This window comes from Danio rerio, chromosome 20 (assembly GCF_052040795.2).
Source record: "Danio rerio strain M-AB ecotype USA chromosome 20, GRCz13ab, whole genome shotgun sequence".
Classification (NCBI taxonomy): domain Eukaryota; kingdom Metazoa; phylum Chordata; class Actinopteri; order Cypriniformes; family Danionidae; genus Danio; species Danio rerio.
This window is the reverse complement of record NC_141040.1, coordinates 36,525,256-36,669,434: the sequence shown is the minus strand read 5'-3', so window position 1 is coordinate 36,669,434 and position 144,179 is coordinate 36,525,256. Positions and strand designations below refer to the sequence as shown.

The 144,179-nt window shown below is 34.5% G+C and overlaps 4 protein-coding genes and 3 long non-coding RNA genes across 13 annotated transcripts in view; 2 read left to right on the top strand and 5 right to left on the bottom strand.

Annotated features, from left to right (window-relative positions):
* Positions 1-31,966: 31,966 nt before the first annotated feature.
* Positions 31,967-36,664, top strand: LOC141379320 (uncharacterized). Its single transcript, XR_015518608.1, has 2 exons — positions 31,967-34,420; positions 34,576-36,664. It is a non-coding gene; the product is annotated as an uncharacterized LOC141379320 (long non-coding RNA).
* On the bottom strand, positions 35,038-90,892 carry scml4 (Scm polycomb group protein like 4). 4 transcript variants are annotated; one of them, XM_087298366.1, is made up of 10 exons: positions 90,562-90,892; positions 75,159-75,396; positions 60,377-60,427; positions 59,759-59,985; positions 57,019-57,145; positions 46,474-46,674; positions 45,141-45,341; positions 42,552-42,749; positions 40,106-40,251; positions 35,038-37,784 (listed from the first exon to the last, which is right to left on the bottom strand). In XM_087298366.1, the coding sequence occupies exons 3-10, from the start codon at positions 60,396-60,398 to the stop codon at positions 37,659-37,661; spliced, it is 1,248 nt and encodes a 415-aa protein (XP_087154492.1). In that variant the 5' UTR covers positions 60,399-60,427; positions 75,159-75,396; positions 90,562-90,892; the 3' UTR covers positions 35,038-37,658. The 4 variants fall into 4 exon arrangements, with proteins under 4 accessions (XP_087154492.1, XP_087154491.1, XP_087154493.1 ...); XM_087298365.1 differs by lacking the exon at positions 60,377-60,427; XM_087298367.1 differs by lacking the exons at positions 75,159-75,396; positions 90,562-90,892 and adding an exon at positions 64,830-64,972.
* On the top strand, positions 51,656-54,531 carry LOC147832255 (uncharacterized). Its single transcript, XR_015518610.1, has 3 exons — positions 51,656-51,814; positions 52,030-53,121; positions 53,203-54,531. It is a non-coding gene; the product is annotated as an uncharacterized LOC147832255 (long non-coding RNA).
* A 3,118-nt stretch (positions 90,893-94,010) lies between the features above and the next one.
* On the bottom strand, positions 94,011-112,702 carry sec63 (SEC63 homolog, protein translocation regulator). Its single transcript, NM_001002588.1, is given in 20 exon segments — positions 94,011-94,489; positions 95,990-96,094; positions 98,202-98,402; positions 98,479-98,634; positions 100,182-100,346; positions 100,430-100,489; positions 100,715-100,797; positions 100,891-101,038; positions 101,182-101,327; positions 103,088-103,180; positions 103,321-103,453; positions 103,565-103,659; positions 103,747-103,855; positions 104,386-104,436; positions 105,331-105,389; positions 105,484-105,545; positions 105,817-105,929; positions 106,035-106,149; positions 108,523-108,622; positions 112,497-112,702. Coding segments are annotated over 20 exon segments (2,256 nt in total). The 5' UTR covers positions 112,621-112,702; the 3' UTR covers positions 94,011-94,351.
* A 1,934-nt stretch (positions 112,703-114,636) lies between these two features.
* si:ch73-257c13.2 lies at positions 114,637-117,147 on the bottom strand. Of its 2 annotated transcripts, none has more exons than XM_087298362.1 (4): positions 117,033-117,147; positions 116,459-116,506; positions 116,245-116,344; positions 114,637-116,166 (listed from the first exon to the last, which is right to left on the bottom strand). In XM_087298362.1, exons 1-4 carry the CDS (start codon positions 117,134-117,136, stop codon positions 115,225-115,227), a joined length of 1,194 nt encoding a protein of 397 aa, XP_087154488.1. In that variant the 5' UTR covers positions 117,137-117,147; the 3' UTR covers positions 114,637-115,224. The 2 variants fall into 2 exon arrangements, with proteins under 2 accessions (XP_087154488.1, XP_087154489.1); XM_087298363.1 differs by having other exon boundaries at positions 116,459-116,503.
* Positions 117,148-123,384: 6,237 nt separating this feature from the next.
* On the bottom strand, positions 123,385-136,306 carry ostm1 (osteoclastogenesis associated transmembrane protein 1). 2 transcript variants are annotated; one of them, XR_015517404.1, is made up of 7 exons: positions 135,870-136,283; positions 133,013-133,124; positions 132,707-132,801; positions 132,506-132,616; positions 129,757-129,922; positions 126,237-126,971; positions 123,385-125,401 (listed from the first exon to the last, which is right to left on the bottom strand). XR_015517404.1 is itself a non-coding variant. In NM_001386310.1 (6 exons), exons 1-6 carry the CDS (start codon positions 136,233-136,235, stop codon positions 126,916-126,918), a joined length of 906 nt encoding a protein of 301 aa, NP_001373239.1. In that variant the 5' UTR covers positions 136,236-136,306; the 3' UTR covers positions 126,446-126,915. The 2 variants fall into 2 exon arrangements, 1 of the variants encoding a protein (NP_001373239.1); NM_001386310.1 differs by lacking the exon at positions 123,385-125,401 and having other exon boundaries at positions 126,446-126,971; positions 135,870-136,306.
* Positions 136,307-143,953: 7,647 nt separating this feature from the next.
* LOC147832254 (uncharacterized) overlaps positions 143,954-144,179 on the bottom strand; it is a 4,393-nt gene continuing 4,167 nt past the window's right edge. For both annotated transcript variants that reach the window (XR_015518599.1, XR_015518600.1), the window contains exon 6: positions 143,954-144,179. This exon is cut by the window's right edge and continues 13 nt beyond it. This is a non-coding gene — a long non-coding RNA (uncharacterized LOC147832254).

Here is a 144,179-nt window from a genome sequence, read left to right as displayed (position 1 = left end):
ATTAGAGTAACTCAAGTTTGATTTCTGCACTGAAGGTCTATGTGACTGTTCATTTTGTTGCTATTTGCTGTATTTATTTGCAGACTTTTCACTCTTAGGTTCTGGTTAAATTAATATTTTAGGTAATTAACATTTGGCTTCTAACCCATAAAGTTTTGACATAAAAACTTCAACTTACATATATAATAACAGACATATATAAAAAAAAAAAATAGTTTCTATATGCCAGGTGATGCCAGAGTAGAGCCATTTCTGGTTCCCCAAAGAGCCTTTAAATAAACTGTGAACCAATTATTTCATAGTGTAAAGAATTTATCTAAACACTTTAAAAATGGGTGATTAAATGGAGGATTAGATATTTACAAATACCACTGGATTTGTGTCATTTATTAGTCAATCCGACTCTGTAAAACCCAAAAAGCTAAGGTAACTCAAACCATTTGAGGAAACCGATTGCAACAAGCCATTTATGTTCAAAAACTAATCCTAATGAGTACTGTGAACTTAATTCGTTTGAGTAAACAAAACAATTTGAGCAAAGTAAAACCCAATAAATGAAGAGAACTCAAACCAACTGAGTACTGGAAAAGCCAATAAGTTTAGGCAACTCAAACTGTTTGAGGAAACTGATTGCTACAAATCATTTGAGATAAAAAAAAAAAAACTTATCTAAATTAGTACTGTGAACTTACTCCATTTAAGTTGAAGTAATGAGGTATTTAATTAACTCATTAACTTCAACAATGAGTTCAAAACTTTTCAATGAGTAGAATTAACTTTTAGTTAGTTTTGAGCTACCTACTCTCATTTCAATTAATAAAGTTGACTGTTGGGTTAAGTCTTTAAATATGTGGTTTATATTAAATTATAAAGAAAACACTTGGAAATTTGCACTAATCTGTAAATATGAGCTCTAGGCTGAGAGCATCAGTTTAAGGTTCATAAACCCCTGTGTCTTATCTCAGACACCTCTTCTGGAATGTACCGCTGACTTTGATGCATGTCTCTACAGTGGTCAAACATGACATATAATTTGTTTAAAGTATAGCTAGTCTTCAGTCTCGTTAATCTATTATCTATTGCAGAGCTCACAGTTGTGCCTGAAGGCAAAACAAATTTGATGTAGTTTTAATGTGTTGACTAAATATGAACCAATTATTATTGTTGAATAAATAATGTTTTCTATGATAATGGTGTTAACTAAAAGTAATTTGTATTGTAAAACAGTATTGTCACATGTTTTGATGGCTCCAAAGGTCATTATTATCAGTGGTAAATTTTTTATATTGAAAGCAAACAAAATTACTTTAGTTTTACTTTCAACAAAAAGCAATCAAAGTTGTCTGGGAGGAAATATATGAGAAGTATTTACTATAATTGGGATTGCTTAGACATTCAAAGTAATGTTTTACTATGAACAACATGAGACTTGGACCTAAACAAACTTCCATTGCTAAAGAAAGTTGCTGATTTAAAGTGGAGGGTTCTTCATTCAGCTGTGGCTGTCAGTGCTTTTGTTTCTGTGTTAAACTCTGATTTTAGTCATGATTGTCCTTTTTGTACCCTTCGTGAGACTTTCATTGTTTTATGGATTGCTGTAGTCTTTTGTCACTAGAATGTTGAATGTTTTTCAGTTTATTTGGTGTAGTTTTTTCTAAGCACTTGTTCATTTTGAGGTATCGATATTCACAAAAAATAGATAACAATGCTAAGTGTTTAATTTTATTTTTGTAAAAGCAAAGATGGCTGTGTATGTAGGTAGATGAAACAAGATAGGTTCCTCACTTGTTGATGTTTTTATTTTAATAAAAATGTTGAAATATCTTTTAAAGGTAGATTTTAACTATTACAGTTTTGTGAGTAATCTTGAAAAAAATGTCAAATTTATGAAAATATTTTAGAAAAATAATACGTTTATGTGTTTATATAAAGAATACATAAATACATCAAAAATATACGTAATTATCAAAAATAAATAAAATTTTGAAATCTCGTAAAAAATGATATTACCTATATTCTAGTTAGTCATCTAGATATATTTTTCAATGTATGGTGCTATAAAGATGTGCTTTGTTCTGTTGAAGAGAATCATTTAATTTTGTTCAATTGGTTGTCTTAGCATGGGATTATTTCATGGATTTCTTGTAGTTTGATTTTTAATTGCATATTTGTAATAAAGTATTTGTAAAATATCTCTGTCTCTTGCTCTCTCTAACTCTTACTAATATATAATACACTAGTTATATAATAATATATAATATTCTAGTAATTACACTAGGCTAACTTCAATAGTAAAAGTTCAACATCCATCAGTGCAAGTTCTAAAGGGATCTTTTTGAATTAGTAAAAAAGATTTTACTCAGCTATTAAACCGTCCACTTGATATTTAAAAAATAACCTCATGTCCTCTAATATTTTTATTATTTTTGTGGCTTCTGTCTATGGTAGAATGACAGCATGTTATTTTAATATAATGTTAATTAGCATGTTATACATCCAAATTGCACAGCTAATTTTGTGATCTGCTCATTTATATAACTTTTAATGCCAGTAAATTACTTTTATGTTTTTAAAGTCTGTACTTTAATCTTCTCAAATCTAACAAGAAACAAATTCATCCGAGGTCTTACTAATCTTTGAATCCTATCAATGTTGACAAAAGGGAGGAATTCATTGCACGTTTCTGTGTGTTTCACTGCAGTGGAGGATTAGTGCTTACTAAGTGCGGCCTTTATGTAATGATATTCATCTTTTAGGACATGAAGGACACGATAATGGACAGTAAAATATCCTTTTCACTTATTCCTCCATAACAGTTCTTTACCCATCAATGCTTCTCACACTATACCATAAATATCACAAAAAAAAATGATGAGTGAGGAACTTTGTGAGAATGTAGAGCAATAAACAGATACATTAATTAATTTGTGTATCAACATTATGTTCTGACAAAGATTGTTTGTTTGGTTTTTTTTTTTGTTTTATCTTGTAAATGTGCTATTGTTTATTGGCTCACACATTTCACACTGGTGTAGTGGGAAATATGAACAGACAGACTAAAGAAAGGCAATAGTGGAGCTGGTGGTGGATTGAATGAGTTTGCCAATTGAGTTGGATGTGTTTCAATTGGAAATGCCAGCACCAACTGGGACTGAGGCAACGCTGCATAAGCTGAGGGAAGACGGGGAGGAAAGACAAATGAGAATGTGACAGGAGATGTAAAATGGAGCCAAGGATGAGGTGATATAAAGTGACAGGATGCACATTAATGATGTCAAACAACTAAAATGAGGATAATTGAGGAACAACTATAAAACAGCAATTAGAAAGATTTCCAAATGAAGAGACATTAAATCCAAATATGGACATATTTTTTCGCTGATTCTCATATTATTTGAAACATGTAAAAAAGTTACCAATACAAAACAAATGTTAAAAAATGATCCAAGATCAGGTATCTATTCTTAACTCTGGTGCATGGGTTCACTGACATTATCGACTGACTTGAAAACCTCTAAAATTTTGAAACCGTTGATATACTCCCTGAATCACAGATTTAAAGCAAAATATTTGAAAAGGTTTTGCTTCTGGTTAAACTGAATGTAATGTCTAAACTGAAAATGTCTTTTTTTGGTTTATGTCACTCCAAAATTAAGTTTAATTTAAATGCTCTGTTAAAACAGTCCAGTTGTGGTTATGTTTAGGTGCAAACCTTCACGCTTGCATTTAAAAAAAAAAAAAAATTACATTTGGTCTACTTTATATTTTAAGAGCTCATGTGAAATGTCCTCATTTTTAATTTTTATCAAGATTTATTTTTCTGTAACATTTTCTATGTAATAGTATAATCGCAACCGTGCTCATTCTGAAAATGTTCCTCTATATGCACGCCAAATATGTCCCAGGGGCTACTTTTTTTTTTGCAGTTTTTGTTATCGCGAATCCACCAGAGGCCGCTGTGTATGCTTTTTTAGATCTCAAATTTCTCTGGCGAGTGCCATTCGCATCTGTTGTTCTCATGTAAATCCACCAGAGATCGCTGTCAACTGACAGTTGAATAACTGACTGACCAATCGATTTACCCATTTTGGACAAACTGGTAACAACAGGAAAGCCATCCATAGGGAGGTATCGTTTACAAATTCGTCTTAAAAATTAAATGCAGCCATATATACTACTGGCTATGTAATCTGCAATCTCCAGAAACATATATAGGGCTACGTTTTCACAATAAGTCTATGTTGTGTAATAGTAATAGTCTTTTCCATGCTACTATAATAGGTGGTTGGAAAAACTGGCCTTCGGGCAAAGGTGCCATCAAAACATCCTAAAAAGTTCACATCACTGTTGTAAAATTATTTAATAAAATATTTTTATTAAGACTTATTTTTCTGTAAGATTATCAACTTTTGTTGGCGCCGATAGCCTAGTAGGTAATTGTACTGACGTATAGCACCATAGAACTCACGTCAACCTGAGATCAATTCCTGGCTCTAGGTCCTTCGCCGATCCTTTTGCTTTTCCACTATCCTGTCTCAATAAAAGCTGAAAACCCCTAAAAATATTTATGAAAACGAACATCTTATAATAATATCTATGCTTTTAATGATTGGATCTGGACCTTAAATGCCATCAAAACACCCAAAAAAATCAAGACAACGTGCCAAAAGAACAGTTAACTCTTTTGCCCCTGCACAGTTAATCTAAACTATTAGCAATTTTGTGATTGAATTCAAATGTGAAAATAATTTTGTTTAAATTTGTGGTATTACATTTTGATATGAGCACAATCGGATATGAGGTTTTCAATTCAGCATTTTTTAATGCAATGTCCTAAAATGCACATTAAAATATGTGAATGGAAAGATCTATTGTCTTGTGGGCTTTTCAAAAAATTCTTAATCTGGATCGTGTTTAGCATAATCCATTTTTTTTTTAAATCCAGCATAATCCATTTTTAAATATTGCCTTAAAAGGCTGTCCTTTCCTCACCATTGCCACAATGTTTCAAAGAGGCTGAATAATCAAGTAAATTAAAAAATGATGCTTGTCGAAGCGTCTTGCTTTTTGTTCATTAACAAAAAAATATATAAATAAATAAAAAATTGCATGAAAATATCAGTATGGGTGGAGATTTTTTTAGATGAAAACAACTTTCAAATGTTTCCAGACTAGTTTATATATAGCCTAAGTATTTTGCAGTCATTATAAAAAACAGACTTATTAATGCTCCTATCTCAGATGAGTTTGATTCCCAGCTTGAGGTCCTATGATGATCCTTCTGCTCTCTCTACTCCCAATGCTTTCCTGTCTGTTTTCTGCTATCTCAAAAAGGTGAAAAACCCCTGAAAGATAATTATAATAAGATTTTATATATATATTATAAAAAATTTCCATGCTTTTAATGGTTGGAAAAACTAGACTTCAAATGCCATCAAAACACCCGGAAAAATCAAGACAACGCCACTGCACAGTTAAACTAAACTATTAACAATTTCATGATTGAATTCATATGTGATTTTTTTTTTTTTGTGTAAATTTGTGATATTGCATTTTGACGTTCGCATAATCAGATATGAGGTTTCCATTCAGCATTTTCTAATGCAATGTCCTAAAATAGAAAGATTCTAATGTCTTGTGGGCTCTTCAAAACAATTTATCTTCAAAAAAATCTTCATATAGATTGTGTTTAGTATAATCCCTTTAAAAAAAAAAAGGACTAAAAAGGCTGACATTTCCTCATCATCATCTACCAAATGGTTAACCATATTTTTGATAACCATTATTGATATTTTGATAACCATTTTAAATAATGACTGTTAAAGTCATTTAAAGAATGAATGTTTTAGATAATGGTTTACACACACATCATCCTTGGTTTACAAAAAAAAAAAAAAAATCAAACAAACATAATCCTGTTACACTACTAAACAAATATGGATTTATTGTAAAAAAAAAAAAATTTTTTTTTGAGGTAAGCCAATTAAGCAAATAAAATGATTTAGTGTTTAAATATATTTTATTTTGATTATTTTCTAAAAAAATTGGTCTTACACATTATAAATTTTTAAGCCAACATATCAACCATTTGGTAGCTGCTGATATTTTAGAAATGATGGGATGAGTTGGGAAAAAATGCATTGAGTGTGTTAACTAGCAACAGAGTGCATTGAGTGTGTCAACTAGAGTTAAGAAATGCAATCCAAGATTTAGTTTTTTGGTGGGGCGGTGAAAGGGTTAACATGCATGAAAATGTTGGATTTTGTCAGATGAAAATAATTTTCAAATGTGTCCAGACTAACATACTGTAGATGTAGCCTCAGTATTTTGCGGTCATTATAAAAACCTGTACCTCAGACTTTTTAAAGCTCCCATCTCAGATGAGATCGCACTGCCCTTTCTCTGCCTTCAACAAGCAGGTTTTCCAATATTTCTAAGATGTGACTTTTAATTCTTCTTCCTCCCTCTCTCCTTCTTTGAGGAGTACATCCTGTCAGTTTCATGTGTGCTTCTACATCCTCCTCCAGGGCAATCTCTGGAGAGAGAGCGAGCGTGTGCGGAGTCTCTGAGTGGCAGAGATAAGCCGGCATCAATGCTACAGGTTTAACCACAGTCAGACACCAACCAAAGAGAGACATCCGCGGGGCAAACAAACCATTCGCCCAAACGTGTTTGACAAGGAGACACACGCTCTCCGGTTTCGTTCCTCACACTTTGAAGTGCAAATGACATTGACAGACAAACAGGCATGTTCAAGGTTTGCTTTATTTATTTATTTGGACTCACTCGGATATGGGCTGTGAAGAGAGGCCTGATGTTCTGAGGTGATAAGGTTGAGTTTTGAGATTCAGCTTTTTCTAGCTACTGCTTTGGTTAGATAAGGCGATTGGCATGGTTGTAGAGCAATATGAAAAGCATGTTTAAAAGGTGTCCTGAAGGTTGCCTGCCTTGTTGGTCCTCCTGACAGATGCTTTTATCCTGTTGAACATGGACATACTTATGCAATGCTTAGCATAAATATGAAACGATGGCAGGAATGTGAATGTGAGTTCATGATGAAGAAAAAGCGGCGGAAGATTGCCTTAAAAGTAACAATATTCCAACATGTTGCATCAGAATTTTGTCAATGACTTTCTGGAGTATGAATTAAATATTTATACTGTATGTATAATAATGACATCAATTGTATTGAAATATATGTATTCTTTTTCATTACAATTAATATAAGACAGAATTATTAGCCACCCTATGAAATTTGTATTCTTTTACAAATTTTTGCAAAGTGTTGTTTAAAAGACATAGACATTTTCAGAGTATATCCTATGCGTTCTTTCATCTGTAGAAGGTCATATTACTTTTGGTTTGGTTGAAATACAAGAAGTTGGTTACACTAACTGCACACTATCATTCATCTAGTAACCATTAGCAAATAATAAATTCATTAATTGTTAAGCATTAAGATCTATTAATAGATGTTAGTCGGCAGTTTATAACTGCAGATACAGATGCTCTATTCTATGCACTGAATCTGCATATGCAGATTTTTAGTTTGTCATTAAGTCTATTTATTTACTTGTGTAAGTGTGTAAAATTATATTTATTCAGTTTTTAAATTAATTTCTGTAATATTAATGACTAATATGAAAATGTTCATTTGACTTTTTATAAATCACTTTCAATAATTGCAAAAATAGAATGAAAGGGCAGAAGCACAGCTTCGTCTGGCAGAGGAACAACTGATTCTGACCAAACTGCAGCAAACCAAGGCCAGACTTGAGATCCGCCTCCTGAAGGCTGCGCTCAGACAAGCTGCTCTCACCACATTAGATAAGGAAGTCTGAAATTATTGTGGAGGTTTTGACATTGTCTTTTTTTTATTCAATACATCTATATTTGACACCTGTTATAAATATACTCAATGTACAGTGTTTGTGTTGGTCTCAGATGAGTGGACTGCTGGAGGAGGATGGGGTGGGGGTTTTCTTGTTTTTAGTTTTTTTAAATATGTTTTTTTTTATTTCAAACAAAAATAAACTTATATTGACCCCGCAAAGGCTATCCTACTTGTTGCTCTTTACATATCTATAGTTCTACAATGTAAATTCCTATCCTGTTTAAGCACTGGTTATCCAGATTTAGTGATCCTGAAAAGTTTCTATCCAGTTCAGATTGATCCAATCTGATGTTGCTTTGAAAAACTGGCTCAAAAAGTAAGCTGGATTATGTGATCACGGATCACAAAAACAGGATTACTAAATCCAGATAAATTCTATCCAGATAAAACCTTTTGAAAAACCATTAAATTGATCCGGATTTAGTAATCCTGTTTTTGCGATCTGTGATTATGTAATCCAGCTTACTTTTTGAGCCAGTTTTTTAAAGCAACATCGGATTGGATCAATCTGATCCGGATAGGAACTTTTCAGGATCACTAAATAAATAACTAGGCCTGTGTAAAGAGCAACAAATATAATAGCCATATATATATAAATATAATATAATATATATATATATATATATATATATATATATATATATATATATATATATATATATATATATATATATATATCAATTAGTGACAGAATTTTTTTATTGTTTTTGGTAAATTTTACAGCTGTTTGGGGGATTATTTTATGAGGCCAAACTCTTTCTACTTTGCTGTAGGCCTATACTAAAAGGCTGAATACGTTAAAGCCAATAATCACTATAGCCTGACGGATGAACAAATAAAATTAAAACCTTATTAATAAATAGCATATCTCGTAAGATATGCATGATCTAAAAATAGTATTATTTAATACATTTTTTAAGTTTTCATTACATTTTAGGCATGAAATCCACGTTGAATCCACACTTCTGATGGGATCAGTTTAATCCAGGTTTTTTGGATCAAAGTGATCCAGATCCTACAAAAATGGTCTGAAAAACCCAAACTAAAAGTTTGATCCGGATTAAAACCAAGATTGGATTATGTGAGCTAATCCGATTACGTGATCCGTTTTTTCTTTTAAAAAACCCATTTTCAGGATTTGATCCTATCCCTTATCCAAAATCCTAGTGGATTACTTTTGAAAAACCGGGCCCAGGTGCTCTGATTTCCCTCACAAGTCCAAAAACATGTGCCATACTGGGTAAGCTTAATTGTCCGTAGTGTATGTGTGTGAATGAGAGTGTATGAATGTTTCCCAGTGATGGGTTGCAGCTGGAAGGGCATCCGCTGTCTGAAACATGGATTGGTTGGCGGTTCATTCCGCTGTGGCAACCCCAGATTAATAAAGGGACTTAACCGAATAGAAAATGAATGAATCAATAAATGAATGAATAAATGCTTTATTAACTCAACTTCTTCCATGTTTTGTGACCTAATCTAAAGTGAGGACTATTTATGCTTTATAAATCCCTAATAAACAACAATTAAAGGCTCAGTATCAAATGAACAATACAGCTTTGTAATCTTATCTAAAAAGTTTTGACATTGTCGAATAACGGGAGTGTCAAAATAAAAAAAGTTGGATAAAATAGCAACAATTTAATAATTTAACAAAATATTATGGTACAACATTTCAATGTTATTTAGCGTTGTTTAAACTGTACAGTAATTTTAATTTAGATAAGATTGGCAAAATGTATTTTTCAATTGATACTGTTTCATTTGTATATCTTCAAATGAATAAAAATTAATAAAATTGTTTAATTTGTTTCCTGTTTAGAACTGAGCCTTTAATTGTCATTTATCAGAGATTTATAAAGCATAAATAGTCTTAGATTAGGTCACAAAAATGGATGAAGTTGAGTTAATAAAGCATTTATGAGCATACAAATTAGCTATTAATATATGCCTGACTAATATAAATGTTAGTTTGAATAGTTTTGTGAATCATTTACTTACGGATTCTGAGTGATCTTTAAAACCACCAACTACTCTCAAATAACTGGTTTGTAAATGATACAATACCTAATTTAGTAATGAAAATATAATAATTAACAAAGTATAAAAACACAATCATTAAGCGCATTTTATAGGTGCGTATTCGTCAAGAATAGAGCCTTTTATAAACTGCTTACTAACATCTGTTAATGTAGAGCTAATGCTTAACAGATAGTGATTACCTATTTGCTAACTCTTAATAAATAATTCATAGTGTTGCTATTATAAAGTGCTACCCACTGATGTCCAATGACTTGCCTGTAACCAAGATAAGCCTTTAAACTGCACTTTAAGCTGAATACTAGTATCTTTCAAAATAGTTAATAAATATTCTGTTCTGTCATCATGGCAAAGATGATTTAAATGAGTTATTACAGTTTTTTAAAGTGACCTTTTTCTCATAAACTTCCGAAATATAAGTCAGTGAAAGATGCTACATATGCATGTGTATGACTCACTGCTTCAAAAGGTTACCTCGCCTAGCTTCAAATCTACACTTCAGGGTGGGTTTTTCCTTTAAGTAATTAAATAATTAAGCCCAAGCTGCTGTGGTGAGAGATAAGTGCTGGAGGGAAAGTTTTAGCATATTAATTAGCAGTGATTTAGTATCTGCTCCTGCTCCAATAAAGACCTAAAATCAATCGCCCCTCACCGAGGACATACTCTCTCCTCGGATCTTTATTCGGTAGCAAATGCACTTTCGCCAAACCTTAATGTTTTTCTGCTATGCAGAGCAGCTTAATTAATGATTCCTGAAACAATCACCTAAGTATTTAATTACTCATAAAAATATATGTAAATTGTTATTATTCTAATGCCTGCTCCTGTTCCTATGTGCCTGTTTCTAATTAGAATCTAGGAATAAAAGCAAAGGTGGTGATTGTTTTGGACTCACAATGTGAATGGATCATTCATTTCTGACTCAAGCCTGATTTTCAAAGAGCACTCAGGTTGAAGTAGGAAACTCCAACTGTTCCTTGCTTCGAAACATTTTTGGGTCTTTACACATATACTACTTGCAAAGCATTATGAGTCTGATTAGCTCAGCTCACACTGCGAAAGCACTCTGCGGCGAGTCCCTTTTTCCCAGGTAAAATGTTCCAGGGAGGACGCAGCGAGGAGTTTAGCACAATTTATGGCTATATTTTTGTTAACCCTGAATGCCTTCCAATTACGCCCAATCAGCCATTTCACAGTGTGAGAGTGAGCTCTGCACATCCCAGGATAATCAATCAGAAAAACACCGCACTTAGCTCTGGACTCATGCCGTCTCTTTTGTAAATTTGTATTTATCATGTTCTGTATCGTTCCTCTCAACCCCTTTGTTCCTCCCAACCATATCGTTCCTCCCAATCCATCTCTACACCACACCACATCTCTTAATTTGAATTTTCCATGCTGTTTTCTCTCTGTCGTTTATCCTCTCTCTCTTTCTCTATCAGAGCTGTCATCTCCCTTTGTCTCCAACCACACTGATAGTGCGACCAGTATGTTTCTTCAAGCCCATTACACAGACTGTGTATGTGATATGAGAATGCACTCTCTCTGTTTGGATGGTCTAGTAGCTGAGACGATGGTAGATGGGCCATTTGGGGAGGACGATGAGAGCTAACTGGTGTTCATAAGATGTGGCTGTCAGGCGGGATGTTGATGAATGAGAGTCTACAAGAGGTGGCTGAGCAGGCCGGGTTTTAGGAATGTTTGACACTTACTGAGATGAAGTGCAGTTGTTTCATGGCGAATGTTGATTGGTAATGGGTTGGGTGGGCTGATATGACTCAAAACAGAGTTTAAGGAAAGGGAGGCGTTCCAGACTTTAGAACAGGAGCTATAACAAATCAGGCACAACTAACAAATACAGTCTATGGCAATTGTAAACTATACTGAAGAAAAGTTAATCGAATAGCAGTTGTTGATGTGGGATTTATATGCAAACCAAATCAATGTGTTTTGGCACAAACACATTTATCAGAATTTACAAGATTACAAATGTAGAGAAACTTTTTAATTATAAAACAATAGGAAAATTACAACTATTGAACTGAAAAGAAAAACCGAAATGCTTAACTTAGTCAATACTCTTAAGTATTATAAACTTAATTACACAGTAAACTTTTACAGATGAGGATCCAATTCCAGCTTAACTTTATACTTTGGTCAAAATAAAAACTAATAGACCAAAAACCATGCAGCACTATAAGGTAAAGTCGATCTAAACTGCGACTGCGATCTAAACAAGGACCAGGTCGATGCGTTCAATGACACAAGTAACTAAAACAAATGAACCATGTTTAAAAACATCGACAACCAAGGAATCAAAAGTGTAAATTAGTGATGATGTTTAACATTGTAAAGAAAATGGTCCCAAAATATTTTCTTGATTATTATGTTTTAGTTAGTGAGGTACACTGTGAATGTGAGTAGTAGAGATATTTATTCTTGTAGATTTAAGAGTGAATCAGGTCAAAATTCTTTTTTGTTTACTAGCTCTGTTGCTTGAAATGTTTTGCCTATGGTTTTTAAAGAGATTCAATTTGAGAGTGTTTTCAGAAGGGAAATTAAAAAGCGGATGTTTTATAGTTAAAGTTGAGGATTTTGTTGTGGCGAGTTGCTGAGCTGATGATGTTTGCACTGCATTTAGAATTTGCTCGTTCATTTTTAAAAGAATATCAAGGACCACAGTTAAAATAGGCCTGTGGCTTTTTGTGTATTTTATACTTGACAGTTTTTAAAATATGTATGAATTGTTTTAAAATTTTTGTTAAAATTGTCAAATAAAATCAATCAATCAATCAAGGATATACAATAGAAATGTTTCCATTGCAGATTTGCGGAAAGCTTTTGTTATTTTTTTCTTTATTGATCATTTATATATATATATATATATATATATATATATATATATATATATATATATATATATATATATATATATATATATATATATATACCAAAAAAAAAGTGGAATGGAAGCTACAATCTTACAGTAGTTGCCTTGTGCAATACTGTATACCTCCTGTAGCACCTGCATTATGATAAAGGAGCCAGTTTAAACAATTAAATGCAATATTGGGGATTAAAACACTTCATTTCAGCTTAAAAACATTTTTTAAATAGTTTTTGCAAAACCAATGTTTCCACTAGACACATATTTAATTTTTTTTTAACAGTTTTAATTTTAAGGGTAATGGAAACAAAGCTAACTGACACAAACTTTGGACTTTTTGAAGATGTGATTTTTTTTCATCCATTAAGTATTTCTTCTTATCACATAAGATGTATTTCCTCTTAGGCAAATCTGCATATTATAATGATTTTTGAAGGATCACACGCTAAAATGTATTAAAATATGTGTCGATTTAAAATGTAAATTTAAATCATTACAAGACTTCACAATATAGCGTAACAGGTTTTCCATTCATCTCCTATTTATTTATTAGCCACAGCAAAATGAACCACCAACTATTCGGCAAATGTTTTACACAGCAGATGCCTTGGATGCCTTTTCAGCCGCAACACGGTACTGGGAAGCACCCATACACTCACATTCACACACTATCGCCAATTTAGTTTATCCAATTCACCTATAGCTTACATGCTTTTTATTAGGCTACAATTTCAGACCAAACTGTGTATACAGTTCAGTAGTAAACAATTTAACTAGTCTGTTTTAAATGCTTCTTTTTCTGTCACATTCATAAAATCACTTAAAAATGACCTTTCTCCTTCATGGCTGATTATAGCTTTAGTGTTAGGAATACTGCAATGAGATCTGTTCTGTTATGGTGTGTTCTCAAACTAGACAGCACACATTACTAGCCACTCTATGCCAGCCTAGCACATTTTTCACTGCTTGCGTATACAGGGCCTTTTAAGCTGTCAAGGCACTTTTTCTGTCCAGCAGCACAAATCTGCAGAAAGGCTGAATTCTAACCTCAGTTTGACATCGTCCTGTGTGCTAAAAGAGATTTAAACAAGCCCTATTGGCCCTATGGCCTCTGTATGGAACAAAATCAATGCCTAAAGTCTTGAATTAAAAAGCTTGTTGAATATCACAAACTGAAAAAAATAATACAACGTATTAACAAGTTCTTGCATTTTAATGACTTGAATTCCAGGGTTTGTATTTTTAGGTCCTGAAATTTAACATATCTGTATATTTAAGCTTTGAATATTTCAACGAAAAATATTTCAAACACGTTTTCATACTTAAAAATTCAATAATTCATATTCAATTTTCAGATTTCACTTACAAAATATTCAATACCCTTTAAAAATACGATGTATAATATTCAAAAGGTAATTTTCAGTTCATTTTATTTCAGTTCAAATATTCGCTTCCATAAATTCAGTGGATCAAATTCGACTGTTAAAATTCAACATTTCATCCGGGAACTGCAGGAAAAGCAATAGATTGCAGAGTGAACATCGCCAGCTGCTCTAGCTTTCACCAGCAGGTGGAGATGGAATGTAAGATTTTTAACCCAGTAAACAGGCGAGAAAAAGGCTATTAAAGGCACAAAAGTAGCATTTAATATTAATATCAATGCCTTGGACATTATAAATGATAAAAAGTATGAGTAAAATGAGTAAATGGGGTTTTAGTCATCTATATTTGCCCTTATGTAACGGAAGCCAGCTGGTGATCGCGTAAATCTCAGTTCTCGGATCCAGTGACAGACGTTGTTCTGCAATCTTATCGGAGCTTGTCTCCCATGCCGGCTCGCTCCCTGCTCGGACCGGTGCAGTTACTTGCACATAAACCGTCTTTTGATGAATATGATGTTACACATTGTCTATCTTTATTGACTCTTTCTTCCATAGACGCGAAGTATTATATTGACAGCTAAAGAATATAAACGTAAGACAAGCTCCGATAAGATTGCAGAACAACGTCTGTCACTGGATCCGAGAACTGAGATTTACGCGATCACCAGCTGGCTTCCGTTACATAAGGGCAAATATAGATGACTAAAACCCCATTTACTCATTTTACTCATACTTTTTATCATTTATAATGTCCAAGGCATTGATATTAATATTAAATGCTACTTTTGTGCCTTTAATAGCCTTTTTCTCGCCTGTTTACTGGGTTAAAAATCTTACATTCCATCTCCACCTGCTGGTGAAAGCTAGAGCAGCTGGCGATGTTCACTCTGCAATCTATTGCTTTTCCTGCAGTTCCCGGATGAAATGTTGAATTTTAACAGTCGAATTTGATCCACTGAATTTATGGAAGCGAATATTTGAACTGAAATAAAATGAACTGAAAATTACCTTTTGAATATTATACATCGTATTTTTAAAGGGTATTGAATATTTTGTAAGTGAAATCTGAAAATTGAATATGAATTATTGAATTTTTAAGTATGAAAACGTGTTTGAAATATTTTTCGTTGAAATATTCAAAGCTTAAATATACAGATATGTTAAATTTCAGGACCTAAAAATACAAACCCTGGAATTCAAGTCATTAAAATGCAAGAACTTGTTAATACGTTGTATTATTTTTTTCAGTTTGTGATATTCAACAAGCTTTTTAATTCAAGACTTTAGGCATTGATTTTGTTCCATACCTCTCTCTCAAGCACACAAAAGCGCATACTTCCCGAGAAGCCATATACACCTGCATTTTTCCTTCCTCCAGACATTTTCTCATCAAATGCCTATTTGGTGGTGTGGATTACTCTTAGGTGTGTGCACATGCACTGGCAAGCTACTTGTGTGTGTCTTTGAAGTGTCATGTCTTTTATTGACAGATAAGTGAGAGAAGGTGAAGATGTTTAGTTAGGTTATATGTAAAGGGGAATGGTGCTCCAGAGAGACAATCATAGGTCGCTGGATTGAATGTGCCTTGGTATGGCACTGCAGCATGTCATATATATTTGGCTGCACATTTGCACATATACAAATGCATACAATCTACATACCAAAAAATGGGATGTGACCAAATGTATTTGGACACCCCCTTCTTTATTACAGGTTTGCCTATTTCAGCACAAACAGCAAGCAAATAAAAAAAGATGGAGATACCCAGCATGTGTGTGCAAATAGGGAGCAACACCAACGCGGTGAGCATGTGGTGAGACATGCTCGTGTTTTTCAGGCACGCATACACTGCAACGAGTTGAAAACATCTCAACTTTTCAGAATGCCACAAGCGCACCGCATGCCACTTGACAAAAACCACGCAATCAGCTTCACACTTTTTGTGGATTTTACACATTTCAATGATAGTGGTAGACTAATTACCTCGGACAAACACAGAGCGCTCAAACACTTTCTCATTTTCTTCATAAATAAAACTTGTGTTTGATATCGAGCAAGGGTTCCTCTGATAGTGTAGCTGATTGTTGCCAAGCCATGACAACTCAGGAGCACATAGAAGTTGGTTAAGGAAGCAGCACACCTTGTGTTTTCCATGCAGTTTTACGGCCCATTTCCACTAAGTGGTACAGTACGGTATTGTTTGGGTCAATTTGCGTTTCCACTGCCAAAAGGGTACCAACATACTGTATAGCCCAGTCAGTTCAAACCTCTCATCTTTATCTTTAATTTTCACCTGCACATGAAACTGCTCACACTTTAGATTTTTTGTAAACAACTACAGGGCACAGGGAAGATTCTGCTTTTTCCTGGCTTTGTGGATGTTCATCAAGACGACGACAAGACTTGTTTGAGCTTGGGTCAACCGTGGCTTGTTATTATATGTATATATTATTACAGTGTAATGTCTCGGCTGTGTATTTAAAATTGGTGCTTCCTTTGTTTTCATTCTCCTGGCTTGTGTACAAGTGAGTGACGTATCTCTGTAAACCAATAGCGTTCAGTTGTGCATCTTGTTCCGCCTTTTGGTATCCTTTTGTTGTGCTGTGCACCCAAAATAGTGGTACGGTATGGTTCACATATAAGTACTTTTTGACAGAGGAAACTGCCATAAAAGTGTACCAAACTTACCGTACCATACCACTCAGTAGAAACGGGCCTCTAGATGTGTTATGTGAACGGCCCCTAAAGCTGTCTTATGGTCCTGTGAAAAGGAGCAGAACTGAAAAAGTAATGAAAGAAATGAGTGATTGCTCTATATTTGAAATTCCTGTACAGAGAAGTCACGTTGTGATCTTCTATTGGTCTCAAGCATTCATGAGATCGTTGGTCAATGTTTACCAAGCTTGAACTTTGAAGTGCAGCTACATGCAAAACTTGTCACACAAGCTTGTGTTTCCAGTCTACCGCATTTGCCTGTGCATGAATGGAAGTCAATGGGGCAAATGGTGCAGCATTGCCATGGCTCAACATATTATTTTGATAGTCCCCATTAAAAACCATAGCATAGGTCCCAGTTTACACTTGTTTTTGTCAATTGTCGTCAGCAAACTCTCTGCAACGCTCACATGGTCTCCCACTGAAGCTAAGCAGGGCTCTGCCCGTGGATGGGAGACTGCAAGGGAAAGCTAGGTTCCTGCCGGAAGTGGTGTTAGTGAGACCAGCAGTGGGTGCTCAACCTGTGGTCTGTGTGAGTTCTAATGCCCCAGTATAGTGAAGGGGACTCTATACTGCTCAGTGAGTGCCGTCTTTCAGATGAGACGTTAAACCTAGGTCCTGACTCTCTGTGGTCAGTAAAAATCCCAGGATGTTGTTCAAAAAAAGAGTAGGGGTTTAACCCTGTTATCCTAGCCAAATTTGCCCACTGGCCTCTGTCCATCATGGCCTCCTAACTAACCCCTTATTGGCTTTATCACTCTCCCCAAATCACCTGGTGTGTGGTGTGCGGTGTGCGGTCTGGTGCAACATGGCTGCCGTCGTGTCATCCAGGTGGATGCTGTACACCGGTAGTGTATTCCCCCCCAAAAATGTGTAAAGCGCTTTGAGTGTCCAGAAAAGGGATATATAAATGTAAGGAAGTATTATTATTAATACAATTTAAGGGCACAATGCTAAATACAGGAGGATTCAATGTTTTTGATCACTTCAGAATTCAGATTTTAGAGTTTAGAAAAAACAATCTACTCTTTACTGAACAGAGATTCAGATTTTACAATGTTGTGATCAGGATGTTCAGTCATGCACTCTTATTTAACAAGCATTTATAGTGAAATGTGGCCCTTTTCTGTTTTTTCTGTGTGTGAAGCCAGGCCCTTAAAGAAATCATTTACTGTGTCTTTGGTGGAAAACTACCTCTAAACCTCACTAAAGACCTTTGGGATGTATTGGTGCAGTCAACTGCGAGTCTGACCACATCAGCAAACATCAATGCTTGACCTCTGTGGCACTTTTGTGTCTGAAAAGGAGGAAATGCCAAGCCATGTGAAACCGAAAGCTGCAGCAGCAATTGGAGGACCAACTTTTTGCTTCATGTCAATGATTTTGACATAAAATTGTAAACAAGCAAATATGACTATGATGTTCAGGAGCTTGGTTTTAAAAATGTTGTTAAAAAATAGAAAATATAAATGATTTAAGATAAACTCTCAAATTTTGATTCATAGATTTCACATTTGGAAAAGAGGCGTATATACATATATATATTTTTGTGTGTAAAATATGTCAATCTCAAATTATCTTGAAATTGTGTTCAGATATCAGTTAATTTTATAAATCTTTACCAAGTTAAGTGTATTGAACATAAAACAATTAAGTTGTCCCAAAAAACTGTCTTGTTTTAACTCATTTTAAATACATTGTTTGAACAAGCAGCAAAAGTCCTTTTTTGAGTGTATAAAATAGCACCAGCCAATGTCAAAATCTTTTACTCGAGAATGGCAGTAATTGCTTGGATTTCCAACTAATCTGATGTTGCCTGTAGAATCTGATGAGGCACTATAAGCATTTCTCCATATCAAATACTATTTTTATACATTTAAATATTGGCTTGTATTTCATTATCTCTAAGATGAAATCTGTGTATGTGTTACTGGCAATGTGTAAAATCCCGGTATTGTAAAGAGTGAAATTTATAGAATGCCTGATGGTTTTAGGAAAAGTATGAAATAGTTTTTGTTAAGACTTTGCACACTTTACCTATAGGCATCATATAGAATTCCTAGGCGTTATATAGAACATAAAGAGAACAAAAGAACAAAAGCCTTTATTGATCATTACATATTTTAAAGTGGAAGGAATATGAAATAAAGCATTCAACGTTCTTACAGGAAAAAATAAAGACAGCACAACTGAGATTAAAGAATTTGTCACAGTAGGTAAGACTGGAATGGCAATTAGAACTGTACTTAATTTTCTTCTTTCACACTAAAACACTTGATATTTTGGCACTTTGATCTTGCACATTCATATTTCACGAATTAGTGAAGAACCTCAGATGGATAATATACACTGACATTGTAAGAAGAATTATGGCAATATTGTCTGTGATGTGGTGGTGGATTTTATAATAATGTTCAACACCCACATGCTTCGATCCCCATCCTCAAACAATGACCCAAGCGCCACCGCCAACATCAGGGACAGGAAAAATGGTGAGGGTAGGCCAGGTACATACTTTGCCGCACTGCAACTCTGCATTCTATAGAATGACTAGGCAATGCATAAAGTTGTTTCATACTTTGAGGTTTAAATTTGAGGCATTTATTCATTTCCTAGGCATCTATAGATTGCCAGAATTCACACATTGCTGGTATTATGTAATTTAAAGACTATATATACAAATATAATGTGGACTCGCATTTTCACAGCACTCAAAAACATTTGTTTTAAAAATGTTTAGTTGTTAAACTGTTTAAAGGTGTAGATGAGAGAAAAGCTTCAAAATAGTTAAACCAGATGCTGCACAAAATTATTCAGAAGAAAAGCATACGCTTATGACACCTGCTTCTCAAAAACATGTAAATGGCACAAATATTCTGACACAAAAAAAAAGATTTACAAATGGCCTTTTTAAACATGCTGCTAATGTTAAATCTAGGATATAACCTATCAAATGCACTTCACTTATCAAATACTGTTAAATAAATTACTGTTTATATTGTTTGTTAAATTGTGGGCTCTGCTAATACTGGACACCAGGAGACTATTAACTATTATAATTCCTTTTCATTTGTTTCTTTAAAATTAGCTAAAAACGGTGAAACCGCTCTGGTGATTCACCACTGGAGGGGCAATCTAAATGACCCCTCTTGATTTATGTGGAAATGGAGAAACATAAAATTTTCTAAACGTTTCGAAATAGTGATGCAACAAAGCCCTGTTTACTGAAATTGCTTGACTTTGCCACTTGGAATTTTCTCCAAACCACTGATTCAAAACAAAAGATTCATAAAGGTTTCAATAGCTTCATAAAGCAGTCATGCAAGCAGCTTGGTATAAGGCAATTGCTTTCCTCAGATCGTTTGAATTTGCTTAATTTGGGATAAATAAAAGAGGCCCACAACATTTCACTATGTGTTAAACTAAACTCTGCTTATGTTTAAAGGTACAAACATAAATCATTAATGGGTAATAATTTTTTATTATTTTGTTTTCGGCTGCAATGTAAGACTTTTTGATAAAAAAAATTAAAAAATGACTACCAAGCCTCTAGGCAATAAAGTACTTTAAGGAACCATTTGCTCTATGAACTGAAAAATAGGTCAGTTATTGGCTAAACTGTACTTTTTCAAGTTTTATTATGCATAAAATGGAATGGATTTCATTTGGACAATGGGACCATATTTCTTGTAGCTCTAATTAAGATTAAGTGCTGGGATGGAACTTGGAAGAGTAAGGCCATTCACGTCAAGGACTGAAATTTAGCTTTAATAGGGTGTTTTATATATATAAAGCACCACTCTGCAGACTAGTACTGTATGTAATGCTTTAGGTTTTGGCTAATTAGTTATCATTTAATATAACAAGGATGCTGAAATGAACTTGGTAACCCAGTTTTGTTTGAAATCACAACTAAATAAACCCCATATAAAGCATCCTTTTTAACTTATTTGTGCAATTATTTGATCAATTATGTCAAACGTATGATCATCATTATTCATCATAATCATTATTATGAAATACAGAAGCCTGTATATAACCCTTAATAACAATTTCACTAGCATGGACCATGCCACCACTTAAGCAAGACTTTATTTTAGGGATGAAGAGGATGGTAAGAGAACAGTGGGATGAAGGGGGAGGAAACTAAGAGGATAGACGGTAAACAGGCAGGTAGGTTCAGAGTGGGGGTGTCATCGCTGTAATATTGTGGTAGAGTGTTTGGACCCCCCAATTCAACCTAGAACTAAAGAGAGGATTTAGGAAAACTAGGAAAGGAGGAAATAGAGGGAGGGAGGGTGGGTTCAAAAGAATGAGAGGAACAGTGCTAGAGGGCTAGTCTGCCTTAAATAAGTTTTAGGTAGTAGGGTTGCTGAACCCTTATTACCAAGATAACTCCATTGAAATAAAACAACGAATTTCAAGCCTGTCCAAACATCGTAATATTTTATATATTCTACCTTTTAATTGATATAAAGGTTAAAAAGCATAAATACTGATTAATACTGGATTTTGTAATTTGTAACCAATGTACAACCAATCCTTTCATCTAAACTGTGTTCTTAAGACGTGCAAAAAATACTGAGGAGTTTAGTACTGACTTATTCAGTTTAATACTGAATTCTGACTTTAGTTTAACTGTGGTTTAATTACTTTTAATCACTGAGATGTAAAAACAACTGACATCACCAGTTTTCTAAGCATCTGTTTATCAGGACTATCAATTTTATAACCTTTTTCCTTTGTTTTTAAGTTCTAAACATAGACTACAACTACTTTTCAAGCATAAAATGTGGATAAATTTAACCATTGGGTAACATTTTAACCCAACAGCTGTGCTTGTACATATTTAACCCAGATGTTTGCTGAATGACCCTAGCATTTTTTGTAGAGTAGCAACTTGCAGATTAACTTCACAACTTATCTAAAAAGATTTGACAGGCACAACCTTTCTGGAACCACCCTGCTCTGCACAACCAACATAATTTCCCAGCAGAGCACACCATTCTTTATGATTATGTCCTCTTTTTCATATGCAAATTTGAAGCTGAAAAGCTGACAGCCAACTCGGTGTTTTAAGCTCAAATGTAAATTTCCTTTAAGTAACTCCCCAGAGCGCAGAACAAAAAATGCTAATTCTTTGACTTGGAAATTCAGAGGGGTTATTTCATCCATCCCAAACTCCCAACTCGTGGATCAACTTTAGGGAATAAAGCGAGTCCTCTGCCACGGAGCACCACAGGCAAAAAAACTGGGGGCTGAAAAATTGTACCTGTCATTCTCACACATGTAGAACAGCTCTTTTTTTGGCATTTCAATTAAGCTGGAGAGGGAGAATCTCACCTAAGCTGTCGGTGTGATCATTGCTCGGTCTCCAGGTGGATTTCAGCAGTGTTGTAGGACATTCTTTATTGAACTGCTGCTCTGTGGCTTACAGTCGAAGTATAGACATAATGATAACCCACAGTTGAATCTTACCCTCTGCTGAGATGGTATTAAAATGTCATGTCTGTTTGATGAAATGATGGCAACATCATATTTTAATGTCGATTGCAATAATAGACTTGGTTATTCCCTTAGTGAGACTGAAACACTGTATGATGTAGACAATATCTTCATGCATTAAAACTACACTTTTGATGTTGTATATAACTGGTGATATATAAAGTGTTTGTGACAAGGCAAGAAATGCTTGAATGGCGTTACAAACATGGTTAAACTCCAATTGTGCGTTGGTGGTATGGTGCAAAAAAAGTACCTTTGTGGATATCTACTGTACTTAGAGCCATTTTTTTCTGACAGTCTCAGTATACCTTATTAAGCTGTGATGATTCTCTTTAGCCGCATCAAACATCCATGTGACTCCAACTTTGAGTGTCTGGTCTTCATACAGTACCGACAGAGGGAGAATTTGCTACATAAATTCATTAAAGGGGTAGTTAAAAAAAATGCATGGGCTCACTATTCACTCATCCTCGTATGGTTTCAAGTGAAGTATATTTATAAAAATTTTGAGAGGAATAAGTGCTTATGATTGACCACGGCTGGTCCCACATTAGCTAAACACATGATTCACCAATCACGTGATTCCTAACTCACCATTAATAACCAGAGTTTCTTAGCTCAGTTATCTTCGTCTTGAAGAATCCCCTCTTCCACTCGTACTTCTCCTTCTTTTTTCCTTGATATGGTGGCGCAGTGGCCCAGTGGTTATCACTATTGCCTCACAGCAAGAATGTTACTGGTTCAAGTCCTTACCAGAGCAGTCGACGTTTCTGTGCAGAGTTTACACTCACCGGCCACTTTATTAGGTACATATGTCTAACTGCTTGTTAACGCAAATTTCTAATCAGCCATTCACATGACAGCAATTTAATGCATTTTGGCATGTAGACATGGTCAAGACAATCTGCTGCAGTTCAAACCGAGCATCAGAATGGGGAAGAAAGATGATTTAAGTGACTTTTAATGTGGCATGGTTGTTGGTGCCATTCGGGCTGGTCTGAGTATTTCAGAAACTGCTGATCTATTGGGATTTTCATGCACAACCATCTCTAGGGTTTACAGAGAATGGTCCGAAAAAGAGAAAATATCCAGTGAGCTGCAGTTTTGTGGGCACAAATGCCTTGTTAATGCTAGAGGTTAGAGAAGAATGCCCAGACTGGTTTCAGCTTATAGAAAGGCAACAGTAACTTAAGCATAACCACTCATTACATCCGAGGTATGCAGAAGAGCATCTCTGAACGCACAATACGTCCAACTTTGAAGCGGCTGGGCTACAGCAACAGAAGACCACACTGGGTGCCACTTCTCTCAGCTAAAAACAGGAAGCTGAGGCTACAATTCACACAGGCTCAACAAAGCTGGACAATAGAAGATTGGAAAAACGTTGCCTGGTCTGATGGGTCTCGATTTCTCCCCGGCTTCCTCCCACAGTCCTAAGACATATAACATAAGTGAATTGGCCAACCAAATTGGACCATAGATGAGCTCTTGGTCAGCAGTATATCTCTCCATATCCCTAATTTGTCATTAGCCTTAAATAAGCCGGGGAGTTCTCGAGATCTACCTGAGCTCAAACTCCCCTCTTGCCCTGCAAACGAGAGGGAGCCCTGGGCTTGAGGATCTTATGAGCTCAGTTCTCTCTCTCCTGGGACAACATGCGTGAAACCTTTATGAGTTTCTTTATTCTGTTGAATACAAAAGAAGACATTTTGAAGAAAGTGCAAAACTTGTAACCATTGACCATGTTTGTTTATGTTCAGCAGAATAAAGGAACTCAAAACAGTTTGGAACAAATAAAGGGTGAGTAAATGATGTCAGTTTTCGGCAAACCTGCAGCAGCACACACAGCACTTGCAAACAGTGTGGCCAACAATCTGCCAGTCAAAGCCTAGTAATATCATCATTTGGGCCCAACAGAAAACATTTTTATGCCAAAATCTGAAGGAACAGACATACACAGAAGTTCCCCGGTCCCCTTCTCATTTACTCCGCCTGTCGCTCTGTAATGAAGTCTGGATTTAGTAATGTTTCTGTCATTTGCTTCTTGGTGCATGTAATCACCAAAACAAAAAGCCAAGCTCTAAGAAAGCATGTGCGCATACATACATGCACTGATCTCAAAGCAATTAGCTAAAATCACTTCTGCGCCTCCTTTAATCCTGCGCCTTTCTTTATTCGTGTAACATTAAAACGTGTCCTTTTGCAACTGTCGCAAGAGAGAATAAATGAGAAAAAGAAAGGGACGTAATGATGATGAAGCAGCAGCAAATAAAACCAATCTATTCATCTTCATTTCCTGAGGCATAGGGGATGTCTTACAAACTATTTCAGAATAAAATGATTACTCAAACAGGATTTAGTGGAAACCCACAGGGGAGGGCACGACATATCCCACTCTCCGTCTGTCAGATCCAATAAGCTCTTTCTTCTTTTCTCATCGACTGCTGTCCCCCATTTAAAAACACATGAACTGCGAACGGATGGAGGAGATGAGGGCTCGTTATGGTATTCGAGGCAGACGGAGATCTTTCAGTATCTCTATTTGACATATTTGTGCCAAAGTACAGCTTATCTGGCTCTTCCTAAAGAGATAAGCGGTATGTACATGAGAGACACGTCTCCACTCTGCCATCTTTGAGATGAACTCATTTGAGTTGACAGATAAAACTCCAGTAGTTCTCTTTAAGAAGCCTGCGCTGCTGAGGCCATGCTTTCCTTCAGCCTTTTCATTCATGTGGTACAATATATACTGCTGTCCGAAAGTCATTTCTAGATATAATTTCTAGATTTAATTTTTTTTTTTTTTTGTAATTTATGCTCAGTTTTCACAATTCTTATGACAATTTTTTTCTTGTTTACCCCTTGCAAAAAAAAATTAAAAAGTTTAACGGATTAAAATGATGCTCCATTAGTTAAAGGGTTAGTTCACCTAAAATTACCTCATTTACTCTCCTTTGTGTGGTTTTAAACTTTCATGACCTTTAACATCCTAGACCATTAGCCCCTTTCAATATCCAGAAAATTTCCGGTGAATCTATGCTGGTAAATTTTTTTTTAAAAAAAAGCGCTGTTCACACAGGCAAGGATGTTACAGAATTTTTTCCAGAAAAGACCATTCACACATCCCATTCCAAAATACAGGTTAATTCTGACATCATTACCCAAAAATGACGTCTAAATGGCTGTGCTTGTATTTGTAAGCATAGATGGAGTTGGGCTTTTATTGATTGTTTCACTTTTATTAAAAACTTTAGCATTCATGGACCTGCTTTGACCCAGAAACATCCAAAGGCAGAAGCGCAAGCCGCAGCTAAATGTTTACACATTTGACTACATACACATTATGTGGATGGATAACTATTGAGAACAACATGAAAACATATGGAGGAACACTTTCGCATGTTGATATGTACATAATAGTATGTGCAGAGATGGCAAAAGTACACACATCCTTTACTTAAGTAGAAGTACAGATACTCATGTTTAAATTGACTCTGGTAAAAGTTGAAGTACTGACTACACTTTTATACTTAAGTAAAAGTAAAGAAGTACAGCCTCAAAATGTACAAAAGTAAAAAGTGTCTGTTTCCCCCACAGTCCAAAAACTTGTGGTGTAGGTGAATAATAGGTAACTTAATTGGCAGTAGTGTATAAGTGTGTGTTTGTGAATGTGAGTGTGTATAGGTGTTTCCCAGTACTGGGTTGCAGCTGGAAGAGTCTCCGCTGTGTAAAACATATGCTGGAATATATGGCGGTTCATTCGACTGTGGTCCCATGATAAATCAGGGACTAAACTGAAGGATAGTGAGTGAGAATAGGTAGTTAACTAGACCTTACATCCTATTAGTACATTAATATAAAATACCTTAAATTTCTAATTTTTATGTTAAATATTTGTTGCAAAATTTATGAAAGTAGCCAAGCAGCATCATACGCTGCAATATTGCTCAAAAAGTTTGCCCAGGTATCATCATTCTGACACAAACACAGTGTTCAGCATGTAGTATTGTAAACTTCAGCTCCCGTTCATGTTCAAACACCTAAGAAATAATTCTGTAGGCCTGTCTATCTTTATAAATAATGTCTTGCATTTTACACTGAATTCTGTCCAAAATATATTGATTTACTTTTTTCTTTTTCTTAAATAAATACTTATGTTGGACTACAATCAATTTTTTTTTTTATTTTTTTATTTTTTTGCATTAATTGAGTAGCTCTCATACAGTACATAACCCATTATTTTACTGTTTTATTATCAGGCTATTGTGGTTATTTAATTTAATGGATAAACATTCATTCTGTTACAGTTTTTTCTCAGTCTCTTTAGTCCATTTCTCAAATCAGAACACAAATAAAAAAAAATTTTTAAGAAAATAGCATAAATTCTTTATTAGAACATATGAACTTACCAGAAATAAAGGAAATAAATCGCAATGCATAAAGTTTTTATAAAGTTTTTGATTGTTTTAGTACTAAATGTACAAATCCTCACAAAAAGCACTTTTTTCACAATATTAGGCTGAAAGACCAGATAAAGACAGTGCAGTATGATCAGAAGTGGACAAAAGGCTTAAGAATATAAACAGCATGTTTTTGAACTGGAATGTGTCACTCTTGTTTACCTGTGATCCGATCAAGCAAAAGGTGTATCATTACTGTGTAAACAGGACAGCATGTTAAGTTCGCAGTCTCCCTTTGTCTCATCTGCGTTGTCATCCTCGCCTTTCTCATAGTAATCTTCATAAACTAGCCTAGGTACGGTGCGCGATAGTCTTGGTTGAAAAAGCTGCATGCTGAATGCAGGCGCGCAAAGAAGAAACAGATTTGATTGCATGAAAAATGCGTTCATATTACGCAATGACAAGAATTAATATACATCGCGCCACCAAACACATGAAAACGAAAGTAACGACTGTGGTTTATAAAATGTAAGGTGTAGAAAGTACAGATATTTGTGTAAAAATGTAAGGAGTAAAAGTAAAAAGTTGCCAGAAAAATAAATAGTGTAGTAAAGTACTGATACCAGAAAAATCCTCTTAAGTATTCACCTTATTCTTCGCCGACAAGTGGGCGCAGCATTTTTGAATCTTTTTGGCTCGAGACTTCCAGTCCCATTTACTTCCATTCATTTTTAGACATTAAAAACTGCTCGTTTCGCTGTTTGATGTTGCAAACTGATATTCCCTTATTATATTATTCTACTTGGTCTATATAGTCATTCAAACATTTGTTTGTAGAGCAAGTAGTTTGACTGTTTTCTGCTGTTTATTATTCCTAGTCCTTTCTCCCATAGGCGACTGAATCGGAAGTTCTAAAACAATCCCGAAAACAGGCACACCTCCGCATTTTAGAATAAGGTCAATAGTAACAAAGTATTTGTACTTCGTTACTTCCCATCTCTGAAGATGTGTGTGTGCTGGCACTCACCAGAGTACTTCTTCACGTGCACACACATCAAGCAACTGAAGCAGAGCTTGAAGGTAAACAATTGGAGGGTTATCATAAGCATTTTATTTATATATTTTTTTTACACCAATGGCATTAGGAAAGGAACATAAACGTTATCTGACTATAGCAGCTTAATGTGTCTGGAAAAATATTCAAAGACTTTTATTTTCATAAACAGCTCAGATGTGAATGTGTCTGAATGTTCTGATTGGCTGGAGTAGATGTCTCACATAAGCCTGTTCTATTTGGATCTTTGTGGTACCATCACAGAGAAGCTAGTTACTTTCCAAAACCTTTTCAATTAATCTTCCACACTTATGGAAAGATCTTCCCATTCCCACATTCACCTTCAAATGACAACTAAAAACCCAACTTTTCCGAGATCACATTAACCCTGGTGAATAAAAACAAGACCACAAACACTCTAAATCTAGCACTTAATAACTGAGCACAAACTAGTTACTTTGGATAATTAGCACTTCTTGTGTGTGTTGCCTCTTGTTGTTGAATCACTGAATGCCTCCTCAACTGTAAGTCGCTTTATAACAAAAGCATCTGCTAAATGGCTAAATGTAATTGTTTACTGAATATTCTGTTATCATTTAAACACTTTTTTTTTTTAAAGAAATTTACTTTCTTCTGCTGAACACAAAAAAATGCATTTGAATAATGATGATTGCTGGGACCCATCGACTTCCATAGTAGGAGAAAATTACTTTTGAAATCAATTAGTGCAGCATATTTAAAAATATCTTCTCTTGTGTTCATTGAAGGAAAAAAAAGGGTTTTAATGAAGTGAGGGGTGTAAATGACTATCATTTTAATGTTATTGTGAACTATCCATTTAATAGTGTTACTATTAAATTCAGTAGTTTGCACTTTCATAATGAATATGACTCAAAAAGCCTCAAATGAAATAACTTTTAAGAAGGCTATGTATTGCAGTCACAGTGTAAAACACAGCTGAGCACTATTTAGAATTGATCTCAGTTCGTTTTAAATTCCAACTCAATTCCTTCAAAAACAGGCTTAAACTGTTTCTAAGAAATCCAAACAACTTCTAGAAAAATAAAGTTTGCAGATATAGAATGAATGATAGATAAAGCAACAGATCAAATGAATAAATTGACACAGATAAATAGATAGATAGACAGACAGACAGACCGACCGACCGACCGACCGACTGACCAATCAATCGATTGATTGGTTCTTCATTATAGTTCAATTTGATCATTTAACCTGAATTTGTATGTTTTTGAGTTCAATCATTATTAAATAAATAACTTAATATTAAATTGTTTTTACAATTTAGATGTTTCCACAAGAGTTAATGTAAACTGTGCAAACATTAAACGTTGTTTGGTGTTCTGTTAACTCTGCTAAACTACAATTACTAAAATTAAATATAGAAAAAAAACTAAATAGAAATGCATTCACAAAATGAAAACTTAATGAAAAAAAGAAAAAACTAAGCTGAAATTTACAAGAAATGGAAAAATAGTATTGAACATAAAACATGCAAAACGCACACACACACACACACACAGCCCACTTAATTAACATGCAAGATTTCGAACAATTCCCAGTTTCCACATTACTTTATTGTATTTGAGGCAATGCTTACATTTTACACAAGAGGGAACATTATAATTCTCCTTGCCCAATATTCCTCTAGAGAACTGCTTTTTTGCTGTTGTCCAGTAACACTTGTCCAGTGGCACATATGTTTTGCTTTTTATGTAGAAATGCTGTTTTGGTGTTCAGTTGTTGCATATTCTCTTCAGTGGCCTTGAGAAGCTTTTTGTTTTCTCCCCCTTCAGCACATTCATTTGTGTTGAATCTGTATTCTGACGACACTCCAGGTTGAAAAACAATAGAGCGAGTCTGACCTGTCTGATTTTCTGTAATCTTTTCCTGGTGCGTGGTGCATTTTGATGCCATCAGAATAACAGACCCAAAATAAACAGACAGAAATAAAAAAAAAGTGAAGAAAAAAACAACAGAAACCAGTGCTCGTGATGTGCATACTTTATTTGGCACTCCATGCCTTGAAGACAGCAGGTGAATATAAAAAGAAATAAGCAGAAAATATCCATGACTAAAAGCTTTTAGTTATCAACCAGTGTGAATGGATTTAAATTCTATGTTAAATAATTGCATAAAATCTGATTGCAACTATTGAGTTCCCCGTCTTTTAAACGAGTTGGGTGGTCTTGTTTTCAGTAATAAATGTAGTTTTGAGATACACCAGGGGTGTTTTCTGTAACTTTTCAATATTTACCTATAGGGGAGGGAGTGTAGGATGATGAATAACCCATGTTGCGTTTCGGCTCTTTTTACATACAGCACATTTAAGATACAACAGTGCCACCTATATGTAAAAGACCGTAATCACAGCACAACAGGAAAGCATGCAGCATATATGAGCATATTTTATACATACAGTTGAAGTCATTATTATTCGAATTTTTTTATTATATGAATTTTTATAAATATTTCCCAAATTATATTTAACAGAGCAAAAAAAAATTCACACAATGTCTAACAATATTTTTCTTCTTATTTGTTTATTTTTGCTAGAATAAAATCAGGTTTTAATTTTTTAAAAGCCATTTTCAGGTCAATATTATTGGCCCTATAAGCTATATATTTTTTGATTCTCTCCAGAACAAACCATCGTCATACAGTACAATGATTAATCTAACCTAATCTGACTAATATAGAAGTGTCTTGATTAATATCTAGTCAAATATTATTTACTGTAATCATGGCAAAGATAAAATAGATTAGTTATTAGAGATGAGTTATTAAAACTATTATGTTTTGAAATGTGTTGAAAAAACATCTTTCCTCAGTTAAACAGAAATTTAAGAAAAAATAAGGAGAGAGGCTAATAATTCAGGGGGATAATAATTCTGACTTCAACTGTATAATAAGCAGAATTGTGAATTTCATTCAAATTTGAGTCGACACATTTCGACAATTTGAAATGTATTACATAAATGTTAAATCATTCATGGAATTAAACTATTTAATAATTTTATGCCAACTTGATTCATATATTAATTGTATGGTTACAATTAACTACATAGACATACTTGTAAATATAGACATAGACAGTTAATTTAACTGCATAGACATTGACATCTATAGATAGATAGATAATTAGACAGACAGATAGACAGACAGATAAATAGATAGATAGACAGACAGACAGACAGACAGACTGACAGACAGACAGACAGACAGACAGACAGACAGACAGACAGACAGACAGACTGACAGACAGACAGACAGACAGACAGACAGACAGACAGACAGATAGATAGATAGATAGATAGATAGATAGATAGATAGATAGATAGATAGATAGATAGATAGATAGAACTAGTCTTCCATACCTTCTCGTTGATCCCAAATAACGCATTTGATCTCCCCTTTCTCAGTTGATGGCCAGTTTTATTTTACCTTCTTCTTCTTCTTCTTAAATGGACAGTTCACCCAAAAATTAACATTTCCTCACCATTTTCACACTCTCATGTTGTTCTACACTTTTTAAATTAAATTCTTTCTTGTTAAACTCTTTCTTGTTGAACACAAATGTTGGAAACCAGCATCGGCACCCATAGTATAGGAGCAAAATATATTAAGACGTTAATTCAACATTTTTTAAATTTCAGTCGGTTCAAATGTTATCGCTCAATAGAATGGGCATTATCAGTGGTTATCAGCTGATAGATATGATCCAGTAGGGGCCTTCTGCTGTTATCATTCATCCATAGGGTTAATCAGCTATAGTTCACATATGGCTATGGCCGGAAGTTTACAAGAATTATATTATTTATTAAATTTCCCATATTATGTAAATATCTACGACAACCCTACACCCAACCATCACAGTAATGTTAAAACAGGCTTCTGAGTCTACCAGTATGCGCAGAAGGCCCCTACTGGCCTATATCCATCAGCTGATAACCGCTGATACCATTTAATCGAGTGATAACATTACAAGCAGGTGAATATCTTTATATATTTATATTGTGTGAAGAAACTCAAATAGGTTTTAAACAAGTGAGGAATTTTTTTTTTTTTTTTTTTGGTCTCCTGCTGTGACACAAAGTCACACTATGACATCTTTTTCATTGAATACACATAGTAAATTGTGTACAGTTTAAAATAAAGTATTTTGCACTAAAGTATTTTGAAAACTATTGTTGCTTTACAAGGCAAGAATTGATAAATGGGAAGGTATTAGAACTTTCTAAAAGTGCAGAAAAGCTTTTATTTTGAAAGTTTCCAAGTGAACACACTGAACATGATGCAACATTTGTGTGTGTGTGTGTGTGTGTGTGTTGTGTCCTTCACCAGAGGTACAGAAAATATAAACAGCAATATACTTAATGAAAGTCACACACAAGCACAAATACAGTTTAAAGGCGTTCATAATGCTTTATTCTGACTCTTTCATAATGCTTTATATTAGCCTCACAAACAGACACGCGACCTGTCGTCAGTCACAAGAGTGCACAACACTGAAGCCTATCCGAAGAAATAAAGCAAAATCATATCATTCATTAAATACAGTCATATTATAGCACCAACATGAATGGTCCGTGTCGAAGTCCCTCTTTTCCCATTAAAACTCTTGTGAGCTAACAAATTTAAACAACCTTGCATGGGACGTTCATGAAGAGCAGCATTCATAAATGTACACTTACAGTTTCCATTATATTAAAAAAAAAAACATGACGAGTTATGACTTGATGCGGAGGCAAACGCAGACCTGAAATGCACAGAAAAACAGATTATGCCTTAAAACACTCTGATATTCCTGACCAACACGGGCCACATCCAGCCAGGAACATCTGCAGAATATCTGCGTGAGGTCATAAACGGTCCAAATATTGTTAAAGACTTATGAAAGTGTCAAGGCTTCCTACTTGAAGTAGAGTTCAGTTAAGTGCAGCCATAGAAAGAAGTGCTCGCAAACATTTTTAAAAGCACAGTGCTTAGAACCATATATGTGATCCTGGACCACAAAGCCAGTCATAAGGGTCCATTTTTAGAGACTGAGTTTGATACATCATATAAATAGTCTTTTAGTTGATACACTGTATAGTTTGTTCTTATAGGATCATATTTTGCAGAGATGCAACTACTTTAAATTATGGATTCTGAAAAAAATGTAATATTAGAAAAAAAAAATTACTTTAAAGTTGTCCAAATTTAGCTCTTAGCAATGCAGACAGGGGCGGATTTCACCCATAAACAAGGTAAGCGGCTGCTTAGGGCCCCAGGAAATCTCAGAGCCACCAAATAAATACACTTGAAGAAATCTCTCCGTTAAATAAAAAATGGGAGGGGGGGATAATATTTTATTAACTCATTTCTAATAACTGATTTATTTTGTCTTTGCCATGATGACTGTAAATAATATTTGACTAGATATTTTTCAAGACACTTCTATACAGTTTAAAGTGACATTTAAAGGCTTAACTAGGTTATTTAGGTTAACTAGTCAGGTTAGGGTAATTAGGCAAGTTATTGTATAATGATGGTTTGTTCTGTAGACAATAGAAAATAAATAGAGCCTAAAATAATAATTTTGACCTTAAAATGACCTTTTTAGCCAAAATACAACAAATAAGACTTTCTCCAGAAGAAAAAATATTATCAGACATACTGTGAAATCTTCCTTGCTCTGCTGAACATCATTTGAGAAATATTTAAAAAAGAAAAACATTTCAAATGGGGTTTAATAATTAAATTTTTAACTGTACCTAGAAGTACAAATTATATATAATATCAGCTTCTATCATATTTCGTATTATAAGAATCTAAAAAAATAAAAGTTTAATGTTTATTACATTGCAAAACACAAGTGTGTCCACCACTCTCAATGATTAGGTAAAGATTTAGTTTTAAAAACAAAGTTGTCTGTAAATCATTTTTAATTGTGAATTCAGTTTTAGAAAACAAATCATTTATAAAGTTTTCAAAGATGCTTTACATGTTGTTATTATTATTGTGCATTAAGACAATACGTAGAAAAGGAGATTGAGTGATACAAGAAAGAAAAAAAATTCAATTCAATTTAAAAATTAATTACAGTACAAAAAGTGCATTTTAGAACTTTTGGGCCCCATGGCCAGAAATGTTTAAGGCCCCCAACTCACAAAATCCGCCCCTGAATGCATATTACTAATATTTGTTTTTTTTAAATATGCATAAAACCAAAGTAAAAAAAAATAAATAAAAAAATACATCTTTATGGAAGATCATCTATACTTTTGACAAAAAAATAAAATAATTTTGACTCATACAATGTATTTTTTCCCATTGTTGAGTTTTGACTCGAAGGGGATCCACTGCGTAAAACACATGCTAGATAAGTTGGCGATTCATTCTGCTTTGGCATTGCCTGATTGATAAAGGGACTAAGCTGAAAAGAAAATCAATGAATGAATGAACAATGTATTTTCTGTATGATTTTGTAGTACAGGATCACATATAGTAACTTAATATCACATATAGTAACATAAAGTCATAAATGTTCAAAAGTCTTGTAATAACTCCGTAACCCTCTAGGGTGTTTCCAATGAGTTCCCAATAAAGGGTTAAAGCTAATACAAGAGGATGAACATCACACATGGATAATTATTCTATCATTTTAGGACATTTGTGTTTAAATCCTTGCATCAGAAGAGATTTTTTTTTTTTTTTAAGAAATACTGCATTTTTGTTTTGTTTTTTGGATCAGTAGATTCACTTTTAAAGAACCCTGACCTCTAAATGTGGCACCAGATTTAAGAGCGCACTGATTAATTCCCTTTATTACTTTCTGGTGCCAAAATTTTTTATGATTCTCCACTTGCGCATTTTTCATTGAGAAAGCTATTACCCAGGACAATCGGTGCTACATGGAGAGAGAGAGAGAGAGAGGGGGGGGGGGGGGGGGGGGTCGGAGAGGAAGAGAAAAGAGGAAGATAAAAAAAAAATCAGACCACTCAAACAGCCTCCCTGATGCGAAAGTATAGACAATGAATCTGTACAGATGCTCAAGTTAGCATTGCAGTGGCTTGAACAGGCAGATTGTACAACAATGAAGTCTAGCACAGCAAATACAGGTTAAAGCTGAGGTCTAGCTGATTGCATGTTAAAGCTGGATGTGTGGGATTGTGTTACTTTATTCGTCACAACATGAATTGTCGTATTTACACGTGATTGCAGATACAGAGAAGTCATACACTTGGGTGTAATTCACTTTAGGACATCAGGATAGACTTAAAGGGCTAGTTACCCCAAAAAAGTCATTCTGGTCATCAGATTGCATGGTTTACACTCACTTTTGTGTTGTTTTAACTCTGTGTGACTTTTGTGTGTGTGTATATGGAATGAAAGCTCATTTATACAAGCCATACAGGTTTGGAACAACACAGTGAATAAATGATCACAGAATGTTTAAATTTTTTGGATGAAAAAGTCCTTTAAGTTCACCCGATAAATTAATACAGCAATGTAATTTCTAAAATAATATTAAAATAAATTAAAATACAATTTGATGACTCCTGAAATGCTCCAGGAGAAAAATATTACTCTAATTTTTTTATTATTTCATGGCATGTGAGAGTAAGCTGCAGTAAAGAAAACAGCTTGTGTTCATGTTCACACTGTTATTTTCTAAAAAAAAAAAAAAAAAAAAAAAAACATCTAATCCACAAAGGCCAAAATGCAAGTTTGACCAAATCAGAGCAATGTACATAACATAAAGATGATTTTAAACATGTCAATACAATAAAGTTCAATCCTTTTATATGTGTAAATGCATCAAGTATAATGAACTAACAATGAATGAAATCATTCACAGCATTTATACATGTAATGGTAATTTCTAAATATACCATTGTGCACTCATAGATTCTCATTAATTTTAGGGATGCGCTGATCAGGATTTTTGTAGCCAGTACAGAGTCCCGATTTTTTGTCATGGTGATTTGCCGATACTGAGTACCGATTCTGATGCTTTAAGCTTTGTATTGCATAAAGCACATTTCCCCAAGTGTGAAACTTAAGTGGAAATTTCTCCTTACCTAAGAGAATATCATGTCAAAGCGATCACTCAGCTCCCCTCACAGCAGCTCAAAACACTGGATATACAATGGTCTGCAAAAAAGAGACCTCGCACGAGTCTTGCCAATTAACTGTGAAAACAGAGGTCACACCACATCTGTATATAATTTATTTAGCTGTTGTGATGTGAGCGCACCGATCACTCATGGCTTCACACATCTTTTACCTCCTCCTGTTTTTAGCACTGATGGTGTATAAAATACAGCTGTGTTCGTGCCTCTTCCTATGCTTGTTTACTCATAAACAAAACACTTGTGGTCCATGAGATCGGCCAGATCAGCGAGCACCGATCGAGTCCTGAAACATGATTATCGGCCGATACCGATCTCCGGGCCAATCGATCAGAGCATCCCTAATTAATGATGTTATTATTCATCTTTTGAAATATTTGAAGCTGTTTTGAATATTGGGTCCACAATATGTTTCTGAAAGTCTCTTATTCTCACCAAGGCCGTGTTTATTTGATCAAAAATAAATTAAAATAGTAATAATATTATTACAATTTTTATGTATAATTTTTAAGCAGCTATTTATCAAGTCTTTAATGGCCCTGTGTTCCCTTTCCTTGATGAATAAAAACTGAATTTATTTTAAATAATTGTTCATTTTTTCTTCTGTCACTTATAATAATTAAATGCACCCCATCTCAATAAATTATCTTCTGACCCCAAGCTTTTAAACAGTAGTATATAATAAAAATGATCATTAACCTTCATTAATATACAGTACATTGCTGGTTCATGATACACAATGTATTAAACGAATGGAACCCTATTGTAAAGTGCTACATATTGTGTAAGTAATTCACAAGCTGACATTTGTAGTATCAAAGCAGCTTTTCAATCATGAAAAACAAAGGAAAACAAAGTGTTTTGAGAGTAATGAGACCTTTCCATGTATTTGGTCCACAGTATGAAACAAAAAGTACCGGTATAGTTGTTGTTGTTGTTGACTTGCTGGTTAAGGAACAGCACCTGGTGTGCATTACTAATGTTTGTAATGCTGTGCTTGAACAGTAGCAGTAGTGTATTGTGTTTAGTTCTGATTCCGGGAGGCTTTCCAGAGAAATTGTGACTGGTCCATCAGAGGTGAATTTGTGCCTGTTATTTGCTGGTTGCAAAAGTGTAATGGTTCATAGTTGTACCCTGCCAAGATTGTGTGCGTATCCGTTAAAGAAACGAAAACAATGCTGAATGCTGTGTGTAAGTGATCTCCTCGGTTGTCAAATAGCTTTCTGAAAATAAAAAGCTGAAATGATTCCTGCCTGCAGTGACTCCTTTATACCAGCAGGTGGCTGAAGTTCACAGGGTTTTAGACAGAGTCCATTCCTCTGTAAAAAAAATGAGACCTAAAATATGTTACAGCTCCGTCCGTTTGACGCATGATTTACACATCTCTCACTTGAGGAATCCAAAAATCCCAGAAAGCAGCAGAGATGACTTGAGTAAATGTTCAGGAATCGATAAAATGTTTGTACACTTAAAAATTAGAAAAAGGAAACGTTCTGGCCGGTGAAATGTCCCAATGTACTGGCAGAAAAAAAAATTCTGGTGCTTGTCCTCGAATGACCAGAGAATAAGGGATGAAAACATCCTGTACTACAACAAACGTGAGTGAGCCTAAATACTAAGAGTCAGTCCATCTGTAGGGTCAGAGACGGTCAGAACTTGTTTTGTTTGAGCTTGTCGATGTGGTAACAGAGCTTGAGAGCAGGGCCCAGTTTGAGTCCCAGGTACTTCATGATCATGTCACTTTTCAGGAGGAGTAGAGCATCGCCATCAATCTCCTGAAGAGGTAAAGCACAATGTAAAGCAATAGTGTGATGGCGTGTACAGTAAGCTTTCTGTTGTGCACAGAGCAAACATTAGAGACGCTTTGTGCCTCAAATCAACACTTGCAAAAACAGAATAAAAAGTCTCAGCTGGCCAGTAACAATCTATGAAAAAATTGCTTGTCAATTGAGAAACACTGTCCTGGAAATGAATAAATATTTAATCTGACGTGTAGTACTAGATCTTAAGATTTATCAGCTCGATAACATAATAGTGATTTTAGAGAGGCTTGTAAATGCAGCAAATTTCAGACAGTAAATTTGCATTTGAAAATGCAACATGGGCTAAATATCTTACAAAGTTTGTAATAAAGTTGTTATCAACAAAAGACAATAATAAAAAAAATCAATAAATGAATAAATAGGTTTCTCAGCAGTATTCCACCAAAATAAAATTCATCGAGTCGTCTTGGGGGGCTGGCTTCAGGAAATCCAGGTGATTTCTGACTGCAAAGGTAAATTGGCCAATTTTACAGCTGATAAAAACATGTTTACAGCCTGGTACAAAAGATGCCTTTGGTGCATTTAGCTTATGACAACTGTAAGCAGGGGTGAATTTTTCTTTAACTCATCCGTTTCATTTTTAATAAGTTTTAAGTTATATCAAGTCTGCATAATTAAGTGCTTGGCCACTTGAGTGACAGCTAGGTCTCGTCAAATACATCATATTTTTGTTTTGTTTTATGTTTCTTTACACAGTCAGTTGCCTTTTAGAATTATTTCCTACAATATACAGATGATATGGCATGCTGTGTACACTTAACTGTGCTCAGAAATCGTTCAAGTTGCCTCCATTTTCCAGATAAGTGAAACTATATACTTATATACCATCTCTATAAATGTATTTGTTTTACTTAAGATCATTTATCATTGTCTTTAAACCTGTAATGCCCTCCAGAATCTGACAGATTTAGTTGTAGGCTATAAAACAGTCATCTGAAATATACAGTGTTATGCCTGGATTTCATAAATAGAGCCTTGCATTTACTAACACAGACTGTATTTGAAGTGTTTGGAAGTAATTTGCGTTTTCCTCCCATAGAAAAACATCATAAGAACAATGTTTAGTGGCTCAATGTATTACAGCAGTGTTTTTTTTTTAAGTGTAAACACGTTATTGATATGGTGTTCAACCAAGCACAAGTGGTCAGAACACAAACGAGTCGCGGATAATGAAGTATTTAGCATTTCTCCCAAAGAAAAGCCTAAGCAAAATGCTGGCAGGTGTTTGTCACTCCGGTGGGTGCGATGATGCATGAAAAAAAATGGCGACTGTTGGTCATGCCTACTTGTTGCTTCATTTACGTTCTTCAGAAACCTATGGGTGACGTCACAAATACTACGTCCATATCTTTGTCTATGGCCAATAAGCTTAAAAATTAGTTTTAGATTTTGCAGTTAAAAACAAACAAACAATAATGATATATTAATAATAATACCATTATTTTTATTATTATGTTTGCATATTAGTAGCAGTTTAATAAAACAAAGATTATATTTATGCATCAATTTCATTGCATTTGAAACTTTTAATACATTTAAATAAATTTGTTCTGCCCATTTATTTAAAAAAAGCACAAAGTTTTATGGCTGATAAACTATATTTAAGGCAGGTAAATTTTCAGATGTGATAAAATATTAGTTTAACTTTGATTTGAAATAAAGCTACATAAAAATCAGGCACAAAAAATGCAATAATAAATACTGTTGCAATATTTGTGAGCAGTGTTGAAGCAGAGTCCAATCCACACTGGATTAAACAGTAATGGTACCAACAGTAATTACGTTATGCTTTAGCTCTAGTTTACTCACACTCTGAAACTTAGGCTGCATGTGTGAGTAATAATGATCTCCCTCTGTGTTTTCACTTATTCACTTATTGCATAAGTGCAGTGATTTCAAATTCAGAAGAACAAAACATACAACCTCAATAATCAGAGCACTTAGTGAGATGGACATACCTTCATATTTAATTAAATCACAGACTTTTGCACTTGAATAATGCATTAGGCCTCATCACGATTCTGATTTAAATTCTTCTAATTATGCAGACTTCATTAGCAAAGTACATTCTATTCCAGTAGATGATGTACAATTATAATTCGGTGGTTGTTTCAGTAGTTAGGTAATCTTCAAACGCTTGAAACACACAGCTGATAATAGCCAGGGTTTTTGTAACTCAAAACTAAGCTTGCATAGAGATTGGATATCCAGCAACATGTTCAACATATGGTGTTTGTTTTTCAGCTGTAAATAAAGGTGGCGGTGAAACTCACATGTTTTCTGAAGAGCTCAACGTGAGGGCCCAGCGCTTGGGGATCTGCATCCTTGATAAACCACACCACTTCATCCACACTCCACCTGGACGGATCCTTACTGGGTGGAGGCTTCACCTCTCCTGCGTCTGGGGACGGACTGTAGGCTAGACAGAGAGAAACCAGGGTTTACTTTATGTTTAGTGATGCATTCTATAATTCAAGAAATACTTCCCTCTGTCTCATGGACTCGAATGTATATTGTTGATTATGTTACCGAAAAACCCATTTCGGATACTTATAAATCTGACTTAATATTGACTTTTTTTGCCCTTTCAAATTTAGTCACCTCTATTAAGAACATCAACAGGAATACTTGGGTTATTTTTAGAGGGCTATTTTTCTTATATATATATATATATATATATATATATATATATATATATATATATATATATATATATATATATATATATATATATATATATATATATATATATATATATATATATATATATATATATATATATATATATATATACATACACACACACACACACACACACACACACACACACATATATATATATATATATATATATATATATATATATATATATATATATATATATATATATATATATATATATATTTAGTTTTTTTTTTAGGTAAGCATACATTAAAAGTGTTACGTTTCACGTTTGTTTTGTGGTGTTTTGTTGTTTGTTTTCTGTTTTGCATTCTCTTTTTTTCTTCCGTTGTGTATTCTGTCCTGTTCTAGGTGTGCAACCATTGGTCAAAAAAGCTGTCAGTCACCATTATGATCAATATGACCAATCAGGAGCTGGTCCGCCAAGTATAAAATATTGCACTGTTTAACAGGAGCGCTTGGCTCACCACCAAACTCCTCACTTGTGTCGGCCAGCCTGTTCATTTTTGTTTGTATAGTTTTGTTGTTTTCGCTGTGTAGTTTAGTCTCTCTCGTTTGAGTGATCTATTTATTAGATAAGCTTGTGCAGCTCAATTTAGTAGGAAGTTTAGTTAAGCGTCGCATACGCTGAAGATTATGGTTTTGTTTCTGCATTTTTCTTTGGTTAGTTAGTTTAGTGGTTTGGAGTTTAGTTGAATCGTTTTGTTAATGTTGGCGACACTCCTGTTTTTTCCATTTAATTTGGTTATTCAAAAAATTTAATTCTGAATCATTCTAAATTCAAATACTTGTTGTTTTATATGCTCTGTTTGATAAGTTGTTAATTTATGTTTCACTTATCCAGTAGTTGTGGGTTCTCATTTTCACCCAGCACCATTAGAAACTCACTGAATGTTACGTCTCATCCAACTTAATAACATGTAACAAGCGATCTGCAGTGATGTCACAACTGTGTTACATTGTGGTTTAAGTGTGGTCTGAAATAACTTAAGCACAACTAAAGTACACTTATCAAAATCAAGAGATCAATGGTGTATCCATTTAAAGTTTCCATATAAAGAGTGGAACACAATTCAGAATGGTGAAAAAAAATCCCCTTAAGGTGAAGTCCTTGAAGTTGAAATCACCCTGCAGTGTAAAAAAATTCAGGGTTCCACACAGTTTCTTTGTTGCCCCTACACAAATTCATTACGTTACCTTAATTGTTTTATGTTCAACCCACTTAAATTTGTAAAAATGACTAAGTTTTCCCAAAAAAAACATGTAAAAATTGTTTTAGTTCACCCCATATTAAATGAGTAGTTTTAACAAGAGGCAAAGGTAATTTTTTGAATGTAAGTTGTCCAGAGACCTCATTTGAAGTTTAAGTCTAAGGTCCCAAACCCCTGGAGGATATTGTATATCTCTATATAACTGGCTCTGCCATATACTGCCATTTCACCCAGCAGCCCAAGACCAGTTACTTACTGAAGCTAAGCCTGGTCAGTACCTGGATGGGAGACCACATAGGAAAACTAGGTTGCTGTTGAAATTGGTGTTAGTAAGGCCAGCAGGGGGTGCTGCAGACTGCGAGTCCTAATGCTCCAGTAAAACTAAGGGGACACTATACTGTCAGTGAGTGCCATCTTTCAGATGAGACGTTAAAGCGAGGTCCTGACTCTCTGTGGTCATTAAAAATCCCATGGCACTTCTTGTAAAGAGTAGGTGCCAAATTCCCTCCATCGTGGCCTCCCAATAATCCCCATCTCTCCATCAGATCTCTATCAATGTCTCTCCACTACCCCAATAGCTGGTGTGTGATGAGTGCACTGGCATCACTGTCCTGTGGCAGCCGTCGCATCATCCAACTGGATGATGCACAATGATGGTAGTGTGGACAGACCTCCTCCCTCATGATTGTGAAGCACTTTGGGTGTATGGCCATACACAATATACAAGTACACATTATATTTACATTACATTCAGTATCTTCTCACATACAGTAAGTATTTCTAGTCATTGAAAACTTTAAATACGTGTAAGTATCATCTTTCTTACCACTTCTGTTTCCTTCTGGAAATGTGCTGGGACTGGCTGCCTGTCTGCAGATTCCTCCAGAATAGGCAGAGGCAGAGCGAAAGCCATATGCAGGTTTACTGGCTGCGTATGGTGAGGACATCGCACCAAAATCACTGGGATCAACCGAATAGCGTTTGGGCTCCACTGAATCACCATGGTAATCATCCACCATTGAGTCTGATGAACAGAAAGAACCACAATTTAGGGTAAAAAAAGCTACATTTGGCTCACTAGAGCTTTTTTGAAACAAACCTGCATGCATTGGTACAAACCAAATGATGTACATACAAGGGCTGTCGTTTTTATTGAATTGACTATTTATTTAAAAATGAATGGAAGTTTTTTTGTACACATTAAAAGCTGCATTACTAGAGCAGTTGATTTTTTCCTGAATAGCAAGCCTAAATATGTTGGTTAATTGTACAGCAGATCAATAATTTAACATTGTATTTGAACATAATCTTGTTTGTTTTTGTTTATTTTTGCATTTTCCATTTTTTCTATTTCATAAATATATTTTTATATTAAATATATTTCTGATTAAGTGGAGTTTCATTTCTGACTAAGTCCACATTTTAAACAAATCGAGTGATTCAGCAATAATTCAATGCGTCACTTATTAAGGAAGCTGTTTACTCATTCCTGAATGAATCAGACATTTGAATGAATAAATGACTCAACCATAATTAATGTGAGATTAACATTATCATTAATTAATCAGACTGAACATTTAATTTGCTCAGCAACCCTAACGTTTACAGACTAAATGCAAATAAAGCATGTCTTTCTGTTTTATTGTTCACTCAAAAGCAAGCCTAGAGAATGGCTAGTCTGGTTCTGAAGAATGAATATTAAGAGCACAAATGCACAGCTTAAAGAACCTCCCACAAATTCTTCACTGAATAAACTTTTTGGATGAAATGCTTTGTCAGATGCTCAAAATGTCAGTGGACTTCTTGAAACTTAAAGGGGTAATTCACCAAAAGATACTTATTCTAATTTACTCGCCTCCAAAGTCTAACAAAACTGCCTAAGTTTCTTGCCTCTACTGAATAAAAAGAAATATATTTTAATGAATATGACAAAAAAAGTCAGTGAGGACCAGAAACTGTGGTTGCCATGCATTCTTCAGAATATATTCTGACACTTAACACGTTTTGTGGAATTTTAGTTACATTGCATCTACATGCCAACTAATTCTTATTAGATTATAAGTAGACTGTTAGGTTGGGGTTAGGGTAAGTGTAGGTTGACATGTACAGTGCTTGCAAGTTTTTTGTTTTTTTTTTACAATCAAATGCAGTATCAGCAGATATTAAGTAGACAGTCTCAAATGTCTCAATACTCAAATAAAAATTAATTGGCATGTAGCTGCAATCAAGTTTTAGTCAACAACATGTGCAATAGAGACCATCAAAATAAAGTGTTACTTAAAAAAAAAGTGAACAACTAAGGCAAATAAATGAAGACAGAACTGTAAAACTTTGATTCAATTAAGTTTACATATGATAAAATATTTTTAAAAATTGTAATCAATTACTTAATTATATTACCAACAAGTTTTTACATTTTTATAATGAATTTTTATGGGATGAGTTATGTGATGTTGCTTACAGGGTAAATGTCTGATATACATATACAATGTTATCATTTAATGTAGGCTCTATCTAAACTGTTTTCCTCTCCTTACCATGTTACCAACTGGCATAGGTTTTCCTCTCCAAACCATGTTACCCATTGACATAGGTTTAAGTCCTGACAAAACCTTTGCCTATGCAGCTGAGCAGTGTGATATTGTGTCATAGTGAAGTTAACGCTCTAATCTCTAGAGCTCCCAAACCACAATCAGGAGAGAGAGAGAGAGAGAGAGAGAGAAAGAGAGAGAGAAAGAGAGAGAGAAAGAGAGAGAGAGAGCCAACAGAACTGAAACACTCAAAGCACAGGCCACTCACAGAAGCACTCAACCTTTCACTGCCACTTCAACAGCTCAGCTTGCACTAAAGGCCTCCTCTGCATTTTCATAAGGGCAAATTGGATGACAATAGAAAACAGTGGAACTCTAATCAAATAGCCAAATCACTAAATATTTAAACCAAAACCAGACGAAAACAGTAACATGCTAATAAACACAAGCAGTCAAAGGTTTTTTGAACAATATGAAAAAAGAGAAAGGCTGATATTTGAATCGATTAATTAACAAAGAATCCTAAAAAAAAATCAAGTGTTAATAAATACTGGTAACAACAGCAATATTAATAATGGATTAATAAACTAAAATTAGTTCTTAAGGATCATTTAACTGGAGTAATTATGCTAAAATTAGCTGTAAATCACGGAAATAAGATTTTAAAATATATTTAAATAGAAAACTTATTGTAAAATGTTACTGTTTTAGGTGTTCTTAGGAACAAATAAATGTATTTGCGAGCAGAAGAGACTGAAAAAAATATTAACAAACTGCTCTGAAACTCTTGACTGGAAGTGTATACAGTTGAATTTCTACTGTGCAAATAAGCTCTAGTTTTGAAAACTAATACTGTACACTAACTGTGGAAAAGCAGGACTCACTTGACTTGGACTGTCCGTCTGAGTGCTTCTCCATGTGGAATGAGGAAGAGGATGAGGGGGATGATGAAGGAGCTATGGGCTGGTCACTGAACAGGTTCTCACATAACAGGCTTCGGCACAACTTCTTGAGGAAACGCAGAACGTAGCCCACGCTGTTGACCACCGGCAAACTCAACAGATGCTGTTTACCATCAAAAGTGGCTGATGAAGAGCAACAAGGAGCATTTAAATCCAAGTTCAAATCACAGCTTTACAGTAGAACTTTTCTACATGCTTGAATAAATGTTTGTATAATAGCTGATGCAGATGTAAAATGCTAATATATGCATAGGTCCTATTCTGATTTCGGCATAATTTACAAAAGAGAATTGTAGATATACAGAGAAAGCATATTAAATTCAACTAATGTCTGCTTTAAAGTTTCAAAACCTTCACCAAAATATTATTAAACATTATCTTATCATCATTTAGTCTATATTCACATAAATAAAATAACATTCAAATACATCACCATTTTGAATTGTTTAAAATAATTTCTATCCATTTCTCAATGAATATGCAGAAGGTAATTAATTTACATTTTGTAACATTTTGATGCATTTGAATAAAAAACAGATTAATTAAACAGATATATTTATTAAATAATAATATTTCAGTCACTAAACATCTTTGGCAATAGAAATATAATACATATAATTCATGCAAAATATTGCCAAACAAATCTTTTTCGATTTTTGGGTGCCATGCCTTCTTTTTAAAATCTTACAAATTTGTACAAATTAGCCACTAAACTGACAATCCATAAAATAGTTTCCTTGTGAGATCAGGCTGGATATATATCAAATATTTACAAATATAGTCAAATATCCTAGAAAAAAAAAAAAGTAAATGATTTGTGTCATACAAACTAAAATTAACAATTAATTAACATGACTCTTTAGAAATTATTTAAATTTGATTATTTGGTGGTAAAAAAAAACAACTGCATTATTATCAATGTTAAAAACAGCTCTGCAGCTAAACCATTTTGAAGAAACTGATACATTTTGAAGAAACTGTTTATTCAGTAGACAATTCTAAATATTCTAATTCAGTTATATGAAATAAACCTTCTGTTACATTGCAGATGTCACAAGTAAAACAAGTAAAAACATCCTTGCAGTAGAAAATAAATAATAATATAAATGATATAATAATAATAAAAATATAAATAAAAAAATAATAAATGTATTAATACAAATGTAGTGCATATAAAAATTCTAACATCTACATCGGACATCAGAATGAAAATCCTAACCCTAACATACACATTTGTGTTGTCATGCAAATGAACCTGAGATCTTTTCTCCCCCGTAGCCCTCAGTGAGTAGCGTGAAGACGGCCTTCTGCTGAAATGCACTGTCAATGCAGCCCTGAACCGCCTGCTGCAGCACCACTGAGGGCCTGGCAGGACCCAGATGATCCGGCAGCTGCAACACCTTCTGCCTGTCCAGGTTAGGACCCGTGTTCACTTGCTTATTCACATAGATACACACTGAAATAAGATAGGGGACAGAGAAAACGGAGAGATTTTCACACCAAAACACACAATTAGCAGTAACTTATGCAAGCATGTTTTTATAATGGAATATGCATGATAAGAAGCTGCTGCATTTGCATATATTTCTTATCCGTTCATGTTAAGGTCTAATTAGTTTAGAAATGAAAAAAAGCAAAGTTCAAAAGCACAGTTAATTGCATCACTATGAAGGGCAATTCTTTGGCTTTGTTGAACTCTTGCATTTAATGTTTTTTTTTCTTTTAGTATTAATTAAAAATGAGCTCTTTTGGTTAGCGAGTTTGTTCTGCTTAACTGTGCAAGTGTATATGTTTTGCCTAAAGTCTTCATGAAATTAAAATGTAAACTATTTACTTTGTTAGCACGCATTGCCATTATTGAGGAAACAATTCATCTGTGAATGTTGATCCACAGGGGACCAAGGGGGGCGCCATAGTTCACAGAGGGGAGTTCAGAAGATGATCTGCCTAGGGGTCAATATAAAATACTTCACTAATAAGTGTGTGTAAAATATTATAATAAATTAAACTATCGTTAAAGATGTAATTGACAGTATAGTCTACCAGAGTTATTGGAGTTTTTCTGGCTGTCAAACTAAATTTTCTTAGAGATTGCACCGGTTCAACCAATCTGTCTAACAGAAAAGCATTAGCATTCTTATGCATGATAAATTTATATATCAAATAGCAAACATGCAAGAAGTGAAACACACGTTGTTTGATTTCTTTAATCAGCTCAGCTCAAAAAAAAATATAGAAAGCACAATGTGAGCTAAAGTAAATGTACTGTATTTACTACATTGAACAGTTACGATCACAAGACACTTTACGATCACAATAAACGACTTTAAAGTCAAATTAATCAGAGCGGGATCATTCTCCACAGCTGATGCAGAAACACCTGTGTAACAACAATCCAGTTAGAATCAACAAATCATCAGAATTTACCATGGTTTACTGTAGTAACATTGGCAGTAACCATGGTATTGTGTCAGAAAAGAGAAATATTTGTTGAAATGTTTAGTTTATTATAATAATGTTGTACTAAATATATTATAGGAGTAATGGAATATCATTTTCATTTAAAAATATATCAAGTCATATTTATGTTTTGTTTATTTCTACAGCACTTTTACAATGTAGATTGTGTCGAAGCAGCTTAACATAGTTCTAGTAAATTCTGTGTCAGTCCAGTTTTCAGAGATAAAGTTCAGTTTAGTTCAGTTCAGTGTGGTTTAAATTTCACAGCTGAAAGTCCAAACACTAAAAAGCAAATCCATCGATGCACAGCTCCACAAATCATATTAGTTATTTGTTGTGCATGTCATGTCTTTATTAATGTCAATTTACTGTTTTTCATAGTAAACATTATAGGAATCTTATAGATATGCTACTTTTTTGCATGGTATTAAGGTAGTAAAGTATATGGTGACCCTCAAATTTTTATTTATGTACATAGGGGGAAAAGGCTGAGAACTGATCTGGATTATCAAAATGTTTAGCAAACATTTAAAACATCTATTACTTACTCATCTTCATGTCATTTCAAAACTAGAATAAATTCAGAAGACATTCACTTGTGGATCTTTTTATGAATGTTTTAAAAAGTCACAGTTTTGGATAAGCAGACTTTCAATGAAGGGACATAAATCCAATGTGGTTTATTAAAAATATATTATTTATGAAAAGATTGATGACATTTTTAAAGCAATATGAAGGCGAGTAAAAGATGGAGGTGTCACTTTGGGATCAGCTACTTTTATATAAATTTGACACCCAGTGGTTGAACTAGGTGTTGCAATCCTGAATCAAAACAAATGCAAGCGCAGGTTGCCAGATGACCAATCGTGTTCCAAATAAAAGCACAGGATAGAAGAAATATTTTTCATATTAAAAGGAGTTTTTGTCATAACCAACACGTCGAATTGACATATTAGAAATGGCTTCTGTTTCTAACCGGTGAACAACCGGATTAACTGACAATGTTCACCTCAGGTACACCACATATGCTTTATTCAGTGTTAAATGCTAATAATGTATGTTTGAATGCCATACTACTGAAAGCAGCAGCAGACAGTTTACCTCAGAGCTTGAAAATAAATTAACTGTTTAAAATTTAACTTTAGAACTGGGAAATAATGAACCAACACATATGAGTGATTCAGCAGCTACATTTAATAATGTTAAAGAGGTTTAAAATGTATTAATTAGATTATAAACCTTACCATTTCATGAGTGAGTGTATATTCTGTGCTTCTGATTGGCTGAATTTAAATTGTGCATCACTGTGTATCTCCTCACGTAATGTGTTGTTTTGACACGCGGTTACAATGTCACCTGCTCACTGAATGTTTATGTTTATAATATTTATATTATTTGCTCATGTGGAACTGAATCTGCATCTCATTTCGGAGTCTGCTACTGTCCACCAGAGGTTTCATTCACGGGCACATGCTTTGAGAACCTTTCTGAATGAATGAATGAATGAATGAATGAATGAATGAAGTACGCTGTTTTCCAACAAGGCAACCCAGGCTGCTGAAATATAATTGACTAAAGTGCCATTGTGTGGGTTAAAAGAAACAAAACAAAGACATCATTTCGGCACATAACATACCTTTTCAAAGCAGAATATCTGACTTCAGCATTGTTTTTCAAATAAACAAGAATGTTCACTTGGAACGTTTCTTAAATATCTGCAACATATTATGGTATTTTTATGTTTTAGAAGAGTGAAAAATTTACATACAGCACCTTAAAACAAAATCCATGATTTATAGATGATGCAGTTGTGCATTGAGCAAAAAGTTTATACGTTTTTCCTAAAGTCTTCATGATATCAAAATGTAAACTATTTACTTGATCACACATTGCTATTCTCGAGGAGAAAGATTCATCTGTGAAAATCCATGATTTATAGATGATGCAACTGTGCAACATACATATTGGCACACAAAGCACGTCTTCCTTATTGACAGTGAAACTGGCTTGTGAATTCACCTTTAATTCCACAGACTCAAATATTTGTCAAGGAATCTTCAAATATTTGACGCCAGGCTCCATTTATAGATCATTTCCAGAGGTCAGAAAGACAGAATTGAATTTTATATAAAAAAATATTAATTTCCATGTCATGGGACCCAAAAAACAAGCAACTCTTATGACAGGCTACTTGAATCAGAAACAGTGTTATATCTTCAAAATTCTGTCATGATTTAGTCACCCTTCATTTGTTCAAAACCCACACAAGTTTTATCTTCGGTTAAACACAAAATAATATATTCTGAAAAATGCTGGTAGCTGTCACTCAATGATGTTTCTCCTACAACTGTAAGTCGATGAATGACAGCAACCAGCATTCTTCAAAATATCCTATTATTTCATGTTCAACGGAAGAAAGAAACTAATAATGTTTTACAATCACATGAGGGAGAATAAAAGAATGATTAAATAATTCCACAGCAATAATTTATCCAAATTACACTTGTAATTAGAGAAATTATTGCTGGATATTGTTTATATTTTCTTGTTACAAATATCCACCCTACTCTCTTCTTAATGTCTTTAAATGGAATCACATACTATAAATCACACCTTAAAATCTTCTGCAGTTTTATGATCCAGCCAGCGCCAGTAAATGTTTGATTACCCTAAATAAAACCAGCCTCTCTCAATACGAAAAATTACCCTGGATGCATTCATTCATCCCAAGTGAATGAGGAAAAATACAAGCATTAGTGATTCAACCAAACAATAAAAGTAAAAAAGATAATAATTGTGCCATTAGAATAGAACAGAAATATGAAAAATGCCTGAAAGAGAGAGAGAGAGAGAGCAATGAGTGTAGGAATCCACCAATCACTCCCCCCCTCTTCCAATTCCTCCCACACAATCTGTCCCCACTGACTTCCCTCGCCCGTCTGCAGCAGGCGGACGCTTTAATCTGACAGATTGCCATGCTGAGGGATTTCCTCCATCGTCTGTCATCTAGAAGCGCCATGACCACGAGTCAGACGCACACACACATACACACACACACAGTCTTTATGCCGCCCGTGGCTTTGAGTAATTGAGACAGAAGTCGTCTGTGCCCCTGTTTGAGAATGTGTAACAGGATAAAGTCAATGAACATCGAGTGTAGGAGGCCGAATGTTACGCACAAAGCCTTAAAATAGATAACTGATTACAGACATGCCAGACATGTAGGCTCACAGATGGTGAAAATGTTGCATACTCACGAAAACAATTATTTAGGCACAAATAAACAGACTTTACCATGAAATTAAAACTTATCATTCTTATTAATCAGGGGATCTTTGTCCATTTCATATCCGTTTTTAAACAAATGACAATGACAAAAATGACACAAAACAAAATTAAAAAAAGAGATTTTTGCTCGACTTTTGTTTTAGGGTAGGAAAACGGATGAATGACTTTAAAATTCATTATCCGCATAGGCGGTGCTGAAACGCCCTTTTTTTCTCTGATTGGACAACTAAATCTGAGCATGTGACATCACCCTCCAAATAATAGTTTTATATATATATATATATATATATATATATATATATATATATATATATATATATATATATATATATATAATAGGAGGAAATTAAAGAAAAACAAATGGTATCCTTTAATATAACCCAATGTGTTCTTATTCTGGTCCTGCTAACAACTATTAAAAAAAAATTAACAATAAAAAAAACAAAGTACAAAATATTAATTATTAAGCAATCATGCAAACCAGGTTCTGCTCAGAGGAAAAGGGCATTTCAGCACTGCCTACATGTGTATAATGAATTTTAAAGTGGTGTATTTGTTTTCCTACCCTAAACCAAAAAACAAAAATCAAGCGAAAATCTCTTTTTTTTCTTTTCGTTCTTTTGTAAGCAAAAGAAAAACTAAAAAAACATCCATTTTCTTAGTTTTCCTTTTTTTTTTTTTTTTTTTTTAAACAGATACGGAATGGCCAGAAGATTTCCTGCATCTACTATTTGTATTAGCTGCATTATTAATAGATCTTGAATCAAACACCAACTTTCTCCTTCATTCCTAAAGCCTAATGATTCACCACTTTCTATCAAAACTTTGGGTAATACTTTATTTTGATGGTCCATTTGATTATTAGTAGACTGTCTGCTTAATATCTGCTGCTAAACAGACATTTAACTGACTATTAGAAACTTTGCAAGTACATGTCAACTTACACTAACTGAAACTCCAACCTAACAATCTAATGAGAATTAGTTGGCATGTAGTGTAGATGCGGTGTAACTTAATTCAACAAAAAGACCATCAAAATAAAGGGTGATCAAACTTTGATGAGAATAATGACAGGAGACATTTGTCGTGTGTAGTTATGAATAGGGGTGTAACAATAAATTTGTGCATGACTCAAGTCCAATCTTACATGTTTTCTTGTTCAAGAAGCCATTTTACTCTAATATGTCCCAAAAGAGAAGAAAATACATCAATTTCACAGCCTCCATCTCATGTCGACTTTGACAATGACCTGAGGTCATCAAGGTCATGACCTCCACCAGCAGCCACTCCCTCTGCGACTCCCACAAAAGACATTACCCACATAAGGTTTCCTTCTTTTTTTCTTTAAAGAATTAAACACAAAATGCATCTGTCACGTTTGTGTTTGTTTTAAAAAATCAGCATGGTTTTGAAATAAATGAGAGGAACCAAAAGAAAGTGTTACTTTTTCAGCACACAAAGAATTCAATTCTAGAAACCTGGTGGGCAGACAAAAGCCTCTTGTACAGAAACGGCTCCCTACAGCAAAGGGATTAAGCTTTGAGACCTCAGGACTGAGCTCAGGCACACCGTCACAGCATCTCATGTTTAAAGTAGATCAGCATAGTGTTGGAGAACCAGACTGAGATGCTCAGGCTAAATTCAAAAGCCCTCACACTGGCTATGCTTTTATCCAAAGATGACAATTAAACTTCACACAAAAGTGGAATATAGCAATATTCATTCATTCATTTATTAATTCATTCATCAGGGGTCACCACTGTGGAATGAACCGCAAACTTATCCAGCATATGTTTTATGCAGCGAATACCCTTATAGCTGCAACCTAGTACTGTGAAACACCCACACAATCTCACATTTCCACTCATACACTACGGCCAATTTAGTTTATTAGATTCACCTATAGCGCATGTCTTTGGACTGTGGGGGAAATCGGAGCACCCAGAGCAAACCCAAGAGAACATTGAGAACATGTACATACAGATATTCCACACAGATACACAAACTGACCCAGCCGGAGGTTGAATCAGGAACCTTCTTGTTGTGTGGCGACAGTGCTAAATACTGAACCACCATGCCACCCCTATTGCGAGTATATAATGAGTCAAAGAAAAAAAAATGGTGGCAAAAATCAAAAAGAAAAATGGAAATTGATGTAATAGGAGAAGCCACTGTGGGCCTTTGATATATATATATATATATATATATATATATATATATATATATATATAAAAAGAGTTTAGAAACAAAAACCTCTCAGTGCCATCTCAAGTTCTCTTCTAATAATAGCATTTTTCTCAGGCTCATATGTCTTGTTTCAGTAGTTTCATTTTTATGGCAAAGAATAGTTTGTTTTCATGACTTCTACCTAGAGTTGTCCCAATACCATTAGTTAATCTTAAGATACTATACCAGCTGAAGTATCTTGATACCAAATAATATTGTGATAATGTAATTCATATCTCAAATTATAAAGAAAATTGTCAGAAATACTGTATTTTATGTTATAATAGGCCTACTTGAATGCAATTCATAATTCCCTTAAGGCCAAAAAGTATTATTTGCTCCTTATCTTACCTAAAATGTATTCATTCCTTTTGTTTATTTTGTAGATAACTGACCAACAAAAATGCATTAAAAATAAATATTTATTTAAAATTCAAAAATTGTTTCAATGTTTCCGGTTGCTTTTTAGGGTTTTTTATCTTTTTTTTTCTTTTTTTTAGTCTTATATGGTAACAACAGTGCAAAGTAATTCAATATTTCACTTTGTGAGTCATTCTTTTAAAGAGATTGTCGCGGCCGCTAGAAATCATATCAACAGGAACAAAAATGAACTGATTCAGATGTGCGTTCGAACTGAAGCTTTAGAAAACAGGCAATAGGCTACCATAAAAGGCGTGAATTCTACACAGTTTTGCAACCTTAAAGGGCTCCACAGACTATTTAAATACAATGGTGTATTTTTGCACAAATGTGTGGGCATTTTAGTGACTTTTCCACATGCAACATTATCTATTGTAAATAAACCATTAATGACTACCGTTTACAAAATACAGTGGCATCACTAGTATTTTGGAGTCATAGTATAACAATACTACCATAGTACCGGTAAACCATGCAACCCTACTTCTAACATGAAATAACGTAACATAAACAAAGGAGAAAAATGCTCATTGTAGAAGGAAATTGCAAATGGCACTCTTCATATTATATATAATAAAGATAACATGCAATGAACATTTTGGGTGGCTTTTGGACATGCAAGACTGCTCTTTCGGAGCACAGCAGTCCTGGGAGGTAATAATACTGAATCACTTTGATGATGGACATTGGCTAAAGGATTTTAGAATGAACAAAACAACATTTCAGTTGTTTTACAATGTAGTCAGTCCATTAATGTTATCCTGTTATGCCCATTTTTGTTATGAAACAATCTGTTATAACAAAGTCCCATGAATTTTTTGGTGCGCATGCATGAATTTGTTTGGTAAATATGTTTCTGTTGTAGCTTGTGCACATTTTTTTTTTAATTAAAATATTTATCCTACTGCGTTTAAAAAAATTCCTTTCACTTCAGCACTTTAAATTAGATATTCCAAAATGTGCATAAAAATAAGTGAATGGAAACGTAGCTTCAGTAATTGTGGTGCGAATTCATTATAAGCTTTTTTTTTTTTTTAAATACCAACATTTTTTATTCCACTAAAAAAAGGCAATTTAGCAGGACAGATTTGATCTCGCCATTGTAATAAAGAGATAAATTGGATGATAATGCCTCTGAGGCAAGAGCAGTCAGGTCCCTCAATAATGTCCCGTGAGACTTGCACACCTATTAACCTTTAAAATAAGAGATGTAACTACTCTTTTCTCTCTGCTCCTTTTCCTGCTAGTGATGGATGTTATTACCAATTGGATGGGCAGCCTGTGCAGACCACAGGGTCTTGACCTCAAAGATTGAGTGGGTTTGCACTATATGAAGTCTTCACTGGCCACATTCACACAATCTGAGTTTAGGATTGATCACTGTATGGATAGTATATCTCAGGGGTGATCATACTTTTTCTTATGAAGAGCCAAAAACCAAACTTGAATGAGGCTAGTGTGCTGAAGGTAAATATAATTACCATGGGTAATTTGCTAATTGATTTAATAATGTTTAAAAATGACAACAAAAAAAACCCTGCTTTATATTAACTAATAAAGTATTTTTTTTTACATTTTATAATGAACTTATTACAGTAAAAACAAAACAATCTCATTTATAACAGAATGTCTCGTTTTTGCCTTGATTTGCTCGCCGATGTCTTCTGTATAGTCCTCTATTTGTCGAGTGACAGTATTTACATTTTAAAAAATCTGATTCATTTAAAGATTTAGTTGAAACATTTAATTTCAGATTGCTTTTTGTAGCTCATCAATAAAATAAACAAGAAATGTTGTGTCAAATTAGAAATGACGTTCTCTGTATTAAAGGCATTCGCCCTTAACCCTCTCCATCATTCTCACTCTCCTTCGAGATGGGATCAACCCAGGCTCATCCTGATTACACATCGCTATATACATTTCTGGAGAGAGCAAATTACGTCCCAGGAGGTACTTTTGTTGCAGTTTTTGTTTTCGCGAATCTGCCAGAGGCCCCTGCGTATGCTTTTTGACATCTCAAATATCTCTTGAGAGTGCCAATCGCACCTGCTCTTCTCACATAAATCCACCAGAGGCTGCTATTGACTGACTGACTAACCGATTGATCCCCCCCACCCTCCCCATTCCCTAAACCCAACCAATAGTATTTTGAAAAGCACCTATTGATCCACCCACCCATTTCCTAAACCCAACCGTAGTATTTTGAAAAGAATCTAATAAAAGCCCTCGCCTGATTTTTGCCACGTTTTGAGATTTTTTCACATTCTAACCCTGTTATTTATTTGTTTATTTTATTTTTTGGCTTCTATTTTTGTCTTACCCACTGACTGGAATCGTTCTTCACCAGACTCAAGCGCCAACATTGTAATCAACTACTTTCTGCATCTCAAGTCCACTGACGTACACGTCAAGCTAACTGGACAAACTGGTAACAGCGGAAAAGCCATCCACACGGAGGTAAGCGGTTAGCTGGTTTGCTAGAAAAAGAATGGCATCATACCGCCCCATGGCATTTGTTTTAAAGACGAAATGCAGCCATACGTACTTCTGGCTACATAATTTGTGATCTCTAGAAACGTATATAGGGCTACGTTTTCAGAATGAGCCTATGTTGGATGGGATGGTTAAAGGTTACGATGGGCCAACTTTGGTGATGCCCTACTTTGGTCACCTCTGATATATCTGGATATACATGTCAAAAGGATATTATTGTTTTTTATTATTAAGTATGTGTCAAATTGAATGATTTTGTTGTTTTTTTAAATTTTCTATTGATAATTCCTTTAAAAGCAGCTACTTTTCAAATAGCGCAACTAAATAATAAGAGTTAACTTCTTAAGCACCAAATCAGCATACTAAAATTACTCTAAAAAGATCATGTGACCTTGATGATAAAATGAATGATGCATATATATATATATATTTATATATATATATAATTAATATATAATATATTTAAATAAATCTTACACACTACAGACATTTAACCAGTTTAATTAAGCTCCCTTTGAGATTATTTCAGTAGGATTCAAGATTTTTTTTTATTATTATTATCACAATACAGAGTAGAGTGGAATTAGAAAAGTAACAGATAAGCAATAATAACTGTCTTGAGTGTTATAAAAACAGTGACGATGGTCTTCTAGCAGCCTCTGAGACTCACATGTCATCCTATCATCCTGATAAAAATAACAGTTATCATAACCCCAATATACGAGTAGAGTTACAGTCCCTACTGGCCACTAAAAAGAGAATGAGATGACAGGATCATAATGAGACTGCTCTGAGCGCTGTGATTCCTCTAATGCTCACATTTTATTATTCCCTCAGTAGTTGAGCTGCTTTGAATTGTCTGGGATTGGCATAGCAACATTTCAGTGGTAGTGTTCAGAAGTTCATTTGTTACCTGTGAGGACCTGTGGTGTGGCGGAGTGAGGGATAGTAGCAGCGTCCTGCGGGATTGAGCTCATGTCTGGCTCTGGGGTGCTGCTGGGAGGAGAGATGGCTAGAGGGGTCATCAGACGAGACTTCAGCTGTTTAAAAATAAACACAGTTTTATAAACAGTATAATAAACAGTTTTATTATCATTGCTATTATTATGTTTATGTATTTAATAACATATAGATTTATTACAATACACAAACACACACAGCAAACAAAACACAAAGGAATGAACCGCCAACTATTCCGGCACATGTTTTGTGCTGCTGATGCCCTTCAAGACGCAATCTGGTACTGGGAAACACCCATACACACTCATATACCCTACGGTATATACCCTATGTATATCACACACATACATATACCCTACGGCCAATTTAGTTAATTCAATTCACCTACACTACCTAACAAAATATTTACGTCAATCCCACAAAACAATAACTTGACTTCTGTTACATTACAATCCACCGGAGAAGGCAAAGTCTTCAGCATACCTCCTTCTCATACTTCAGCCTCCACATCAAAGTTCCTGAAAGCTAAGAAGGTGTTCACGAATTGGCCAACCCAATCACCAGACATGAACATTATTGACATTATTGATATTGAAGATGAATGCAAATAATCTTGATGAACTCTGAGAGTCTAGCAAGAAGGCTTTCTTTACCATTCCAGATGACTTTATTAATAAGTTATTTGAGTCATTGCATTGATGCATGGATGCAGTCCTCCAAGCTTATGGGAGTCAAACACAATATTAATTCTTTTTCACCATGACTTAATATTCTATACTGTACATTATTTCTGTTAAGTGACAAGACTTTTGTCTAAGCAAAGTGAGACCTTACTGCCCTAATTAATAAATTAAAAATCAAGACATGATCATATTTTATTTTAGTTAAAAAAAAAGCATAATCTAGAGGCCTTTGCCTTTCAAATAAGCCACTTCTGATAACCAAATGATCAACTAGAAGTCAAGTTATTATTTGCTGTTCCTAAAACTTGAATAGGCGACAAGACTTTTGTCAGGTAGTGTAAACTGCATGTCTTTAGACTTTGGGGAAAACCTTAGCACACAGAGGAAACCCATGCCAACGCTTGGAGAACAAACAAACTCCACACCGAAATTCCAACTGGCCAAGCCGGGACTCTTGCTTTGAGGCGACAGTGCTAACCACTGAGCCACTGTGCCGCGATTAATGAGTTCATATAAATATTTAAATAAAACAAATTTTTTATTTAATGATTCATTTTCTTTTCGGCTTAGTCCCTTTATTACTCTGGGGTCGCCACAGCGGAACTTATCCAGCTCGTTTTTACACAGCGGATGCCCTTCCAGCTGCAACCCATCTCTTGGGAAACATCCACACACACTCAAACACTATGCACAATATAGCCAACCCAATTCACCTGTACCACATGTCTTTGGATTGTTGGGGAAATCGGAGCACCCGGAGGAAACCCACGCGAATGCAAGGAGAACATGCAAACTCCACACAGAAATGCCAACTGATCCAGCCGTTTAAAATAAACTTTTGTTTAACTTAAAAAACTTAGATTAAATGGGGTCTGAACCATTAAACTACTCATTCGTTATTTACAAAGTCTACGTCCAACTGTACTTAATTGCACATTTAAAATATCTTCACTAGAATGCCACTGTGACCAGGGTATTTTAGCATCATTGATCAACTATTGTAATTTTTGTGATAATTATTTAAATTTGTTTTATTTCTAAAGATTTCATTTGAATTTTAGTGAAAGTTGTATTAGTTTTATGTATTTTTGTTCCTTTTATTAGTTGTGTTAATATTACATCTTTATATTTAAAGTAAAAACATTTTTTTTTAAAAAGGAAAACAAAAAAAAGTTTATATTTTTATTTTCAATTGAATTTTATATTCAATTAGTGTTTATTTTGTTTTGAGTAACAGAAGTGTATATAGTTTTATGTTTTAGTTATGATAACTTTGCTGTTGGAATGAGGTCACAAAATAAAATGCACCCATCTACCACTATTTACATCAAGGAAAAATACAATCTTTTTTGTTAATTCAAAGGTTTGCCACTTTGATAACTGACATGAAAAGCAAGATTAATAGGATTGACATTGACTATATCTTAACTAAGCCAAATCAAAAACCGATTTTAGGGTTTCCCATATCCAAACTACCAATTAATCACCAATTATCTTGACAAATTTTCTATTAGAGGGGATAAAACTCGATTAAGCATACACAACAGGCAAAATGTCCCTAACACTACCACAAGAAGCAATGACCATTTTTATTTTAGATAAACCCGAACCATTTGTACTTGGTTTACTGCAAATCTGCAAACATGCACACTCACACATTGCGGTAGTGTGTTGCTCTTTAAATCAGCAGCAGCGACATTATGAGCCCTGTGCTCAGACACACAGCTAAAAATAACCCAGCAGCAGCAGACTGCAGATACATCAGTCAAAGCACAAGCACCCAATCTCCTCCTTCTCTCAGATGAGCCCACCTATGCACAAACTCACACTAGACATTACTCTGTTCCTCTACAGCAGCCACACAATCCTAAGTGTTTGCAGCAGTTCCTATTTAAAAGCACCCCTTGATGACATTTATGCATTCGGCTGATGCATCTGAGCACTGGAAAGGCCTTATCTTTGCAGCAGACACATACATGCTCTTATTTAAATAGACTGATATTTACTGACCTTAAAGCCCGGCTTCCTCCCTCTCTTCTTAGGCACTTTAATGGGTGGGAGGGACTCTGGGTAGCGGCTTTGATATTCCGGGTGCCTCTTCAGGGGTGGCCGACCCCTCTTGCGACCTGGAACTTTTCCACTTGCAGGCGGGAGGAAGGAGGGGCTTATGACCCCAGGTGACTGCATCTCTCCACCCCCTGACTGAACTGATGGAGCAGCAGGAATACTCATCAGACCTGAGTGAGGAAAATACAGTGTCCCAGTCTAAATGTACAACACTTTCATTTATGGTCAATTAAACAGGTATTTAATTTTCTACACTATCATTTTTATACAATTGATAGGTGCACTCAAATTTTGGTTAAGTATGGACAACCCAATGGTTGGGTAAATTACAAAATGCTGTTTAAAATTTACCCCAACCAAGAGTCTGTATTTTGCCCAAATGTTTTGTATTTTTCATATTACAGTTGAAAGAATTTAAAAACAGCAATAAAGACAAAACACACATTTTAACCATGGGGTTATTATGCTACTCTTTAATGCACCCAACAACCAAAACACACACACACACACACACACACACACACATTTCTGTAGTCAGTATGAAATTCTGGGTTCCCACACCTTTTGACCAATGAATTTCCATTTCCGTGTTTACTGGGCAATTTTAGTAATCTGAAAGAAAAAAAATTAGAATAAAAATATGGCAATTTTAGCTGATTTTTGTCATTTACAAAAGTAGCAAATTAATTAATTACAAGAAATTCAATCCAGCTAAAAATGTAAAGATTTAGAATGCACTATAAAAAAGAAACAAAGGAGAAGATAAAGGAAAATGTCTGTCTGTCTGCAGAAAAACAGATCTTGTCTATCAAAAATTGCCAGAATAATGGCTGACAAATTTACATACAAATTTCTGTCTTAACCAAACATTAAATCTTCCCAACTCTGTTATTTTTAAGACCATACCCAAAGATACAAACGCACAACATCTGATATTTTAATCAGTAAAAAAAAAGTTGAAAAGAGCCTATAAAAATGTGCACAGACTTTAAGAAAAGTGCACAATGAGTAAACTGCAATGAGCAACATTGTAACTAGACAGCATTCTGTCCTTATTATGCTTATTATTAGACCCCCGGTTTATTTTTTCCCCAATTTCTGTTTAATAGAAAGCAGATTTTTTTTCAACATATTTATAAACAATAGTTTTAATAACTCATCTCTAATATCTGATTTATTTTATCTTTGCCATGATGACAGAAATTTTTTTTTAATAGACATTTTTCAAGACACTTCTATACAGCTTAAAGTGACATTTAAAGGCTTAACTAGGTAAATTAGGTTAATTAGGCAGGTTGGGGTAAATAGGGAAGTTTTTTGTATAACGATGGTTTGTTCTGTAGACTATCGAAAAAGATTAAAGGGGCTAATAATTTTGATCTTAAAATGGCTTTAAAAAAATTTAAAACTACTTTTATTCTAGCTGAAATATATATATAATTTAATATAAATTATCAGACATACTGTGAAAATGTCCTTGCTCTGTAAAACAGAATTTGGGAAATATTTAAAAAAGTAAGAAAACTCAAAGGGGGCTAATAATTCTGACTTTAACTTTATGTTCGTTGAATTTCTCTGAAAAGATTGTTTGTGGCGCACCAAGATTCAGAATGCAGTGTTACATATCCAAATAAAAAGTACTGGAATTTAATCCAACTAAACAAGACAAAATCATTTAAATTATAATAAGTCACTGCTTTAACAAACATTTTCAGAAAGCAAAGCTGACAACTCTAGAACACACTGCATAACCACAGTGCATAAACTGCAAATGAACTGTTACTGAAACAAACAGGAGTACCTGTATTACAGCTACACTGTCTGATTACAAAAATAAACACTGCACAAGAATATAATGCACAGCCACAAGTGAGGACACGTTTAACAGTCTTCAGCATTTTAAATTCTTGAAAGTTTTTAATATTTAGATTTTTTTATTAAAAAAGCTATACTTTTTATTACATAATCTTTGCATCAATTTTTTTTAAAAATAGTAGCATTTATGAAAGGCGTTTCTAATGCAACATCTATGGGCAGAAAAGTTCATTTGACACTGTCTAACAAAAAATTCTTGTTTTGAAAGTTGTGGAAACACTATGGTGAGGTTGTTATTATGGTTATTGGTATAATCTTTTATAATAGCCACACTATGGTTATTAAGTGGGCGAATAATGCAAAAAAATTAATTAATTAAATTGTGGTACTCTCTCATGTATGTTTTCCCAAACTATGATTACTTCTGCTGCTAAGAAATGTAAAAAATCCTTTTGCACAAAATGTATTTTAGATATTTCATTTTAGTAGTATAGCCTAATTGGGTAATTATATTATTTTAAGAACAAAAGCTTGACGGTTTAGAAATGAGGTGGCCTAAAGTGTGCAGACTGTGAAAGAAGCAGACACATGGAGCCACATAAAAGCATCTTCTCTATCCTGCGCTCCTCCAGCTCTCTCTCTCTCTCTCTCTCTCTCTCTCTCTCTCTCTCTCTCTCTCTCTCTCTCTGAGCGAGTGAGTCCCCCTCCCCCAGCCCTCATTGAGTCTCATCCCCTCCCCCTCCAGCTGTGGCCTTACCATCAGCTTCTTCTGCTCTCCTCCTCTCATCCTTCCTTTACCGAGTATTCCCTCAAACTCTTTGAACCTGGAGCTTCTAAGATGAAACTAATTCATTATATTAAATAATGATTTCTTTAGGACAGAGAAATTAATAAGATACAAAACATATTAATCTAAAAATGCTGTTATTCTCAAATTGGTGTTTGTTATCCTATTATTGTAAGATATTACAGTAATCATAAGCGCACTTTTTGTAGTGCAAATCATTTTTGTTTTGCACTTATAGGCTCTGTTTACACCTGGTATGAGATTTTTAGTAAATCAGGTCAGAACATTTCAAATTCAATTTTTATTTGTCACATGCATAGATAGACATTGAGATGCTTATAAGTATGAAGACACATTTCCATTTACATCTGGTGTTTTAATCTCTTTTGTCCATTTTCTATCTTTCCTTATTTCTTCATATGTTATCCTTATAAAGATAATTTCAATGTGGTGATGTCATTGGCCCTTGAACATTTCCTGCTTGTTATGGTACTATTTCATAATTGTAAAAGGAGGAAATTAAATCATATATTTATGTTAAAACAGCTATCATAAAATTATTTAGCAATATGTGGACCTTTTTGGATTCTCTGAAGCTATGGAAATTTAAAAAAAATGTTAAACCATTGTTAATGTTTACATTTCTCAAAATGGTCTATACACCTACATAATTTACATACATTAATGTACTCTGATAGCCACAAAACAATTTCATCTGGCTGCTAACATGTCTTCGTATCTGTATCATTTGCGTCAGTTTGAATGCATTTGACCACATAAGCATTTACATTACAGAAGCAATCCAGTCAAACATATTTTAGACCGTTTCTGGAAGTGGTCAAAAATGGACAAGCTCTAAACATTTCACACCAATTTTACACCAGTATTTAGCCTTCTATTTTAATCAGATCAACAAAAACACATCTTAAATATACCAGTCGTGAACCATTTGTTATTCTCCTAGTAATTTACACTCTTGCAAATAAAAATGGCCAGTGATGCCACTAAACACTAGTGCCATTCTGTTTTTTTTCTGTTTTTTTGTGTGTGTTTTACAAATAAACTTTTAGCTTGTTTTTTGTTGTTTATTTTTTAAACACCTTTTTTCATTTTGTGAATAACAGCTTAATAGTCCAAAGACCCCTTTCCCATCCTAAAAACCTTTCTATGTGGAATAAAATGATTCTACAAATCTCAAAGGTTCTACATGGAAACATAAAAGCCAATAAAGAAGCTTTAAGTGTGGGTCTATAGCCTACCTATAACCAGGGCCAGACAGAATCTGCGGACATTTTTTGCTATTTCTGTGGAGAATTTTGTTACAAATCTGTGGATTTATGTGGAATGATTTTAGGAGTATCGTAACTATAAAATTAATATATAATACAAAAAAATAATACCTTTTTAACTTTTTTTAATGTTTACAATGCAAATCCAATTAGTTACTTATTTGGTAAACAAAGCAAGTCTCTCATTTGATATCTCTACTAAAAGAGATAAAATATAACTTTACAAACAGTATTGTGAATAAATTATATGAACATTTTAATATTACTATTATAACACAATAATATTAGTGAAAATAATTTAAAAATTAACAAATACAAATTTACACAAGTAAATTTATTAATGATGGGCTAAAATCTGCGGATTTCTGCATGTAGATTCTGTGTGGGCCTACCTTTAGCTAATAATTTTTCTTTCTGAGGTGTATAAAATAAAATAATAGTGTTAATAAAACAATACAACCAATAATATTTAATCATAATGATTTTAGTAATAATATCTTTAATTATTTGAACTAATTTAGTATTTCCTGTAACAACACAAACTCATTTTCAGTTTTTAAAGGGTGTGTGGTAAATATGCTATAAAACCTGATTTTCTAAAATCCCTCATGATAAATATTAAATGACTAAATGAAAAAGAGCAAGGACTAAAAAAAGTAATTGCCAACATCGAATATGTGATTTAGAAATATAAAATAATAATAATACACATTTTTCTACAAGAAAAAGAGAGATGACCCTAATTATAAACTGTTCTCATATGCACTTTCTAAAACATCGGATTATTTCCGCTCACCTGCGCTCTATCTCCCTCTCTCTCCCTCATATACATCAGGCAGGCCATGCGTAATTGCATTAATCTTTTTATCGCCGTCAATGTTCTGCTTCCAAAATCAACAAAAGGAAACCCTTCATTTTAATCCGGACGACAAAAACTCGACAACCGGCAAACGCTTTATCCTGGGAAAGAGGGCCATTAAAAATAGCGCGTCAAAAATAGAGCCCCATTCCTCATGCGCGTGTTCATGTTTACGAGCGGTGCGCGAGCTTTCCTTCCTTTCCTCCTAATCTCACCGCCAAAATCAGAGGCACGCAAACATGCTGTAAATGTACGAGCACTCACCGAGCACCCAGCGCAGGAGCGGACCTGTTATCAGCAGTGTCAAGAAAAGCGTCTAAAAGCCGCTTAATTCCGAGTCTCCGTCGCTGTCACGGAGCGGCCGCTTCTGAAGCCCCGGCAGCCCTGAGCCTCCAGCGCGCGCTCTCGACAGACACCGCCGCGCGCGCCAGCCGCTACATCGGCCTCTTTTTGTCGTCATGGCAACAGGGCGCCTAACATCCTCTCTCTGCCTCTCACGGTCATAATGCTGATGCGGAGTCATTTACAGCAGACACGAGCTCATCGACTCAATTAGAGAAAACATACAATCGCCCATTATTAACGATGATAAGGTAGTTTCTATCACACATTTTACTACATCTAAAAATTAACTAATTATCATACTGCATAATTAATAATTTACATAATTTTAATCAGCAACTGATTTAGTTAAAATATTTTATTTATTGCCTAACGTTACATTTTACATAAGGTTTACATTTATACAACAACTGTATATTAGATAGTAAATGGAGCAAAAGCTTAAAATTCTCTTTTGAATGCGTCCTAAATTTGCCAATTCTCCCTCTAGGCCAAATCTACAGTTAATCTAGAACAAACCACAAGTGGGACATTAGTATACCACATTAACTGCTAAAAATAATAATCATGTGCAGAGATTTTCTATCAAACACGTTATTATTTTATTATCTAAAACACATCGACATGTAATAATCTATAGCATATCATGAATAATTGACATTTTAAATAACTGGTGACTAACTTGTGTTAGACATTTTACTTAAATATAAAAATATAATGTTGAACATATGTTTGTTATTTTAGAATTTGCATTTTGTATGAAAAAATAAACAACCAAATAAAGGTTCAAAATAATCCAACAAATCATCAAATATTTTACCCAACTGCTTGAGTTCTTTTTTAATAAACATTTTAAGGTCAAAATTATTTGCCCCTAAGCTATTTTTTTTTTATTGATAGTCTACAGAACAAACCATCATTATACAATAACTTGCCTGACTAACCTAACCTGCCTAGTTAACCTTATTAACCTAGTTAAGCCTTTAAATGTCACTTTAAGCTGAATACTATAGTGTCTTGAAAAAATATCTAGTCAAATATTATTTACTGTCATCATGGCAAAGATAAAATAAATCATTTTTTAGAAATAAATTATTAAAACTATTATGTTTAGAAATGTGTTGAAAAAATCTGCTCTCCATTAAACAGAAATTTGGGGGAAAATAAACAGGGCAGCTAATAATTTAGGGGGGCTAATAATTCTGACTTTAACTGAATATATATATTAAAGTTAAGTGATTGAGGAAATGCTCAAGATGACGAGCAAAACATATTGTCTTGTTTTCAGAAATAATATGCTAAAATGAAGTGAGTTCTTCCTTAAAACAAGCAAAATAATCTGCCAATGAGGTAAGCAAAATAATCCTATGTCGAAAGGAAAAACAAGATTATTTTGCTTACCTCATTGGCAGATTATTTTGCTTGTTTTAAGGAAGAACTCACTTCATTTTAGCATATTATTTCTGAAAACAAGACAATATGTTTTGCTCGTCAACTTAAGTATTTCCTCAATCATTTAACTTTAATTATATACAGTTGAAGTCAGAATTATTAGCCCCCCCTGAATATAGAACTCACATGTTTTGCTTAATGCTTCTTGATTTAAGAATTTTTAGATATTTGAAGTAGAAACCAGACAAAAAAATCTTAGTAAGAAAAGCATTTTTTTGGGGTGTAAAAAGTTAAAGTCCTGCACTTTTCTAAACTATTTAGTAGTTTTGATCAGGACTGGAATTGATTAACAAATTTATGCAAAAAAAAAAAAAAAAGTAGATATATATATATCAGATGCATTTTTACAGCAGTTCAGTAGATGTTTTCATCTGTAATATAACAAAAGGGTAGTAAATTTGAACAGTGCGCAGGGGTTAAGAATTTCTACAGATTATCACAAACCACTGTTATCCAATAAATTACCTATCCTAACTTACCTGGTTAACCTAAGTCTTTAAATGTCACTTTAAGCTGAATACTAGTATCCTGTAAAATAATATGTACTGTCACAATGGCAAAGACAAAATAAATTGTTATGAAACTATTATGTTTAAAAATGTTTTGGAAAAAATCTTTTCTCCCTTTAAACAACACTTAGGAAATATTTTTTAAACAAATTCAAATTTCACTGGAGGGCTAATAGTTTTTACTTTAAAACAGTATTATCATTATTAAGCTAAATGTGACATTCTGGCTCTAAAACTCAGATGGCTTCCTTTGAATCACAGAGGACCCACTGCAGTTTTAGTATACTAAGTTGCCTACTTAAAAAGGACTTTGTTTTATGACCACTGACAATCCACTGTCATATAGGTATTAATAACTCTGTAATTGTGATACTACAAACAGCAAAATAAAATCCAGGGAAAAACAAGGCAAATAAAACACCACATATCCAAGCAGGCCATATAATAAGTGATAATAATAAGTCCATGCAGCCCCAGCACACATACATGCATTCATCCAGACAAATGCAGGCAGACGACTGCAGGATGTGCAGTTGAGTAAATCCCTGAAGAGTTATGATTGGAACTCAGAGATTATCCAACACACAGAGTCCAGTCACTGTCTGTGAACTGAGGAACGCTGGGAATGTGTGGAGCTCATGAACAACACACCAACACACCCACACACCCACCACACACACACACACACACACACACACACACACACACACACACACACACACACACACACACACACACACACACACACACACACACACACACACACACACACACACACAAACACACACACAAACACACAAACACACAAACACACACAAACACACACTGTTAGTGTGGGTGTGTAACAACACCAAGGTCCCCTCTTAGATGGGTACGCAAGTGCACACACTCACGCAGACACTCACGAACACACTGGATCTGCTGACTGATGTTAGTCACACGGGACACAGATTAACCACTTCAGTCAAATGAGATTTAGTCAAAGTCAGGCGGCGAGACAATAAATTACATTTTGCCTTTTCTTAATCGAAACTGGGATGCTACAGGAAGACCACAAGCACTTTCCAGTGTCAAACATACACACACCTAATAATGACCACACATCTTCTTTCAAACAGTCACATCGCTGTCCTCCCATTTGGTCAGTTGCATGTAATAAATGCTTCCAGGTCAACTGAAGGTCAAGCTAAGTGAAGACTTACCAGAATAAATACACTTCATACACACCAACAAAACAAACTTGATAAAGTTTAGTTTGCAGAGAAATAATGCAAATGTTTGGAGAAAATAGCTTTAAAAACAGATTTTTTTTTAGGATTTTTTAAAGGTTAATAACAAGGTAAAACAAAATAACAAGGTAAAATAAATGTGTATTGAATAAATAAATACTTAAAAATTAGAATAAATTAAGTAAACAGTATTTATTAAATGAAACAGGAAAAGACGAAATAAACTGACATTGACTTAGCCTATCTACATATTCCCTGCTTCCAAAGATTTGTTTAAACAAGCCATTGTCATATTGATGATCTGGTGCATGTCTTCTCTAGATGATTTGTATTTTCGACAATTACTTCCTAATGTTTTACCTAGATTAATCTGTTTCTAATTTAAACAACCTGTGGCCTCCCTTCCTTTTTCCTTTTTCCATTTATTTTTTATGCCTTTTTAATTATTGTTATAATTTTTACTGTTGATCTCTTTCCTCTAAACTGAAAACAAAAATGTAAATATGATTGTGATGTTATATCGTCATATATTTATTACATCTCAATAAAAATAAAAGTAAATCATTTAAGAATTAAATTAAAAATACAAAAATGTTTAAGATTCGATTCTGTTTTTCAAAATTTGACACAAATATATAAATGTAATAAACATCAATAAAACATATAAATATATACCAATTACATTAAAATAAATACACACGTGCATCTATATATTTAAGAAAATGTTTATTTATATTTAAAATATATATGTATATGATACATATATATTGAACAAAATAGTTTTGTATATGTAAATGTAACGTATTTTTTATTTAATGCTATGTCAGCAACCGATGCTATTTTCATGGCATAAACATTTCAATAATAAATATACACTTAAAAACAATAAACTAATGAAGTCATTAATTAAATAAGATTGTTTGTGTTTATACATAATAAAAATGAAAATAAAAAATTCCTGGTGTCACTTTGATAAAAAGTCATTAAGAGAGGTCATTTCATTAAAAAGTCTTTAGGAATCATTAAAAGCAGGACAGTCCAGTAAAATGTGTTTTACAGTAAGGGGAGTTGTGGAGTACAGGGGTCTTTACCTTTCAGCAAAAAGGTATGGGTTGTTTGTCATTGACATACATAGTTAATAAAATACACATTTATTATGTCAAATTATGTAAAATCTTTGCCCAGCACTAAGAAAAAAATCAAATGCAAAACTAAAATCATAAATCCAGAATTTTCAAGTGGTATTCTATTTTTCCCCCCATCTCTCCATCCCTGATGTAAAATATAATAATAACATTGTTAAACCCAATAAGTTAAGGTAACTCAAGTCATTTGCGGAAACCGATTACAACAAACCATTGAAGTTCAAAAACTAATCCTAATGAGTACTGTGAACTTAATCCATTTGAGTAAACGAAGCAATTTGAGCATAGTAAAACCCAATAAATAAAGAGAACTCAAACCAACTGAGTACTAGAAAACCCAATAAGTAAAGGCAACTCAAACTGTTTGAGGAAACCCATTGCTACAAACCATTTTGTTTAAAAAAAAACAAGCTAATATATACAAGTACTGTGAACTTACTACATTTAAGTAAAATTTTATGTGGACCTTTTAAACAACAAACTGTTTAAAGTAACTGAACAGAATAGTATGTACCAATCATAATACAATATATTCACAATAGATGTATCACAATAGATACATCATATACAATATATATATATATATATATATATATATATATATATATATATATATATATATATATATATATATATATATATATATATATATATTCACTCACAACTAAGAGCCACTTTCCTTGGACACAATAAACAGATTAACAAAGAAAGCACAGCAGCAGCAGCAAAAGTTCAAACTACAATAGATGTAGCTACACAAAATCAAATAGGTCATCAGCAAAATCAATAATCTATGGGGGTTGCCATGACAACAGCACTTGCCCATGCAAAAATAATAGCTCGCAATGAAAGAGCGAGCGAAAGAAAGAAAGGTTATTATCTTTGGGACTGGTAAAGAATCTTGCTGGCAGAGCATTAGCTGCTATCACAGAAATCACATCCGCTCTCATGGCTGAGAGACAGTGGTTTCTATGGAGCGTCTTACAGCACCAACAATAAGCAAACTCAGGGAAACTGTGGCAGATACACAGCCAGCCTGACACAGAGTCTTCACAAAGCCTCTATACAGAGCGGTCAGCGGTTCAGCAGGCTTTAAAAGCAAGTCAATTGTGTACTGTAAGGGCCGGTTTCACAAACAGAGCTTAGCTTAAGTCAGGACTATAGGCCTTTACTAAATTAGGTAGTTAAGTAGGTTTTATAAAAACAACTTTACTTGTGGGTGTACATGTGGGTGTAAGCTTTTTTTAGTTAAAAGGACAGTTCACCCAAAAATGTTTCAAGGTTTATTTATTCTGTTAAACACAAAAGGATATTTTTAAGAATCTTGCTGAAAAACTGTAACCATTGACTTCCATGGTAGGAATATATAGACAATGGAAATGAATGGTAACAGGTTTCCAGCTTATCTTCTTTATTGTTTAACATAAGACAGAAACCTTGGCTTGACAGGATGAGAAAATGAAGACCAAATTTTCAGTTTTAGGTGAACTATTCCTTTAAGACAGCTCATAAATGTTTAGTCTAGAACTAGCATTAAGCCTTATGTCTAAAGCAATCATATATGAGTTCAAATAAAATTTGTAAAAATAAAATGCTAAATCGAGATATCAACTTGGAACGAATTGATGGCATGATAAACATAAATCAATAAACCAGTGTACCAGTATTAAAAGTATTTAACTTTAAAAAGGCAATTGTTATATTTCACAAAAAATTGTTAAAAGTAACAAAATAATTACAAATAATACTTGACAATAGTAAATTGTTTTGGTGAAATATTAAACTCAGAAAGGAGACCTTCACGGCTGTCTCACTGGACTGCACTGTGAAATACATTTAGAGAGCCCATTTAACAGCCTGACGCAGAGCTGGACACCATTCACCCATCCAGCTGATCGCTATATTTAATTTCTAATTACGCCTGGAATACAGAAGCCAATAAATCAAAAGTTAATTAAAGTCATGGATTCATCTTTAGTGCAACTCAATCATCTCAAATCCATTAACATTGTAGATGAGGGACAAGTACTGTGTGTGCGTGCCTATGCGTGTCTTTTTATGTATGCTTCTCTACTGTATGTAAAGGAAAGAGAGGGAGAGAAATCCAATGTGACATTACCTTAAACGATTTTTAAATATTAATGCTTCAATTTAATTTATTATACAATAATATAAATAAACACAGTGGGTAAAATCCTCCTGCTAAATATATTTCTAAAGAATTTTTTTGGGAAATCAGATGAAAGCAGCAAAACAAAATGTCAAGCAAAATTAAAAACAAGCTATTTTCTACAATGTATCATTCATTATTGTCATTACTATTTTCAGATAATTAATACTTACTCAGATTTTAAGCGGGATCAGGATTGGAATCGAACCAATTTGCTGAACTAGCATTTTACAACCATTACAATGTTTTAACACATTCATCTAATTAACACAGCTTTAAATGGAATAAATACTCTAAGTGAACTAAACAGAGCGATCACCAATTTCATCAGTTTCAGAGTCACATGAGAGGAATCACCTGCAGCCTTTGACTGGAAATTATATTATGACTGCACACATGTAGGCTTTTCCCGTGATCTTGTGGGTATTCCTTTGGGTGCTCCGGTTTTCCGGTCCATAGACATGGCCGTAGTGCATGTGTGTGAATGCAAGAGTGTGTGTGTTTTCCAGTGTTGGGTTGTGGCTGGAAGGGCATCCGCTGCGTAAAACATAAGCTGGATAAGTTGGCGGTTCATTCCACAGTGGCGACCCCAGATTAATAAAGCCAAAAAGAAAATGAATGAATGAATGAATGTTTCTGGATGCTGCTTTTCGTTTTGTCCTAAAATATATGTACTGGGAGACCCGTTCGTGCTGGGGTCTGGTGTGAAGATGTCTGAGTGGATTCAAATAAGTATTATGATTGGAAGACAAATCATTATGAGGGGATGGCGTTCAGCTACTACACCATCATTTCAAGAATGCATGGGTTACAGAATTAGGGATGGTGGCAGCATATGAAAAAAGGAAATATATTACTTGACAAACTGGATGTTTATCAGAGAAGATGGGGAAATTATTTGGCATTTTTGGAGGATGAATAAGGTCACTGTGGTGAGACACACGGTAAAAAAATATTATTTGATTTATTTATGGATTATTATTAATGCATTGTTTTTTTTTAAATAATTATTATTTTCTGTGTACGTGATTTTTTGTTTATTGAGTTTATATGAATTTATAATAGCAACATCTAATTACTGTAACTGCCGCTGTTGAGAAGGTATTGTATGGAAGACGAAACTCACAAAAACAATAAAGAAATAAATATGCAAATAAATGAATAAATATATATACACACAATTTCCTTTATAAATAAACCAACAAATAAATACACAAACAAGTAAACGAATAACTAAATACACAATTTCCTGCATAAATAAAACAATAAATAAATAAACGAATATATGAATACACAAATTCCTGCGTAAAAAAAATAAAATAATAAATACATGCGCAAATAAATAAATAAAGGTAGATATAAATATACAAATTACTGCATAAATATAACAATAAATAAATAAATACATAAATAAATAAATGAATAAATATATACACAAATTTCTGCATAAATAAAACAATAAATAAATATGCAAATAAATAAATTAATATATAAATCTACAAATTCCGGTGTAAATAAATATATAAATAATTAATAGTGTGATGTAAAAGGGGAAAAAAAAAACTTTCTTTTTTTTATCAGGTTCATCTTAGGTCAGACATTAAAATATACATAATATTAATACATATAAATATACGCACTGATACAATTCACCAAAAAATTAATTATCAGGAAAAATTATAATTATACACTAAAGAAGTATGTGAATAAAAGGTAAAATACCACATTTATACACAAAGCTATACAAACATGAGATAAAAAAAAATATTAATAAAAAAAAGATAAAGTATGTATTAAGATATAGGTGTCTCCTTAAAAAATTTAGAAAATTTAGAAAAGGGCTCGAGACTTTCTGGAACTGTTCTGGCTTTTGTTTTATTGCAAACCAAATCTTTTCAATTTGAAGAGCATATAGGAAAGAAGGAAAAAACTACTTTCAGTTTAGCAATTTCTCATTCCCCTAACATCCGTGTTATTTATTTAATCATTAATCTGCCCGCACTGTTTGTTTATTTATTTATTTATTTATTTATTTATTTATTTATTTATTTATTTATTTATTTATTTATTTATTTATTTATGCATGGATTTGTTATATATAGAATTATTAGCCCCCTTTAAATTTTTTATTTTTTTTAAATATTTCCCAAATAATGTTTAGCAGACCAAGGAAATTTCCACAGTATGTCTGAAAATATGTTTTCTTCTGGAGAAAGTCTTATTTGTTTTATTTCAGCTAGAATAAAAGCAGTTTTTAACGTCTTAAAAAATTAAGGTCAAAATTATTACCCCTTTTATATATTTTTTGATAGTTTACAGAACAAACCATCGATAGACATAACTTGCCTAATAACCCTAACCTGTTTACTTAACCTAATTAACCTAGTTAAGCCTTTAAATGCCACTTTAAGCTGTATAGAAGTGTCTTGAAAAAAATCTACTAAAATAATATGTTCTGTCATCATGGCAAAAATAAAATAAATCAGTTATTAGAGATGAGTTATTAAAACTATTATGTTTATAAATATGCTGAAAAAAATCACCTCTCCATTAAACAGAAATGTCAGACAGTGTCTGTGTGTGTCTGTGTGTGCGCGCCTATGTATTTATTTGCAAATTTATTCATTTATTGTTTTATTTGTGGATTTATTAATTAATATATTTATTTGCATATTTATTTATCATTTTATTTATAGAGGAATTTGTGGATTTATTAATTAATATATTTATTTACTTGCAAATTTATTTAGTTTATTGTTTTTGCGGATTTTGTCATCCATAGGGAGGAAAGGGGAAAGTGGGTGTTAAAATGTGTAAACTGACTGTGCTGTTAAATTATCAGACACACACACACACACACACACACACACACACACACACACACACACACACACACACAGACACACACACACACACAGACAGACACACACACACACACGCATGCATGCATTAACTCAAGCCAAAATAACAAAAGGATAAAAGCAAGCATTGTCTGCCAAGTCCTCCAGCCAACGCCTAGCATCGAGGAGGGGATTTGTGAAGAAGAAAAATAAATAAATAAATTGAAGTGTTACCCCTCACAAACAACAGCAAGAACTTATTTACTTCATACATGGCAAGTTGCCATAGCAACAGACAAGGGAATCTTGAACCATGTTGTTGAAATATGAAAAACAGCACCAAAAAGCACCAAAAATTAATATACGTGTAAGACCACTGCAGTGTCTACTATTTCCCTCCAAGAAAGATTAAAAAAAGCATCAATCTCTCTTCACACAGCATGAGAATTGGGACTGCAATAATTAAGAATGACATACATTAATCTTCATTAATCTTTTTGGAACCAAGCAGCGCAGAATCCCGAGGTTTTAATGTAATAAACGGAGGAGCTTCTCCTTCTTCCTCTCCATCTTATCCTCTCTAATGCTGCATTTTTCTCTCTTGTGCCCAATTACTCTTCTCTCAAATCTTTCACCAGCTGGTGAACCATCCAAATCCCTCTTAATTATGGTAAAACCCTGAGTTTTAAACAAACAGGTCTCTATATGCACATATAGCATTTTATACACTGAAGAACGGACCTTTTTCAGTCATAAACAGGAAATAAGGAAACAACACCAATGGGATTGTAACAAGCCCAACTGGCCATTCACACAATCGTCTTGTATTGTCAAACAACACTTGCGGGATCAAGTGTGTATCGTGTGTTTGTTAATCACAGATAATAATCACAGATAATATCTTACTTTGTGAACAAGTGGGAGGAGTCCTGTCTCGAGGCCGCCGCCCACTCTGCACTTCCTCTCCCAGGTCAACTAGTTGCCACAAGCTCCTCCCCCTGTCGTCACGGCGGTCGAGGCGAAGGCGGAGCCTGACGCTCTGCACACCCAGGACGCTCGGTATCCAGGAGACAGTGGAATCCTCCAAATCCCTGCCCCGCAGTCTCATTCCCACAGCCACTGGCGCATCTAGCAGATCATTACACTGGACACACACATACACACACACATGCAGAGCGTCAGAGCAGAACGCAGTGGAAACACACTTTACATTAGAGTAACTAGTGGTCTAACATCAAGCTGAAACCAAATTATCAATATGTTAGCAATGGCATTGGTATTTTATTGTTATCATCTGTGAATTTGCAGGCTAATTCAACAAACGTTTGAAAATTGTTTCATTAAATTCAATTAAATAATTTCCCAGTGATGGGTTGCAGCTGAAAGGGCATTGGCTATGTAAAACATATGCTGGATAAGTTGGGGCTTTATTGCGCTGTGGCAACCCCTGATTAATAAAGGGACTAAGCCAAAAAGAAAACAAATAAATTAATTCAAATAAAATAAAACTATGCGACGCAGTGGCACAGTATGTAGTGCTGTCGCCTCACAGCAAGAAGGTCGCTGATTCGAACCTCGGCTGGGTCAGTTGGCGTTTCTGTGTGGAGATTGCATGTTCTCCCTGCGTTCACGTGGGTTTTCTCCGGGTGCTCCGGTTTCCCCCACAGTCCAAAGACATGCGGTTCAGGTGAATTGGGTAGGCTAAATTGTCAGTAGTAGTATGAGTGTGAATAAGTGTGTGTGGATGTTTCCCAGAGATGGGTTGCGGCTGGAAGGGCATCCGCTGTGTAAAAATATGCTGGATAAGTTGGCAGTTCATTCCGCTGTGGTGACCCCGGATTAATAAAGGGACTAAGCTGAAAAGAAAATGAATTAATGAATGAAAATAAAACAAAAAATAAAATAATTGAATTAAATTGAAACCTGGAACCAGTATTTTGTAGAGCAATTTTAAGGACAAAGAAAATACAAAAATTAAAAATGGCATAAATTATTATAAAACAAACTAATGAATCATTGTAATAATACTACTAGTTTTCCCTATATTTTTTACTCTGCTACTCTGAATATTTACTCTGAAATAGCATGTAAGTGTGGCTTAGCAACAAGTGTAATCCCTGCACCCCGCCGGCCAACCACTAAGCATACAGTAGTCGCTTTAGGACAAAGTACATGAAAAAGTGAGTCCAGCAATCCTTGCATGCATGAAATATTGCACAATATGACAAGTTTTGCTTGCTAACTACATAACTGAAAACGTGCTAGATATAATACCGCTTTTTGTTCAGAATTATAGGATTATAAAGTACTATAAAACCCAGCGAATGACATGGTCTAGTGGGTCTCTGTCATCTTTAATATGCTGCGATTTCAGGAGGCATGGCTTTGGATGGCAGGGAAGGGACTGCATTTGAAAGATATTAATGCAATCAGTTAGCAGATCACCTACTGCACCTTTAACTGACTAAAACCATAAAAGCATTAACAAAAATGATATAAAACAAACAATAAATGTTTAATTTTAGCAAGTGTTTTTTAGTTTGAGGGTGCTTTTACACATTCCCCATTACTTTAACCGAACTACTTTAGTTTTGAACAATTACAGTTAAATTAATGAGATGGTCACTTCTAGTAAAACAAACCAACTGTAAGCTACAAACTAAGCACAAAAAGCTCTGAGACTGTAATTGAATAATAGTGGGTGGGTGTGTGGGTGGGTTGGATGAATGGAAATCTAATTAAAATAAAAAACACTATGAATATATAAATCTGTAATGGAACGTTTAAAAACTTTAACAGCATCAAATGATAATAAAATATTACTGCCAGGAACATCTGGCCAACATAAAGCTTAAAGAGGTAGATGAAAATCTAGATTCCTTGGATACTGGCCCAACTAGATGTTAACTAAGTAGCAAAGAAAGGTTGAAATTCATTCAATCATTCATTTACCTTCGGCTTAGTCCCTTTATTATCAAGAAGTGGAATGTACCACCAACTTATATGTTTTACACAGTGGATGCCCTTCCAGCTGCAACCCAGTACTGGGAAACACCCATACACTCTCACATGCACACACATAAAGACAATTTAGTCTATACAGTTCACCTATAGCTCAGGTCTTACTATGGGCGAAACTGGAGCACCAGGAGGAAACCCACGAAAACACAGGGAGAACATGCAAACTCCACAAAGAAATACCAACCAGCGACCTTCTTGCTGTGAGGCAACAGTGCTAACCGCTGAGCCACCATGTCGCTGGATGAAATTCAATAGCTATTTAATCTATGGCTTATTAACTTTTGTATTTCAGGTTAAGATTATAATGTCCAACAATTATTAAACATAAATGTAGAGGAACAGATCTTAACCTAAGCAACACGCAGACTTTAAAATACAAATTCCAGCATGTTTTACAGTCACCAGAGTCCAGTTTCACACATGAAAGCAAGCACAAGTACATTTTGAACGGATGTTTTCATTGACCCTAGATCAGGGTATTGAAGGAGTCGTGCATTAGAGCTTCTCAGGCATCTTTGTCAGCAGAATAAAAGATCAGACCAAGTGCTTTGTTTGGCAAAGGAATATTTCTTGGCAGCCATTCCTGACCCAAGCACTGGGTGGGTATTCAGATTGATATTCAGCCGAGAGGTGATGCAATGCTTCTTCAAAGTAAAGATGACCCAAAGTGGTCAGGATGTTAAACACATAAACACCACCACACATGCAATGTAAACAGAGCTTCTCCACTGCAAAGCTCTGCATGTCCCCTGTGGGATGAAGTCACTTGCAGCACTGAGTCAGTCATAATGTCTCATTTTATGTTCTGTGCTTTATCTTCCAGAAACGTCGACAACCGCAACAGAATGTTTCACAGGGATAGAATTTGGAGGACACTAAAACCGTAAAACCAATGAAAAAGAAATGCATCCTCCAAAGCCCCTTCATAGCTTTTTGTTCTTAATTATAGTTCCCGATTCGAAAGAATCACCATAAGTGGACAATAAAGTTGATATATGATGTTATTTTGTGTTTAGCTAAGCATATAAACACGAAAAGCACATGCAATGCCAGAGAAACGACAATTGGGACACAAGGATTTAAAAAAAAAAAAAGAACTTATTGTTGGTGATGATTAAAGGTATAGTCCACCAAAAAAATTCTGCAATCAAATTTCACAATTATGCCATTCCATTTTTTGTTTTCTGCTGAACACAACAGAAGATAATTTAAAGAGCGATGTCAACTAAACAGTTTTGGTTTTTAGCTGAAAAATATATCCATTAATTAACAGGCTCCATATTTCTTGATTCACAGTTTTTTTTATTTTATTTTTTTTATGCTTGAGTGTTAGATAGAACTTTGAGGACAACAAGCACTTAATTGATTATAAAGCTTGTTTGGCATGCTGTCCCAGGAGAGAGCCCTGAGCTTATAAGATCCTCGAGCCTGGGGCTCCCTCCCATTTTGCAAGGCGAGAGAGGAGTTTGAGCTCAGGTAGAACTCGTGCTGTAGTAGCTAATAAACAGATAGGGATTGCTCTTAAGAGATAACCACTTACCATGTATGCTATGGTGCCGATTTGGATTAGTCAGTTAACTTAAGTTGCATGTTTTTGAGCGGTGGGAGGAAACCGGGGGGCCCGGGAGAAACCCATGCGAGCTCGAGGAGAACGTGCAAACGCCATGCAGAAACGTTGGCTGGCTTGGTAATGACTATAACTAAAGATGTTCTTGCTGTGAGGCAACAGTGCTAACCACTGGGCCACTGTGCCACCCATCTAGGAAAGGAGGAGGAGTAGGGGTGGAATGGGGGATTCTTCAAAACGAAGATGACTGTGGTATGTGGTAGCTTAGGAGTTGTCTGGTTTGTGAATCATAAATTGAATAATGCCGGGCCGGCTGCAAGCAATCATAAGCACGTAATCCTCTCGAAATTAGTTTATAAATAAACTTCACTTAGTACAAGACGCATCGGTAACACTTTAGTTTAGGTCACAATTCATGGTATGAACAAACCTTTAACTAATATTACTAGCTTAGTAAACCACCAATCAGCTGTTTATTAACTGTTAGTAAGGCAGAAGTTGGGTTTGGGTTTTGAGGAGGATTGGACATGCAGAATAAGATCATACTTTATAACAGCTAATGAACAGTTCATATCTTAATATTATGCAGATAATAATTAGTTAATAGCATGAATTATGACCTAATCTAAAGAGTTACCGATGTGTCAATTTCCAGTTTGTACACAAACTAAGAAATGTGGTGACAATGCAGCAGTGCATATTCTGTACTTATTCTTCAAAAACTTTAGTCGAAATGTCAAATATTTGCAAATAGAGTCTTTCAAACTCCGACAAGCTCTGCTCTGTATATGAAAGTCTCTCAAATTCCAGTTCATCATAACCACAAATAACCATTTCCATTCCTCTCAGCGTCAAAACAAAATGTGCAGCATGAAAACCAAAAAGTTAAATTGGAACACTGAATGGCTTCCACTGACCAGCAGAAAATTAATCATAATAATAATGGGGGCGGAGAGAAAGATTCAAATTATCCAGCTGCGTCAAACAATAGAGCTTTTGTTTGGAATAGAAATTGGACTAGGAGGAGAATAGAAGACTTTTCAGCAAACAAATCCAGAATATTCTAATTCCAGCATTCTTTGAGCCATTTCCTTATAGTCTTAAAAGAAAAATGAAGCATTTAAAACATTCATTGCACATAAGGTTTTTCCATTCAGATGTAGTTAAAAAAAGTGCCATATTCTAAACCGGTTTACTGGTTAGTGCCATTTGTGGTTTTATTGATGCATTTATGAAACAATCCTGCATAAGGAGATTGGGTTATAATTGAATGAATCGTGAACTCTTTTACTCAGATGGTTTTGATTAGACGTTTTCCTGTAAGGGGAAACATTAGAGTGTGCGTCCAATGGAAAAAGTCAAATCCCTGTTAATTCTGTGCGAAATATTCAGCCAAGTATTGCAGCATTTAATAGCGTATTACAGTGCATTGCATGTTTAAAATAGCTGGTTGCTTAAATCGATTGCACAAACAAACAGAGCTACAATTTCTTTGATTTTACTTTTTCCGGCCCCTCCATTACTCATTTTAATTTAACAGCCAAATCGATGTGGTTGCTGGTCTTTGAATGTGCTGTAAGTGAGATAACTCCTGGGAAACACTGTGGAGAAGAATAACAAAGGGTTGTAAACAGTGACCGATGGGCGATGGAAGCCATTTCACCAGGGGGTTGAGCGCTAATAATATACCATTCCTAATTGGGCCCTATGAATTCTGTGATGCGGAAAATGCAGATTGAATCAAAGATTCCATTCATAAAATGGAAGTTATAATAGAATCCAAAAAAAAAAAAGAGGAATTTGAATCCATCGTGAATGAATCAAAAGTAGCTCTGAATCGTGTCAATATATAGACTATGTTGGTGAATGTTAAAAAGCAAAATCAGTTTTTAAATATAAATAAAATTTGTTCTTCTCCTCTGTGTAAATGTGATTCCATATCTCAAGCTCATGAAATGCTTGTTTTCTCCTAGTTTTGTCATTAAGAGCTATTTTTTGTGCCAAAAAAAATTTCTTATTATTTGTTGTGATCGAACATCGTGCTCAAGCAAATAATAATTTCTTAACTCTTTTAAGGTGAAGCATTGCCATTGTGCTGTCTACAAGTTAATAGAAACATGTCTGAAGTGTGGCTTCTTTATGTTATTTTGACAAATTGTCTTTTTTGCTAAAATAATCATTTTAAATTTGGAATACGGTACATTAGTTTAAAGAATAAAAATAATGAAAAAAATTCAATAAAAATGTCAAATTCAGAGAAACGGACATTATTTGAGTAGTCATTTTTTCTAATAGCTGTATTTCTTTAAATATTTGTATAAAAATACTGTGTTTTCTCATATCTGATAGTAGTAGTAATAGTAGTAGTAATAAATAATATTAACTTTAATTTTAACAATATGCATGCATCTTCTCAGAGTGCTTTAGACACTGTTTACCATGGTGCACTGAGGTTTATAACAAATATTAAATCTCTCACTCATCATTGTGTGTTGTACACTGGGTTAGGATGGTCTGCTTTGTCTACTCGTAGGCTCAAGCATTGGAATATCTTTGTTTATAAAACTATTCTGGGTTAACTACCCTCATATCTCCAAACTTATATTTGTAAGAAAAAAAACTATAGCCTGTAACTATAGCCTTCTGTCTCTGGAGTCTGTATCAGTGGTGTATACTGAAATAGGAAACAGGCTTTTAAATACTGCATGCAGCACTTTTTGCATGGAATAACCTCCAAACAAAGTTGCAGTTGAAAGCGTTTGTTTCACTAGTAGGTAGGTGGGTAAATAGATATGTGGACGGACGGACAAACAGACAGATGGATAGATAAAATGATGGATGAATAGACAGATAGATAGAAAGACGGATGGATAGATGGATAGATGGATGGATGGATGGATGGATGAAGGGATGGATGGCAGACGGATGGACAGACAGACAGACGGACGGACGGACGGACGGACAGATAGTGTAGTTTATACTACTGAATATAGCAATACTTGATCTATACTGTGTTAGTATATCAGAATACTAGATTGATGTCAACAGCAGCTCTTACAATAAAGTCAGATCATACCCTGACAGTCGGATTACATGTCCTATCAAACTTGTTCAAAAGATAAATGTTTCACTGTGACTACAGTAAACCTGTTATTATAATAAAAAAGGCAGAGATGAGTAATCTGGATGCAGAGGTTTGCATGCTTTTCTCTGGCCGCAGACCAGCAGCTGCCCCTGTAATAATGTCTGCCCTTCCAGATAATCCTTTTAGAGAGGGCCACACTTGGCCGGTGCTTTATTAGCATTCATCCATATTTTATCATATTTATCCGTATTTGCCCTTGTGCTCTACAGGCCGAGAGACGCTCAGGCTCCCCTTGAGAAATTACTACAGCAGCAAAAGACAGAATAAGAGACACAGGTACATTCACAATTACAACATTAAAATTCACATGTGCTCAGGACAAATACAAACTGACTCTCTTGAGTCACATTCAACACACACACACACACACACACACACACACACACACACACACACACACAATTATAATTCTGAAATGTGAAATGTTAAAGTGCTTTGAGGTGCGCAAAAAAAAAGAATAATTTTAAATCGTCATACTAAAGTACGATGAAAAGTTTTTCTTTCAGAGGCCTAAAAAGCAATATAATTTCTTATATTGAGTGGTCTTTTAATTAAGATGCTTATTGTTCCATTGTATCCATTATTCCATTGTTCCATCCAGTTGTTTAATGCTCCTTTTCATTTTGTTTCGTTCACATACTGTAGTTTTAATCACCTTTGTCATAATTTAATGCAAATCTCATAATTAATTAAAGACTTTTCATACAGTATTTTCATAAAGATTTTTCATACAGTAAATTAAAATTACGTATAATTTTATTATAAATCACATTTAAATTCATTGTAATTAATTGTTTTATTTCATTGAAAGTTTACACTTACACAAAACCAAATAAAATGTATATACTGAATAGAACTTTTACCATAACATGAAAATAATCAGCAGAAAACTATCATTTAACAAAGCGCAACTACTGTAAACTGAAAAATTTAAGTTAATAAATAAAATAAAATCCCAAATGAATATTGATGTTTAACCTTGTAAACTATTGTTCTGCTTTAAATCACATATAGTATTTTTCTTTTATTAATTACAGCTTTTCATATATTTTATGACTTCATTCCTGACGATGTCTTGTTTAAGGGATAGTTTTCCCAAGAATGAAAAATCTGTCATCATTTACTAATCCTTTTGTTGTTCAAAACCGATTTGAGTTTCTTTAGCTTTAAACGATCCAGCTCCTGTTTATCTAACCAACCTTCTTTCTCGCTACAATCCAACTCGCTCTTTAAGATCTCAAAACTCAGGGCTTCTGGTAGTACCTAGAATAGCAAACTCGAGTAAAGGAAGTCGAGCCTTCTCATTTATGGCTCCTAAACTCTAGCCTTCCTGATAATGTCCGAGGCTCAGATGTACTTCCCAATTCAAAACTAGATTAAAGACCTATCTTTTTACTAAAGCATAAACTCAGTGCATCACTTAGCGGTATGATACTTGAATGTGCTCCACACAGGTTTCTGCATCTTGTTTTTATACACTATGAACAGCAGCTACGCTAATTATTCTCTTTATTCTCTATTTCCACCTGGGGATACTCATCCCAAGGCCCTCAGACTATGCAGCGCCACCGATTCGATCCAAGACCAGCGACGAGATGATCCCAAGGTTTCCATATCCTGGACCAGGCCATATTCTGAGCAGCTGCGGTGGTGGTCATAGAGGAGTGGAGAGCATGAGACTGATTCCTGTGACGCTCCAGGGACAGAACAGTCTTCACTGAGGTCCAGCTTCAAGCCTCCGGCGCCTAGACTGCATTGGTGAAGATTGGTAAAGTTTTTTCCTTGCCGCTGTCGCCACTGGCTTGCATGGTTCGGGATCTGTAGAGCTGCGCATCGATGGATTGCTCTCCAGTGTTTGGATTCGCAGTAGTGATTATTAAACCACACTGAACTGAGCTAAACTAAACTGAACTTAAACTCTGAAAACTGGACTGAATTCATTGTTTCAATTTACTATGATCTTTTATGTGAAGCTGCTTTGACACAATCTACCTTGTAAAGACGCTATACAAATAAAGGTGAATTGAATTGAATTGTCTCTAAATTTATTCAAATAATATTTTAGTCACCAAACATATTTAGAAATCGAAAGATAATACAATTAAATTCAAGCAAAATATTGCAAAAAAAAAATTACAACCTACAAAATTTCATCTAAATTTTTCCTTTTTTTTTTTTTTTTTTGCTTCTCTTGATTTTTCCTCTTTTAAAAATTTATATTTAATATTTTTCTATAACATATACATTTGGCTGTACTAGCTTTTGGACTGTTATCGAAAGTTATTTTGTTAGAGAAGTTCCAGATTTGGCCTCATAACTAATCTAATATATATGCACATATAAAATATTGTATAGCATCCTATTAAAAATATGAATAGATAGATTTATAGAAATATGAAAAGATTTGTGTGGGGTGCACTTGTATATGCTGAGTACAGTAATATAAGCCTAAACAACAACAAAAAAGTACATAAATATTCAAAACAATTGACAACATTTAAAAAACATGCATGTGATTAATTTAACAGACCCTTTAAATTTGTCACAAGAACGCATCAACAAGCTCTTCCCTCTGACTATGAAGAACCCAGAAGTCTATCATTGACAATATGTTGAGTCAGCAAAACAAGAGGCCTGAATTTCATTTTGGCCAGCATCCAGTAGCTGATTTTCAAATACACTTTCTTTTAAATGTTACTGTATGGGTTTTCACAACAGGAGACATATTTGAATATCTCAGTTAAATACAGGAGGTGGAGAGATGGAGCTGAAGGCCAAATTTAGAAGAAAAGCGCATACGAAAGTACCACTCAGAAACAATTTCATAAAAATCTAGGAGAGTAACGCAATCAGAAATGTGGAGTGTCTAACAATGATAATAACAAACGGTCAGGTGATGAACGGAAGGTCTTGTTAACAGACATAAAAATAAGAGAGTTCATGTCGAGGATCAGCTAAAAACGACCTTCAGGATCTTCTGAAATTTCAAACCAGCAATATCACAATCGTAATCATACTCTCAAGAATCACTTCAGAAAATTGCTGAGCTCGTATCGGCGCTCGCAAAAGGCACTCTGTCGACCACAAGAAAAGATTAGCCACTTTTTGCCCAATTACTCCACAATCAAGTCTTATTTCAGGTCCATTTTCCGGCCAGGAATGAGTGTGAATTTGAAAGTACAATGTGTGGAGCTCTACGATATCCAGCTGGGATCTCCGACGCCTCGGCACAAGGTCAACACAAAATTATTTATCTATCATGCGGCGGTATTTTCACACAAACCATAGCACACAGAGTAAAAAGGGCTGATATTGCATGACCCTGAAGAGCTGTGTGTGTGTGTGTGTGTGAGACTGTGGTGTATTTCTAACCTTGTAACCAAACACACCTTAGCACAGTCAATCTCTAGTGGCTTATTTGGTTCGATAATAAAGAATGCTTGTATCCATTTATTCACTCTGTCACAGCGCCTGAGGGTCTGTTAATACACACACCACTGCATTGCGTGTGTGTGGATGGGTGGGTGTCAAGGGGGAAAGAGACCTTCACAAGAGATTTCAAGCGTGCTTAATCTCTGAAGCTGCCTTTTTCCAAAAAACATTACTTTGGGATTAATGATTATCCCAAAATGAAGACTGTTGAAATCTAGTTTCATGTTATTGAAGTTTAATCAAGACATTCTGTCCCTTAAATGGCTCTGGCAAAACATTAAGCTATTTGTTATAGCAAAAAAAAAAAAGCTTCTAAAAGCATTTTTAACAAAATTGTAATCAGCTTTCTATCGCCTCCACGCTGAAAAAAAGAAACAATTTCTTGTTGTTCTACTCACACTCAGGCCATTCAAGGTGATTTTTTTTCTTCTTCATCAGAACATTAAAGACATTTTAAAGGCCCTGTGATGTACTTGTGAAATGTGAATTTTTGTTGTATGCGTCACTAAATTTAACTGAAATATGAAGATAGGGTGGGATATAGAGTAGCTCCTCTTTTTTTTACAGCTCTGCCACTGAGCGTGGTTGAGCTCATGTGGATAAATCAATAGCATCTTGAAGAGGGCGGGACATGATAGATACTAGAGAGCATTTGATCGGTCAGAAGATGAGAAACTGAATTACACTTTCAGAAAAAAAGGTGGGGGTCATGGGGGCTCAGTGGTTAGCAGTAGCACTGTCGCCTCACAGCAAGAAGGTCGCTGGTTCGAGTCCCGGCTGCACAAGTTGGCATTTATATGTGGAGTTTGCATGTTCTCCCCCTGTTTGCGTGTGTTTCCTCTGGGTGCTCACCACAGTCCAAAGATATGCACTATAGGTAAATTGAATGAACTACGTTGTCCATGGTGTATGTGTGTGAATGAGTTTTTTTTTGGGTGTTTCCCAGTGATAAGCAGCCGGTGGAAGGGCATCCACTGTGTAAAACATATGCTGGATAAGTTGGTGGTTCATTCCGTTGTGTTGACCCCTGATGAATAAAAGGACTAAGCCGAATGAATGAATAAATGAATCAATAAAATCAAGGTACAAAAGTGGTCAATGGGTCGGTGTCTTTTCAAAAGGTACATTTTTTTACTTTACAGCTGCACATTAGTACCTTTAAGGTTCACTTTTGTACATGTATGGTGCTACACGGTACAGATTTGTACGTTTTAGGTATTAATATGCACCTTTAAGGAGTTGGGAGTTAGCTGTTGGTAACAAAAAAAGCACTTTTTAAAAAAGGTACTGCCCCAGTGACAGATTTTGTACCTTTATTACTAAAAGTCTATAGTCACATTCATTTTTATTGGATCCATTTAGTGACAAACAAGTGACAAGACGGAACTGCAAGCTTTGGATGTTTACATCTCTTTATGTGACTGTTGTCAGTTTTGAAGCACACTAGATTTATACATAACGTTAAGAATAATATACTGATACTAACATCTAATATATATATGATATGATATATATATTTTTGCTTTATTTATAGAGCACATTTAAAAACAACAGATGTTGACCAAAGTGCTTATATATATATATATATATATATATATATATATATATATATATATATATATATATATATATATATATATATATATATATATATATATATTGATTTCATGGGGACTTTACTCAAACGGTGTTCCTTGGAGAATTATAAAATAAAGATTCAATGTCTACTGGCAACTTTGAGAAAAAAACATTTAAAAATACATAGGCAAAAACAACTTCTGGCGGTACACTAAGGTCTTAGAAAGGGAAACAATCAACTAGAAAACGCAAATACCTTTAATCCAAACAAACAATGTCAACAAACAGAGTCAGCTCATATAAAGGCTTTTTCACACAGAGCAAGTTTATGGTGTGGTGACAATGGAGCAATTCTCACCATGCACAATCAATCACGACATGACAAAGTAAGATTTTTTTTTGTTCAAGCTGCCCTGCAATGTATTGGATGGCACTATTGAACAGAAAGCAGTGCTAAAAACTAGTTTGTGTTATGAAATTCCATGTTACTGCAGCTTCTCTGCGATGGACTTGGATTTTTGCTTTGGTAAGTTTGTGTAGAGTTTAATCAAATTTAGTAAAGTTTTTGGGCTTAAGAAGGTGTGTTGGTTTTCTTCAGGTTTCATTACCATAATAACAATGCTAAACAGTTAATCTGCTCTGAAGCAAAACTGGACTGATCAGCTGTGCGAAAAGTGACATACAGTATACACTCACCACCGGCCACTTTATTAGGTACACCTGTCTAACTGCTCGTTAACACACATTTCTAAGCAGCCAATCACATGGCAGCAACTCAATGCATTTAGGCATGTAGACATGGTCAAGATGCACTGGGATATGCACCTTGTCAACGCGTGAATTATCTCAGACTGGTTTCTTGAACATGACAGTGAGTTAACTGTACTAAAATGCCTTCCACAGTCATCAGATCTCAATCCAATAAACGGGAGAGTCGTATTATGGATGTGCAGCCGACAAATCTGCAGCAACTGCATGATGCTATCATGTCAATATGGACCAAAATCTCTGAGAAATATTTCCAGTACCTTGTTGAATCTATGCCATGAAGGATTAAGGCAGTTCTGATGGCAAAAGTGGTCCAACCTAGTACTGGTAAGGTGTACCTAATAAAATGGCCGGTGAGTGTATATCTGATGCAATAAAGCCTCTAGTCCCCAAGTGTCTTTTTTTGCTCCAAATAAAAAGTAATCCACTTGTTAAGTGCTGACGTATGGAATACTGTTTGCGGGACCAAGCCGCTACTCATTTGAAATGAGAAAATTGTCATTTATGATTACTTTTTAGCTTTATCAAACATTAAAGTGAATCTCTTTCAAAATCATGGTGCAAATAATGGTGTGACAAAATGTATCACTTTCTGGCCATCTGATATAAGGCATGTATGTACATATATATTGTGATCATGATTTTGAAAAGTATTACAGTGCTCCCCGTACAGTTCAACTGAGTGCTTGAACCTGAAAGCTGCGTTGTGGGACGTCAGACTCAACAAGCGTATTCACGCTAAAGGCATTGAGGAGTCAAAATTGTGTTTTGTTGCAAATAATTTATTCATTATTTATTATTTTATTATTGTTATACTTGAATAATATATATACAAATAATTTTGAATTTAAAATTATTTAGTTCTAGCTTTACAATTAAAATTTATATTTAAACATTTACATAGTAATAAATTTGCTGTAAAGTATATTAAAAACAAATGAGTTGATTGATTTGCACTGATGTATTATTTTCCTTAATTTTAATTTCTTCTCAAATTTTTGCTGCATCAGCATTAGTGTTTATTGTGCATTTAAACTCATATTTCTGATAGTGATATCTCTGAATCTTCAACAGAGATTGCTTCAATTGGTGACCCAAACTAGCTGTCTTATGTGTCATGTTATTGGCTGTTTACGCTACATGACACTTTCAGCGGCATGTGGTCCAGAGTTCATCACAAATTATGGATTAAACAGAAAATGTATGTGAATGTGAATCTACTTAACTTGATCTTAACCAGGTTTGATTTCTTTGATTTTGTTAACCTGTAGATTGTTCAACCTCACTTGTAGATTGTTCAACTTCACTTCAATTGTTCAACTAACCTTGTAGATTGTTCATGTAACAGGCCTCTGCTGTTTCTTAATTCACTGATGTGTATTGTGCAGTGGATGGGGTTAAAGTCAAATAATAGGGGGAAAATGACAAGGAAAAGAATAGAAGATCAGGATTAGTGTCGTAGTGGGCAGGCTGCCCAAAACAATTGCACTGTTGTCATTTGTAAAACCTCCCATACAGGCATGAATTTGCCATAGGCGATAAGTCATTTCGTGCTCAGTGTGAAAGCACTGTTCGTCTGTGATTCACCACACATTATCAGGTCATGCTCAGTGTGAAACGGCCTCAAGTCTTTATATGCACAAATGTCATTATGCGTCAGCTCACATTCCACTCTAACAGAGGCTTGAATACAGCTAATAGTGCTGATCACGGGCTGATTGTAAGCTTCAGAAGACCTCAATGTATCATCAAGAGCCACAGGTATTAAGGCTATTTTGCAAGCATATGGGTTTTTTTTTTTGCCCATCAAAGTGTCAGCAGTAAAAGCAGTAAAGTCAAATACATCTTGGATAGTCTGGGGGTGAGAAAATGAAAGTGTTTATTTTTTAGGTGCCTTTAAGGAAAAGTGGCAGCAAAACAGGAGGCACCACAGGTGGGACAGACAGGTTTTCTCAAAGGACAGGTACACATAAACAACAGTACCCAAAGGAGATGTTGACTGTTCAGTTTGATCAGGCAACTTTGATATAAATAGATCTGTTTTTCTTAAAATTCACCTAAAATGTTTCACCCAAACATTCTTTTGGAGAAATAAAAACAGACATTGCATATGGAAAGAGCAATGAAATGTAACATAACCTTATAAAAAATATTAAAGGAAACTCTGAAATTTTGCTATCTAATCAAATCCAAGCACAGTGAGAGACAATAAGGTCTTTTTTGGAAATTTTCTCAAAAAAAAAAAAAAAGATTGAATAAATGAATGAATGAATGAATGAATGAATGAATGAAGCAGGAGGGAAAAGGGATATTTTCCCAATTTGATATCAATTGTTTTAAAAAAATCTGTCTAATTTCTGGAACTTTTTTCCACTTGATGAAACTAAAAGCTGATCTTCAGATAAAATTTAACATGAATATTCTATTAAATTATAGGCCTACTATTATTGTTGTTGTTAATATTAGGAAACTGAGCCTATAAATAAATAAATAAACAAGCAAACGAACACGCAAGTAAGCATATGCTACAGTTCAAAAGTCACAAAATTACAACGTACCATTAAAATCATCTGATTGTTAAAGATCCCAGGGTGATGCCTGCAAATGTTACATCAATATCTTCTTTTAAACGTGCACACGGCAAGTTATTGCAGCCTATAATGTTGATTAATCACCAGTCAGACAATATCGCAATGGCCATTTCACATTTGCGTCAGTAGTGAACTCGCATGTCTCGAATGACACCGACATCAGGAATGATCCACCTGAATAAAGCAGCTGATACCATAATGCTTTACCTCAGCTTGTCGGCGGCTGCAAAGCGTAGACTGTCGCCAGTCCGAGTCGTGCCGAATAATTTTCCCGAACCGCTGCAGCTGGACTGCGGGCTCGATTTTCCTCCCGCGCCGCCGGTGCAGAAGTGAAGTCGCGCGAGGACCGCGGCCAGAGCTCCGGGAACACGAAAAAACAGCCGGTTTTTCTTGCACGCAGACACGGTGCCAAACCGATCCGCACCCCGGGGATCTAATTAAACGGCAAGGCACGGGGGCGTTATAGTGAAACGTTTATATAGATATTTCGCCAAGCTATGCGAAACGACGTAGAGTAAAACACCCGCACAGGAAATCCGACTGCATCCCCAAAAATCTATTGCATAAATAGTGCATGTGTGTGTGTGTGTATCTGGAGCTGGAAATCTCTCCTCGGTTCTTGGGTTTTGGAACAAACCCACTTGAACCCACATGAAGCTTGTTTGTCAAATTCCATAGAGGATTGGGAGCTATTTTAAAGTGTTTCCGATACGGATATTTTCTCTAATAAAGCAGTGTGCAACGTCTAAGTTACGAGTTTTATATTGTCCACAGACTCATAATTAATATAGGATTATAACCAGTGTATTAAATTAATGTGTCACATCAACAATTGCTGTATTCCATTGCAAATATCAAACCCACTGTTTACCAGTTTAATTCATAAAAAACACATCTTTTTATGAAATGCAATGCTAATTTCATTCTAATTTACCCGAAATATTAAATTTACAACCCACATAGAAGTTGTAGCTACATGTGTGAATTAAGGCATGGAGAAATATTACAAATATTTAGCCTTTATTTGCGTAAAAAATAAACTGTTAGTTCAATTCACAGGGATTTGTAAAGTTTATTGGGGTTTCGGATTTATTCGGATCTATACGCAAATTTCTTGAAAATGAAAAAAAAAACTTTCTTCTATTATTGTTTCATGCATTCATTGAAAGTCTGTTTATTCGGTTATTCATTCATTTTAGAGGTAATGGTTTGAAAAGTAGCCTATGTCGCTGTTTATGCGCTTTTCCCCCAAAGCTACTGGTAATCAGATTGAAAACAGAAATATATGCTGGATATGGGTGTTGAATATGTATTGCAACCTGTTCGGAATAGCAACACCACACAAGGTCAGTGGGACTAAAACCGATTTTGTTTCGCTCTGCAAAATCAGCCTATATGAAGCATGAAAGTCATGGCTTACGTGTTTTGTGGTAAACAAGAAAAAAGCCCACAATCCGGCATATTACTTAAATGCAAACGACACATGCAACGAAAATCAGATTTATATTCAAGAACGGAGCGAATAGTTGTTGCTTTTGCAATGTAGTGCGAGTCTAATTATTGTCCACATTATTGTTTGATCAGTATTTTTGTTAATGTTTCACAATCGGCTAAAATCGTTTTAAAATGACAAAAATACATATTTTAAGTGAAAAATATATATAAAACTATTTCTAAATAACTATAAGTAACTTATTTACAGTTTAGATTTATATATTTTTTAAAAATCTATTAATAAAAAAGATTTTTAATCCTCCAAAATAAAACAAAGGATTTATATTCACATAAATCCACATTAAAAAAACTTAGCTTTTTGTTTAATTAAAACGATTAAAGGTTAATTTGTTAACTTGACCCTGCCTGGACCCTGAACCCTCATTAGACAAAAAACATTTTTTCTGTAGAATTTTCTTTTATTACCAGATCATTAACAAATATTCCTTAAAATGGGCTAGGTTATGAAAATATGATGGGAAAATCTGTATTGTTTTTTTTTTTTTTAATCTCCAAAGGCCCTTTAAGTACCTTCAGAGGAATAAAACATATTAGTTATTTTATAGTGTTATATGTGTTTTATGGTCTATGAAGCCCAGTATTTTCAAATGATGATGCAGTTGCAGAAAAATAAGAACAAAATCTAAAATCATTTAAAAAGTTATTTTATTTGAAATTATTTAAATACAAATAATATATATTTTCCATTTACAATGACAGTTTTTCTTGTAAACAAAAGTGGCAGATACTGTTTACTAGGCAATTCAACCCCTTTTTTTTCTGGCCGGTGAGTTTCTCTGTGTGTGTATGTGGAGACAATTTGTCATCATCTGTGCACATCAGAACTCAGCATTAGTTTCTGAGGCTACAATCTTTTTTTCCTTCTTTCTTTTTTTGGAGCTATAACACTAAAATGTTTATTTATCTGTAAAACCATCATCATTTTATAAAACTTTGTGAACGTGAGTTGACATGCAGCCAAAATATGACACTTTCCCTCCATCAGTAATTGAATTGCTTATGCTAATGTGTGGAAATAAGTCAAATAAAATTGGATTTTCTACTGGTGTCTGCAGTTTTAAAATTGTAACAAATTAGGGAAAAATACAAAATCCAATTTCATTCATAAACTCAAGATTTAAAAAGAAAAGAAAGAAAAAATTAACATTATATGGAGAGATTATGTTTTATATGCATTTCAAATAATTTCTGTCAGCTTAATCTCTCCTCAACCAATTTACAAATGAACAGACCGGAATAATATTTTCACAACCACTAAACCAGCACTTCCAATACACTGTCAGACCTTCCACTGGTGCAAAATAACATTTAAATTGGACGAAAGTAATTATATCTAAAAAAAAAAAAAACGCCCTTAATCTTGAGCCCTATTGCCATCCACACTTAAAAACAAAACTCGAAAAACTTGCAGAAATAAACATTCCCAACACTCGTATTGATGGTTTCATTTACAAACCATTTGCATTTACTGAAAACTCTATACAGTGAATAAGGCGTTTCTATTTGATGAGAGTGGAATGTAAGATGATATCATCTAAATTAAAGAAAAAAAATAATACAATTCTGAGACGAGGCAAAAAGATCCAATTTCTTTTTGGATGTTTCTGATTTTGATGCAACTGTACTTGTGTACGTTCGTACTGAAAATATGGTCTCTGTAACAACTGCAGTTGTCTATTTTCAAACCTGAAAAAAAACGTATTAAAAAAACTAAAATTTGAGTCATGTTTTTACATAGTGCCAAAAAATTCTTATTTGTGGAACAGCAGGACAGCAGTTTTAATTGTGAGTTAAATCTGTAGGAATGACTGCAGTCATTTTCTATGAAGCTGAGAAAATATGACAAAGCTGGAAGAAGAACTGTGAGATTCATAAATGCATTAAACTTCCACACTTCATAACCAACCGAGGTCATGGTCACTCCATCCTATGGTTCCTGCCAAAGCTCAGAACACACATACCACGTCTCTGTGGTTCACTCCAGAGAACAGGATTCACACAGCCTCATAAAAGTGGAGACACCTGGTAAATCTGATATCTAACAAACTACAGAAAACTACAAAATGAGAAGGTAGAAAACCCTTGAAGCATAAACAGTGAGATTGAAAATGAGTCGTGAGGTGTGGGATTTTTTTTTTCTCTTTTTAAAGCGGAAATCTGGTTTTATTTATTCCGATGCATCTTTTTCGTCAAGTGGAGAGGAATCTGAAACACAGCTGGAACCCACAGATAACCATGGTGAAAGCCCACTGATAACGACTGGATGAACGCAGGGAAAGAGAACCGAGTGTTTGACTGGCGAAATAAATGTGATTCATGAGTGTTTTAAACAGGATCATGGGGCGTCAACGTCCTTGTCTCCTGTTTGCTTCTGGTGTGTATGGTGGCCCAGAAGTCCGGGGCTGTGTGTGTAGGTGTGTGTGTGTGTGTGTGAGCGGGCACATGGGTGTATGAGCTGTGCTCAAGTTTGCATGAAATGATTTTAGTCGTTGTCTTCTTCGTCTTCCTCAGACTCCTCAATGCCGTCACTGTCCTCCTGGTCATCCTCCTCTTCCTCAGTTTCTGGGATGTCCCACTGCGGGTGGTTATCCATCATGGCCTTCGCCTCATGAACCTCCAGCTGACAAAAATAGGTTCAAAAAAGTTATGATAAAATTTTAAAAACATATAGTTGAAGTCAAAATTAGTCACCCTCCTGTGAATTTTAGTTTTTCTTTTTGAAATATTTCCCAAATGATGTTTAACAGAGCAAAACAATTTTTACAGTATGTCTGATAATATTTTTTTTTTTCTAGAGAAAGTCTTATTTGTTTTCAGCGAGAATAAAAGCAGTTTTTAAAAAATTGTAAACAATTTTTGGTCTAAATTATTAGCCCTTCTGATAATACCCAACCCCTTCTGATAAACCCAACCCTCATAGGAAACTTTGAATGTCAAAAGACCCAGTTTAAAATCATTTGTAAGCTTTTTGCATTACGAGGACACAAGAAATGTCCTCATAAACCACCTCAACTTTGTAATATCTAGGTCATACCCATGTCTTTGTACAAATATGTCCTCATAAACCCCCAAAACCAGTACACACACACTTCTTAAAAATATACATTTTAATGATCATTAATAAATTATTAATTAAATACAACATTATACACAAGAGCACCAGTCTGATGGACACCAATTCTGGATTCTGACATATTTCTGTAGTGTTAAAGTGAAATATAATTTGTTTTACACACACACACACACAAATATATATATATATATATATATATATATATATATATATATATATATATATATATATATAAATTAAGTTTTACAGCTATACATAAATATACAATGCAAACCTGGCCATTGTTCTTTTGAATGATTTACTTAGAATACTTTACTTATATGAATACTTAGATACTTATATATATATATATATATAATCAAGCCAAAAGGCTGGGCAAATGTGAGATTTTCTAAAAGGAGACATGGCATTCCTCAGCAGACATTTCACATTACCGGAAAACCAATACAGAAATTAAGGTCGATCTCACTCCGAAGTTGATCTTTCCCTTCTGTATATTGTACTGTATGCAGATATACTATGTCAGAGTTTAGAGTTTGCTTTGCTTGGGCTTTCATGGAGTTTAATGTTCCCTGCATGGGGCAGTCAGAATAGTACAAGCAGAACTGCTGATTTATTGATTTCTTTTCGTTTCATGCCGTTCTGCATTATAATCCTGATCTGTTAGAAACAGCCTTAACAAAATATTTAAAATACTTTTTCAAAAGTGACATTTTTGAATTAGTAAACACTTTTACTCGTCTATCATATTCAACTGTAGATGTAAATCCAGGATGGAAGAGAGTAGTTTCTTACACAAAAGGGTTTGAGACACTTTGTGGTTGTTTTTACTTAAACTCCCGGTGTTGAACTGTATTAATTGTATAAATGCAATATCGCACTTGGTTTTATTTTCTATGAATCAGTTATCATGCAATAACATTCAACATTTGTTATCATAGAAAATGTCTTGATATTAAGTTAGATATATGCATAAATAGACAGAGAGACAGACAGACAGATACTGAACATTTTATAAAAATCACAAACGAGCAGAAAAGCACTGACCTTAAGTGGCTTGATCTGATCTAGTCCCATGAACGAATCTGATCTGAGAATCACTGAATATTGATAGTTTCCAGTTTTGGATGGAGCAGGGAATTTCAGTTCAACCTGAGGAAAACAGGAAGTTATATAGTCACTGGTTGCTTTCCACAGCTCAGCAAAATATAATAGACTTGAGTAATTGGGCGATCTGGGCTGATTTATGACCCCTGTGTTTACATCCGTTCATTCTCCTGCTCCTCACAGAGAGGAAGCTCTCGCTGTCAGACTGAATCATGACAGGCGTCTGGCGGCCCAAAAACCAGACACACACTGCAGTATGAAGGTTGCCTGGCAACAGGCGACGGGGGAAAAAAAAGTGCTGCACTGGTGCTCCATTCAGCCACACACACACACACATACATACACAGCCTTCCGTTTCACTACATATAATGACAGCACACTATTCTCCAATTCAACTCCTACAGTTGATTTTGCTAGTCGAAATCCCAGTTCTAATTGTCTTGATTTTCCCACTGTTAGTTAACAACTTTCCTTGATCAGTCATTTATGGGTTTAAAACAATTCACTCAAAATACAAACGTTAATAGCCAACTAATATAAAAATTATTTAGATGAACTTAAATTTGAAATGAAATAAAAATATCAGATATGTAAATAGTAGGCTGGGTGACTAATTGAATGTGATTAAGTGTAGTGATGGGAAGTTCAGATCATTTTACTGACTCTGACCTTCGAGTCTCGCTCAGCGAGGTGAATGAATCTTTTTTTGTTTGTTTAATTTGCCAAAATATTATTAAAATGTTCCGAGTTGCTTCCAAACTCATCTACAACTAGCCCAAACGTTGATCACACTGCAAACAAGTCATAACTAAAATGCTATAAGAAAGAGAAAATACTCATTTATTGTTCAGCTGGTATTTTGTCTATGATTATGTCAGCCCACCTCTTCTGACAGGTCTTCAAATTTGAATAGTTCATTTATGTCACACTGACAGTCCCATATAAGCTATACCAGTGCACACAGTCTGAGCCAAAGGAGCCATGCTTAGTTCCCTTATTTAAGTCTTCTGGTTTTTGAGTCATTCATCATCATTTGACAGCATGTAAAAAAAGATGACTCAAACCCGAGGACCTGAGAAATGAACAGATGAAATCTTTTTTCGGTTCTAAATTCAAAGGATTGGCTTCTGTCTATCACTTGCTGAACGAACGACTCAAACCCGATAGTAAACTCGAAAACAGAACTAATCTTCTACTCGACCTGCACAAATGTGCAAATGCGCAAATGAACGAATCCCTCTCTGAGGACTCATCATTCTTGAGTCATACAAAAGATTTGTTTAAAGTGAAGTAATTGTTCAAGAACGACCCATCACCAAGTACATTTTGTCATTAAAGCAAGTGTTAGTAAATCTCCACAGATTCTCCACACATTCTTTTAGACAGAGCAGAATTTACTACGCAGCTTTGTACAAATTCTGCTACATTGGAAAGCATGTGAAAATACCACATTTAATAAGATGTTTTTACTCCAAACTCACTTCATAATAATGAAAGCACTTACATCTTCTGTTTATTTACCAACAGCTATTGGGATTTCCTGAGTTTCTTCCTTGACACAAATTTGGTGATTGGGATGAGAGCGCCCTCTAGCCTTCAGTGGAGATTTACCATCATCAAGATGCACGTGATAATAGTAGCTTTGATTATACACATTTTCGATTTCGTATCTTTCTATTGTTCTCTCTATCGCTTTATCTGTCATGCTATATCGTTCTATTTGTCTGTCTGTCTATCTATCTATCTTTGTACTAGGGCTGGATGATTACGATAGAGAGAACAATAGCTAGAAAGAATGATACAATACACTGGAAGACAGCTCAAACAATCGACGGATTTATAAACCCATAGATAACCACAATACTGGTAATCAAACCTATCTTTCATAGCTTTGTTTTCCCTACCATGAAAGAAATTGAATACAGCAACCTCTTAGTAACCAACATTCTTCAAAACATCTTTTTTTACGTGCAACAGAAGAAACTCTTACAAGTTTGAAGTACCTAAGCGGAAAGTCAATAAAAATGTAAAATGTCAGCTAAATAATCTCTTTAAATCGAATTCAACTTTTTATTAAAATCCAAATACCTCGAACAACACTGCATGGTTTACACAAGGTCACTCTGTCATCGGTTCTTAGTAAAGCGCTCACCTCCTCTGTGTCTTTGAGTGTGCACACGTGGTTGGGCATGGACACCAGTGTCTGTTCCTTCCGGTCTGCGATGTAGAGCCACCACCACTCCTGCTTCTCCTCAGGGAAGAACAGACTGTAGACTGGATGAGTGACCTTAGACTTGGTCTCCAACAGTGCTCGTTCACGCCGCTGAATGCTTTGCTGTAGAGCCTCCCATTCCTACAGAAAAGATGCTCTAGTTATGAAAAGCTGCACATCAGCAGACATTCTTCCAAGAGATAACACATACACACACCTCCTCGTCATCTCTGGCGATCTCATCCCCTTCAGTGTCGCTCTGCTTGTCGCTCTCATCATCTCTTTCACTGGGTGAGTCCTTATTTCCCTCTGCTTCGTCTGATTCGCTGCCTTTGTCAGACAGATCTTCCTCTTCTTCTTTTGACACAACTTCCTGTGAAGAAAAATAATATTGCAAAACATGAGCATCACACACACACAAAAAATGTATAAATTACACAAAGATATATTGTAATAATATTACTTTCCAAGTAACAAGTAGGGCTGAAATCAAAATGAACAAATCTTTTATTTTTTTTATTTTTTATTTTTGCCCTCTCCACGCCACCTATACTCAACAAGGCTACCAAGCCGATCAATCACAGAGCTTGCGATATGCGTCGTCATAACGTGTAGTAACATTTTTTGAGAGGTCAGCATCGGCATCAGTCACGGCGAGAGGTATGCGACCGCGTGAAGGCTGCGGCAGACCATATGCTGTGCGGAACGCAGTAGTGTAAACAGAGCGGGGTCACGTGACTTCACACTTGGTAGAGAAAGTAATTGAAAAAAAGTGAAAGATTTTGACCTGAATGCCGATTTCAATTACTTTTCGATTAATCACCCAGCCCTAGTAACAAGTAATGCGTTACTTAAAAAAAAAAAAAGTAATAATGATTAATCTTAACTACTATTTAATATTAATAGTAATAATAAATACAGTGCATTGTTAATTGCGGAACTCCTCTACAAAAAAAAAAAACAAAACAAAAAGAGAAGCTTGAGCTCTGAAAGAGTTCAAGCCTCAGCCAGGTAATAAAAAGTAACACAAAAGTAACGTAACACATTTCTATAAAAAGCAACCAACTAACGCAACTAGTAACGTTTTTAGAGAGTAACTCAAAATTGTAATGCATTACTCACTTATGCTCAAAATCCTACATATTTTTAAAAATGCTGATTGTGATATACTGTAAAAATGTTACTAAATTGTATATTACTATATATTAAGAATTTATAATGTGATTTATTTTTGTATTACCCAGCTTAAAGTCCCCATAAATCAGAAGCTGCGATCATTATTTATTACGTATTGTGGCGCAGTTCCTAGAGAAACAGGATTTTAAATAAAACAGTGGGTGTGGCTTGTTTTTTCCTACTGCGAGCTAATTGGATGTAGTAAAGTAGGCATTTTATTCAGATAGATGGGAAAAAAGTATTTAGGTAGAGTTCTTACAACCTAACAGACTCCTCCTCCTCACCATTTCTGTTTGTTGTCCAAGCTGACAGTTGGAGCAGCGTGATTAAATATGTTAGCCATGCCCATTTGCTAATATATACGTAAATCTGACAATTTGACTGTAAACAAACAGGAAGTGCATTTTCATATTTCAATTAAAGATACAAGGGAAAAACTTTTTTTTTTTTTTAACAACATGCACAGATGAATTGTTCACCACAAAACTAGCAATGCGAGCTTTCAAAATCATATGGTTAGTTTTGATTTCTTGGGGACTTTAAATCTGCATCATCATTCCAGTCTTCAGTGTCACTTGATCCTTCAGGAACGCCAATTTGGTGCTTAAAACAATGCTTTGTAACATTCTAAACCTCTAAAAAAATCCCAATTGCATCTTTTCTAAACATTAATGACTACTGTATCCAAATAATTTTAATATCATATTTTTTTTTTAAATGGTGTAAGCATTTTAGTTTCCTTACATTTCCAGCCACGTTGCCATTGGCTTGTTTGGCCTTGTCTCCCTTCGCTTGCTGTTGAGTGACTGGTTTCTTCTTAGTCAGTTTCTTCTTTTTGGACTTGGCAGCTTTTTTAGCTCCTTTATTCTTATTTTGCCAAACCTTTGTTTTATTTTTGGCATCACCTTGCTGCAAGTAAGATGATCATTAATAAAAGCCGTTAAATGCAATTTTGAGTGACAAAAGAGTAACATTTGTTAAAACATTACTACCTCCTCTGTGTTCACTTCTTCTGCAGGCAGCGGTGCGTTCTCCTCCTTCTCAAACATCTCCTAAACATAAATGATAATCTAAAGGTTATTCTCAACCCTCCCAAAAAAACTAAGCAGCTCAGCACTGACCTCTTGTGGATGCCTGCTGCAACTAAAGGTGTGCCATAATCGGCTTAAAAACACAACTAACATGAAAAGAGGAACTTAAGCTGGATATAGAAATAAGAGCGCCTCGGCTACACTTATGGGTGGGAAACTGTGGCCCGTGTGATGTAAAGCACTTACAGACATTCTCTTCCTTGTCAAGATGACCGTGACTGTGACAATGGATCCTGCAGTGATGTTATTGCTATCTTCATCATCCAGCACTATGATGTAATGAAACATACACAGAGTTCAAGGCTTTTAATTACAGATAGTTGTACTTGTTGAACGCGTGTGTAAAATCTGCTTAAATCAACCTTGAAGTTTGGTTTCCATGTTGATATAAGGGAAGCTGCCGAGGACTCCAATGACCTCATCATACTTCTCCTCCCCCAGAAATCTTAGCATGTTCCTCCTGTCAGAGTCTTTCAGGCTGACCAGATCCTGCAACGTCCGCACCTTGTACTGAAAATTAGAAGAGAGAAGATTTAAAATTAGACATTTGCAAACCCTTTTACACCGTATTAATAGTTTCAATTATGCCCTTTTTATTGAAGAACTAGTGGAGAAATCTTCTATGGGCTGTAACGCCTTTAAGAAAGATGTACCTTCTTAGAGATACAGTATCGGAGGTGCTCCTCTTCGAAATGGGGCAGCTGCAGCAGAGGAGATTTGGCCTCCTGCAGACCTTGAACCACCATTTGAGAAAGCTTCATGCAGTTTTCTATGGATGTGAGCCTGGGAGCCCGAAGGCCTATTAAAATCAAACACCAGCAAAACAAAAACTTTACAAATTGCATGTCACATTGGATACATCAGTTTAAAAGTTTAAGTCAGTACAATTTTTAAATTTAATAAAAATTAACCCATATATTTTGCATATATTTGAACAAAAATATGATCAACTAATCTGTTTTTAATATATTTATAATGTGATTTATTTCTGTAATAGTACAACAGTGATTACTACAGTCTTCATGGTCACGTTTCCTTATAATTTATTCTAATATGCAGATTTGCTGCCCAAAAACATATAAATGAAAACAATATATATATAATTATTAATGACGTAAACATTTGTGAGCAATTCCTTCATTATGAATGTGACGTTTACAGTAAAAACGTAAAACAAAAATCACAAAGAAAGTATATATTAACACTGTATAGAAACATCCTTTTATGTTTTCCAAAACAACTAATCACAGATTTATCGGAAAAAAAAAATCTATCTGCAAATATATTTTTCATAGTTTAAATGAGGAAAATAGACATGCGTTATGGATGTGGCCAAAAAAGTTTTGAAGTTTACAGTCTACAACATACTTTGTAAATCAAACTGCACAACCCAAAAGAAACTATGCTAAACAATAGGATAAGCGTTCATCCTATTTAGGATAAGAGGCTCACTATAAAACAAAACTGATTGATTTTATTTTATTTTACATTTTTGATTTTTTGAAAAAAAATTCTTCATTATGGAGGTGACAGATGTGAAATTGCCACTTGTGCGAGTTTGGTAAATTAAATAGAATTGTTTGCAAATATCGACAGAGAGATTTTTGAGTATTTTTACAGTACTGTCAAATACAAATTGCTCTTGTATAATTCAGAATTTTTGAGGGAACCATGTTTTAACGAGTCCTTTCAAAATAAAAATATAATTCTTGAAAATAAATATCACAATGACCTCAAATTTTAGAACTGTGTTGTTTAAATATATAAATGAAAAACTGATATTCTGCGTTTACACTAAACGCAAATTTAAGTATTCACGCAAACAAATAGCATACAAAGTCAATGCAAACATGGTAAAATGTGCGAATTCTGCAAATTTGTGTTTGCCTCACACTGGTGAGTGGGCTTTTCAAACACCCAGTAGAAAACACACTATCATTTCTGACACTTTTAAACTGACACCTGCACCAGTTTTTGCACATTTGCACCAGACACTTTCTTACAATCGCTATTTTTCTCCACAAAAATAATAACAACAGTTCCTTTGTATAATTAACTTATTGTGCGCACTGCCTCTTCCTGTTGAGTAACTAAATGCTTTGGACAAAAGCTTCTGCTAAATGACTAAATGGAAATGTTATGTTCCTCTGTCTCGCAAGTGTTGAGTTTACACCGGAAGTGTGTGAAATAACTTAGTGTAGAAGTAGCTCAAACTCGCACTCATTTAAGAAAGAAAAAGGCAGGAAAGTTTAAACAAAAAAGTATCTGTCTGGAGCTCCTCCATGGTACCCAACATTTGTTAACACTCGTGCCACCGGGCTTGCTCCTCTCTCAAAGCTTTTAGCCTCCCACTCATTGTTGCTACCAACTTGACCAATCACAGCACTTGCAATATGCTGCGATGTGTAGTTATGCTGTTTTTAAGAGGTGCATGTCAGGGTTTGCATCATGCTACAGCAAAGCGTATGCGACTGCGCAAAGGCACCACCAGACAATCCATTCACATTTGACCCAGAAGTAAAAATCCATCAATCAACATTGGATCTGTTTCAAAATTACCTCCTCTACTAGTTGCCATCATGGTGAGCTGACAGCCAACATTGATCATTTCCTGTAACAGGGCAGGGCACTTCTTCACCACAAACCTTTGATCTGCAGAAGACACAAAATTCCAAATTTAACTCCAAGTGCACACATATACTTGATAACGTAAAGCCTGCAATTGTACAAGTCTTACAACAAAAACTTCATTAGACAGGTATTTGTTGTTAGAATTGGTTGAAACTGCTTACCCTCCTCTATGTTCTCAGAAACATCCATCCTGGCAAGTTGTGCAAGTAATAAGACTCGAGCCTTCAGGCTATAAGGATAGCAGAACGGAGGTTCCTTCTTCTTAACGTTAATATTTCCCAGCTCCCGAATCAACTGCAAAAACCATCACACACCCAGTATTATATTTATATATAAAATGCAATCATTATCCAAAAGAGTATATTTCTGGCACGTAATGCAGTCAAATACATTTGACCATTTTACCTGAGGAACTTCAATGTTGTCTGTCGGCCTTATGATGGCCTCTTTGTTACTACGAGGATCAAACTCAAATGCAGCCGTCAACACCATTACCAATCCTGTCAGAAGAAAGACTCAATCTGAGGACCCTTACAATTATTTTCCTTAATGTTAACTTGAAGTCCTTTCCTAATTTGTGTACTTACGTTTCATGTTCATTGTAGGCGTTTTGTACATAAAGTGCATGAAAAGCTGTGTTGTGTTGATCAGGATCTGATCACCACTGTAGCGTATGGAACGGTACCACCACGTACCCTAAACACAAATTCGCATGTTACTTTGTTTTGTCAGTATATTAATTCATGAATAAAATTGAAGAGTTTATATACTACATTTTCCAAAATAGTTGTTCAAAACAAGTACCAAATTGTTCAAAAAATAAAATGTAGATTTTAAAATAAATGTCCTTGAAATTCTACTCTAAGTTTGATAAGCACAATCATTTTTTACAGAAATAATGTTTCATGAGCATTCAAATCACAAGGATCAGGTGACAAAAAAATTTTACTAATGGCTTTCATACATTCATCTTTGCCATAGAGAAACAAATTACATTTTGAAACATTTTTAAAAAAATAAACATTTATTTTAACTTGTATCAATATTTCACTACATTACTTTTTTATTGTATTTTTCCTTCACATTTATACTTCATTGCTCAAACATAAGCAGCAATAGTGAGCTTATTTTCAAACACATTAAAATGTTACAGAACAGAACTACACACATACTTTCAATTAAATCTAAAGTTCAATATTTTGATTGCCACAGGAAGACTTGCTTACCACTACCACAGGAAGTATGACCATAAATGCCAACCCATAGACCAGCAGCACCTGTTAAATACAAAAGCACACACATTTTTTCACTTATTGCCTTTTTGTGCCTAGTTCAGACAGCACAATTTTAGCCCCAGTTTTAAGAAATCGCTGACAAATATGCCCAAAATCACAGGCAAAACGGTGCTTGTTCATGTAACAATCACACAGTGAGACGCGATCTGAGAGAATCGCAGATGAGTCGCCGATACCCGTGAGATATCTGACATGCTAAATATCTGGACCTGTCTGTGATTCAAAATCATAACATGTGAACTGTATTCTGATTGAAAATAACATCTGTGATTACCTACAGCCAATGAGAGATCAGCATCCAGGCCAGCGGGAAGTTGAGGGAGGAGTTACAAAGGTATAGAACACATAATCAACAAGCATGGAATAGGTTGAGAAAAGGGCTTTTTTTCGGTCTTTTCATACACAAGGAATGGAGGAAAAACTAGTGGAAATTTGGCAGGAGCACTCATGTCTGTTTGACGTGTCATTACCAGCAATACCACAACTGGGTGAAAAAAAAAAAAGTTTAAGAGAAATTGCTAATTCCCTTCAAAACACCAGTGAGCAAAAGAAGTACATTTTCTACTCAACTAAAGGCTTCTTTCTCATTATGTAGTTATTAACAATATTATATTATACTATGTGATATCATGTTGTTTTTATGTCACTTCTCGCGTGTTTGTTTGTGAGACGTAGTTTGCAAACAGAGACAAAGTTGTCTGTGATTCTTCGTATTGTGATTTCATGCAGTGTAAAACCCTGTCGCCGATCCATATTGTCGTGTAAACACAGCAGCGACTAAATGCTTTGTGACGTGACTACTTTGAAAATCTTGCAGTCTGAACTCAGCATTAGTCAAAACTTAAAATGTGATTAAAAAACATCAGCTGAACTTACCAGCATGGAATTTTTCTGATCAACAATCCATGCAGGAAGAGCGATTCCAAAACTCGTCACTGATAAAGAGATATTAAAAACAAAGAATAATGATATAATCATTGAAAACATCAATCTTTGGAAAAACTGTAAACAAACTAAAGAAATCTTCACCTCTTGGGCCATCAGGGTTGCCGTACATCTCCCAATTTTTCCGCGATTCCTCATTAGTCAAACTGTGAGAAAGTATCAAGTGTGAATTTCAAAAGCTAAGGATTGCATGGTGATAAGCAATAGAAAGTTGCAGCACAGGTATTTAAACAAGATTAAAGGTTTTATTCTGGCACAGAGGATGACATGGTTATGAATTGTTTTGTGCTGCACCTAGAATTTTACACTGCAATACCAACACCAACTCTGATACAATGATTTGCAACTGCTATAAATGAAATTCCATTCAATTTAAAGGGCAACACAATAGAAAACGGGTAGGGGAGGCAGTCTTACGCTGAGTAAGCTTTAGCAAGCTTCATGAAGGTAGCCTCATCTCCGCCTTTATCAGGGTGATGTTTTAAAGACAGCACCCTGTACTGCTTCTTTATCTCAGCAACAGATGCCCCCTAAAACAAAAGCAGAACGGATCTGTTCATCTTGAGAGGAAAAGTCGTTTAAAAATGACAATGAGCATGAAAGGGCGAGAAAGGAAATAAAAATGTCATCCTTACTGCTTCCAAGTTGAGGACTTCATAAGGGTTATATTCCTGGTACTCTCTATCTAATTTAGACACTTTATATGCCAGGAGAAGAAATACTGCCCACCCAAACAACAGGGCTGCTTTTCTAAGATGACAGAGAACAAACAAATGAATCAACAACATTTAGTTTGTAATCACAATTTACAATAAAATATGCAGTAGCTGTTCTGTACACAGTGTTGGGGAAAGTTACTATTGAAAGTAATGCATTACAATATTGACTTACTCCCCAAAAAAGTAACTAGTTGCGTTACTCGGTTTCTTTTTATGGTAAGTAATGCGTTATGTTACTTTTGAGCTAATTTTTATAACCTGGCTTAGACTTGATCTCTTTTCAGAAGTTTTGTTTTGTCTTTCTTTTTTAATAGGAGTTCTGCAATGAACAACACATTGTATGGCCTACTACACCTACATTTCTCCTTAAAAAAACACATAATATATAATATATATATATATATTTTTTTTTAGGATAATGTATCTGAGAACTTACCCCAGAACTATACTATACTAGTTTAAAAGTAATGTGTTTGCTACTTTTATACTATATCAAATATTATTACTTATTTTTTTAAAGTAATGCGTTACTTTATTCATTAATTTAAAAAGTAATATTATTTCGCAACTCACAATACTTGTAATGTGTTACCTACAATACTGTCTGTACATCATGTTGACTAAAAAGCTAAAAGAGCAGATTTAGGCCACATTAGATGTGGTGTAACTAAATACTCTGAATCTGATTGCTGCTTTGTCTTTAAAATAGCTGATGCTGAGATTTGATGCATTTTGTTTATTGTGGAAAGCGGCAATAAAAAAACATGCAAGAAGATTAAATCAGATCATCCTCATCATCAAACAGATTTTGATCAAAAAAAGTTCTCAAGTCTATCCTCCCAATACATTTGTGGTATGTTCGGTAAAGATCAAAGATTTAAGCCAAGTCTTCTAAAGAGACGCAATCACTTTATATAATGAATAGATTCAATTAAGTCTTTTCTCTTCAGAGATTTGAGAAAAATCATTAACTAAAATAATTTTTATTGCAATCTGAAGGTGAACTAATATCTTAAGGGTTTGAAATGATATGAGGGGAATTAAAAAACAACAGATTTTTAATTGGGGTGAACTTAACACTCATATATGTATAATGTAGTATATTAACATGCAAAAAAAGAAATGGAATTACGTAACATTTTCCATTTGACATTTGGTTAAATTCCAACATTCTTCTAAATATCTTAGTTTGTGTTCAAAAGGAAAAAATAAAAACACTTTAAAACACTTACAATGAATAAAGGGTGACATTTTTTGTGCATAATATCCCTTGTAGTATTGCTCTACCCTTTTCAAATGATTAATTTTTATTTTTATTTTTTTTTTTTTTTTTCATAAAGGTGGACTGTATAAAGTATACTTTTTTCTTTATTATTTTCAGTTTAACAGAAGTACACTAATTCACTTAAAAACTTGTAAGAAGTTGAAAGGGAAGGCTAGGAAAGGAAAACTCATTCTACAACTCCCCTAGAGTTACAGTTAGGCATAGGATAACCGTTTTTTAAGGTATACCGCGGTCTAGAAAAGTCAAGGTTTTAAAACTGTCTGTTATACCGTTCACAAGGTATGTGTAAGACTTTTTTTATTTCATTTTTTTAGAACAACAGTATCTCCAGCAGTAAAAATATCCAAAGATGCCATTTTAAGTTATAAAGAAATCAGTGTTTTTGAAACTATTGAAGACAACAGAAGTCAATGATTCATTTGAATTATCTAGCCTGACATGTTTACTGTACTAAAATATTACAAATCTTTCAAAAAATTAAATATATTGTTTTTAAAAGGGGGGAAAGTTTTTGTTTTTTACCTAGAAAATTTAAAAGAATATATTTCAGAGCAGTTAGCACATTACCGTGATATTTTTATTCAAGGTTATCATACCGTCAGAATCTTATACTGGCCCATGCCTAGTAACAGTTGAGATTTAGCATTTCGAAATCCATTCAGCTGAGCTCTGGGTCTGACAGGAGCATTTTTAGCTTAGCATACATTATTGAATCAGATTAGACCATTAGCTCAAATTATCTAAGAGTTTTGATCATTTTCATAAGCTTGACTCTTCTGTAGTACTCTGGGTATGAAGCCCATTATTTTCTAGGCCGGTTTCGAGGAACTATACACTCCTTCTGACGTGACAATAAAAGAACTTTACAGCCAGACCATGACGGGAGTAGGTTCATTTTTTGTTATCCATCAAGTACCTTCAAATAATCTCTGGTTTAATCCAATTTATTTGAACAGATATTAAGATCTCACATTGCAAGCTATTTCAAGAAAACTAAAAGTTACAAATAACACCAAAAAGAATGGCACAAGTGCATCATACAACTACACGCAATGAGTTAAATAGGATTAATTGACCTGAAATTCTTTCAACTAATTACAGACAAACATAATCACTTACTTAAGTGTTGGAACAATGCTCTGCTGTGATTTCATAAGCCGAAGGCGATACCACAGACATCTTCCATGAACTCTCCGTAAACTCTTCAATCGCAATTGCTCTGTGAATTAATGTATATAGAAAACAAAAATAAGTCAAAAGGAGCATTGTGCAGCATAATCCACATCTACCGTAAAAACAGAGTCCTAAAAACAAAACAGTACCCAACATTCTATAAATAGTATACTATGCTTTTTTTATACATTTCAGGGTAGAGAATTGTTTAATGCTTTTTAGATTACATTTTGAAGCATTTTATGCTTTTATCTGAATAAGACCCTGTGGGCCCATTTTACAAAGAGTCAGATTACAAAAGATACCTGACAACGTGGCAAAATGATGTTATATATCTGTAATGAACTAAGATACTCAGTTATTGGATAATTACTTAAATTCTGTCAATTCTGTCACAAGTCGGACAACAGAGAATTCCTTACAACTTAATATTAGTAAGACGAAGGAAATGTGTTGTCTGACAAACAAAATACGAACATTCTGTGACCCTTTGCTAATTAATGGGGAGGAAGTTGAACAGATGAGTTCTTTTAAATATTTAGGTGTGGAAACGGACTTTCAATTCTCTTATGATAAACACATAGAGAATGTTTTTTAAATAGGCTCAGCAGTTGAGTTTGTTGAGAAAACTCAGAAGTTTTGATATTTAGAAGGACATTTTAAATTGTCTTATATAAATAAACTAATAAATATGTTCATACTTTTTACATTGTAGCCTTGTTTAACGCCCTCTCTGTTAAAAGCAAAAATTAACTTTTAAGGTTAGTAAATGTAGCAAGCAAAATAAATTGTTGAGAGACAAACACCTCTCCCTGATTTATTTATAGCAGCGGCAAAAAAACTCCACTATTGTGAAAGACTCTTCCCATCTATTACATGATTTCTTTAAGTTACTTCGGTCTGGTAGACTGTATAAAGTCTTTTTAGCAAAAAAGGCTAAGTACAAAAAGACATTTATTCCCACTTCCATTGTTTGTTTTTTTTTATTGTTTTTTTAAATAGATTTTTTTTTAATTGTGTAAGTGTATTTATGTTGTTGTTTGTGTGTGTGCCTATGTCTAAAGAAAATTTTCTAAACCTTGTGGGATAGACAATAAAGTTTATTAAATTGAATGAACAAGAGACAAAGATTATGGTGCAAAACAAAATTCTTTACCCATGCCTAAAGGATTTAATGCACAAAACACTCACACTGTAATGTTTGCAGCTGGGATGGAAGATACTGAGCCTTAAGTTATTATCAATATTTCTATTTATTTACTGTAAACAAACGTGGTATGCACACTGCATATGTGTTTGAATGATTTGCATCGTGTATGCTGGTGTTTATACTTAAATACTCCTATATGAATGCATATTTATTACCATATGGTATTTCTCCAAGTATTTAACATGAATGCTAAACTTGTATTGTATGACTTCCAGCTTGTTTAAAACATTTTTCTTTTCTTTAGCCTGCAGGCATTTTTTTAATAAATATGGCTGCATTTATTGTTTTTGACATGAAACATTTAGACATGATTTAAAATGTAATGGCATGTCAACCTGGTGCATGTAAATGGACATTTCATGAAAGAGTGCAATTCACAATAATAAATACAGCTATGAAAGAAATTAAGTGATCACTTCGAAAGGAGCAACTTCTCTGGATTTATGATATAGTAATGGTTAAGTAAAACCTTTTGTTTTATTTGATAAACTGCTGAAAACATTTCTTTCAAAAAGGTAAAAAGTTTAGAGTTTTTGTTTTGCAAAAAAAAAGAACTAAAATTAAGTTTCTTTCTATTTGCAGTGCGTTTCTGTATTTGCATTAGGGCTGTGTGGTTTGGGGAAATACTTAATTGTGATTTTTCTGACAGATACTGCGTTTGCAATTTGATTTGTGATTTAATTTTGTAGTCAAGCTTCAAGTTAATAATCTGTAAGCTGTGGTAACAATTCTACAACAGCTCTTAAAAATAACCTGTTTTTTATTTGGGGTCTATGACTTCGAAACCAAAATATTCCCATATTATCAATGTCCTGATTTTCTTTGATATTAATTTGTCTATTAACGCTTCTGAAGTAGCAGACCACATTATCCAAATTGTCTGCGCTTTCCTGCTTGTTTTTTATTGTGGCCGTTTCCCATAGTTTGGTTGAGTAATTCTGATTGGACAGAACAAAAAAAGTGTGCTAAGACTATCACACAAAAACGGCATTTGCTCTGGACGGGTAAATTAAATAAAACATATATTTCAACATATTTCAAAACATATTCGTTTCATGGTGATGCAGTGGCGCAGTAGGTAGTGCTGTCGCCTCACAGCAAGAAGGTCGCTGGTTCGAGCCTCGGCTGGGTCAGTTGGCGTTTCTGAGTGGAGTTTCCATGTTCTCCCTGCATTCAGGTGGGTTTCCTCTGATTTTCCCCACAGTCCAAAGCCATGCAGTACAGGTAAATTGTGTACGCTAAAATTGTCTGTATTGTATCAGTGTGTATGGATGTTTCCCTGAGATAGGTTGTGGCTGGAAGGGCATCCACTGCGTAAAAACGTGCTGAATAACTTTGCGGTTAATTTCGCTGTGGCAACCCCAGATTAATAAAGGGACTAAGCCGAAAAGAAAATAAATGAATGAATATACATTTCATATCACAGCCTCTTGCGATTAGCTAATCGTAATGCTTCAAATTGCGATTTGATTTTAAATAATTGCACAGCCCTATTTTGTATATGTTGCATTTTCATGTAAGTGCTTAGTTAGAGATTGATGAATTAATGTTTACTATTTGCATCTACATAAAATGTAATAAACTTTTAGGGGTCCTTGACACATTTCTGATTTTGTCTTTAGCCGTGCTATTTGCAGTGCATTTCTATATTTGCAGGTGTTGCAAGTATTTCCATGCTGCATAATCTATAAATATAATCAAGAAAAAGATGCAATGTTATGTCTATTGTTTGCTGAGTGTAACAATATTCAAGTACAGTAACTGAATGATAAAAATAAAAACAATTCAATAAAATTAATCTTAGTTAAGGTCACAAATGGTACAATTTATTATGCCTGAATGCTTTTAAAATGATTATACAATCACAGGCATCAAAATCACATGCAAATGGTAAATTATAATACAGTCAACACTCAACATTGCATATCCTGAGATGTGACTGTTGTGAATGATCCCATAACGATATCGACGGTGAAACGATGTATTGTGTGTGCAGGCCTATAACTAACCATGATTTCATATCACAACAAATTAGGGGGAAAAAATTATTTTTAATCATTTTTTGAAAAAGAAAAAAAAGTATGAATGTAAGAAGCAATACGAGGAAAGTTATCATCAGACCTTTACAGAATAAAACAAATCTTAACATTTTATTCAAGCCCATACTTAATGAATCCAAACAAACTGAGATATTTGTCATTTTTTTTCTATAACTGCACATTTTATAACACATGCTGAAAATACTGAGAGTGCCGTTTAGTGTTATTTAAAAATACTCTATGTACTGTAAACAGCGAAGATAAAAGAAAAGCTAACAATAAACGGATGGCAACTAGTTACATGTAATGTAAGAAACTGGTGTGTAGTTATAGTGATTCTAGCGACGCTCAAAAAGACCTAGCAATAATCTTTATAACGGTGTATTATGATCAGTTACTGACAGATTTAAAATACTGTAAACATGCTAACGTGTCTAAATTAATCTAACGTGAACGTTAAAGAGGCTGAGTAAGGGTCAGCTGCTAATGCTACAAAACAATCCTGCGAGCACTCCGTGTCACTGCTGAAATAACCCTCGTCGTTCGTTTTGTAAAATTCTGGGATGTCAACAAATCTTCCTCATGCAGCTGTGGCAATCTGGCTATCAGGACTGATCATCAAGCGACAGGTAACTGGTTAGCTGTTGGTGTATTAGCATATGGGGCCTTACCCGCATTCTGATCCCGAGGCCAGATGTAATAGGTTGCTGGGATGACTATGAGTCCCACAAAGGACGTGAGGAAATAGAAAAAAGTGTTGCCACTGTCGTCGTACTGAAACTGCTGTCCGGCCATTTCGAAGCGGCAATAAACCCTGATCTTTTCTGCCGCCTTGCCGCCCTATCAGTCACTCCACTGTAGAACTACTCACATATGCGGCGAGGGAAGCCAGCACACACGGACACTCTGCCACGATAGCGATCGCCTTCAAAATAAAAGTTACCTGAGGATTGTTTTATTGTACTAAGACACTATCAGTCCAACTTGATCTTTAAACTACTTCGGTTTGTATTTCTATAATATGAATAATTTTATAGCGTTGTGTTTAGATTGTTGCTAGTAAGGATTACAAATGTTCTGCGCTCAACACGGCACAGGCCTTTATTGTGGCGTGTAATATCGCCTCGCTGCTTGATGTCGTAGTTCTGAAATACGAAAAATCTATGCGCCGTTTCCAAGTAGCAGTGTACGTGTTCTACGCATGCGCTCTGTTAACTGTAGTAAACATTTTACATCAGAGGTACTATGTCTATGGTTTTACATATAGAGTATGTGTACTTTTAGTTGTTGTAATGCTTTTATTCTAAAATACCTGACTTGAGAAATTGACATTTTTTATGTCAATGTACAATTTAATTTTGCTTTGTTCAACTTTTACACACTCAGCAATCTATAACATATTTTTATAATTCAGCTTTTATAAGATTTTACTAGGCTACTCATTTTTTTCTTTAAAAACTTTACCCAACACGCATTCCATAATTTTAATAGATCATTAATGAGTTTGTATATGAACTTTTTAATAGTTTTAAGTGATTTGCAGATGAATCTGTGCTTTAATAAGTTTAATTTGTCCTACGTCTTGCAGAAATTCACTAAGCCAACAAATACAGCTTTGGAAAAAAAAAATATGCCAGAGTTAAAATCGGTCCTCTGAATTTTCCATTAATAGTAGGACTGCCCTGCTGAAAAATCTAGCTTAAACCAGCCTAGGCTGGTTGGCTGGTTTTAGCTGGTCGGCCAGGCTGGTTTTAGAGGAGTTTTGGCCATTTCCAGGCTGGTTTCCAGCCATTTCCAGCCTGGTCTTAGCTGGTCAGGCTGGAAAATGACCAGCTAAATCCAGCTAAAACCAGCTTGCAGGTTTGGCTAGGCTGGTCAAGCTGGTTTTAGCTGGTCATCTCCCAGCCTGACCAGCTGTGACCAGCCTGGAAATGGCTTGATACCAGCCTGGAAATGGCCAAAACCCCTGTAAAACCAGCCTGGTCGACCAGCTAAAACCAGCCTAGGCTGGTTTAATCTGTTTTTTTCAGTAGGGTGTGAGGAAAAATAAGATCTCGATAATTATATTGAATGTTAATGATGTATATTTTGATACAAGTTGTTAAAGCTTTCAGATTTAAAAGAGTACCCCAAAAATGACTGAAGCCACAAAAAAATATAGTATCCATTAAATAACATGAAATATTTTCGGCCGATACATTTTAGGCGGCTGAAAATTCGGTCCATCTCTAATGTCAGCACACTTTTAGATTCCCATTGCTGCACATTTCTGCTCTGTGATTGGCTCTTAGATCAATATAGAGTAAAAAAGCCCAGAGCTTTTCATTGTTATTGACACAAATGTTATTGCGATTGCCGATTCGATATAATATAGTTTATTGGCCCTGCCCTAATTAATAGGTACTTGTTTTCAAGTAAAATGCTATTTAATGTTTTACTATATGTCATTAACTACCAATGAGCTGTCTTCAAAAACAGAATATTACCATTTAGGTCATTTATTGTCAAACATAATAATAATTACAATAGGTCCATAAAAATAATCCATGTTTTAAAACTCAAATATAGAAAGAATGTATTTATCTCTTAAAGGGATAGTTACCAAAGTTAATTTCTTTCTTCTGTAGAACACAAAACAAGATATTCTAAAGAATGTCAAAAAACAGCAGCTATCAACATCCATAGTAAAGACAAAAATAAAATGCGAGTCAAACATTCTTCAAAATATCTGCTTTTGTTGTTCAATAGAAAAAAATGAATATCAGTTTTGGAACAAGTTAGGGGCGACAGAATGATGACAGAATTTCATTTTTGGGTAAACTGTCCTTTAATTAAATCACAACTCTCTATATAAGAACCCCCCATTTATTTTAAACCCTAACCTCCCACCCCCCACCAACATACAGTGCTCAGCATAATTGAGCACACTCCATTTTAAAAAATTAATATTTGTATCCATTTCTCAGTGAATACAGGCAATGTATTTTGGTGCATTTAAACAAAACTGATTTAATTAACAGATATATAACTTTTTATTCACCAAACATATTTAGATATGGAGATAATACAATTAAATACAAGCAAACATAGCAAAAAAAATTACAACCTACAACATTTATACTAAATGTTTTGATTTTCCTTCTTTCTTAAATTTTATGTACTATTTTTCTATAACATACATTTGGCTGAACTAGTTTTTGGACCGTCATCATAAGTTATTTTGTTAGATAAGCTCCAGATTTGGCTTCAGTACTGACTAATCTAATGTATCTGCACAAATATATTATTTTATAGCTTTCGACTGAAAATATGAATTTAAAAGAGATATTTGTAAGGGGTGTACTTATATATGCTGAACACTGTATAACATGCATCATATGCAACACTGAAAATAATAATCTAATTATGCATGGATTTTCTTTTTTTAGCCGTTCGCCCGAGTGAGGCTGCAATGTCTTGTCTTTTAGATATTCCACCAAGACTTCCAGAGTGTCCGTAGGGTAGTTCATGGAAAGGTTTCTGTGGTATATCATCATCCATGCAGTCCACTATCACATTATAGGTTTCTAGGTACATGTTGTATAAAATGCAGCATGCTTTCACTGACAAACTGGTTTGGCAAACGGAGTGCTTCTGCAGACACCCAAGCCTCTGAAAACAAGATCTCAGAGTATGTATGGAGCCTTGCACCACTGCAAGAGCTGACCTCACTTTCTGGTTATAACATACCTTTTTCTGTCCAAACGTTCCATAATCAGGAAAAGGAGTTAGAACGTGCTCTGTAAGTGGGAAGGTGGAGTCACCTAAGATGTGTTTGCCATGTAGCAGAGCCACCGGGTCTTCCTGTAATGCCTTCCCAACCTCTGTGGCTGAGAGGACTCTTGAGTTATGCCAGTTTATAGGATGCTCTGCAGATACGTAAGTAAATCGACCCTTGTGATCACAAAAAGCCATGAGTTTGGCAAAATACGCCCCTTCTGTGTCTCTATATACCTCTGAATCTGGTACATCAGTTGGCTTCATGATAGGAATCAAACGTGTTCCTACTACACAAAGAGTATCTGGTAACCCCACAGCCGAAAAGAACCCCTTCACACACATATCCGCTTCCTCCGCCTGAGGCCAGTGAATATGATTAGCTAAGTTGGTAGTAACAAGTGTGCAGAATTCATCCATCTGATCACAGATGAGAGACTCTGCAACGTGGAAGCGATTTGCCACACTCTGGTAGGACTCCTGGGTAGAAAGAGTCCACAGACTGGAGAGAACCGCATGCCACACGGTCCAGTCCTCTTGCCTAATGGCAGCCCATTTACACGGTGCCAGCAGCTGCACCAACTCCTACAAACACAAAAAGAACAAAATGTTTACAAAACACAAATGAGGATTAGCAAGTAGGACTAGCATTAGATGAAGTACCTCAGTTTGAGTTGGCGTCAGCTGGAAGTGACTCTTAAAGTCACTGATAGTCAAGCTTTGCAGCACGGCATTGAAAACCACTTTTCCATCATCATCTTCTCTGATAAATGAAAAAAACAAATTGTTAGAGAATCAGTCAAATGTTTTATTATAAAAACCATCTTGACAGGAAGCATAAATGTCTCATTCTCACACGATGTTTGGGTCAACTTACCTTTTCAGATTAACTTGAACACTTTCTTCATTTTTCAGCTTCACGCTACTGAAACATAAATTAATATTAAAAGTATAATCCTATCACTTTCCCCCATTTGCTATATAGATCATTTTGAGAGTTGTAAACAAACACCAAGGTCCCAACATACATACTACCAGTTTTACGTTTTTTTTATTTCTATAGCTTCCTGGAATTCAAAAAGAGCCACATATTGACAAATAATATTATGACAGCTGTTTTAACAATACGTTATTGAATTGCCTGATGTTACAGTTATGAAATTGATAACAAGCAGGAAACGTTCATGGGCTAATGACTACATTGAAATGGTCTGTATCAGTTCTTCAACCAAACGGCGAACAAAGATTTTCTTTTGTGGAAAAACGTTAGACAACAAGTAAATAACTAGCAACCCTGATTTAAAAATATTAGCAGTTGATATGGATGGATAACTGAACAACACTGAACGCTGTAACATAAGTGTAACTTAAACAGCGCTTAAGCGTCTCTCTTGTTTGTTTACTAATTTAACCATTTGCGATACAATATATTAAAAAAAATGATAATTCACCTGGCTCTCCGACGTTTGCGAGTCGCATTTTTGTTAAATAGCATGATATCTTCAGCATCGTACATGTCTGCTAATAAAAAAGCTATACATGTTTCCAGCGCCATTTTTATCTCGCAGTGAGATTGTTGCTATGCCTCCCTCTTGTGGCAAAGATTTTCTCAAAAACTATTCATTTTCTTTACTGAAATTTTACAAGTGTGACATTTGTCAAAACTAGACTGTAAATCATTTAAATTAGTCCAGTATCAGGCTTTCCGCCTGTTTCACCAAGTCAAATTGAAGACTTTTAAAGACTTTTTAAAGACCATTATGAATTAATGACTTTTAGAGGGCAAAATGCTAAGGATTTATTTGTAATGGCCAGTGAATTTTTTCTTACCTGCCCCATTAAAATAAAAATTCAGAAGAAAGGTACTGGAAAATATTCTCAAGCTAAATTATGATATGACCACAGCTTTGTATTTATTGAATCTTACATGAACAATCTGTTTGAAAAAGATGCTTTACAGTTCATTTTCCTGGTAGGCTATATTTAGCTAAAAAAATGTATTTTGCTACTTTGGTTTGCATCACAGGCTCAATCTTTCAAAAAAGTAGATATCACAAATTGCTACATGACTACAGTTAGAAAAACTTACCTATGACAAATAAAAAATATGACAGATTTTAGTCAATTTGGTCTCCCCTTTGGGAATGGATAAAAGAGCTCTCGTAAATTAGCAGGATCCTTGATGTTTATTTACAATTTTTGTTTAATCTCTTCTTAAAGACAGCTCTGAAATGGTGTGATTGTACTTTATTTTTTATCTATTTATTGTTTTTATATTCATTTATTTCTCATTTTCTATATTTAAGACTGTACACTCTGTAACACATTTATACATTTTGATGTGAATGTTTTGTGAATGTGGGCATACAATTAAAAAACATCTGTTATTTCCTAGCAACATATTTAAAATAATGTGTCGAAACAAGCAACACATTATTTATTAAAAAAAAGACAAGTTTTATAAACTATAATAAACTAAAAATTTATGCACAACATACATTTATGACATTTATGCACACATACACAAAGGACTTTTACACAAATGTTACTGTAAGGATATAAGGAAGATTATAAAACCATATTAGTTCATTTCAGACGGATGTGTACATATTGAGTAGCTTTACACAGAAAAATTAAAGTTAAGACCTGCTTAAAAGTATTAAAGACCTACAAAACCATATTTCAGTGATTTTAAGACTCTTTAAGGCCTATAGTTTTTAAAATTAAAGACATTTAAAGACTTTTTATAACCAAGCAGGCACCATGAGTACTAGCTAGTTTAAGCTTGATCTTCCAGCTTGGCTAAATAAGCAGACAGTCTGCTAGTGGGGGTCACGGTACAATGACATGGGGTTTGCTTGGTGATTTATAAAAGTCAAATAAATTTGATTACAGAATTGCCATTTTTTATCCATAACTCACAGATGATAAAAATAGTAGGTAATAGTTACATAAAAAACAACAATGATCATCACCTTTATTCTTTTTAAATAGAATTAGTATGTTTACATTAGATTAACAACACAGCAATAACCTGCAGCAGATGAGGTTAAATTAAACAAATAAATAATGACTATAAAAAATGATATGGTTGTTAGACTGTTGCACTTTTTTCTGTTGTCAATATGCTCATGTTTTTAGCCCAAGCCTATTGTTATGAGTGCAACTTTGGATAGTTATAACTGAAGATCGAGAGGGGGGATCGCGGGCTAAAAAGGTTGGGAACTCCTGCTTTAGAACATGCTAAAATTCAGAAAAAAAAAATTATACACTTGTTTGAAGTTTTCATTGCATGTATGTTTCCATCACTGATGTCCTGTTCTAATAAATTAATTCAATATTAAATCAGTCAACCAACTGTAGCTTGGCTTGTACTCATTTGCTGCCAATAGGTGGCACCAGAGTAATTCTATGAACTGATTTATGATTCATCTCCATGCATATTGGATCAATATGATTGCAACAACTGCTAATACTTTACACGTCATTAACAAATAGTAAAATAAATAAATAAATAAGCATCTTGACAGGAGAGTGAGTAAAAACAAGAGGAAGTGATCATGCTCAAACCCTCCTCAATAACCTTTGCCATTTCCTCTTCAGTCCCATTGACCTAAATGATGATGGCAGCACAAAATAACAGATAGAGCTACAGTGATGAGACTGCTTACTTCAGACTTGAGAGATGCTCTTACCCTCCTGCGTTAATCAGACAGAGTTAAATATGCAGGGAGTAATTGTGCAGGTCACAACCCCTCATCTTCATTATTACGCGAATGTTTTTGCACTAAAGGCCATAAATCTGTATAGAAATCAACTATAACAAGTTGCATGTAAATTAATACATGTCATATGGCCAAATCCATTACATAAAGAGGGCTGAGAGATTTTAAAGCCTAGTTTTACAGTTAAAAGCATAGTTCACTATAAAAATGGAACATTCTGTTTGCTGAGAAATGGGTAACCAAACGGTTTCTGGTGCCCAGTGACTTCCATAGTATTTTCATCCAATGCTGTTTGGTTACATTTTTTTAAACGTATTTTCAGACATTAAATAGACATTTAGAATATGTCTTTAAGATGAACAATTTCAATTTGCAGTGTTCAGATGATTTTTTTTTGTAAATCAAACCTTTAATCACAGCAGGTCCCACACGGAATAACCTATATAAACATATATGTTTTAAAACAGGTTTTGATATAGGTTTTTAATATATTTGACAATATATGTGCCGTTTTCCTACATTATACGTACATATATGTGTACCCATATACATATATATGTGTGCATATTTGAACATATGTTTGCCTATATGTTTACCTATATTAGTCAAATTATTAAAATCTATAGCTGCTAGACAACATAAATAAAAGCCCATGTAGAAATGTACATTTTTTATTTACTAAGAACAATTAAATAGTAAAAGAAAAAATATAGTAGAAGAACAAAAATAAGACAAAAAACTAAACATAAAGAAAAAACTAAATAAAAAAATTACAAGCTATTTTGCTATACATTTCCTTCTTTTCCTCTATCTTCACACAAGAACGAACTGACGTTGTAAATGTTTCAGGAAAATGTGTAGACATAGCTTTCCATCTCCTCTCATGTATTTGCCATAGTTAAATTCCATAACATGCCAATTACGTGTGATACCAATTACAAGTGTTCGTATATACATACGTTTTTTTGCATTTGTTTTAGTTAGTTCTTACATCCATCCATCGTTAAGATTAAAAAGTGACAAAAAAAAAAAAAAAACATTAAACAGTACGACTAACATTTTTTTCAGTCTGGTTTAAAAAATTCTCATAATACTCAAACGGCCCTTCTTAAAGTATCAAAGGATATCCTTCTTGCTACCAACTGACTCTATGGTCCTGGCTCTTTCAGTTCTGTCAGCAGCACTCTATTTTGTTGTATATGAACTAAAGTCCTTCAGACGTTTCAGTCTAACTTCTCATCCTTGCTTATCTCATCTGTGGCCTACTTCAAGGCTCGTTTCTGACACCCTCCATTTTCTCCTTGTATGCTTAATTTGGAAGCCATTATGAGGAGGCGTGGCCTGTCTTTTCATAACTATGTTGACAACACCCAGATTTACTAACATATCAAGAGAAATTCCCTTTTAGATCTTAGTACCTTCAGGTGCTTAGACAAGGTCAAAATCTCAAACTGTTTAAAGGTTAAATGAAGATAACAGAGGTGAATGTTTTCAGTCCTACTGAACATTCTCAGGCTATACCTGCCTAGATCTGGGCTGCGTATCTGCCTTCAGAGCCTCTCATGTGCATTAAAATTGGACAAACACATTGGTTCTGTTATTGGCTCCTGCTTTTACCAACTCTATCTATCCATCCATCCATTGTTAAGATTAAAAGTAACTAGGAAAAAACATTGATATAGACTTTGATTAATAGTGAAGCAAATGATTTGTTTCATTCATTGCTTTCAGTTGTTTTAAACTGAGCTATTCAAACACCAATCACACTAGAAATGGCCCTGAATTGGATGAAGATGGACAATCGCCACTTATTGCCTACCTAAAATCTCATCTCTTATCCGCCTCAAGAGGCTCTGTAGCCGTCTAATACAGCTGATGGGCAATCCACTGTACCCAGAGATGAGTGGGCAGGGGTGCCCAACAGGGTCAGATGTTTCTGCCCTCATGGCATAACCCCCTATTCAGAAGCTCTTACTCAGCCAGACCCCCCGGGCCTGTGTAAGCCTTTCCCACTGTGATCCTGTTGTCTTATTAAAAGAAGCCACAGGGAACACAAGTCATCCACCTTAGGTTTCTGACACACCAATCAGCATCTGCGATAATGTCTCCTACAGCTGACCTCTCATACGACCTTTGTAATGGGGTGGAACTTTTAAGAATAATCAGCGGTGGAAAGGGAGAGAACTCTGCAGCGCTGCTAAATAACTGTGATGAAGTGATTCTATAATCTATCATAATACCATAATCCCATGATCTTCAGACTTCGCCCCTCATGAGGTCATAATAGCCCCTTTCATTCAGCAACACACGCTGGCTCTTAAGTGAGAGTTCGCTAATTATAACGCTATATTTCTTCAACAAAGCAGCATATTCAGCTTTGGCTAATTAAGTAATTGACCGTTTTAAAAGGTTTTAGCGTTGCACAAAATGTGCATACACCACATGTATGATGGATGATTTGGCAGTTTTAAATAGATGAATGAATCATAAAGGATGATTAAAATAAAGCAACGATGAATGAGACAGAACTGATGAAGAAACCTAATTTGTGATAAATTCACATTGTTTATATCCTAAATACAGTTATTGTACTTTGTTTACTTTTGCTTACTAAATTATAAATACAGTATGACCCTTAAGGGTTAAGCATGCTAAACATCATATCTATCAATACATCCATCCATCCATCCATTCATCAATCTATCCATCCATCTATTCATTCATCCATCCATCTATCTATCCAACTGTCCACCCACCCATCCATCCATCCATCCATCTATATATTCATCCATCCATCCATATAGCCATACATCCATCAATCTATCAATCCATCCATCCATCCATCCATCCATCCATCCATCAATCTATCTATTCATCCATCCGTCCATCCATCTACCCATCAATTTATATATCCACCCATACATCTATCTATTCATCTATTCATCCATCCATCTATATATTCATCCATCCATCCAAATATCCATACATCCATCAATCTATCTATTCATCCATCCGTCCATCCATCCATCAATCTATATGTCCACCCATCCATCCATACATCGATCTATCCATTGATCCATCCATCCATCCAACTGTCCACCCATCTATCTATTCATCCATCCATCTATATATCAATCCATCCATCCATATATCCATCCATCCATTCATCCATCCATCCATCTATACATCCATCCATCCATCCATTTAATCATCGATCTATCGATATATCCATCCATCTATTCATCCATTTATTTATTTAGTGTCTATCGATCTATCCACCTATCTATTCATCCACTGATCAACCAATCCATCCATCCATCCATCCATCCATCCATCTATCTACCTATCCATCTATCAATCCATCCATCCATCCATTCTTAAAACCAGGCTTTAATACCTAACATTACTTGCACAGCACAATAATAAAAAAATTTTTTTTTAAATTTTCTTTAAAATCTAATTTGCACTCATTTTAAGTTTATTTATAAATAAAAATTAAGACACCTTATACTGTACATATCACTGCCGATTTCAGTTTTATTTCAAACAATTTATGAGGAAATACAAATACATAGGGAAACCGGACCTATAGGATAAATACAAAACACAAGGTTGCATAATAAACAAATACATTCATTAATTTATTTTCTTGTCGGCTTAGTCCCTTTATTAATCTGGGGTCGCCACAGCAGAATGAACCGCCAACTCATCCAGCATGTTTTACGCAGCGGATGTCCTTCCAGCCGCAACCCATCTCTGGGAAACATCCATACATGCTCATTCACACTCATACACTACGGACAATTTAGTCTATCCAATTCACCTATACTGGATGTCTTTGGACTGTGGGAGTACCAGAGCACCCGGAGGAACCCCCTGCATGCGAAAGCGGGGAGAACATGCAAACTCCACACAGAAACGCCAACTGATCAAGCCGAGGCTCCACCAGCGATCTTCTTGCTGTGAGGAGACAGCACTACCTACTGCGCCACCCTGTTTTTCTTTTTTTTAAATAAAGCTATTTGGGGTATTATGGCATATTGTTTGTATAGAGAAAATAAATACATTAAATCAAAACTTTTGGAATGAGTTTTTATTCTTCAGAATAAAATTACAGCCTTATAAAAGGTTCAGATATAATCAAGCATTGCGTTAGTACGCAAGTTCTTCTCAAGAGCACATACAAAGCAATCATCAACACAGAAAATGATTTCAAATTTCCAATGGCAAATCAAAAGTCCAAATGGCAACTTTGAAAGAAGAGTTCAAAATTCATCAGCTACACTGATTTCTAAGCCCCTGTTGAGTTCAGGGATATTTCATAATGGCCTGATTGCTTAAGGTCCAAAGTCACTGCTCTGATTCTTACCAGGGCAAAACGTGATGAAGGATAATCTCAATCTTACATCCTCTCTAAGGTTCTTGTCAGGTAAAGCAAGGCCTGGGTCATTCATCTCAAAAGGTATTTCAGCTTTTGCGTCAATTCATTAGACACGTGGCCATAAAATTCGCCTGGTTGCTACATTTGGCAGTCAGGTCAGGAGTAATGACTTTCAGCAATGCTTAACGGATAATGGCATTGCAGGGATAAAAGCTGTCATTCTTGTTAGACATTGCACTCATGAGCCGGGTATGAAAAGGCTATTTTTCCCCATATCTTTCTGTACGATCATATGATTGGACAAATCAAGCAAAATGCGCTTAACGGGCAGTGTGATAGGTAATGGCTCGGCTCCATAAGACCAAAAAGCCAATGCAGCTTAAACGGATGTGTTGGTACGATTATTCGGCCAAGTAACTTTATCCTACATTTAGATTAGCTGCTAATGACTAGGGAAACGGGCACTTTGCAATCCAAGGAAAGTCCATGTAACCCTGAAAACAACAAACCTGTCAATCGTAACAAGGAAGGCTTTAGGAGTTAAGCACTATTAGCATATTTTAATAGAGGTATGAGGAAACCAGTGGATTGGAAACTGTTTCACAAGGTTTTTTTTTTTGCGCAGTAAACTAAACCGAACCTTTGAATAAATAACACTTGAGTCTCAGAAATGGAGAAAATGGAGTTAATAAAAAGATTCGTCTGATTCATCATTATCAGTTTTCAAACCCTTTTCAGACTCCAGTGTTCATCAAATGTCTGAATTAACCATACAAATTAGACTGTGAAAACATCACTGTAAATCCAACAAGCACATAAATCTAGAAAGCTTTCTGAAGTCTCTTCCATTCTTTACTTTCCTCCTCATCTCATCTCAAAAAGTTTTTGTCACAAGATTTTGTTTCTCTAATGCACATGGAGTGCTTCCAGAAGTGGTACCTGTGCAATGTAATGCTTGTGTGTTTGTGCGCGCACACACATTTAGTATTACCTATGAAACAGAGAGTATAAAATGTAACATGCCCTCTTAGTGCAGTAAAAATGCAGCATAACCAGTCTCACGTAAAAGACAGTTCTCCTTCACTGCAAAAATGCTTTTCTTAGAGTTTTTGTCTCGTTTCTGGTGCAAATATAAAAATGGTAAAATAAAGCAGCATTTTCAAGATAAGTAAAAAAATAATCTTTTGATTTAGAAGAAATTTTTAGGTGAGACGTTTCATAAAACAAACAAATGAATCTGCCAATAGGGGCATGTAAAATAATCTTATTTCAAAACGAAAACAAGATTTGTTTTTTTACCTACCTCACTGATAGGATATTTTGCTTGTTTTAAGAACATCATTTTAACAAAAATTATGAAACAATATTTTTAATGAAAAAGAAAATGCTTCTTGAATCAAGATGATTAAAAAATATATATTTGGACAAGAAAAGAGACAAAACTTAAGAAAGAAGAGCATTTTTGCAGTTTCCATACTTTAAATACAATAACATAATACCAACATCCTTTATACTTATTGAAATGAACATAAACCATCTCTGAAAAACAACAAAATGGTAACACTTTATGATAACTACACACTATAAATCATTTATTTAGCATTAGGAAATAGGGAATTCATAATTTATTAAGCATTAACTCTACATTAATAAATGTTAGGAAGCAGTTTATAACTGCAGATACAAATGCTCTACTTTTGATTTATAAGCATATCTATAATGTGCTCAATGGTTGTTTTTTCATACTTATAAATGATTCATTTTTCATAACTAAATTAAAGATTGCATTTTTTACAAGTCAGTTATTTAAGAGTAGCTGCTGGTTGTTAAGTTCATTCAGAGTTAGTAAATGATTATTAAACTATTCAAATTAACATGTATATATCTTATTATTCAGGAATATAGTAGTGGTTACGTTGTATGTTCATAAATGCTTTATTAACTCAACTTCCTCTAGTTTTGTGACCTAATCTAAAGTGACGACTACTTATACTTTATAAATCTCTAATAAATGACAATTAAAGGCTCAGTATCAAATGAACAATACATCTTTGCAATCTTATCTAAAAAGTAAAAGTACTGTAAAGTTTAAACTTCACTAAATAACATTGAAATGTTGTATCATAATATAATGGTCAATTATTATATTGTTGTTGTTTTGTCTAATTTGATGTTATATTTTGACACTCCTGTTATTTGGCAATATTTAAACTTTTACAGTAATTTAACTTTTTGGATAAGATTGTAAAGATTATTGTTCATCTGATCCTGAGCCTTTAATTGTCATTTATAAGGGATTTATCAAGCATAAATAGTCCTCACTTTAGGTCACAAGACTGGATAAGGTTCATATAACCATTATTATATGCCTGAAAAATAAGATCTATAAATGTTGATTTTCACAGTTTATTAATCATTTACTAAGTCAACCTGAATGATCTTAAAAAAAAACTACTCTTAAATACAAATTATTTTTAAATAATGCAATACTTAATTTTGTTATGGAAAATCAACAAGTCACAAATTATGAAAACACAATTATTGAGCACATTATAAATGTGTATTAAGTCAAGAACACAGCATTTGCAGCTGCAGTTATAAACTGCTTACTAACGTTTTTTAATATAGAGTTAATGCTTAACAAATAATGAATTCCCTAGACACTAATGCTTATCAAATGATTCATAGTGTGTAGTAATTATAAAGTGTTACCAAAAAATTTGCCAAAGCACAAATAATAATAATAATAATAATAATTGGCAAATTTAGTTCAAACAAAAATGAAAATTTCCTCATCATTTACTCACACCCAAGTGGTTCTAAACCTTTATGAATTTCTTTCTTAAGTTGAACACAAAGGAAGATATACTAAAAAATGTGAAAAAAGCAGACATTGGCATGAAAAGAAAACATACTATAGAAAGTTAAATACTCCTCTTTCCAAAAACATTCTTCATTACTGTATATTGTCATTTGAGTTCAACAGAAAAATAAACCTCAAACAGGTCCGAAACAAGATTTTTCATTTTTGATTGAACCATCACTTTAAATCAACTGTGCAAATCACAAATAGTGCAAGACAAAACAACACCAAATGACAGAATGTGATCATGAACTATTTGATCCAGGATGTGTTTGGAGTCCAGAAGAAGACATAAACCTCATCCATCCATGCTGTTAGATCCTGTAGGTTTAGCCGGAGAGGTGAAGGTCTTTCTCCCTCTTCACTCAGCTGAATTTGTCTTGGATATTCATTAGGCTGCTGCTGGACTTGGCTCTTTTGGCTGTAGATCAGGATGTGGGAATAGATTAAACCAGACTGGCAGAAGATGCGACAGAATATTCAATGCACAATTTAACCTTGAAGTCAGAGACGGCTTGTGTTCTAAACGGTCTGGAAGCACTTCCGTGAAGTTGGCACCCCATAAAAATAAATAATTCCCAAAACTATGCCATTCGATTGTGCTGATTTGTGCTGCAAAAAAGAATGCTTGTGCTGGTTTGGGGTCTGAAATACTCAGCATTATTTTTTGACCGTGTGATGTCACTTTCCACCCTATGTTACTCAAATCACTCCAAATCAGCACAGTTCGTTTGTGCTCGATTTGTGCTGGGTTGGTGTCGCTGTTTTTAATTCATTATGCAATATTTTAATGATAGAAGCGGCACTAACAAAACTTTCATACAATCCAGCACAAATGAAACACACAAAAGCGAGACTATTTTGGTAAATGTAGAGCAACTAGAGCCGAGAGACCTCTGAATTACCTAATATTAACGAGCACAAATTGTGCACAAACGAAAATAATATATTTGTGCTTAAATATAAATATCTGATGTTCATTTCAACGGCACAAATCGGGCACAACTGAATGACAGCATTTTCTGTGAGATTTAGAAGAACTGGGGTGAAGTGATGTCATGGCTCCCGAATTATTTTGGTTATATCTAAACAAGGAAAACAGATAAAGTGTTTATTTTGGCACAAATCAGCACAAACTGGACACAAACATATAACTCCATTTTGTGCGATTTAGAGAAAATGGGGAGGAGAGTAATGTTGCGGCTGATCAGGCAATATCTAAACAATGAAAATAGATACAGTGTTTATGTTAACAGCACAAACCAGCACAAATCAAGCACAAACGAATGACTCCATTTTGTGCGAATAGAGGAAATTGGGTGGAGAGTGACGCCATGGCTCTCGAATTATTTTGGTTATATCTAAAGAAGGAAAACAGATATTGTAACAACTGTGCTGATTTGGAGTGATTTGAGCAACATGGGGTGAAAAGTGACGTCACACGGTCAAAAAAAAGCTTAATATGTCAGACCTCAAACCAGCACAGATGTTGGTTTTTGCAGCACAAATCAGCACAAATGAATCGCATAGTTTTGGGGATTATTTATTTTTATGGAGAGCCAACTTCACGGAGGTTCTGAAAGAAGCTAAAATTAGTAGTGTTGTTGATCTAAGAATGCTCAGTTAAAGGTCCCGTGAAATGCTTTGAAATGTGTATTTTTTTCAATGTGTGACAAAATTTCAACTGAAACATGAAGACAAAGCAGGACTTAAGAGTAGCTCCTCCCCTTTAAAAAAAACAGCCAATAGTGTTTTGTTTTTAAATTTCATTTCTGCCAATGAGAGTGGTTGAGCTCAAGTCGATCGAATAAAAAGCTCATGAAAAGCATCTTAAAGCGGGCAGGACATGTCAGATACTAGAGAGCCTTTGATTGGTCAGAGGATTTAATGAGAAACTGAAGTATGAGACGAACTATGATATTAGATTAAAAAAAAAAGTATGGCTGCACCTGAAATCACATACTGCCCTACTATATAGAATGCTAAAATCTGTATGCGAGCTAAGTAGTATGTCCGAATTCATAGAATTTTGAAAAACAAAATCTGAGAAATACCCGGATGACCTATTACTTTTGGCGAAATACTGAAGTGCGCATTTTATGCAACTGGGTATATTCTAGAATCCTACAAGTGATTTTAATACCTTTTAAAGACTTTTTTAAAGACCCTCTCAGATTATTTTAAGACCAAATCGCCATTTCAAGTTCTAATCAGTATCAAACCTTTAACTTAATAAACAGTTGTTAATAAACAGTTGTCATTAAATAAATTAATGGAGCACAACCACGCAACAGAACTCAGATAAGCTCGGAAGAAACAAAGCTTTAAAGAATAAATTACGAGGTTGTTTTCAGTGACAGGCTTCAGCCACTGTTTAAACTCATCTCTCCAACCAGGAGTACGCAAACTTACATTTTCCCATTTCGCCTGTTTCTCTACATGTGGAGCGCGTCACATCACCTTACCGCATTTGTCGCAATTTACGTGTCACCAACCGGATGGAGGAGTTTGGCCAGACATGCCCTGGCCCGAATAAATCATGTGGATCGAGCACGCCATTGTAAATATTAGGAGGAAAATTTATTTATTTATGCTTTTTTGAAGTCAAACACTTTGGACAACGATTGAACAAAATTTAAGACCTCGTAAAAACGCAATTAAGACTTTTTAATAACTTAATTTTTTATCTAAATTTTCTATTAATTGATTTATCAACTTTTAATACTTTACGAACCCGCGGACACCCTGTGCAAGCTATACTTTTCGATGATGCCATGCGAGAAAACTCATGAATGATAGAAGCGACGCAACTAACGTGCATAGGTCATGTGATCATGACAAAATGGCAGATGTAGTACATCTGAGATCCATTCATACTGCTGACATTCAATCTAATGGTCGAGTGGTACATTTAAATTCAAATACAGTAACAACTTAGTAGGCGATTTTGGATGTAGCCCAGGATTATATGTTCTAAATTTTAATTTTGTTTCTGTTTAGGAGCACACTAGATTGTATATCCTAAAGACTAACATGCTGAGCTTTTGATTTTTGAGTTTTGATTTCACAGGGACTTTAACCACTGTTTGACCACAAAAGTTAAAGCAGTTAGGATCATGCATGCACAATTAACATTGCTGAGCACCTCTGTCCTCGTTCTTGAGCCTTTAGTAAAGACAATTTGCACAGACTGGCAGGTAACTTACGGTGTATGAGCTTGCGTTTCTTTTGTTCTGAGTGCAGGAAGCTGCTTAAGTAGAAGATGATGGGGAGGAAGAGCATGAAGCTAGACACTGCGATGACAGGCACCGTCTCCTCACGAGGGAACGAGCAACCAAAGTTTTTACTCCACAACTTCCGCGTTATGTTCATCTGAAAAGCAAGGTAATAAATTGCAGATTTCTGGTAGTGTTATGCTTATCTAATGATGGATACCTTGTATTAATTCACACATCCACAGACCATTAATATTTTAGGTGACTATCTGTCTTTAATAGGACATTAAAGACGATTTGTCAACACAGGCTCTTTTGAAATAAGTGCTTCAGTCTACTTCTTTGAGAAATCATAAACATATACTTCAATATACGTTTGACCAAAGACGACAAAATACACAAGACATGTCACTTGTATAGTTAAGAATCGGAAAAAGTGTAACAGTTGATCTGGCGACTGAAGCCCTGTCTTCTAGTACAGGAGCCAATCATCAATCACTACAGACTGATGATTCTCCGGGGGAGGGGTTCAGACTAGATGAGAGTTTCTGCAGATTTTGTGTGATTCGAATGTTTAGAAATGAAACTAAAGACACAGATGCTGTTTAATTTTATTGGTGATTTCTAATATGAGATTTAATTGTAAGCTTGTCAAGCTACTTTGGAGAATTTGATGTTTCCCCATTCAAACAGAATGTGCATGCATACTTCCTGAGAGGCGTTTCAAAGATGGCTGCCGAGTGAAATGATTTGCCTTAAAAGGACTTTGATTTAACTACATTTCTAAGGTAAAATGAACTCTACAGGGCAGTATGAGACCAACAACCTTTGTCCTTTTCACATCAAAGATTTTACAGGTACACATTTTCATTTGTATAAAGGATTATTAACATGCAGTTCTTAGGACAACATCAAATAAATACCACAAAACACCTTAACGTATATGTTTGACTTATCTATCTATTTCAATGTGGACAACTTTTCTATTGTGATCAGTTTGCTAGTTAGCTCACTTTTGTTTTGTGCTTGTGATACAAAGTGATCAGGTTCATTTACAGTGAAGCACAGTTACACAAAAGAGATGAAAGCAATGTAAAAATCTAGGTAAACTATGTGGTTGTGATAAGCTTTTCTCTTATGCTTGTTTTTGAAAACACTTGATTGGATTTAGGCAAGGTGACTTCTGTCTATGACTTTTCATAGACATGTACAAGAAGAATAAATATCAGAAGTGTGCAGAATGAACATACCTGGAGCAACATGCTTTATGTTTCGCAAAAATGTAGGCTGAAGCATGAGTATCCAATTAGTCAGATTTTTCCATGAAATTGCAGTCCTTGGAGATTTAAAAAAACGCTAGTGAACAGCTACTGCCACTTTTAAAGTCAAATAAAACAAAACATCTTAATGTAAGAGACAATTTTTTGTTTTGAAGGAAGGCATTTAACATTGTCCAAAATTACTAGCTTACAGGATTTTTGTCACAGCAAATAGGCTGGAGTACATTCAAAATACCTTAATGTGCTGCCAAGACCCATGGGTTTTAATTTTGCATTGCCCACATTTGTTTTGTATTATTTAGACAAGTGATGGTAGACTTTAAAGAATCACCAATTAAAAAGGAAGAAAATATTTATTAGATTTTGGGTTTTGTTGGATCAATATTTGTTTAATTAAGCTGTATACGTTTTTCCAAACAAACTCACACGAAATCCAGTTCATTGCTAGGAGACGTGAGAACTTAAAACCACGTGGATTATTAAAAGTAACTGTGACTATTGTAAAATAATCTAAAAACAAAATGTTTGACTGCCTCTTACTAGATAGTCTTCCCTGTGTTGAAATATGCCTACTTCCATACTATATATGAAGTAAAGTTTGCAAAATGAGCAGTATGTCTGAATTCAAAGCATTCATAAAAAAGTAAAAAAGGACCAACATACCCAACCATTTTTAAGAAGATTCTGAAGTGTGCAACTGATGGGCAAAACTTGACAGTGATATGGGCAACTTGACAGTGATATGGGGCCAAAAGACAGGATTCATAAATGGGTGACATGATACAACTAACGCTGTAATGAGAGTAATGAAAGTAAAACCAACTAAAATTGAATTCATACTACACAGAACTAATTTTTACATACCAAGTGTAGTACCTACTAAAGACCATTTCATTGTGGTCATGTCATTGGCCCATGAACATTTCCTATTTGTTATCAAACTATTTCATAACTGTAACAAGTGGCAATTTAACCATAACCTAATGTTAAAACAGCTGTCATAACATTATTTATCAATATGTTTTGGATTCACAGAAGCCATAAAAATGATAAATGTATAACAGGAAATATGTTGGGACCATTGTGTTTGTTTACATCCCTTACAATGTTCTATACCTATGCAATTTTGTTCCTGAAATATCTATCAGCTCAAACTATGTAAAATATTGTAATAAATATTATAAAAATAACAGAATAATAATACAACATGTCTTTAACTTTTGTCAATTTGTGTTGACTAGTCCAGACCTCAAGAATCTGTAAAATACAGCTCTTTGGTGCTTACTTTGGTTACTTCTTTGTAGTGTAATGCATTCCAACCTTTATTTTCTACATATACAAGCACTACAAGCTTTTTTACATTTTTCCTAAATATACCTTCATAAAACTTAATTTGATAAAAAAGTCAGGACTGTTTTTGAGTCACGTAACAGGGTCTATATATACGAATGTATACTTACTGCGTCTTCTATATCAATGCAGAGGGTTTGGTTTTTCTCCATTTTACCATAGAGCTCATTCAACCTTTTGTATCGGGGTTTGCAGTCCTTGCAGAGTTCAGAGTGGTTGTCCTGTTTAGAAAACAGGATATTTTAAAACTTCTGTCATTTATTTAAACTGAAACCCTGTCTACATACTGTATGTGAACTGTTTGATATTACCTTATATTGCTCAAAACAGCTGAGTGACTGATTCAAAGTGGCCATGAAGTAGCGAGTGTCATTGGTGAGAGCCTCTTCATGTTCAGTCAGACATTCTAATCAACAATATAAACCAAACTCAAAATCATCATAATATCCACTACTACATTATGTTGAATAAAAACTAGGTATTATGTTTCTTGAAAACTGACGTAATTTTATCTACTGCAAGTCTATCATCTGTTTAGAAGTGAAACTGAAAGAAACATGAATAAGGGAAGGATCAAGCCTGATGTCAATTTTAAGGGATGCAACATTATTACTTACGATCACATTTTGCTGATGTCCAGATGTCTTCTAAATTGCTGTAGAGGGTATAGAGCAGCATCAACCTATCAGAACGCGTCAGGCTGTCATGGCAACTGACATTTCCAGGGCCCTTTTATGAGGACAAACACACAAGATATGAAGTGTTTTGAATTAACTTCTACAGCCGCAGTCCATATAAGATTTATAATAGCTTAAATATGTTTTTCTATACCATTGTAGGAGATAATATAGAACACAGATGTAAAACCCATTTTGCTGTTTGTATCCACTAAAATGTAATAAATTTTATATACACTACTGGTCAAAAGTTTGGGGTCAGTATGATTTTTAAATGTTTTAAAATAAGCTTCTCCTGCTCACCATGGCTGCATTTATTTAATCAAAAATACAGTACAAATTGTGAAATGTTATTGCACAATTAAATAACTGTTCAAAAGTGGTTTATAATTTAATTTAATAATTTATTCAAGTGATTTTAAAGATGAATTTTCAGCTCAATTATTCCAGTCTTCAGAGTCACACGATCCATCAGAAACCACTCTAATATTAATTCTTCTTCTTCTTCTTCTTCTTGTAAATATTTAACAATTTTACTGTTTTTTTACATTTAATAAATGCCGCCTTAATGAACAGAATAATTTTCTTAAAAAAGAAAAAAAAAATGACCCCTAACTTTTGACTGATTTATTAACTGATTTATTTTATTTTGATGTTTTATCTTATTGTCATCCATGATGACGGTAAATAATATTTTACAAGATGTTGTTCAAGACACTTCTATACAGCTTAAAAGTGACTTTTATAGGCTTAACTGTTAATAAGCTCAACTAGGCAGGTTAGGGTAATTAGCCAAATTATTGTGTAACGATAGTTTGTTCTGTAGACTATGGAAAAAATATATATAGCTTAAAGGGGCTAATAATTTTGTCCTTGAAATTTTTTTTTAAAAATCAAAAACTGCTTTAATTCTAGCTGAAATACTACAAATAATACCTTCTCCAGCAGAAAAATTATTATCAGACATACTGTGAAAATTTCCTTGCTCTGTTAAACTTAATTTGGGAAAAAAATAATAATAATAATAATTCAAAGGGGGTTTAATAATTCTGATTTCAACTGTATATGAAGCCAAAACATTTATATATTTTCCATAGTCAAAATATATTTGAAATAAAGTTCCATCACTAAGCTTAACACACTTAACTGCGCTTAGTAAAATACATAAAAGAATGATCATACTGAACTTTTGATTATATTTCCAAATATTGAACAGTTCTTGTCAACAAATGGGTAAAACCAATGGTTAAAAGTTTTAAAATGACTATTAATGAGTAGTTTGTGGTGGCATTGTGACCCTTGAATATAGTTTTTAATATATCATAAAGGGTTACATGGTGGCTCAGTAGTTAGCACTGTCACCTCACAGCAAGAAGGTCGCTGGTTCAAGTCCCGGCTGGGTCAGTTGGCATTTTTATGAGGAGTTTGCATGTTCTCCCTGTGTTTGTGCGAGTTTTCTCCGGGTGCTCCTGTTTCCCCCACAGTCCAAACATATGCGGTACAGGTAAATTGGATAGAGTAAATTGTCCGTAGTGTATGAGTGGGAATGAGTGTGTATAGATGTTTCCCAGTGATGAGTTGCAGCTGGAAGGGCATCCGCTGCATAAAACATTTGCTGGATAAGTTGGCGGTTCATTCCGCTGTGGCAACCCCAGATTAATAAAGGGACTAAGCTGAAAAGAAATTTAATTAATTTATTAAATATATATTTAATATGGGGGGACACGGTGGCTCAGTAGTTAAGCACTGTCGCCTTACAGCAAGAAGGTCACTGGTTCGAGTCCCGGCTGGGTCAGTTGGCATTTCTGTGTGAGGTTTGCATGTTCTCCCCATTTTAGCGTGGTTTTCCTCCAGGTGCTTGAGTTTCCCCCACAGTCTGAAGACATGCGGTACAAGTAAATTGGGTAAAGTAAATTGTCTGTAGTGGATGAGTGTGTATAGATGTTTCCCAGTGATGGGTTGCAGCTGGAAGGGCATCCGCTTTGTTAAACATATGCTGGATAAGTTGGCGGTTCATTCCGTAGTGGCAACCCTAGATTAATAAAGGGACTAAGCTGAAAAGAAAATCAAATCAAATCAAAAGAAAAATGTGTGAGGTTTGCATGTTCTCCCCATTTTAGCGTGGGTTTCCTCCAGGTGCTCGGATTTTCCCCACAGTCTAAATACATGTGGTATAGGTGAATTGAATAAACTGAATTGGCCGTAGAGAATGTGTGTGCGCATGTAAGAGTGTATTGCCGTTTCCCAGTACGGGGTTGCAGCTGGAAGAGCTTCTGCTCCGCAAAACATATGCTGGATAAGTTGGCGGTTCATTCCGCTGTGGTGACCCCTGATGAATAAGGGACTAAGCCGAAGGAAAATGATTTAATGAATGAAATATACTTGACATGTGATCAAATGGTTGTTGTTGTTTAGAACTTGACAACTTATGACTTTTGAGTGGGTTTATTCTATAAATCATGGTAAAAACATGAGTCATTATATAGTTTGTTATATTTATGAAAAAAAATGTAATAACCCTATGAAGCCGTATTCTAAATTTGCCACTTCAACTTGAAATAGACTTTTAGGCTCACTAAATAGTTCCAGAGTCGGTGTGAGTCAGGTTATGTTGAAACACACACACACACACACACACACACACACACACACACACACACACACACACACAATCACGAGACACAAGAACATGTGACCAGCGGTAGGGAAATTGTGTCAAACAGCCTTAAAAAACACGGCATATTTGCTGTCATAACGTTAGATGTCGAGAAAACGAATGTTTGAAATTAGCACTCACTTGTCCTGATGATATATTTAGATATATCTCCTTCAGACCTTTAAAGCCAGTGTAACAGTTCTGACAGACTTTGACAGGTCGTGCATAAAACACAAGACAGTTAGCGAAAGTCACGTAGCGCTGGCCGTAAATGCGAAGCAGTTCAATACAATACTCGTTCACTTCCAAGTCCTCTGGAAATGATGAAAGGCTGAGAGAGTAGAAAAACTCCAAACTGTTCGCCTTTGATACAGGAATGACTGCTCCTGGAAGCTTTACTGCAACATCACCACTCATCTCCGCTGGAGAAATCAAACAGTTCATTAATGTAATAGTCCATGCTACAAACGAACATAACACCGCAATAGTACATTTTGATAAATCCATCTCTAATTTACACTGAATACAGTCCACAGCAAAACTCCAGAGCTTCCTGTTTTCTTTTTGTCCTGTGTCAGTCACATGACTCATGTTCTAATCTCGCGATGAACGGGATTTACATGACCGGTGCACCTGTCTTAAAACGTCCAAAACTAAAAGAAGTGTAAAGGAGCCCAGGTAAAGCAGCTTTCAGCTATTTGTGTCTGTAAAATGAAAAAAAAAATTTTGATTGTATTTTGATAGACTTTTAACACTGAATCTTTAAACGTGTTGCAGCAAAAAAAGCTAATTTAGGTTAAGTCAATGATGTTTCTGATTATGTAGCCTATTTAATCTGAAACATGTGAGGTGGCCTTTTGTTTATTTTGTTAAATTTACACTTTAATTTTTTTATTATTTGTGTTTTTTTAATACAACTCTTCTAACATTGTTTACTGTTAGGAAAATACAGTTCAAACTTTTGTGTTTTTAAAAGAAGTTTCTCCTGCTAACCGGGCTGCATTTAAAATGCCTAATAAAAAGCCAGTGGCCAATATTGTTAAATGTTATTTCGAATAGATTTTATGTAAATGTATTCTAATGAATTTAATCTAATTAATTTATTCTTGAGATTCAATGCTGATTTTTTCAACAGACAATTTTTGTTCAGAAAGAAATATTTGTAATTATCAATATTGAAAACAGTTGCTCTGTTTGATATTTTGTTCAAACCATGATTTATCATCTATTAATAAATAAATAAATTCCAAAGTTTTTTTTATATCCTATTCATTAATGACTTAAATTATTCAGATATGAGATTAATTATATTGATAAAGTATTTTCCTTCAATTAATAGCTGTTATTATTTCACACTATATTGATCAAAATGCATCACTCTTTCCACAAATACATGAAACTGACACAAAGAACTGAAGTTTTCAACATTAATAATAATTTGAATGACAGAGAACAATATTGATCACAAAAGAGCAAATCAAACCATGGGACATTGAAGCTCAGTATAGCAGTATCACATTACAAATATTTGTGGCGAGTAGAATAGTCTTATATAAGAATAATAAAAATATATATTTATAGGCTTTTTTTTTTTTTTTTACAGATTTTTTACTGTACTTGAGGGTGTTGCTACTACAGATTATGACTAATAAATTTGGTCACTTAGGAACAAGTTCAGTTCATAACAGTCCCTTTTGCTGCATAATGCAAATTTTCTTAGTTAATCACATAGAATACCCTATAAATTTATATGATATTACTGTCATATATTCAGTACTGTATCACAGAAGCTTAACGTAGTATTATAAATGTATCACATTTCAAACAAGATCTTTAAGGTGAGCAGAAGTGTTTTCTTTCAAACTACTACTACTACTACTACTACTACTACTACTACTACTACTACTACTACTACTAATAATAATAATAATAATAATAATAATAATAATAATAATAATATGATATATAGTTGAAGTCAGAATTATTAGCCCCCCTTTGAATTTTTTTTCTCTTTTAAATATTTCCCAAATTATGTTTTCAGATTATGTCTGATAACATTTTTTTTCTTCTGGAGAAAGTCCTATTTGTTTTATTTCGGCTGAAATAAAAGCAGTTTTTAATGCTTTATAAAAACATTTTAGGGACAAAATTATTAGCCCCTCTAATTTTTTTTGATAGTCTACAGAACAAACCATCGTTATACATTAACTTGCCTAACTACCCTAACCTGCCTAGTTAACCTAATTAACCTAGTTAAGCCTTTAAATGTCACTTTAAGCTGTATAGAAGTGTCTTGAAAAACATCTAGTAAAATATTATTTACTGTCATCATGGCAAAGATAAAATAAATCAGTTATTAGAAATTAGTTATTAAAACTATGTTTAGAAATGTGTTGAAGGAATCTCTCCGTTAAACAGAAATTGGGGGGAAAAAACAGGGATGGCTAAAAATTCAGGGGGGCTAATAATTCTGACTTCAACTGATATGTTTTTTTTTTTTTTTTTTTTTACTGGTTTTTAACAGTAACATACAGATTATCATCATTAAATTACTTTCATCATTAAGTTACTTAATTCAATTCATAACAGTCATTGTTGCAAAATGAGCAATTTCTCAGCTAATCACATAAAATATATTGTTTTTTATATTAAATTACTGTTGAATATTTATATTAATTATGGCTATTTAATATTAATCTTTAATCGAGATGCATTTTATAAGGTCAGCAGCATGACAGTATTTATGAAAATCTGAATTAAACAATTTGTTTCTGACTGTTCTTCTTTATTGTGTGTGTGTGTGTGTGTGTGTGTGTGTGTGTGTGTGTGTGTGTGTGTGTGTGTGTGTGTGTGTGTGTGTGTGTGTGTGTGTGTGTTGAGACAGTGCCTTTATATGAACATGCACAGCATCCTCTCTCTTCTCGGTTTTTGACATCGTGTGCAATTTCGCGAATGCGTTATAGCGCGCACGGCCAAAAAATAATTACGGAGTCAAGGTAAACGATCTGGGCTCCGATTCTGATTGTGTTAATTGTCGCAAACCCTCGAATCAAGCCACTGCAGTCAATGGTCTTTAATGTAAAATTAGTGCCTCTTGATAACTTGCAGTCCACGGCAATTCTGCAGTCATGAGAGCCTGATGGAAATAGGGGACTCAGAATGCCTCGCATTAAGGGCTATTCTACTGCGTGCGCTGATGTCTGAGGGTAAATTCGCAGGTTTTATGTCGGGGATTGTGGCATTAGCTCTTCACTACTACAGTGTAGCAGCTCTGTTATTGTGATAGCCTTAAATTGGATGATCCAAGTCATTTCCCCTCCTCAGGCAGCTGCTTTCAGCGGTTTGCAAGCTGAGTTTATGAACGAGGTGCGCAAAATCATTCAGTGATGCTAGATATAAGATATTTGTTATGAAAATAAGCCTATACATATATAGCCACATATGAAATCAAGGTTAGCCCACGAACCCTGGAGGAAATAAGATTATTGATCAGTGTGAAAATAATCAGGTTTTTTACACAGGCCTACAATTACCATGTGCATTAAGGGCTTGATTTGAATGCACAACGGAGACAGAGGCAATTGTGCGAGGACAAAAATCACTAATTAGGCTGCCTAAGTGAAGTATCTTCATCGAATGAAGAGCTCTTAAGCAAAAGGATGAGCCTGGATTACTTGGTTTAAATTTTGAAAATTGTTAATGCGTGTGGCTCAAGATTGTCCTAATGAAATTTTAAAACGTAAAAGCAGGTTTTTAAGGAACTACAAGAGACATTGATTTCATGGGTCATCTGACCCTCACATCACAATCATTGACTGAGGTAAATGATGCTTGGGATATGCGATGATATTAGCTATCACGAGAATAATTATTTTGTTCTTTAAATGAGAAATTAGCCTACATATCAGGCCTGTAGCCAAGGGGGAGGAGAATGACCAACCCCTCACTGACAAAGGTTCAAAATGTGTCCAATGCATGAGCTTATTTGTCCTATTTAGGCTGCCACGCCATCATAAATTGCAAAAATAACCCAACGAAAAAGCGTCCCTTCGGAGACCTTGGCTGTCTCTTTGATGCGACTTCAGCTAATCAGTTTTGACCTATGCTATTTTTTTCATGAGTCCAACATATAGCTGTGCAGGAAAACATACAATCTGATGTGGTCATCTTTTACTATAGTGACCTAAACTGCCCTATACTGATTTCAAATGGAGAAAATAGTGATTTTTATTCTGAATCTTGTACCTTAATCCTTAAACAAAATAATGACCAATAAAAAGGTGTGATCACCTGTGAAGCACCAAAAAAGCGACCCAAATTAAAATGAATTTAAATTATGATTTGGCTAATGTTGTTATCCATGAATTTTCATATGTAGTTTTTAACAAGAGAGGCTAGAAAAATGGTGAAGCTCTACATTAATATGTTATAATAATATATTTTTTTATTATTCAAATGCCCAGAATCTGACTGAGGAAAGTTGAATGTGATGGCCAGTTTGTTATTTGCCTGTATGACAATATATTTCAAACCATTCCCAGATTCCTGTTTTTATCTAATGACGTAATAATGTAATACATTTGTATTAAAAAATAAGTTTTTATTCATATTTCTTTATTCTAGATCTTTAGGAAATACTTTTAGTACATCAAAAAGTATAGTTATGATGACCAGCCGACAAGCCATTCCAGCTAAGAATAGTGCCTAATGTGAATAAAATACAGGCCTAGTATTTAAATCTAAAATTAAAATAATAAATGAGCCCATAACTGCAAAAAGGTTTACTTTTTGAGAAATCACTCAAAAGTGTCTTAAACATCGTTTTTGTAAAGTCTGTCTGTTTTTTATTTTTTATTTTTTTTATAAAGGTTATTTTTAATTTACAATAAATGTGAAAGTGGTCAAACCCTGTGACATTCGTTATAAATTATATTCTAAATGCATGAATTTGACATAAATACATAAATAAATAAATAAATAAATAAATAAATAAATAAATAAATAAATAAATAAATAAATAATTTAACCTATTTGCACGTTTGGTCGCGCATGTCTTGAACAGCATAATAAACATAGCTACATTTAACTTACCTATCACTCTTATCATGCAAAACAGATCAGCAAATAAAAGTCTCGTATTTGACACAGCTTTAACATGAAATAAAAATAGATGCTGTGATTGATCTCGAGCAGGTTGCTTCATTGCGCACTGTATATCAAGTAGCCTACTAATGCATGCCATATAAGTGACCAGTTAAGGGTTAACCAAAGACTGTGCGCTTTAATCTGTAGTCTAAACCTGAAGAGAGAGGAGCTGTAAAGTTATGCAGAAGTTATTCTCCATCCTTTGGGCCGTCCCTAATCCCCCAAAACCGAGTTCTTTTATGCGAGAACTGTGCCTCTTTTCTTGTTTAGCGCTGCCTATACAACATAAAGTCAGACTGCATTTAATGCTTATGGCGGGATGTGAGGGAGATTTTGCAAATGCGAGGCCCCCTTTCGCCGAAATATTGCTCTCTAAACGTCGTGTGAGTCTACCAACCCAACGCGACCCCAGAATCTCCCCCCGGTGTCTGACTCGAATGACAAACCAGCCCGATTTCACTGCATCGCTGGGAAATGTTGGGGCTGATAATAGAGATTTCGCTTTCATTTTTTACGGTTGACTTGGTTATTGTTGCTTTTCTTTTGGGCTGATTCCTTCCAGGGATTAGGCCTGACTTCCCCACTAGCAGCGGCCAAAGTGGCCCGAACTGGGGATGACAACTGACGAGGATCAAGGCTTGGGCTATTCTGCCCTCTGAGAGGCAATGCAAGCTGAGAAGAGCTGGACAGGAGAAAAGCCCTTGGGCAGGAGAAACGCGCTCTCAATCTTCAATGAACGGTTGCCCCTAAATAGCTTAGAGAGCCCTGCAGCCTAATTAATTACTCCTAACTTTCTCCTTAAAACATGAATATTAAGATCACACTGATTTGCATGCGATAAAATGGTGGTCACAAATTGAATCCGCGGAAAATGTACAGTGGTCCTGAAGTAGGCTAAAAAATCAATTACGATAAAAAAACTTATCTAAGATATAAAATTGTTTAATTAAAAGTTATTTTATATTCTAGGACAAATATAAAACAGTTGAAGTAGACTACGCTATATAAAAAAATGACCTCACAGTAAATTACAAGCTAATAATTGCATTACTAATAATTTAGTTACATTCACAGTAAAATACTCTGATTTTTCATTCATTCATTCCTTCATTTTTTTTTGTCGACTTAGTCCCTTTATTAATCCGGGGTCGCCACAGCAGAATGAACCGCCAACTTATCCAGCAAGTTTTTACGCAGCGGATGCCCTTTCAGCCGCAACCCATCTCTGGGAAATACTGTGATTTTTGTTATATTAAATTACTGTGAAATTACAGCCAAATAATGTAACTTTACAGTAGACGGTCTATTACTGTGATTTCACAGTATTATCTACTAGAATTAACTAAATCTTACTGTCAAGCAGTCTTTCCTCTGCTATTCATTCTGACATTTACCCTGACTTTGAAATAATATTTGGGTGATAACAACAGTGTTTGGTTTCATAAATAAATTACGTTTGTTTCAGTTTATTAAGCTTTTGGCTAAGCACAGTTATGTTCATTAAAAATTATTTAATATTTCCATGTTAACCTTATAAAACTAAATAAAGGTGCAGTGCAACCATTTACTAAACGACACTTATGTCGTTTCAAAACAGGATGATTTTCTTTCAAGTTATTTTTGAAGATGTAATCAATCAGGCTGCAATAACAATCTGTGTCAATATATTTATTAAGTGGCAATATAGCATGAAAGTTAATTTGTATTAATGTCTATGTTAAATTAAATAAAAAGAGTTAGAACTTATATAACTAGCATGCAAAAGATATGAGAGGGGTCTAGATGCAGACCTGGTGCAGTGCAATCTGAGCTGCATCCAATGCTTTTTAATGTGCTAACCTAACCTGAACCCTAATCCTACCAGTCACAGTGACATCACTCACTCCATTGAGTGCATTGTGTCTGACATTGCATCGCTGAGTGATGCAAACTCAGCTTGCATCATAAAGGCTGCATCCAGATACTATTGTGAAGGATATAGCCTTTTTCAGGTTATTTGCAGTATTCATGCAACCTGCCTTAATTTCAAAATAAAATTATGAATACAACACATTACTGTGATTTTTTTACAGTTAAATCCTAAAAAGTAATGCTAATTTAATTTACTGTGGAAAATTACAGTAACATGTTGTGGACAAGTTTCTTTATAACAAATTTTAATTTTTTAAAATTTACATTAAATTTAATTCTTTAAAAACAAAATATTAAATAGGCCTCGTTATTTTAACCTGAATAAAGGAATGATTCACCCTAAATCAATAATTTACTCACCCTCCAGTGGTTATTAACGTTTATGAGTTTCTTTTCTTCTGAAAACAATAGAAGATATTTTGAAGAATGTTTGAGGAAAGAAAGAAAAAATGTTACAGAAGTCAATGGCTAATGGTTTCCAACATTTTTCAAAATGTATTCTTTTGTGTTCAAATAAAATAAAATAAAATAAAATAAAAAATAAACTGTTTAAAACCACTTGAATTCTTAAAAACTTTTATCCAGGGGTGGCATGCAAGCTGGTCATTTGAATAAATAGGCTAATGTGTTTCCGGTTTATTCCATCTTAGCTAATATAAGTCGGATGATTAAAGATTAAAAATTTTAAAATTGTCACTTAAGAACATCTGAAATTATCTCTTAATTCTCATTTTTATCTAGGGTAGGCTATAAGAACACTGTAAACGATTTCTTGTTAAATTAACAGTAAGTTACTGGCAACAATTATCCAGTAGCTGCTGTATTTCATAAAACAGTAACATTACTGTAATACTAATTACATTAGTATTACATTTACTGTAAAATTTAATACATCATTTTACTGTTGTTGATTTTTACTGTAACACTAATTACAGTAGTGGTGCACATACTGCAAAACTGAAAACAGTATTTTATTGTACATTTTTACCATGAAGAACTACGGTATTTTAACGTTACTTTCATTATTACTGTATAGTATTTTACAGTTATTAAATGTTATTTTATGTTATTTAATAGTGCTACTTTATAATGGGTAAAAAATGTTCAAAAATTGCACAAGTGTTATTTTAACTGTTCAAGACTAACAAGAAAAATAAAGAAACTGAAACTTTAACTTCACAATAAAGGTTTATTGTGTAAACCATGCTAACACAGTAGCAATTATTCAATATAACAGAGCAACAGAACACTAATAAACAATTGATCATTAAAGCCAGTCAACAATTAATGCATCAAAAATTATTACAATTTTAAAAACAGGTGAAAATACTGCTACAAGACAGGAAATGATGAAGGCCAAATGATGTGGAAAGGGACAGTGAAAAAGGGCAGCAG

Bases quoted from the DNA above. Each gene is read 5' to 3' on its own strand.
- ostm1 (NM_001386310.1), bottom strand. From the start codon at position 136,235: ATGGATTTATCAAAATGTACTATTGCGGTGTTATGTTCGTTTGTAGCA. The intron at 133,125-135,869 runs GTGAGTGCTAAT...TCCTCATAAAAG, and splicing joins TAAATATATCATCAGGACAA to GGCCCTGGAAATGTCAGTTG. The intron at 129,923-132,505 runs GTAAGTATACAT...CTTGCTTTTCAG, and splicing joins GCATTGATATAGAAGACGCA to ATGAACATAACGCGGAAGTT.
- scml4 (XM_087298365.1), bottom strand. From the start codon at position 75,360: ATGAGACTGCGGGGCAGGGATTTGGAGGATTCCACTGTCTCCTGGATA. The intron at 42,750-45,140 runs GTGAGTCCTGCT...TCTGTTCATCAG, and splicing joins AGACGGACAGTCCAAGTCAA to ACTCAATGGTGGATGATTAC. The intron at 37,785-40,105 runs GTGAGTTTCACC...TTACCTCTTCAG, and splicing joins TTGAGCTCTTCAGAAAACAT to GAGATTGATGGCGATGCTCT.
- si:ch73-257c13.2 (XM_087298362.1), bottom strand. From the start codon at position 117,136: ATGGCGCTGGAAACATGTATAGCTTTTTTATTAGCAGACATGTACGAT. The intron at 116,345-116,458 runs GTAAGTTGACCC...TTCATTTATCAG, and splicing joins GTTCAAGTTAATCTGAAAAG to AGAAGATGATGATGGAAAAG. The intron at 116,167-116,244 runs GTACTTCATCTA...TTGTGTTTGTAG, and splicing joins TGACGCCAACTCAAACTGAG to GAGTTGGTGCAGCTGCTGGC.